The sequence below is a fragment of the Calypte anna genome, chromosome 15, assembly GCF_003957555.1.
Source record: "Calypte anna isolate BGI_N300 chromosome 15, bCalAnn1_v1.p, whole genome shotgun sequence".
In the NCBI taxonomy this organism is placed as follows: domain Eukaryota; kingdom Metazoa; phylum Chordata; class Aves; order Apodiformes; family Trochilidae; genus Calypte; species Calypte anna.
In genome coordinates this window covers 2008829-2113833 of record NC_044261.1, presented here as the reverse complement: position 1 = coordinate 2113833, position 105005 = coordinate 2008829, and the positions used below count along the sequence as shown (strand labels likewise).

Below are 105005 nucleotides of genomic sequence, written 5' to 3'. Positions count from 1 at the left end.
CTATGAAGTGAATGTGTTACTGGTTTTCCATGTAATTTCCTAGTGAAATGGAATCATCGCTTCAAAGTAATCTTGCAGGAAGCAAGGGAGTTAGATATCCATTATTGAACCAGTAGCAACCTTCATCCCATGAAAAAGTAGTTTTAGAGCAACAGCAATTTAAGTTCATCCAAATGAGAAATGGTTGACAGCTTCTGTGTACCAGTCTACACTTAGATGGAGATTTATGCAGACTGTGGTAACAACATCTAGTGTGTTCACATCCAATTAGCAGCAATCGTTATAAAAAAAACATTCTGGTACTATAAATTATGGTACTATAAAGGAATAAATATAATTGAAAGCCAGAATGTTTGATTGCAATCCTAGTGGCTCTTTTTTTCTGAACTGCATGATCAGCTCAATCAACATCCATAGACTTTCATAACCCTACAAAAACAGGAACTGCTGGATGCTCCAGGGAGATTCAGGATGCCAATATAAGTACTGGCATCCTGGCCACAAGGCCTACTTTAGAATTCAAATTGTTCTCTTCAGTGTTAACACCTGGAAAAATTGTTTCTGCCCTCCCCTTTCAACCAGCATGGTACATTTTGTTCATCCATTTACAGCTATGCTGATCCCAAAGAGATTTAGTACCTCAAAACCTTATACTTAATCTTACAATTTTTGGGTTTAAATTTGTGCCACTGAAACTGGAAGCCTTTGACTGATTGTGAGTTCTAAAGAAAAGGTAAACACATTTTTGTTCAGTCATTGGCTGGCAGCTAAATATATGCTACCAAAAAAATCTTATGGCAAATTTTTAGCTGCTTGTGGTGAACTGAATTTTAAGTAGTGTCCAATTGTCACACATAAATAAATGTTATTAAATCCATCCTGTTTGGCAGCTTCTCCAAGGATCAAGACCACTTGCCACCTCTGATTCACCTCCTCCCACCCCTCAAAATACAAGCATGACTCCACAACATATTCTTAGAAACAGCATCAATCTTCAATGGCATTTACTTACCAGAGGCACTACAGCCATGCTACAAAATGAAGGTGCTGCTGAGCTCCATGGTAACCACCAATGCATCTGAAACACTAATTGCATTGCAGCTTTTTCCTCCTCTTCATTTTCTTTTTTTCTTTTTTTTTTTTTTTTTTTTTTTTTCCCCCAGCTATCCTGCCTTACAAAATCTGCTGTAAAAATCTTCTTAGCAGCAAACGTGTCTTCCAGGTATCTTCTAGAATCTCAGCTATTTCTGGTTTTGTGATATTTTAAGCACTGTGAATTAGGTTATAAAGATACAAGTTAGAAATAAAAATCTTTTAAAGAGACAACTATTCACCTGACTGATCCCCTGAATATTTTGAAGAGATTGTGTATTTTCAGATGTACATAAGCATTTTTAAATACTTTTGCTGTGCCAAATGCTGTTCACAAACATCAGGACTATGCCAACAGGAATCTGTGGGAAAATGTGAGTGACACCCACTCACACTGTACCCACCTCATGACAAGTTTTATTACTCATTCACTGTAGTAAACTCTAATCTAGGTTATTATGCCACACCCATCACCATGGGAATGTGACTTAAAAGTCCTAGAAATACTTTGCTATTCAGCTTTTTCTTAGCCTTTGCAGTGTGATCTGATTGCAGCTTCAATATACAAATCCCATTTGAGTAGTTACAGCTGGCAGATTTTAAAAATTCAGTAATTACAAGCATCTTCAGTGCAGCAACAATACACAGCACTTGATAGGAAGAGGGGAGTGTAGATAAATAGCTAAGAGAACAAGATGCATTCGTTTCTAACCATGAGAGAACCAGCAAGGATTAATTCCCCATCCCTAATTAACTGTATGTCTTACAGCAGAGCCAGAAACAGGAGTTTTACTTACTGGTTCTGCTTGATCTTCTCAGAGCATTATCCATACTCATCAGCACCACTACAGAAGACAATTTGAGAAATAAGACTTGAAAGAAGAATTTTAAAGATACCTCTAAGTGCTGAGTATTTTGTAGGAGTGCCCTTATTTCAAATTAATTACTGAAAAAAAAAATAGTTCCTGTCTGGCTTTTCTGAGATGAAAACATGCATTACAGAAATCTTACTTTAAGAAAAAAAGTAGTATAATAGGAGAAAAATCTCCTATAATCTCCTGTCAGTTTTCTTGAAAATTTGAAAGGCAAAAGAATAACAGCTGGCAGTATTCCATTCTCAGCTCTGTCTTGCTTTACCAAGTTAGCAAAGACATTTTTAGGCTAGCAAGATCCATTTTTTGTTTTAATATATGTGTTATACAGATTATTAGTGGAAAAGGGTTTAGATTTTGACAACCTCAGACTTGAAAGTAAACATCTCCAGATGTGTAAGATGGATAGAAATAAGAAAAAAAGGAAGAAGAGTGCTCAATTTATGATATATGTGTCTAACTCAAATGTTTTCCATTAACCAGCCCCAAGCAGCTCCCAGGGTCAGCATTTTCTTAGTCCCCTGCTAGCAGTCTAATCAAGTGCTTACTTTTCCTTATCAATAACCAACTCATCATCCAGGTTTTGACTATATAGGAAAACATTGACATCACCTACTTATTAATTACAGTGATATCATTAGGAAAGAATGAGCACAGGTACAAAATCATGCTTGACTTACCTTTAAAAACATTCAAGACAGACAGGGATAATATCAAGACTAAAAGGAACAAGTCTAAACATCTGCTAACAGTTTGCAAGAGAAGCACAAAAGCAATAAAAAACTAATTCTGAGCACACAGACAGTTTGGTATTTACAAAAGCCAACATCTTTTTGTTATGTTAATTAGGAACAATCCCAGTTGTGGGAATTTTAACTCAACCATGTACACCAGTGTGACAGCATGCAACTCATGCTGCCAGCTGTAGCAAGCTAAAGGTCAAGGACAAACACCTCTGCTGACTAAAAACTAGTTAGTCTAGTTACTTTGGACCAAAATTCCACTGGATATAAAATGTGGATCCAAACACAGTCCCTTGCTGCCTCAAGATGCCCCTAATAATATTTGCTTTAGATATCAGACATACCTTCCAAAAATGAAAAAGAACCCTCCAACTAGTTTGTGTGCAGCAAATACAAGTGACCAAAATGATAAAAGAATACTGAATAGTTCAAAATTCAAAGCCTTGTAAAAATAGCCTAGTTAAACTAGGTTTTACCCATTCTCTAATGCTTTCAGTATGCATCTTGGAAACAACAAGCAGCTATTTTACTTGTAAGTCTGAGCATTTGTATAATCACTGAAGACTTATCTATTTTTATCAAGTAAAGTGGGTGATTTATTAAGATTTTGTGAACAAACAGAGCACTAAAGGGTACTAAGCATATAAAGTTGATTTTTATCTTTGAAGTATCTGTAAGCAAAGCAGAAGTACTCAGGTAATCCTGTAACATTTTGGCTTCAAGTCCTACTAAAGCAGCTGTTTCATAAGTGCTATTAAAAAAGGATCTTCTAAGGTGTGGAGGGAGAGCTGCATGTTTAAAATATGAGCTCCTCAACACACCCAAAAAGGTGTGTACACTTGAAATCATTACCTCATGCCCTGCATCAAACTATCATCTGCATGTGAATGATGCAGCACACAATGGCTTCTGTAAACTGTTATTATTAACCTTGAGTTCCACAGGAGGAAGAGACATGGAGAAAAGATCTCTCTTTGCTTCCTAACTTTGTAAAGTTCATGGCAGCTGGAAGCAATGTAATAATCAGTTTTCCATGCCTCTTACAGGAAATAGTATTATTTTTCCTATAAAAGCTTAGAAGAAAAAGCCTTTCATTTTAGCACACAAAATGAACCTTTACCTTGACCACTGCTTTCCAAATGCAACCAGAGAAACTGAATTGGTTTGTTCTGCAAGAAGTTTGTTCAGCCTCTCAGAAAACAAGCAGTTTGTATATAAAGACATTTTGGTTTTCCCTTCCTGTAAAGTTTAGAGGAAAAGAAGGAAATAAATACAAAAGCTTGAACGACAAAAAGCTTGGGGTTCTCAGTCACTCCAATGCAAAGTGTGCTGATATCATGTGTCACAAAAACTTTGGGGAATATGTACAACCTGCAAAGCTGAAAAACTTAGAAGAGTAAATTCAGTCCCTGAAGTTATCTTATCAAAAAGAACATCCCTTTGAGTGTATTTTCTTAGATATTTTAAAATATTTTGGTTTACTGTGCACCTCACTTGGCTTGGAAGACTTTTTTCCTGCATCTATAGAAGGACAAATGCTTTACCAGCTCCAGAGCATTCTGTTAAGTCAATCTACCACTCCCTCTGTTGGCAACTCAAGTAACGTGCAGCCACTTCATCTACTGTCCCTCTGAAGACAAGAGAAGGGGGAAAAAAAAGTGTTAGAATAATTAATCAGAAGAATTATTACACTGTTAAACTTTTGAAAGTGGGAAATTCCTCAGATTATGAAAAGGGAATGGAACAGCACGGTTCTAAGTAGCTAAAATAATTTTATCAGCTTCTTGATTATGAAAACCTGAACCCAATGTTGTCACCATTTCTAAAATAATTACCTTTATTCATCCTCATTTTAATCAGCTTCTTTTTCTATTTATCTTCAGCAGCTAACCGAAAAAAATGCTCAGTTTAATGGTTTAGGACTCCAATTAAGAAAATCTTTGTATAAAAGGTCATTTATTAAACCTCTGTACACAGCAATGAACATGTATGTACAGCAAGTTTACATGAAGGATGATGTTACAAAAGATACAGTGGTAATTAAAACTGACCCACATAAATAATTTATAAAAGTATTTGAAATGGTGACTATAATGCTGGTAATCCCTGATTATTTCCATCCAATTGCCAGGATTTTGACGTGGGAGACCTTAATATTAGACATTTTAAAAAACATTCTGAATATATTAAAATTATCTACAGGGTATTTAGCAAAATGTATAAAGTATAGATTATTGTACACAAAGGACAGATATTAAAAAACATCACCAATCCACCTGAAACTCAAGGACAATATAAATCTTTGCCAAAGTAAAGAACAGCAAACCACAAACTCCTTTTTTTCAGAGTTCCATGTATTGGCAAGTAACTCGTTCTTAACAGATCAACAGTCCTGTTGTTTCTCAGTGGAAGAATGCAATTTGGGAAAATTCTTCTCTATTTCCTATGTGCTCTGGTGGTCCTGATCAATACAGAAACCCTGCACCAACCTCTGTTCCAAAGATGAACGGGGCAGAGCTGCATTTGTCAAGATTTTTTCCTTCCCTCAAAAGGATAAGGAAGTTTAACCAAGTTTGTAAAACTGGAGAGAGAAGGAAGCAAGGATTTGGACATACTGAAACAAAGGAAGACCAATTAGGATGAAGTCTTTTTCTTTTGCTGGCTTCTTGGGGAATTTTTTAACACACTTCTTATTCGTAGATAAACACCTGTTGATTCTGCCATGTTTTCAAATTCAAATGGTGTTATGCCTGCAGCAAACTTGCTCATGTCAGGAACAAGACTGGAGTTCTTTGCAGGTGATTCAGTGCTTGTGACCATTTTATTACCACCAGTATTTTCTCCATTGTTAACATCACTGCTGGGAGCAGGCGTGGTGTCATCCAGCAAGCCCTCAGCTTTGGTATTGTCAGGATTTTCCTCTAAATTAAGTAAACTATCTCCTGGATTATGACTGGTTACAGAAGGTTCATTTTCTGGCACCTGTTCATTGATGTCAGAAAACCCAGTTTCCACTGTCATCACCTTCTCAGATGACCTTCCTTCTGCAGCAGGATCCACTTCGTTCCTAGATGGCGACGAGGTGACAGAATTCCCAGTTAAAGGTGTATCAGCAGGAATATCAGAGTCACTGTTGGTGCTTTCTGCCTGCTCCAGTGCTGCCCAGATTAATCTCTGCTGTTCCTCTAACTCTTCCAAGGTCAGGGTATCCTCATCCATAACTGAGTCCACTATTTTTGGCTGGGGACTATCACTGGAAGCATTCAATGGTGGAGCAGTCCTAGGAAGAGGCGTGCGGGTGGGTGTTGAAGGTTGAGGTGGAGGAGTTCCTCGTGGTAAAGGAGGAGGAGTTGACATGGAGGGACGTCCAGGTGGCAGTGGAGGTTGGAACTCAAAGCTGTTCTGAGTCTGAGATCTCTGGGACACTTCCAGATCTAGGAAGAGATTGAAAAATATCTTTTAGAAGCTGAAATCTGACTGGGACAAGATTCAAAATACCAACCCTCTGATTAACTCGTTTTATGTCATCTCATCCTTGGTTTTCTGTGGAAACAGAGCAAACTTTTTGAAGGTTTTAGTATCTGCTGAAACTGTGTTGCTGGGGTTTATAACTCTGCTAGCCACTCAAGTTAAAAAAACAAAGTATAACACACTTGGATGTATTAAGATCAAACCTCTTCCACGGAGACACACTGGGGGATTTCCTCATAGAAAATAAAAAAAAACAAAGCCAGGAGTTTCTCCAGTTATTCTAAGATTTAAATAACACTGTAAAGTCCTCCTGTGAGTATGACTGATTTTTAAGAAGTTGTGAGCTTGTAAGCTCCTACATTAATTCATCCCAGTATTTAACAATTTGGAGGTCTTGATAGCAGAAGTTTAGGATACACCTGAAGTAAAGAGATCAGAATTTGTAACCCAACATCCTAATTGCTCTGAGCATACTCTAAGTACCTGTCTGGTACTGGAAGATATGACAAGCACAGGAACAGAGAATGCTGGAAAAAAAAATGTGGAAAAACTATACCAGAATCTAGGTCCATGTCAGCTGCTGGTACCTCCATGTTGTCTCCTTTTGGTCGTTTTGAATGATGAGAGCTTGAATGAGTTGCAGCTCTTTTATTGCTGGGTTTTGGACTTGGCTGAAGAGAAAGAGTCCAGGAAAACAAAAGAAATAAATTGTACAACTTGTATTTCCAGCTGTAAGTACATACTTTAAGCAATTTTGTAACTATATGATCATCTGGTGACCCAGTGTGTAACTTAGACATTGAAGTTTCAGAGATTTAATGCAACTGAACAGAACTGTAGTCTAATTCAGGTTTAAGTGGCAGAAAATAAAACTGTCTGCACTCCTGGGCACATAGATCTTATGAGACCATCACAAGTATGGCCTGTCCCTTCCTGGCAGGCTTAAAATAATAAAGTCTATAGCTTTGGGGGAAAAAAGAAAATATTAACAAGAAATCATCAGTAGCTACACTAAGAACAAGACAATATTTTTGGCAAGTAACAATGAGATATATTCACCCCATGGAAATTAGAAAGATAGTGAGCAAAAACATCCTTCTGTTGAGATGGCTGCATGGGGATGGAACCAAACATCTGCCATTCCTATAGAAAAAGAAGGAAAAAAACCAAACATGGTGCATATGGTTGGTTAACACTGAGAGAATACAAGCCAAGATGAATTCAAGTTCTCATCAAACACCTGTTTTATCAGACTAAAAAGATTTTTTTAAAAAAATCTCCTCTTTGCAAGATGTCTTATTGACCATTTTATAGCAACTACTCTTAAACATTTGTAACATACCTACAGATTCTGTCTTGGAATAACTCTTCAGATGAAAAAGGCTTACTTTGAAATTCAAACTGTTACTTTTTAGTGAAAACTGAAAAAAAAACCCAAACTTGAGGAAGGAATTTGGCTAAGAATATTGGATGAAACACATTATTTGGGCAAATACAAAATGCAAATGCAAAGCTACTAAACAAAATGTAGTGCTTTTTAAGGTGCAGGCATTAGTATCACTGATTAGGTTCATTATTAACAGCAGGTAAAAACACTTCTGAAAATAAAAGTGCAGCAGAAAAAGAAGATTCCTTATGTGCTCTGGGCAGTGGGTCTTTGGATATGACTCATTCTGTTTAGCTGTTACAAAGCTTCCCAGTGGTCATGCACTGGTCTGATGAAGTTCTCTATAATTGATATTAGATTTATGATAACACCTGAAGTAACTGTCAGATGCAGAACACAAAATGCTCTGTACCTAAAAGCACCTCATGTTAATCAGCACATTGATTAGAATGCAGGACAGCCACTTACATCTGGGATGCCACTTGGAGTGGATATATTAAAGCCTGGATAGTTTATCAACTTAGAGACATCATAAGTGATGCGTTTTGTTTGACAGGATCCTTCATCTTCTGTTCCACCATCATCTGTAACAAGACATTATTATTATTATTATTGCTAATTAAGAACCTTACTGAAAAAATCCTTAGGATTTAAGAATTATTTTAGTATGCAAGTGCAGACAGAAGGCTTTGTAATTCACAAAGGCAATAACACAAGTTACAGAACTTTGGAAAAGAACTGTGTTTTTTTCATGAAACACATGAAAAGCTTATTAAAAAAGGTAGAGAAAATTTGACAGCATAGTTTGACTCCACATTCTAATATCAAGGGTTGGTTTGAGTGAAATGACACTGAAAAGGAGTCTTCATCTTAGCAATCCAATCATTACAGAAGCTGGTTCACTGTCACAGCTGGATGAAAGGGCAGGATTTCTTCATTACTTTAGAAAACTTGATTAACAACCCCCTTACTCTTCCCTGAGAAAGATGAAGGTTTACAAACTAGGTACAGTAGTTGTAAAACTGCACTCACTGCACATTCCTACCTTTTCCATCATAAAGTGCAAGTCCTGAGTGCTCCATTTCAGCCTCCTTGAGCCAGCCTGGAGGATAACCCAGCTGACGCATGCGATAGATAAATGGAGGAAGACTCTTGTCTGTGACACCAAGAGCATCCTGAAGTTCCCCACTAAGTTAAAAAACCAAACAGAAAACACAAAGTCCTCTAGTAAAATCTGTAACTGAATTTGGACAAAAGTTATGAACATTTTGTTGAACTTCAGTCAAGGTAAAATAACTGTGTTTTAGCTCAAATTATGTTGCCTGTCAATACCAGATATAAAACGTTAATGTCCAAACCAGCTCTGATATTAAAGATAACTTTTAAAACTTTAATTTCTCCATACAAGTGTAGATATGCTTAAATATTTTATGAGACCAACTTACTAGACTTGTTGCTGGCCTTAACTGTACCTGTCATGATAGGAAGGGTGGAACTTAACACTAAATTTACTGATGATTTCTCTGAAGTCTGCTACAGCCATATCAGGATTTATAAAAACATTTTGCATAAAGAGAGAAAGAGGGGAAGGGACACTCAAAGCTCAAAAATGTTCAGAATCTTGCACACATTTTTAGTTTATTAGGAATATAATGTATCTGCAAATTGAGCAGCCAAAGAGTAAAATTAACTTCCCTACATTAGGGCAAGTGCCAGAGGAAAGGGCAGGATTATTAAGCCAGCAATGGGCTTTCCTTTGAAAAGTATCTGTGACATCTATTAAACAAAATTTTAATTTGGAAACAAATCTGAACATCATACATCTATAGTTAAGAGTAGCAGATGGACTTATAGAACTCCAGAAAGTAATTTCTAGCACTCCAAAGGTAGAAAAGGTAGCCCAGAAAAGCAGTGCAACAGCTAATGGAAAGAAAAGAGGTACCTAATTACTCCTGGTTTAAATTTTCCAAACCTCTCTTCTACTTCTTCTGCATGATAACGTTGCTGGAAATTCTGATTGCTTGCTTCACCACAAGCTTCCAAAAACTCCTTTCTCTTCTCACTTATGCGAGCTGCATTTCGTGGCTTAAAGATAATACAATTGGGAAGTTCAGATTTGGACAATTTACATTTTATGCACTCCTTTACCCAACATACAACTGGTGCTCCTGGCTCTCAGCATGCTTGATCCTTTATCACATGGCCATGTGATACAACTACAGTTGTAATGAAAACCACATTACAAAAAACCCAAACATCTTTGCATTGGATCTAGCAGATCTCTAGAACAGGAGGAAAGATTATTCATCCTGAGAAATATCCCTCCATAAATTAAAGGAGATATTCAAACCATTATGCTACAAAATTAACATTCTGATTATGTTAGAATTTACAAGTATGAACCACACAAGCTAATCAACAGATTAATAATCATTTGTACATCCTGACCCCAAGGCATCTAATTATGCAGTTACATTCTTGGAGAGCAGCAGACTTTCTGAATACTGATGCAGACTTTACCTTTGGACAGTCTTTCATCTGATGGTCTTCAGAACCACAATTGAAACAATGGGGTTTTGGCCTGCTTCAAAAAAAAATGCACAAGAGATTAACCCTGAAAATCATTTTGCAATGCCAAATGCACTTAATTACTTTAAATCCTGTGTGACTTTTAGTTTTAGACTTAGAAAAACATAAGCATTGCTTGCTGATTTCATATGCTATCATCTGCTTCTCTTGAACTGCCTGGTTTATGTCAATCTTCAAAAACAGAGCACCAGAATACTGTTTATTTTACAGTCCTAAGGAGGGCACAAGAAATGAGAAAAAGCACAGGCACAACACTGGGGAGGAAGGGAAGAATACATGACAACACATGGTGAAGAAAGAAAGTACAGTGGGCTTGATTCCTCTGACAGGTAACAGAATAGCCCTGGAAGAATTCAGTCTGTATCTCAGATCTGTAATCCAGTCCTTTAATCAAAGGGGAGTGAGCTACAAGATCAGATCAAGTTGCTGAGGGCTTTATCCAGTTGAGTCTTGAAAATCTCTGAGGATTGGAGACTCCATAACCTCTCTAGGCAACCTGATCCAAAAGTTTACTGTCCAAGAGGTAGAAAAGCTTTTCCTTGCATCATGCTGCAGATAGAGTACTCACAGAGGGATTTTTGCTTCTGATTAAATAGGTAAACATTAGCTTAGATAGTGCAAAGAAATGAAAACAAAACCTACAGACTAAAACTTATGCTGAGTCCAGAGGAAGGAAAGTGAAGACATTAAAACAATATCTTTAATTTTAACCTTAGCCCACAGTGTGAACAAATTATTCATAATGTGAAGTTGTGCTCTGAGAACCTGGATTTAACTGCAGCTGGCTTCAAGATTAATTACTCTAGTAAATTCCCAGCATTTGAGCAAACATTTTAACATTATGGAGGGGGAAATCCCAATCTCTTGCAAGATTCAGAGACAGATTTCCTTTCTCAGTATTCACTTTTACCATCTTAGGATGGGAACTAAAAGTGGAGACAAAAGGGTGACACAAGGATGAGAACTCAGGGTAAACCCCCTTTACACAGACACTCCTGAAGCCTCTAATTCAATAAAGTGAATTATACAATATTCAAACAAACCTTCTGTGGTGATCCAAGTATTTTCTCACCATCCCATATCACAAGTATAACCCTTCAATCTGCTTTCCATCCAAGTGGTAGCTCTAATCAAACCAGATTTTACCTCAGCACATCCCTTTACCTTTGAAATTCCCACTTTAAGTTTGTCTGGTCTTTAGTGTACCCAAAATCAGGGATTTTGGATGCTGTGAAGGCCACACAAGCTTGGAAACTCAATTTGCTTTACTTCTTTAGCATAAAAGCTACACAATCAATGCAGAAGCCTCTAAAATGATCTTAAAGACAGACTAAGTCAGACAGGAGTTGTTCCACAAGACAGGAGGAATGATGATTGTACACCAGTGCAAGGGTAACAAAGCAATCACTAAAAATGCAAGCAACAGAGGAACTAAGCACAAATTCCAGAGTTTTTACACATTGATCTTTAGGCCCTTCCTAAAAAAAAAGTCAATAAACAAGAGAGACCCACTGACTGCAAAGCTCAGCACTGCTTTACTGCATTTAAACTCAAGTATGTTCAAGGGTTTAGTATACTGGGGAATAATCACAGTGTACATCTGAACTTTTCAGCTCAAAACTTGATATTTAAGAATATAATACAAACCTTTTTGGTTTTACTTGTATTTCTTGTCCATCTAGGGAGAGAATCTGGCTGAAAACTTGCTGATATCTTTAGATTTCAATAAGGAACTGCTACTGGATGAAGCAAAATTTCAGTCTTGTTTAAAATACCAGTGAAAACCTAATAGTGCTTTGACTAGAACACTAACTCCTCTGGATAGAAGTTACAGATGGGTCCTTGATATGATGTCCATGCTACAAACTATAAAACTGGATCCACCATGAACTGTTTGCTAAGAGAAGTTATTTCCTCCTACCCAATTTCTATCCAATAACCAAATTTTATATTTATCAGCACTTGCTAAAACTCCAGTCCTCTTGTTCACAGGCAGGAAGTTTCAAGTGAATAATTCTGATATGCTACACAGCAATCTTAATAACATATTTTGATAGAGTTTCAGAAATGTAACTCACTTCTCAACTACTTGGGTTTGCTTCTGGACAAGTTACAGTACAGTTCATACTGCAGTCAAAGGCAGGCACAAGAAAACCCAGGTTAGTCAGCTTATAAATATGCAATTTTTGTTCAGTTATGAGTCATTTTTTCTAACACTAGGAAATAACATTTCTTACAAGATTGGTAAATTCCAGAAATCAACCATGAAACTGGGCCTTGTCCTGACTCATTCTGGGGAAGAAGCAATACTGGAAAACCAGGGAGGGGAGACTGAGAAAAATGGAGAAATTTCTTGTCCTGTTTCTTTTTGTCATGTAGGGCTACAATATTCAAAACCACTTTTCTAACATTTCCCTCAGTTCCACCTTTCCAACACTGCCTTGAATAAACAGCAAAGAACCAACTTTAAAATGGATGCAAGTTAAGAGCATTCCATAGGAGACTCTCACTGACTCCCACATTTGGAAAAACCACCTTAGAGCATATTTGAGTTTGCTAAGCTCTCTTCTTCTCTCAAATACCAGATTTTCTAGAGGAAGAAGATTTACATCTGGAATGAGCTGTCATTCCAAACCTGACTACAGACTGGCTCAGAAAGTTCCTACAGTCACAAGATGAATTTATGGGGATATGGCATTCACTGTCCCCAGGTACAAGCCTTCCACAAAACAGGGAGCCAAATGTACCAAAATATTTGTATTTTGTGAGAAAAAGGCATGAAGGACTCACTGTAACTCTGCATCTGTAACAACTGATAGGGTTTTGCTAGAAATGAACAAAATTTGAATTCAATTTACCAACTAACATTCTTTGCTTTTGACAAATAGAAAAACCCCCTTGGTTTAGTAAACAGGATACTTAGGTATTTCCCATCCTTCTGTCAGCTGTGGATTCTCATTTAATAAAGGCTGTCCCAGTTTATCGAGACAAAAATTGGTAAAATACAGAACACTTCCTACAACCTGTAGAAAAAAAGTCAGAGAATTGTCAGAAATGTGTCAGTACTCAGGTCAGACTGGTAGCATTTCTATAAAGTTACACTGCTTGAAATACTTCCAGGTTTTTTTTCCCCCACTCTGTAAGAATTTACAAATAATACACACCCACACCTGTACAAATAAAGTATTTTTTCCACTGATATATCTAGAACATGCTGAACTTAACTGCTGTTACACTGATATATGAAATGAAACATCTTCTCTTAATGGCAGTGTATATTAAGTAAAGAGAATGAGGAGTCAGACCTACCATTGAAGAGCACTTAGTCAAAAACTTACACTAAAAGCTTCTTTGATTTTTTTAACAGAATTCGAGCTTGCTGTTTTACAGTTCTCTTCCAAAAGAACACTGGAGGGCTGACATGAAAAGGAAAAATGCAAATTACTTTAAAATAACAGTAAAAGAAAGAGCTCCTAAATAACTCAAGCACATAAAAGGGACAGAACATGGAATGCTTCTATTCTTTCATGGAATATTAGTTTAATTGGCAATTAAACTGGAAAAAAAATGTTCAGCTATTTCATGTTGTAGCATTTCATTATTCTCACTATAAAGGAAGAGAAGGAGCATCACAAACAGTTTGGGTGTTAAAGTACCTGTGGCTTCACATTGAAATGTGCTTTTTCCTGTTCACTTCTTTTCTCCTCTTCGTATTTCCGAACCAAATTAAAAACAAAATCTTCTATTTCTTGACGATACTGCCTGAAGTGAAGAAGTGCACAGGGATGAAGACATAAGCAAGACTGAAATATATGCCAAATGTCTTTTTTTATTATTTTTAAGCATTTACCATCTACTGAAGAACTTAGAAAAGGGTCAGTTAACTTCTCTCCTGTCCTCCTCCCAACCCCCACCAACAAAAATGCAATCAGAGAGCACCCTGATATCAATGTGGCAAAAAATCAACTCAGAAGCAGGAAAAGTTTAATTTACTGTATTTACCCACAACATTCATTAAGCTCAAACTGCTATCCAGACTCAGACCAAGTTCCTAGAAGTCACATTTAAGGATAAAAACTGATATTGCTAAAGAAAACAACAGACCTCCTGTCATATTGCTCATTATCCTTTCTTCCCTTCAACATGAACAAGTTTATGTTATTGACTAAAACATACAACCATCCTTTGGGCAAATACTACCAGATCCAAACATCCCATTTCCTGTCAGGATTGCTTTTTCTTGGAAAGTACTTACTTAGAAATTACATTGTTCATAAATAAAATCTGCAACAGAGGTCCATCAAGTTTGGAGCTCTCCACTGAGATTCCACTAGAACAGAACAGAACAGAACACACAGACAGTGGTTACCAGATCAGCTTTACTGTCCACTTGATCACAGCAAAGAGCCTGTGGTCTGTGGAGAGAGGAAGGTTTGGACAGTATCAGTCCCATCCTTTTAAGAAATTCATATTCACTTAAACAGAAAACATGCTCTGTCAAGCAAAGCAGGTTGCCTGGTGGCAGAAAGAAAACAAAACACACCACACAACAGAAAATTTCAGTAAACTGTTATAAATCTTATAAATAAGATCTCTTATTTATTCAGTGATTTTAATGGGCTTGGGCTCACTGCTGAACTTTACAAAAAACTTTCCCTGAGGGCCATGTAAGGTTCACACAGACACACACAAACCAAGTTACAGCAAGAGAGATTTTAAGTCCTTGACACTTTTAAAAGAATGACAGTGGCATTTTAGAAGCTCAACATCTGAGCAGGGATGGGGACACAGAACCAAAGCATCTAAAATATATGGCAGACCTTGTTAAGCAGCTATTGTCTCAGACAAACTCTATTTCAAACCTATAGAGGTCATACAAAGAGTTTTAAGGCAGCATTAACATACCTAGGACGAGTCAGAATATTCAGCTTCCTTTTAAGTTCTTGATGTTAAGTTACTGTTAAGGAACATTGCTTTCTGGAGAAGACAAACCTACACCTTAGTTCATTAAAGGATTAAACCAAACAAGAAAACACCCAACAAGAATTCCACAGACTAAGGAATGGGTTTCAGATCCTCCTATTCACTGCACAGTGGATTATTTACATAGCCACGTGTTGCTGAGGAAACACAATAAAATGCCAAAAAAACCCCAACCCAGACAAAGAGATGAAAGCCAATGCGAACAGTATCATCCAATACATGCACTGTGGGTGAACCCTAAAATTGATGGTATTTTATTTTTTAAAAAAACCTACAATCACCACCAAAAAGTCACCAGTAAGAGATGCATTCTCACAAACAAAATAAACTATTAAAAAAACCCATTTCAGATTTCATTCTTCCACAGTATCTACCCCAAAAAACCTTCAAGGAGACAGCCTCAATTTAACAGCTTCAAGCTATTTCTGTGTTATGAGTTTATTTCCAAAGCGAATGTACAGATGTTTCTTTTCCCTGTACAGACAGAAAGGAGCAGCCCGGCATCCAACGCTTTAACGGCCACCCCAGGACTCCAACCACTCAACCACCTCTCCAGGGCAAGGGAAGGGGAGCTGGCACAGCACTGAGGATCAAAGTTTTCAGAGAAAACTCCCTCTTAAAACGATGGAAGCAGAAACCAGGAGACCGCGGGCAGCGCAGGGAGAGGCGGGCTGGCAGCGGCCCAAGGCGGGAGGCTGCCCCCTCCCCAGTCACCTCAATTCCCATCGCCCTTCAGGACGCGCCAGGGCCCCAAGATGCCGGGCAGAGACCATCAGGGGCTTCCCCACCCAAACACACACAGACCCCCGGCCGGGCAGGCGCCGAGGCTGGCCCGGAAGGGAACCGGCGGCAGGAGCGCCGTCCCGCTGCCCCCCGCCCCGCTACGCCCTCCGCGGAGCAGGCCTTGCCTCTCCCGTCAGGATATTCTCCGCCCGGAGCCTCCGCACCGTCTCTTCGCGGTCCCGCAGCCGCGCGTAGAGCTCCTCCAGAGCTTTCTCGGGTCCCTCCTCCTCCTCCTGCTCGACGCTGAGGGGAGGAGGTGGCGGCGGTCCGTCCTTTTCTTCCAACTGCTCGAAGAGCTCGCGGTCCCCGAAATCCACCTCAGCCGCCATCTTAAGCTGCAGCAGGAAGGGAGGGGCTTGGGCGGGCGGGGGGAACCGCCGAGGGGGCAAAGGGCAGAAGGAGCCGCCGCTCGCAGCGGGAAGCGCCGGGCGGGCGGGCCCTGGTCCCGCTGCGGAGCCAAGGGACCACAACTCCCAGAATGCAACGGCAGCAGCTCGCCATGGCTGCACCCCGCGCCGTGCCGCTGTGCCTACTGGGAGTTGTAGTCTGCCCCCTGCGAGAGAGGGCGGCGAAGGGCATGCCGGGAGCTGTAGTTCTCTGGAGGACAAGCGCAGGCAAAATGGGGGTCGGGCAGGAATCCACTGCCGCGCTGCTCCTTTCGGGTTTTGCTCGCTCGGGGTGCAGAAAAATTGTGCAGCAGCACAGGGTGTAGGACAGGATTATTTTTAAGTAGGGTCTAATTATAAACTGCACTCTGTGTGGAAAGGAGTCCTGCTCCTCATCAGGCACAGCCTCATGTGCTCATACAATCTACAAGGCGCTGACACGCTTTTTGATACTTTTAAATACTGAAGTAGTAGAAAACAAAGTTCCAACATCCTTTCTCACCAGTGATTCGGTTATCCCTTTCCTGCAACTACAATTTGTGCTCAGCATTCCTCACCCTGAGCTGAGCTCCACACTGGAAGTCTCCTTGTTTCAGGTAAACCCCACTTCAAAATACACAAAATAAAGCAAACGCTTTATTTCCGACTTGCCAACTTTTCCTGAGATCTCCTACCTATTTTCCTTAGGGTTTGGCCCAAAAGACAACTTCTTTAACATAAAGACCTTAGAGAAAAAATGTCTTTATTATTAACCAGATTTTTTGCACTGGATTATGTGCCTATTGGCCCAGACCGCTAAATAACATCTACACAATGTTTCTTTCATGTTTCAAGAATTGAAAATAACTGTACAAGGTTAAAGTACAAAAGTACACAAGACAGTGGACACGAAATATCCATGTATGAGTTCATCCCATCTGTTGCTTGGTTTGAAAAGTAGAATTTGAACTAAAAAATACTGTCCTTCTATAGCTCTGTCAAGTTTAATGGAAGTGGGTATAACCTGATTACAACACTAACACCAGTATCACTTATCTGATATTTACATAAAAACAAACAAAAAAAAAGTATTTTTCAATAAATTAAAGTCAATGCAACACCCATGCAAGCTAGAATGCTAGCTTTTTGGTGAACAAGGACCCAACATTTGAACAAGAACCTTCCATAGTCCCAAACTTTAAAACGGTTTTGTTTTGTTTTTTTTTTCTTTTCAAACTGCATCCATTCCTCGCATTGAAGATGTAAAACCCAATCCCATTCCTCTTTGTGTATGAGTCTGTGATCTTGCCATTTCATACTGTGCATCTAGATTTCTGAAAACTTCTTCCTGTTGTTTCAGTGTTTTGTAACTCTCTTCATCAACTGAACTACAGCCAGCTTCATCCTCACTCTAGAAACCAGACAGAAGAAAACAAACATTAGCTGGGTGTGGATGAAGTGGTGTTTTCATATCCTACAAATATATGGTTTTGGTTTTTCATATTCAAAAGCTACAATTCAAGCATTTGGTTTTATTGCTAGAACATTCTAGAGCAGTTTTCCTCTCACTGTCAAGAAACAGGTAGAGGATTTTAACCAGGTCCTTTTCCCAACCCTTTCCAATGTTTCCAATTAACTTATTCCAAGTAATCCTGTTTACACCAGGAATACTGGTTCACATTACCACCCTTGCTAACAGATCACAAGTTGCTTTGTAAAACAAAAACATAATGAAATTCTTCAAATTCAGAATTTGAACTGAATTCAGCTTTAGACACTGCTTGTGAATTTTAATGAGAAATACCTAAAGTTCTTAATACATCAGGCTAACTTAACATCTTCACTGTTTAAGGTACATTTTAAAATGAAAAAAAGAAACCACTATCTATAATTAATAAGAAACTTAATTACACATTCAGAACTCTTTACCTTAATGCCCATCAGTTTTCTGAATTTGACATTTTGGTCCTTGTTTCCAAAATTCAATTTTTCCCATATTTCTGCAGACTGTGATTTATCCTGTACAAGTTAAAAAAAAGATGTCAGCCTTTTAGAAAAGTTTCTGTTAATATCACAGCACAGTAGCAAGACAAAACGTGGTATGAGAAGTGACACCACTGTGTAGCACGAGCAGTTGGAAATAAAATGTGTTTCAGTCACATCTGACACTCCTGATGCATCCTCACAGAAATTTTTTGTAAGGGGTCTTCCAGAGGCTTGTGCCACAACCATGGTATTTGAAGGTTTAGTTATCCTAGTCCTTTCACTCCTAAAATTTTACCCTTGGGCTGCTGTTAATAGGGAAAGATCATGATGAAAACAGGTATGAAATTAATTTCACTGGAAATAATGTGAATAAGCATTTTTGAGCACAATAGGTTTCCAAAAAGGTTCTATGGAAGTAAAAAAGCACAACATTACCCCTTCCTTTTTGCCTTGCCAAAGCATCTTCCGTTTTTTCTCTTGCTCAGCAAATTTCATTGGGTTCACTGCTGCTGGGTTGTAATAGCTAGGGACAGCTATTCCAGTCTCTGCAAGAGCTTTTGCTTGTAGTGCTGCCATTTGAGCTGCCATTGCTATCTGAGGAGTTACTTGTGTTCCCGAGGCCAGAAGAGCAGCAACATTAATGACAGAACCTCCAGTGGCTGCAGCTGCTGAAGGAAGACAACTTCCCATCAGAAAATAAGCTCAGATAACCCCCAAAAAGCTCCCTGAACAAACAAACAGGACATAAACCCCAAACAATCCCCTTTGCCAGCAGGAAAACTTATCAATAATAATTACAAAATAAATGTTATTTATTTTAAAAGTGAAAACTAATGTTATTTATTTAAAAGTGAAACTAATGTGCCTCGTGCTTCTTAACACACAACCTGGAGATGGTTTTTAAATTCTTGATTAATGAGGCATAAAAGAAAGCCCAATGACCATCACAAAATCATTTGCCAGCCATAAGAAATCCTGATTATTTCTCTTGGGTTTTTATGTTTGTTACATATTTAGATGCATGTCCTAGGTTTTTCTTTATGTGGCTCTTATATTCAGACCAAATTAACAACTTCAAAGACAGGCAACAAGTCCATGTGCTGAACAGGATCATAACAGTCAGCACTAAAGCCTGCACTATCTCCCACTCATGCTATTACTTAGGAATTTATATAATGCGAAGGTACTACCTGCAGCCATTTCCTGTTGCTTCTGTTTTTCAACCATTTCTTTCTCTCTCTGTTCTTGCAGTTTCTTTGCTCTTTCCAGTCTGTAAATGCACGAGAATAAATTTAGACGTGCAAAATCAAGAGCAGCAGCTTATTTGTAACAGGTATCATTAAATCATGACAATTTCTGACCTTCTGGCTAATGCTTCCTGTGCATCCATAGCTGTGTTTCTTCCTCTAAAAGGTGGTGGACTGGGGCTCCGGCTGTGACTCCTGCTGAACCTTCGGGGCTTTTCAATTCTTTTCTTTCTCTCCCTGCAACCAAATTTAACAGATGCTAAAACAAGGAAGCTAAATACACACCTTAACATTCCATAAAGCCTTTGATTATAAGCCTGAAAAACTGCTTAATACTTAATTTGAAGAGCTCATCAGAGCAGCTTTTGGAGATTATTCTGGAACCAAGTAACACTCATACCTGTCTTATAGCAAGACAGACCTAAAACTGAACGTTTCCAACTGCAAAAAAAGTACACAATGTGTAAATCCAGGTATTTGTTTACCCTCTTAGTGTTTATAAAGCTCAACTCTAGAGATTAATTCTAAAATCTGACAAGAAAAATTATCATGTACCTTGCTAAAGTCAATTACAAGGAAACTGTACAAATGGATTGAGGTACAAGAATGCTTTAAAACCATGAAAGATCAAGCAGCACTCCATGTTCAAAGTGAGCTTTCTGAAGAGGCCCAGCATAAAAACTGGAGTAGCACCCAGGGAAATGACTAAATCTGTCCCCTCTGTATACCCTTCACTAGATGTGCTGTCAACAATTTCAAGGGAGGCTATCAAGCTAAATGGCTTAAACACCTGACTTCTCTTGGCTCTGCTCTTGGGAAGGACAGCACTGTGCAGAGAACCACAAAGCATGCATAATCTTGAGCCTGACAATCTGAAAAGAACCCAGACAAAATACATTTTTAGGTAAAATACCAAAATATTCAGTTCCATTCTCCTTTAGCTACCTTCTCCTCACCCCTCCCTCCAGGTTTTTCTTATAACATCTGTATCTAGGTCCATCTAAGCAACAGCTGCTCAAAATACACACATGAACTTCTAATAGCAGTATTTCTGCTTGCCATGATCATTACAGTACAAGAGATAAACGTTTATCACTCTTGAAGCCTCTGATCTTTAGATAAAGAAGTCACAGACAATGGAAGTGTCCAACAAAGCTTAAATTACAGGAGATACCACTCATCTTTCCCAGAATTGCCACAAACAGTAAGCTGAGATGCACAAAGGTGTTTCTGCAATTTTATACTTAAATGTTATCAACCATTTGAGGTAATAGCTAACTTGACAACAGCCACTTTAAATGGCATTCAGATAATCTGTTTCTTCCCTTTGTACCATGGGCAGTATCTGTCCTCTTGAAATGCAGGCTGAAGGTATAAGAAGATCCTTGTTTACATGACAGATCTGGCAGAATACACAAGAGGTCAGACTTAGCTTTTCACAGAAGATGGCAAGATGCAGATTCAGGCTCTGGGGAGTGTCAGATCTGCATTCCCGAGATAAGATGTAATGCATGTTTCAAAGATACCCTCATTTTCCCTGTGCTATTGTAGTTTGGTCTTGTCTTTGGTCTGATGCTTTATTGCACAGGTAAACATCAAGGAAATAAACATTTGCATTTTGGTATTTAGGTACTTCCTTCTAAAACAAGCAGATGGTGTCATGTTTTCCACCTAGCATTTCATCAGAGCAATGCCACAAAAACTGCCAGGAGGGTCTAAATGCTCACAGAACAAAAAGAGAGTTCAAACACTTGGAAACATGAGCTTGAGATTCTACAAAGACCCACCAAAAGAAGGTCAAGCTCCATGATTTCCAAAGGCTTCTGTCACAGCCTGTGAACTGCAATAACCAATACTGCTTTTCATAAATGAGGGAATTTCACAGTTGACTTTTAACAGAGTAGGTTTTCCACACCATGTTTATCTGGCTTGTGAAGAATTTTCCTTGAGGCTGGCCCTATGATTCTCTTTCCAAAGGCTTCACCCAAGCCCAGAGCTTGAGTAAGTGTTGTAACTACAATTAAAATACTTGCATCTCACTTATTTTCCTTCTCTAGGACTTGTGAAACAAAAACCAGTACTTAAAAGAATCCCTGCAGTATGCCAATGGCTACCCAACAAGGTATGTTTCCAGATGAAGAAATTCCTAAGCTAAGGCTACCCCTTTCTTTTTCTACCCACATGTGTTGCTCAGGTAATTTGAATTCCACTGCAGAAGCAAAAAACTGTTCTAGAATGTGAAGTTTTCACAAAGTCATTAAATACAAAATATTCAGTGACTTTTAGAAACAGTAAGTGCATATCATTTATAATTAACAGGGACCTGAAGCCTTACACTTCATGCTGAAGGCAACTTGAATACCATTAAGTGCAAGTAACACATATATCAATTAAAGACCCCAGCTCTACTCACCCCAGCTGAAAGTTTGGTAGAAAGTGCATGCCAAAATAAAGACTGACACAAACCATGTACTTGAACTAGTTCTTCAGAAAGACAAGGTCTTCTTAAGAGTTTCACAAGTGCTGCTGTAGCATTACATGAGTGTGCTAGATTCTTAAGTCTCCAATGATCCAGCGAACTGTTGAGCAGTCATAACCAACTTCTATACCCTTTAAATATGCAATTTAAAATACTCTAGTGAAAATACTGCTAAAGCAACAGGAACACTGGCAACGCTTTCTTGGGAGCTCTGAAGAGACACCAATTTGCATTTAAAGTACTTGTTTTACTTTAAACAAGGGAAAAAACACAACTGTAGTAGTCATTGAGTCATATTTCATTTTACTCATTCAGAAAATCCTACAGGGCACTAAGAATGCAAAAAGTGACACACAAAAATCAGAACTCTACACCAAAATACTGAATGATTCATGAGTACTGGAAAACCTTAACTTCCATAAATGATGGGAACCTTAACTCTAGCATTTTCTGTCAACAGACCTAAAATAATCCACTATGAATATCCACTAGAATAATCCACAGCTGTTGTTTCAATCTGTGCTTCTAGAATTTAAGGAAGAAATGGAAGGACCCAAGATAGGGAGAAAAATTATAAGTGATAAATAATGTCACACAGAACTTGAGAAAATGAGTTGGTAACCACTAACACAAATTAGAATATTCAGACCAGAAACAATCTGGTACAAAATTCAGCTGAACACTACACTAACAATGTCTGTGAACTGACATTTTTAAAAGAACTTTGTGGAGCTGATCAGGATTAACTTCTGACCAGTGCATCTGCTCCCACAGGCAGTGATTCCCAGTTAAATTTCCCTCTTACAAGATATACACAAGCAAAAATAATAATTAAAAAAAAAAAGTATGCCTAGTCAACCACACTACTCTTGATACAGCTAACCCTCTTGTGTTTGGTACTTTTCTTTCAATTTTTCCCATTTTATTCCCACTTCTAAATATCTTCTAAATATCTTATTCAAAATAGCAAATTCAGCTGTGACATAAGAAGCAAAAAAAAGCTTGAACTGTGGTAATTACTGCTCAAAATATTATCTAATTTACTTCCCTTCTTTCTCATTCAAGTTCTAACAGTGGTTTTAGAAGATACCCACAAAATAATTTAACATTTCTAATTGCTAACACGAATTCATGCTATGAAAAGCTGGTAACAAAGAGACACTACACTTAGAGCTGTCTACGAAAAATGTTTCTCTAAGTGTATACAACCCACTCAGTCCTCAGCCCTTAACCTTAACTATTTCAATACAGCAAAGCCAAACACGTTAAGTTACACTGAACAGGTGTTAACCAGCAAACCCATCATTCTCCTGTGTATCAGCCCACCACAGAAAGCTCAGCCAACCATCACCAAGTGCATACAAAAGTTAACACTTACCTGCTCCTACTCCTCGTTCTGCTTTTACTCCTACTCCTGTGTCTGTGCCTCGATCTTGATCTAGAACGAGACCTCACGCGGCGTTTTCTCTCCCTGCTGCGAGATCGGGATTTTTTCCTGTCGCGACTTCTACTCCGATGACGTCTGAAACACACAGCCCAGATCCTCACATATATTCTCATGTTTAACCTCAGCTTCTACTCAAGGACCCTCACACAGGTTTGGCCAAAATACATCACACTGCAAACTACACAGGGAGGAGGTGATGTCTGGAACAGCTGAAATTGTTAGATGAAACGAGAGAGGAACCAAACACTGCCACCAGCCACAAGAGACCTGTGAGCTGGGCAGTTTACATAAACTAACACTGATCAATATAGATATTTTTAGTTGTTCATTAAAGTGAACGTCACAAAAACAACCACAAGGCCAAAGTAATCTGATGCAGAAGTCTTAAATTCAAGGCAACAAACTCTCCTCCTCATGGTACTGAACTACGTTAGGGAAGAGATGCCCAAGTTTCACCCTGTGAGTCCCACAGGCCCTCAGCTGCCATTACCTGAAGCTCTTCCCTGCCATCATGCTTGCTGCAGATCCCTCAGCTGTGAGATCTATTTTGAAGTTCTTCTGGCAGCAACCTGCTTGTCCCCAGTGATTCTCCTACTCTGAAGTCAGGTGGCCTACTGTGCAAGAAGGCTCAGACACCCTTGTCTCTGGGTAAGCTCTTCATTTAGGAGGTAAAAAGCTATGACATTGCTAAAGTGTATTTTCTTTCCTGTCACTGACAACAGGGAACATTTAATACACTGTTTATAGATTTTCCATCCCCTGTATACTATTTATAAACATCCCATTGATCACCTACATAAAGCCTTAAGGAGTATTTTGTACTTTCCTCAGAACTGATGTGAAAAGAAACCAAGAAGGAGCAGCAAAGGCACTATCCAATGCCAACTGAAACATGCAATATAAATTTATGCTTTGGTTAAATTAGATCAGTAACAGAATTCAGCTGTCCTTCAGAAACCTACACAGATGCTGCTTTCAGACATGCACTTAGAAAAATAATCATGTGAAACAACTTACCTTTCACGAGACCTGGATCTTGAGTGACTCCTCCCTCTGGATGATTTTCTCTCTTTGCGTTTATGTCTATCCTCACCATTTTCAGATGAATTTAGGCTATCTCTTCCCTTCTCAGAAGAATGTTCTTTGTCGTTGTGGTCTTCAGATTTGTGCTTCTTGGAGGACTTCTCTTTGGATTCATGTCTTCTTGCCTGTTTTAAGAAGAAGTTGGTTCTTTCAGGAAAATAGTGCAACAAAGAGAGTTAGTATGGGTATCAGAAGATAAAAAATGATAAGTTGTGATGCAACATTAGTAACCTTAGGAGTGTGACTCAATCATGAGTGATGGCTGTTTTACCTAATGCCACCAACTACCCAAACTTGCAAATGCACACTATAATATTACCCCTTTTCCCTCCTCCCCACTGTCAAAAGTATTTCTAATGCATCCAGTAAGGTATCTTTACAGTGTTTTCATACAAGAGTTCAGAGCATTGTAACAAAAACAACTTCTATCTCAGTTACTGTCTCCATTCCAAACACACAGTAAGTACCTATGCTTTAGGACCTGACAATTTATAATATGCATATACTTGCATTCACAGTATTTACTGTTTACCTAAGGCTACCATGTTGGAAGTTACTAAAATCTATAAATAGTTGAAGACATTCTGCTTTTAGAAGTACACCAATTTCCTATCCATCATTAGATAATTTGTAGAGACCTCTAAAATCAGTAACTCACTACTTTGCTTTTTAAAAAACATTGGAAGTTATATGGTTGACATCCCATTTTTAGTGTTTAAAACTCATGTGCATCACTCTCAGACCCCCCCACAGTAGTTTTAAAGATATGTTCCTCCACTATACTGCAATTTCTTCCTGCAGTGCCTCTTAAAAAAAGATTCCTTTTTATAGCTGCAATGCCAAAAATACTTAGCAAGGTCAGCCTGATTTTTGCCAGTATTTTCCTTAGGGATTAAGTCATGACATCGACACCTTTCCTTAATATATTCAGTTTATTTTGAAATCTTTTCTAGCACAAAAGCATAGCCCTACTTAAGACTTATGTTTAAATCATGTTTTCTTTCAAGTATATAAGCATGACACATTTTTATGATACATGTTTATAAGCATGATACATTTATTTTACATAAACCTCCATGCTTCAGAGGTTGGTTTTGCTTATCTAAATCTATTGACTACTCAAAAAAATCTTTCCTATAACCATAACTCTCTCCTAAAAGAAACAAGTTTGGAGAAGATGCTATAGTTAGCTGACACCCACTTATCCAAGCCTACCTCCTTATTAATATATGTCCATTTCTAAATATGTTTTTTTTTAGTTCTTCAAGTAGACAGTAATATATTTTTCCTGCTTTCACATAGTTTGACTCCTTGAATAATCAGTTGTTACATAAAAACACATCTGAAGTTTGAGTTGCTACCTATGTGTGAATTTTAGAAATGTATTTACCTAGGCAGTTATTCTTTTACACTTTTTAAAAAAAATTACTGATATTCAGTATTTAATCTATAGACAAAGAGCTTCATCTTGAAAATGAATGAAAACAGTAAATCTACTATGGACATTATTCCTTATATGTTCACCCTGTGAAACTTAGAAGCCTCTAAACAAATTGTGTAAGATTAACTCCAACAGCACAGTAAAACACTAAGCATCATTTTAAGCAAGGCCTTTTTTAACATCAAAAATATTTTTATTTTTAAAATCACATCTTCCAGTCACACACTTAGTAATAAACCACCATTATATCCCATAACGGATTTAAGATATTTTTAAGGGAAATAGGAGTTTGAATGACTAATAGTTACCTTATCATGAAGTAGGCTTATAATTTTGCTATCTGAGTCTGCAGCGTCTTCAGTTCAGTCTCTTCGCGCATTAGCACGCTGAGTATGATTTATTATAGAAATGTTATCATGTGAGCTAAACAATATATTCAATTTCACAAAAACTCTCCTAGATTATTTTTCCTCTCTTTTTTTTTTTTTTAAACAGAGCTTCCATTGGAATGGGGGAAGGAGAAGTTCCTAACCCAGGTTAAAAGTTAAAAGTTTCCCTCATCTGACCCAGCCTGCTATTGCCTCTCACGGCTTGAGCTCCTTTGTGATTATTTTGATTCTCCTGGTTTCCTTATTTCACCTCTTCTCTCTGGTGTGTAAGACAGTTATTTTTAAGGTATTACTAATGCTGTCTCTTCCCAAGCCTCACTCTGTATATAAACACATACACACTTTAAAACAAGAGACAGCCCTTTGCAATTTTTGCTGCTTCTGTCATGCTGACTCTGCTTGTTTGTCAAGCTGTGACAGTCTTTACAATTAAAGGATGCAATAAACAGAGCTCAGTCAGGTGGGGAATTACTTTCAATATACATAAGTAGATGAGTATGTATCACTGAAAATCTTTAACATTGGCCAGAAATAAAGCCACCCAAGGCTCTCAGTTACTGGAAGCTCTGTGAAACTCATCAAGAACACCATTCTACTTATCCATATGAATTCTCTCTTCTGGCTGTTTCCACAAAAAAAAAAAAAAAAAAGAATTTCAGTTACTAGTTTCTGAAAGCATTTTTCTATTAAACTATTACCTTGTCAACATGATGGCTGCAATCATGCGTCACTATGAAAGGATCTCCATGTATCCATTTTTAAGTTTAAAGTTTCCAATTTCTTGTACTTACCATAAAGTCATCTATACAGGTTTATACATATGTGCATTACTACAAGATGCTTTTTAAGATGTATTGTACAATTACCTAAACACTACAAAGTGTTAATTACCTCTTTGCTTCTGCTCCGGCTTCTGTGTTTTCTTCCTTCAGCATCTGGAGAAGAAAACATTTATTGTTATTTACCAAGTTAAGATAAGTCAGCTGGCTATAATCTTTCTAGTTTCTTCCAGTAATTCCATCCCCCCAAAGTCAAGAATAGAGACTTGGACAACAAACAGCACTGTTCACATATCTACTGCCAAAAGCAAACTCTAGCTGCTATTCCCAATTTTTTGTTTGCATTTATTTAAGCTCTGACAGTGAGAAACAAGCCTGTGTCATGCTCCACTCATGTTCTTCAGCCAGGTAACATTATATTTGACACAACCAGGGAAAAGTATCCCAGGTTAATAGTCCCTATTTAAAACAAACACAGAATAGTATGGTTATCTATTCTGACCTGTCAATCTATTCTGACCCACATCTCCTGAACACTGAACAAGACCTTTTTCTTTAGCACTTCCACCATTAAGACTGAAGAGTTTCAATAGAACACATTTAAGATACAAATGAAAAAATCAGTAGCTTCATTTTTTCCCAATACTAACATGTTATTAGAGCTACGTTTCTGTATTTTTTTCCAAAACAACTTTTAAGATATTTCAGTTCTGAAGCATACACCAGAACACTACTAAGTAACTCTGCTTACATGAAGCCCATACCTGACTTCCGTCGTCTTTCCCTCGACCGTGAGCGTGATCTTGAATAATGATGCTTTGATGTTCTGGGAGAACTGGAGGCATCTGATTGTTCCTTTTTCTTCTCTCTTTCTGGAGAGGACTTTTCTGGGGCTACTCCATCTCGTTCTGTATCACTACCCTACATGTGAAAACAGAATGCTTAAAACCTAAAGACTCAGGACTGAAAACAAAAACTATTTACTATTTCCTTTTAACACACATTCAAAATTATTTTCTGTAAAGACAATCTTGTGCATTGCCATCTCACTGTTAGACAACAGCTTTATAAACTTGCAGTATAACTGCATAGATTGTTTTTTCAAGACTTTAAAGAATACATAATATTAAAGAATATAAAGTAACACTTTGCTCTCCCATTGGACACACACTTTTTCTGTGCACTTTTGAGAGAATCAAAAAGCCTAAAATCAAGCCTAAACTAATCACCCCACAAGTCAGGGCATTACTGAGGCATAGCACAAAATCCCCACTGTATTCTGAAGTACAGCATGAAAGAAAATGAGGTCTATGTATTGGTGTTAGCTAAATTTTGAATAAAGAAAAAAAAACCAACCAGTATCTCTATGCAAAAACACCTATTTGAGAGTACATACAGGCTGCATCTGACTGCCCCCAATAATTTCTGTATAATATTTTCCTCAGGTAACGAAACCAACAATGTTCCCTCCATCCCTTCTAAACCCTGACCTAGGATTAAATCCAGAAACTAATCTTGTGTGAAGCATTCAAGACTGTCTTGTGATTCAGTGCTGAGAGATGTAAATGTGTCCAACCAGTGTACAATGCAATTAAAGAAACTGAATGGAAAATGTGCACGTGGAAAAGGTAAGGGTGCTTTTATTAATGCCTTCACAGAATCACAGGCCTCTCTCATTCTGATGTCAATGGCAGTTATTAGCAAAGCTTGACCATCATGTGGCTGCTCAAGACTCCACTAAGGACATAATTTGGCCTAGAAAAGCAATTAATTAAGATAAAACAGTGTAGCAGAAGACTTGAACTTTCACGGCTTTCTACAAACTGCAGTTTAATTTGCAAACTGAACAAGACACTCAGAAACCTTTCAAATGCTGATTTATATACATTATTTTGAAAGCAAAGCAGCTAGTTGCTTCAGTCTCTTTTGTAAACCACAACAGATATTACAGATTGTCATTAATATATTGTATATTAATGGTAGGTTTTGTCCATAATGGGTAAATCTCTGGATTTATATTCCAGTTGTTTAGTCTGCCCAATTCTTTATTAATCTGCATCTGTACAAAGATACAGCCACAGTCAAACCTTGAAGACAGATAAGCAGCTGTTCACTCCTCCATTCACGTGGTGTACTTATATCTAGTTAAAAAGACACCAGCACAGGGACAAGAGTGACTGCTTGAGACTGCATCTGCAGCAGAGATTAATTACAGCCTCACTGACAATTCTGAATACTCTCAGTAGACCACCCACAATCCTGAGAACTTCAGGACATTAGATAGACAGTAAGAAGTGACTCCCCTCTTTGTGAGTTTAGCCATCCCAATCCTCAGCATTCCACATCTCTGTATTATCTTTTTATTTACACTTCCACTCAGTCCCCTCCTTCCTCATCTAAGGTCTCCAAAAGACTCAGCTGGAAGAAATTAAGGAATTTTAAGATTTCTAGAAATTTACATTTCTTGAGTTCAAGTTTCTTGAGGAGGAGAAAGAAAACACTAGATAACACTCTAATCTAACTTTTTAAAAATCATAGTATGCAGATCATGAGCCCAGTGCCAGATTTTCCAAGGCTACCAGTCTCATTATTTATCCACACTGCTGCTCATTAATGTCCTTGTGTGCTGCACCTGAGAGAAATGTCTCAGCTCTATAAAAGCACAGACAAAAAGAGTCTGACAGACTTCAGTGAGACAATTCTCAGTTCTTACAAATACATGGGGACTGCCCATAGACTCAGGGTTTCACTGAACAAGTCCCTCACCTACTACTTCAGAGTAATCTCAAAGATCATGCCTACACTCCAGATGCAAAAGTACAAGTTCATAACTTTTCAAGTCTTATTACAGAAAGCTTCTTATTCTTAACAGATTAAGTTATATGAGCAGAAAAAACATCATAAAAAAATAATTTAACTTTCTCCAGAATTTGTGTTCCACAACTGGTCCAACTTTCAACACAAGGACTTAAAATACCAGATTAAACACCACTTTGAAGATTTTTTTCTCTTTAGAGTCTGGTTTGCTTAGCTTTGTGTTTTACTCACGGCTCTTTATAACTTTTAAAATAAAATTAACCACATCGGGTTTGATAGCTACTTTTTTGGGGACTTCTAAACAATTACGGGACAAACGCCTCTACATGATATAAGGCCACACAAATGTTAAGGTAATAAAGCTACACTCTTACGCCGTGAGTTACCGTAAAGGATAGCGATAACTACAGCAAAGGCGTTCCCTAACGATATTAACCATAAAAACAGGCGCATGGAGGTAAATAATTAATCAAGGAACACGACACTGAAAATTCTATGCCTGTGACAAAACACGAAGAAAAGTAAGATAACAGGAAACGCTGGATGAACGAAAACTGAGTATGGGCCCGTCGCGAAATCTCTCTCCTCTTCCTCCTCCCCCAGGGAACCTGCGCCTCACAGGCCTTCTGAGAAACGCCCGCTCCCACAGCCACAACGCATCTGCCCCCAGGCCAGGAAAAGACAGAGCCTGGGTCATAATCCCTCTTCACTTCTCCCCAACTCCAGATATATGGAACAGAAACTTCTAGAAACACGGAGAGGAGCACTGACTGAAACGCGGCCACCCCCCCCTCCGAGGCCCATCATGGCGCCGGCAGCCGAAGGAGCGGCGGGCGCCATTTTGTCTCTCCGCGCACACTGCTCCCCGACCCAGCCCTCCCCATCTCACACGCTCTTCCCTCCCGCCCCGCCGCGGCTCCACTTTTCCCAAACCGCTCCTTTCTCAAAACCCCAGCCGGGGGACACCACTCACCGCCATGACCGAGCGCCGGGGACACCCGCTCCCTCTCAACAACTCCTCACGAAGCGGCTCCCTCAGCAGCCGCCGCCGTTGCGCTCGCGAACCGAGGCGCCACGCCCCTCCCTCCCTCCAGGCACCCGGATGTTACCGTGGGGCGGGGCGGGGGGAGAGCGGGCGGGGAGGCGCGCTGGATGCTGGGAGGAGGGAAGGGCTGAGGTGGTGTCTTAGCAACCGGGGCCCTTCGCCTTCTGAGGAAGTTTGGTCCCAGCTGGCGCCCGTAGGGCAGCCTCGGCTCCCGCCAATTTGAAAGCCCTGAGGGATCGGGGCCGCCGAGAGGCAGCGGGGCCGTGGTGAGGGGACGGGGTGAGGGTCGCGATCCCGGTCCCGGTGGGCAGGGGTGTCTGCTGAGTGGCGGGGAGGGATGTCTAGCACTGAATTTCAGTCAGCTGCGGGCGCGGAACCCCTCCTCGCCGAGCCGCGCACAGGCGGGCCCGCAGAGCGCCTCAGGTGGGAGCCGCGCTGCTCCGCGCCTGAACCGTGTCTTGTCTAAAGACGCAGTTTGCCTGCAGGGGGTTTGTTGTACAATCCTTCCTCCCAGAGGCAGAATCACGACAGAATAATCAAATCGGTAACTGTGGTGAGGCCGTATAACTTTTTTAAGACTCCTCTGACGTAACGCGTGTTCCTTTAAGGTTCAGGTAAAGATGTGGAATGACATCGAGCTCCTCACAAACGATGACACCGGGAGCGCGCAGCTCCCTGTGGGTTTAGGACACGAGTGTGGGACTGCCCTGTACCAGGTGGACACATTACTGCAAATCACATCTTCAGAAAAGGTAGAATTCACCCAAACTATGGTTTTTCTTCTAAATTATTACCAAAGCTTCTCTGTCATGTTCCAGATATTATCTCTAAAACCCTTTTTCCTCTCAGGTCTCTGTTAACCCGCAGCTGTATGCATGCAGCTCCAGGGGTGGCAGTATTCTTGCTGTTGACAGATCAGTGGCACTTCTTGACAGCACCGGGCACACTCTTCAGCTGCACGTTCAGTTCGGTAAATTCATTTCTCTGGAGATCCACTGGAAGTTAAAACTTACTTTTTAAATATATTTTTTAAATCTGTATAGAAAATTATAGTGATTATTTGCATATGTAACTGATCTGTAAAAGGAAGTGTACTAAAAAGTGATTGCTGATTCTGTATGTTAATTAAACACCTCTGTAAATTCATTCCTCTGGAGCTCCACTGGAAGCTAAAGCTTACTTTTAAAATATATTTTTAAATCTGTATAGAAAATTATAGTGATTATTTTGCATATGTCACTAATCTGTAAAAGGAAGTGTACTAAAAAGTGACTGCTGATTCTGTATGTTAATTAAATATTTCTGTACAATTTAATTACCACACTTTCATACTTTCATTGGTATTGGATTCCCTGCATGCTCCTTTCTGAACTTTATTTAATCAAAACAAATCACTTTGAAGAAATCTGGAATGCTGTACTGTCCAAGTCTTGTGCTTCAAATATGAATGTTTTTCAGTTAAAAAAGAAATAAACTAATATTTGACATTTTGCCATGGAACTTTTCAGATACTGATGTGGATGTAGTTGGAGTGTGCCAGGAAAAACAGTTCCTTGTGGTTGGTGAGAGAAGTGGCAATTTCCATCTTATTCACATTCCATCCAAACAAACCTTGCTAACCAAGGTACAGTAGTTTTTCTGTTCTAATTTTGCAGAAAACACTTTATTCACAGAATTCCATTGAGTTGGGGTTTTTTTCTTCAAAATATAAAGATAGAGACATTCTTGTGTTTTTAGCACATCATCTAGGTTTAAGAAACATTTTTTTCTGGTTTTAAGAAACATTTCATTTTTCATGAAAGAAAAATGTTTCAGGTTTGAAGTGGTGCTCAGTATTTCCAGTGTTTATTTTTAATTAAATGCAGAATAAAAGTCAAATAAGTCTTTACCTTAATTCTATTTTAGATTCTGAGAGAAAAATCTTCAAGTGAAAGGACTTACTTAAGTCTCTTTATTGAGAAAGATAATGCAGATTCAGGTAAGATTTTGTTTTGTTTTCCCCTCTTGTCTCAACTTTTGTGATTTAACACATTTCAGGAAAACAGACTACAAAATAAATAATCAAATACAGCTTTACTTTGCACTGTGCTCATTAAATGCACTTTTCTTTTGCTTTCCTTTAAAGGTATTTTGCTCTCACTAATTATTTCATGAATGTCATAGAAAACAGCAAACAGTAAGAGCTGAGAACTTCTGGTTTAGGACTGTGCTAACCATAAAAATCCTCAAAAATGAAGGATTCCTTCTCTCTTCTGTCAGATTTAGGATTCTAATAGTTCCTTTTCTGTAATCTTCCATTCTTGCTGTCACAATTTAATGTATTTAAAAGGAGTTTTGTCATGAAAACAGGATTTGCAGCCCGAGGGATGCATACATAAATCATCATTTCAAACAAAACTCTTAAGATGTAGAAACTTAGACTACTTGTTGAAGGAGATTTATTTTTTTGTGTATTTTAGTATAATCCATTGGTCAGATCATTTATTTATTTGAATGGGATTTTTTTTTTAGGTGTTTATCATATGTTCATTCTCACAAGCAATGGATTCTTCTGCATTATGTGTCTGCCTCTTGCTAAAACCCAGGAAGGTAGGATGATCTACAAACCACTGGAGATTTCCATTTGACCAGGAAGAGCTGTGTCAAAATAGCTTTTCCATGCTGCTTTTCATGGGATTATGGTATTAAACTGGGATTTGATAGGCAGTATTTTTCTAAAGGGAAACAGATATACAACTAGGTCTGTCATAAAATTAGCTTTGTGTTTTTCCAATATTTCCTTCAATTTATGTTTCTCTGAGTCACTGCTTTAGGTGGAGTACTGAATACTGTGGGAAAAGGACTTTAAGCCATTATCAATCTTATCTGCTCTGAAGAATATTGGGAACAACTGGAATTCTTAATGCTGTATAATTATTAGTTAATTTTCTGTAACTCAATACTGTAATCAGTAGAAACAAGCTCTGTCTGAAATCCTGGCTAAAGTGTTTTTCAGAAGTCAGAACTATCCTCTATGATGTTTAGTGGCTTTTTTTTCAATTTTGAAAAGTTTAACTCACACTGTTTTTTTTTTTTATTTGTAGCACTTGACAAGATGGACTTGGTTACTGCAAAGAAAGTAAGAAACACCTGCTAATTTGTACCACATTATACACAAAGTTTGTAACAAAATGTTCTATTCATTTCCTTGACTATTTACCAGTTTGTCCCTAAAACTCCTAAGTGTGGATATTACTTTTTCTGTACAAGAAGTGAGCAGTTTTTCTCAGTGATTGTATAAGCAACTTTTTTCCTTCTCCTTTTGTTTGCTTTCCCTTCATCTTCCACCCCACAAGTTACAAGGACAGATAAAGACAGCTTTCATTTCCACAGAAGAGTATCACAGCCTTGGCTGTCAGGATTTTGTGATAAGTAACTCAGTGAACAAGCTCCATTTGATAACTGGGGTAAGTACTAAGAATGTGTTTGTAACTCTGGGGGCCTTTTGGATCTGCAACAAAATGTTTCTCCAGCTCAGTGAAAAAGAAGATGATAACTTTTTGCAAAAGGACTTCTTGGCTTTCATTTCCTTCACTGTAAATTTAGAAGTTACCAGATGGGCAGTCAGTCTGTCTGGAGTTGTTCTCAGAAGGAAGGAACTGTTGCCATTTCAGAGCTTAGGATGGGTGGGGGAAAAATATTTCCACCCTGGCTGCATGACCTTGGTAACTCTCTGCAGTTCCCAGCTCTCACAGGCTGCTCTGTTTATAGTCCTGTCCTTGGGCTCAGGGACAAAACAAAAATTGGCAAATAAGGTTCATGTTCAACAAAAGTTTGCCAAAGTCACACTCAAGGTCCCACTTGAACAAACCCTTAAGCATGAATGTTGAATTCAATGCAGTTTCTCAGTCAGTTCAGTGCACGTTTCATGCAGGTTTTATGCCCTGTGGGAATGGAAATTGGATGTTTCCAAGTACAGCTTGGTTTTCAAAGAGCCAAACAATAACTGTAGCAAAGACCAGCCTTGAAAGGAGAAAGGAAAAAGGCTAAATTTAAAATAAATGTAGTTTTCCAAACATCAACATGCACAGGGAATAAAGTTCAGGTTGCTTGTGCAGCTTTCCATGTGTCTTTATAAGTTACTGATCAGTAAATGGCCAAATTTCTGATGCATCATTTTACTTTGCTGTTCCTACCAGGGTAAAGGTGATTATGTGCTGTCCAAATGGGAGGTGGACACTACCAATAACCTGGTGTCTGTTCAAAGTTTTGCTGATTCAAGTCTGATTAAAGGTAAAGAGGGTTTTTTTTCTTTTTACAGACAATTGTAGAACTCGTAGGTAATTGCAGAAAAAATACCAAGACATTTTCAGTTATTATTTTTAGTAAGTGTGTACCAAATAGAACATCTTTTGTAGAGCCAGGACATATGCCTCAAAATAGTAAATCTCAACTTAGATGTGTACATCATAATTCTAATTAAGCTAAACTTTTAATGGGTCTAGGAAGCTACATAACTCTGAGCACCTGTAGGTTTCCAGTGCTTGGTTGTATATTTTATGACATATTTGCTTCCAATACATTGTTCAAGAAAAATAATATATTTCTGTGACTGGGTATTTTTTAGATGCAGCAAAACTTCAAGTCCTTGACAACCTGCTGTTTGTGTTAGATACAGAGGTATGTGAATGTTTTGGTTTAGTCTTTGTTTTACAGTGGTCTTGAACCAGCTATATTTATACTATAAAAATAAAGTTGCTTTTATTTAGTGAGCATCTTGATGTTACTGTGGTTTTTTTATTCTACTCTTGGTCATTTAAACAATGGATTGTGTTAACATTCTGCTAAAAAAAGACAAAAAATGTCTCCCACAAAGAAAATATTAAATCCCTGTCTGATTTCTTTTTTAATCCAGAATATCTTAAGCATGTGGGATGTTTATTCTCTTACTCTAATTTGGGATTGGCCTTTAATACATATTGAAGAATTTCTTCTAAGTACAGAGTCAGAATCTTCTCCAGTTGTATGGTAAGTGTTAGATCACCAGTTCTGGAAAGTGAGAAGTTGGTCACTAGAGGATTTGTGCCACAAATACTTGATTCACTGAGGTACTGAATTTTTAGCAATTTTGGTTGAAATTGTTCTAGTCAATAGGACAAAATAACTGGACTGTAGGTTTCTTTTCTGCACCACTAAGGAGAGCTTAGGATAAGCTAAGACTGCAGAGCTAAGGATAAGCTTGGTGCTTTTTGATTTTTCTTGGTTTATCTATTGTTTCTCCTAAGAAGTGCATGTAACCTGTATCATTTTAGAAAGGCTTGTCTAAAATGAAGGTGTATGATATGGCTCACAAGTTTGATGTTACAAGACTTCACACTCTGTCTTAAATAGGGAAATAGTAAGCTCTTCCTTCATTCTGCAAACAGAGGAACCAAAATCTGGAGGTCATTAACATGTGAAAGCAATTAATGGCAGTTTACATTAGGGGCCAAGGCTCCTGGCTCTTTCCATTGCTTTCTGCCCATTTAAAAAAATAAGACTCAAATCCACTTGAAAATCTTAAAAACATCAGAAGTAAAATTAAGTGTGTTCTCTGCATCCTAAACCAGTCGTTTTGGGGCACATTATAGAGTTTTAAGATGCACCAGTTTCCATGGAAAGCTAATTTTTCTGAAACTCAGGAGGCAGAATATTTTACTCTTCTATATGTAAAATGTACACAGTCTGTTTTGCTTTCTTTTTCTTCTCTTTTGTTCTGTAGGCAAAGCCTTGCCAATGTGAAGCTGATAGTCATGACAACACCAGATAACAAACAAGTGAGTGAGTAAGGGACTATTGCAGAGCTTTTCCATGGTCACCAGGGAAAGCTGCTCTGCTCTTTGGGTGTTTTGCAGCTTATTTGGGGTTTGCTTTTTTTTATTGATAGGCCCATAGTGGAGAGCAGCAAAATTTACCATGTTTCACATATCTTCATGGGTTTCTTTAGAGCAATATCTGCTGTATTCAGCATTTACTTCCATGTGTAATCAGCAGAGTTAACAGAATGTCAGGATGAGCATTATACAGTTTGTTAAATGTGACTTGCCTAATTATACATAATGGGCCTATATAGAGAGGCAAACATTTAACACTTAAAACTTCATTAAAATCTCTTAAATTGGAGAGATCTGCTTTTTCATTAAAACTTATCTCAAAAAACTTCCAACTAACTCCAAAAGAATCCAGAAACAATTCTGCAAATTGTCACCAGTAGATGAGAAAAAAAAAATAACTAACTTGTTTGTTTTCCCCTTCTTTTTATTTTTATAGATGAGAAGTTTAATGGTTTTTGCCTTGCCTGCAATGCAACCACTCTATTCTTTGGAAGTATCTACTGTTTCTTCACTTGTTCAAAGTGGGATTGGCACAGTATGTTTAGATTATTTTGTTGGTTTTTTGAATAAATATAGTTGTCTTGATAGGTATAGTTATTGAAGAGGTTATATGTTCAAATAAAGATAAAATTATGTCCTCAAAGGATGGGAAAAAAGCACACAATGTATGGCTAATGCAATATAGGGCTAATAGGTCCCTTTTCTTTGATCTGAGATCAAAAAGTGTCTGATGGCAGATGAACTGGGGTAAGAGAGTGGGTTCAGCCTGAAGTGTCCAGTTAAGGCCCTCAGAAATTTGAGATGGTGGAAGGTGTCCAACAAATAGCATGATGAGCATCTAAAAAACCCAGCAGACTTACTGGAGAGAAAAGCAGTTTGGTTTTTTTTTTCCTAGGTTAGGAAATGCAGTTTGGGTTTTTTCTTTCCTAGATTAGGAAACACATTATTATTTGTGCATTTTGGTGACTGGTTTCCCTTTCCACTTAATGATTTCTGTTGTTGCATGCTGCAGGATACAATATACTTCTTGGAAGGAATTCATGAAAAACATCAGATGTAAGATAATGTTTTTGTTTCTCACTAGATCATTATTATACAAAAATGGCAGATGAATTCTCTTTATAATTGTTTCATTGTTTCACAGCTGATAAACTCACATAGTTCCTTCTCATCCTCAGACCCTCTGAAGGCCCAGTTTCTATTGTTGTAATGAGAAGTTTAACTGAAGCCTTGCCAGAAAACAGGTACTAGTTGCCATGAAACACTATTTTATTATTATTTCTTTTGTCTGTGGTTTGGCACTTACCCTGGGACTTTATTTCACCCCCAGACTAAGTCGCCTACTTCACAAACACAAATTCACTGAAGCAGAGAATTTTGCTATTCAGTTTGGACTAGATGTGGAGGTGAGTGCTCCACATGTTGATAATTACATTTGGAGATTAATTAGTGTAACAGAACTTACAATAGGGCCCTTGTCCTACAATCAAAGAGGATTACAAGTATTACAAACACAGTGGAATGTTACTTTACAAAGGCGGGCTCTATACTTGAAAGCTGATTCAAAATTAGCTACATGGTGAGCTGTATTTTTATTTACAATAGCTTACAGACAGTGCAAAGAGGAGTTGTGCAGTGTGACCCTTTCAGTAGCAGGAAACAGTGCTGCTAAAAAAAAAAAAAAGGAATTTTCACCTGCATTTATCAACACATAGTCTGGCTTTGTTAACTGATCTACTGAAATAATGCAATTTAAATGTTACCTATGCCTTTTTGTTTCAATTTTTAAATTAAAAAAACAGGCTTAGCTGATGAGTTAAAAAGATATAATTGCAAGGGACTAATTGATAATTCATTTCTCTAATTACATGGTGTAATTAAAACATTCAGAACAAAAGTGCAAAGCTTCTGGTTGAAGGCTGTCTGCTTAAAACTGAAAACTGTGTTTCTGGTTTTGAACAGCTTGTATACAAAGTGAAAGCAAACACTATTTTAGAGAAACTTGCTTCAGCTTCTGTTGGGAGTTATGGTCATGAAATCTGGCTGGATCTTGTGAATGAAGCCAAAGAAAATCTGCAGAAAATTCAGGTATGTATTAATTTCTACTCCCATTTCTATCCATTTATTGCTCAAATAAAGTAATGCAAATTACAAAGGAACTTGGAATTAATTACAGTTACTCTCCTTATACAGGACAGCCAGTTTGTTGTGGATTACTGCATAAATGCTCCATGGCCACTGTATGAAACCACTCAGGAGATGCTGAACTATGCTAAAGTCAGAGTAAGGGGTTTTATTTGTTTAAATTGCTCATAATCATCCATTCCTATTACATGCCTCTGTCCAACGTGAGGAAAAGGGCATCTTCAAACCAGCTACAGTGATTCAAAAAATAAATTATTTAGAAATTGAATGCTACCAAACATAAAGAAGCAACAACCTCATTCTCCCTATTCCTTAAGGGTAAAAAAGAGATTAGTTTAATTTTCACATCAGAAAGGGTGTTTTAGTTTTGAGCAGTGATCTTAAGTACCTTTAAAATCTTAATTTCAGGAGTAAAAGCTCAAAATATGTCACCTTCTCCCTTCTTATTATTTCAGTCTTTCCTGCTTCTTCAAACAGAATTGGAGATGTATATATATATACATTATAAATCTGAAATCCAGTCAGTCTAACATTGTAAACTAAGGACTCCACTTTACAGAGGTGCTGATTTTTTGCTCATGGCTTTATTAAGTGCCAAACTTATGAATTTGTTTCAGATCTTGAAGAAAGATGATAGAACCTCTGCTCCATCATCTGAGGGAGCTCTGGTATCCATAACTGAGGTGAGCAGAAAGGTCCCACAGTATCATATGACAAACAAGTATGAGAGAGTCCTAAAAACTGTACTGCTGTTGAACTGCTTAAAAGCTTAAACAAGATTATATTTTATAGTATGAAAGAGAGTCAGAGTAATGACAGGTTTTAGAAATGAGGGATTCCTCAGTCATAGAAAGATTCAGATTCAAGTGCTAGAGAAACTTAAGAAGCTTTCTTAAGTGCTTTTAGGTACTTAGTTTTATTTCCTATTTAATACTGGACAGGCCTCATCCACCTTCAAGGAGAAACATGCTCATACAACAGGAATTTTGGATTAATGCTTTATTAAACAAATGTACCTATGTAATTACCTGAAATTCTCATAAAGTCATCATTTGCCTCCATTCCCCCTCTCTGTGGTGGTTATTCTGTCCTTTGATAATCTACTGACCTTAAATCTCTTGTTTGCATTCAGGTATTGAGAGCTCAGGCAAGGCTTACAACTTTTTATGGAGCTTTTGGACTAGATAAATTCAGGTTTGTTTCTGTTTTCCTCATGAAAATTTAAAGTAAATTTAGCTTTAATGTTTAAGTATATGCATGTTTCTTTTCCTCCTCTTGCTTCTAGTGGTATTGCTTGGACAGAATTCTTGAATAATGAAGACATTTTCAAGAACATCCTTTTTCAGCTAGAAGAAGGAAATTTACCTTGTGCTCAGTACCTCTGGCTAAGACATCAGGTGAGGTGGCACAGACATGTCCTTTGGAGATGTTAAATCTTATATTTCTAGATCTAAAGGATGACAGTTATTTGATTTATTCTGTGGTAGTTATAATCTGTTCACTTTCTTGTGAAATCTTGCTTCTTCCTATTAATGAAGCAGTTTTACAGCTAAACATCTATTCCATTTACCTGTAGTTGTTCTGTTTTAATATTTTAGGCAGATTTTGAAAGCAGCTTTGATGAAAAAATGCTGGAGAACTTGCTTAATGCCATCCATTTTGCTGTTCCTTTGAAGGAACTATGTTTGTGGCTCAAAAATGTTGTGATCCCTTTCTTAAGAAGAGTTGTGCCAAAGGGACAGGTAAGACTGAAATAATAAATGCAAAATGTAATTTTCTCAAGCTAAGATAACTTTATAGACAGACTTATTCATGAGGGATAGAACCCTTTTCCTCTGTCTTTTAAAAGAATTCTATCACATTTCAAATTGTTTATATTAAAATAATATTTTAAACATTTCTAATGGAAAACTTTGCTTTAGTAGAAAGCAGATCCCTACTTATAACTGAATGGTTTTTTTTCAGAAAATATTAGCAAAATGGCTGGAACAAGGTGCTCGAAATCTTGAACTAACTGACAAGGTAAGTCTTACAGCCCAAACTTTGCATGTTTGTATTTCTGTATATATGACATAGCTTGCTAATATCAATTGTTTTGGGCAGGCAAATTGGCCAGAAAATGGACTCCAAATGGCAGAGATTTTTTTTACAAGTAAAAATCAAGGTGAAATGGGACTGACAGCTTTTGGGCAATGGAGTCCTTTGGTAAGAAATGTCAGCATTTTGAAAAACTAATTGCAATTATGTATGTGTTATGGCCTGTTATACAGCCTAGGTATATTAAAATCTAAAATTGGTTGTATGAAAGTGGAGAAAGAAAGAGCTTAAAGCTAAGTAAGCATCTGTGCATTTTGGAAATTGGGAACACTGACCTTCTGCCAGATCTGCTGTTTTCAACTTTGGAATCCCACGTTTGATATATGGAATGAAAAGACAAGAAATTTCCTCCAAGTTCCACTTTCAACATATATTTGTTTTTCATTCCTGTGTGCCATAAAAGCTAGCAGTTCAGCACAGATACCCATAGAGGCTTCAGGATTGCAAGGCACAGCAAATTGTGAGGTTCCTTGGAAAAGCATGTTAAAAAATAAGGTTTCAACTCCAAAGAAAATGGCAGGTGTAGGTACAGTGTTCCTGGCTCTTACTCATCCTTAAGAGTGAATGAGATGTTTGCCTTTTAGCAGAGAGGTGGAATATAATTTGTTTTCTTCCTGTTTATGACAACACTTAAAGTTTTTGAAATTTGTACCAAGTCCTGTAATGTTTCACTTGTAATCACTGTTCCAGAGATGTGGTGACTGTGAAGAGGTGCACAGGTTAAAGAAGCTGGTAAATGACTTACAGGAACTGATAAATCTCTATAGAAAATACAACTGCAGGCTGGCACTCTGTGATTTTGAAAAGGTAATTCTGCAGACACTTCAAGAAGTGACTTTGAGTAGTGGATTGTTCTGAGAAGGAGAAAAATCCTGTAGCAAGCAATTTAAAGTCAGACAAAAGAGATGATGGATGGAATAGTTGATGAGACTTGTGTCCATAAGCTGCTAAGACTCTGTGATATCTTGTATTTGTTACACATTTTGTTTCAACCATGGATAAAAATACTTAACATGACAAGATGCAGTAAGAAGGTATGGCTTAAACTCTGTGATTTGCAGTTTGACAGCAATCATTAGTAACACATAAATTAGAAGAACAAGTGAACAATAATGGGCTTTGCAAAAGAAAGCTTTTATTGGAGCTAAAGATGGGTGCCAGGTCTTGAAATCATTCATTTAGGTTCACTGGACACCAGTTGATGAATTAGTTGAGATGTAAAGGATGAAATGCAGTAATATGTGTCATGTTCTAACGTGGCATTGTTCCACTTGCTGCCCAGGAAAATGCAACCACTATTGTGTTCTGCATGTTTGATAAAATATTGGCACCAGAGCTTGTCCCATCCATCTTGGAGAAGTTTATCAAACCTTACCTCTGTGAGCATAACCTACAGAAGGATGAGCTGCTTCTACAGTACATAAAGGTATCCATACTTTCTACCTTTTGAAGAAAGCTTTTTAAAAGCAGAAAACAAATCTGACCATTTTCATTTACAGTTGGATTTTAGGATCAGCTTTCAGGTCACTTTTGTCAATTAATTTAATAGTTACTGTTTCCACTATATGGCATTAACAGAGGCAAGAGAAGATTGCCAGATCTATCACTTAAGTAGTCCAAAAAACTCTTAATTTTTGTTTATATTAAGACATTCCTATCTTTTCTGGGTTCAGATATCCTAATAATCTTTACCAAAACACAGGATTTGCTGGAACGTTGTCGTACACGATCTGCTTCAGTGTTTGAAACTGCATGGGAGGCAAAGGCAATAGCTGTCATTGGCTGTATCTCTGACACAGATGTAAGTATATTTTTCAAAATATACTTTTGTATTTAGACCCAATTTTCAAAAGCCACCAAGTGGCTCTAACACATCAGTTCCAAATGAGGCACATAATTTGACCTAAGGATATGTGTACATTTTTACATGAGTGGTATGAGGAGGAACAAATAGCCTGCTGGCTTTTCATTCAGTAATCTTCTGCCCTGGGATGTTTTTTGCTTGGGAATTTAATTGTAGTTGTGTCAATATGGAAAACTCACCCAAATTTAATATATGAGAAGATGAATCTCCACAGTGTTATTACATTTTCTCATCTAACTTTCCACATCCTATTTATGATGATTTACACCTTTACCCAAGTGGAGATTGGGACAGAAAACAGAACACTTGTGAACAATGTTTCAAGAGATTTTCTTGTAACTTGCTCTGAAAAGTAAGCTCTTGGTGTTTCTTTTATAGCTGAAATTTGATGCAGTTCTACAGATAATGCATGGTGCTATGGTCCCATGGAGTGCAGCAGTGGAGCAGCTGGTAAAGCAGCATTTGGAAATGAATCATGTCAAGTAAGGCACCAGTTTTTTTTCAGTTAGAACTCTGTTTTGGGGGACAGGCTGGAATACTGGGTATCTGGCATAGTGTGGTTATTAAATCACAAAGGTATAGGTAGGAAATAAAAGTCTGATTTGTCCACAGAGTCAAGTTACTGCAGGAAAGTTACAGACTGATGGAGATGAAGAAGCTGTTGAGAACTTATGGGATAAGGGATACTAATCTTTTAAAGGACAAGCAGCTGATAATGGTAAGTGTTCAACATTACTCTTATTTCTGTGAAACAAAACTCCCTTCTCTTACCTGCATGCATTTCATGGGGTATTAGAAACCAGACTTTTCCAAATAATCTTAGCAACTGGGAGCTTCCACTTGTCATCAGTCTGTTTCTCTCATCCTGTTGGGATATATTTTTTGCCTGAAAGCCCACTCTTTTTTAAGACCTTAGCAGATTAGCTTGGCCCAACCCAGTCAGCACAGCATTGATAACATACTGCTTTCTGTGTGGTGAGGGGCTAAAAAAAAAAGAGGAAACTAACCAAATGTAAGACCAAGTCTTCTCAAGACTTCAGATCTGATTTCTCCTAAGGTCACAGTGGATAACACTTGGTGATATTTTTAATAAGTATATATTTTTGTACATTTTCCCTTTTATTAGAGAGAAAGCATGAGTGTTTCTGGAAAAGTTCCTTGCCCCATCCTAAGGAGTCAGATGAGTCCCCTGAATTTTGCTAGTCCCCAGTTTAATAGTCTTCTCCAAGCCCAATATTCTCCTGGTTATGCTTTAGTCAAGTTTTTCCTAGACAGAAATGTGAAATTTCTTGGTAATTTCCTTGGCACAAGCTCTACAATTGCAGTGCAGAAGGAGTGTGTGTAAATTGCTTCATTTGTTATCCTATGGGCTTCAGTTTGCTGATGTCTGTTTTCTTCTTACAGAGGCTAGTGAAATACATTCTTAAACAAGATACCCCTACTTCTCTGGAGGATGCTTTGAAAATTGTAGCAGCATATATGTTGCCCACTGTGGAAGTTTATGTTCTGAGGATGATAGACCTGATTGACAAAGAAAGGGTAACTCAAATACTTCATGTCACTTGATCTCAGAATTAAAAGACCCTGGGGCTTATTTTCAAAGCAGGGACAAGTTGTACTACTTGTACTACTTTTGTTTTTATTATTTCTGGTTTACCTCTTTTTGTTTTCCCCTTCAGGGAGAGGAATCTCTGACTTTATTAAAATCCCTGACTCCTGGTGAAGCTGAGGAAGTTGCAGAGAGATTGACTGTGTGGGGAACACTGATACTACAGAACAAAGCAGATGATTCTGAAGAGGTACCATGTCATTTCACACCATAAACTGTGTGCACAAATCACTAAATCATTCTGTCTGTTACTGGCAACATTTTGACCAAACAAACAAAACATTAAACTCTTCCTTTCCTGCAGCACAAAACACAAATGTTTATGACTAAGACACTTGTGGAAATCCTTAAATTCCTGTTCAGCATTCAAAAAGGTAAGCTACACCTTGGAAATCCTACATTTGTTTCTGGATGGAGTTAGGAAGTAATTGTTTTTCTCCTCCAACAGACAATCCTCTGAAGAAAGATGAATGTGAAGGAAACCTAAAAATGTTTGAAACACTTGCTACCCTGCAGGTAGGTATATTTATAATGTCAAACTGCTTTTTGATTTACTGTATTTATTCCAACTGTTCTTATACCTTGAATGATATTAAAAATGAATTGTACTTACAACTTATGTACAAAGGTTGTGTTTATTATTGACTTCAAAGAGATTCCAAGGCTCTTCCAATCTAGCAATTTAAATAGTGCCTGGGAAATTTCCAAATTACTAGAACTCAGTTGTCCATTTAAACCAAAAAAGTGTCCCAAAAGTCTTGATTATTAACACTTCAAAGATCCCAAGGTTCTATTATGGTTTGCAAACCTAATTATTTAATACTGCATTTCAGCAGTATCCTTCAAGTTTTTCTATTTTGCTTACCTACTGCTTAGCAAAAATCTAATCTATTACACAAACCAGTAGCTGATAAAAACCAGAAACCAGTAAAGCTAACTGCATACTGAAAATATTCCTCTAAGAATGAAACAAGAAATCAAAATCCTTTAACAACATCAACCAAAAAACCCCAAAACATTTCCCATGAAGTTCAGTGAATACAAACGTATCTTTTTCTGTTATTGCAGGAAGATTTTGATATCTTTCTTTCAGTTGAGGAGTTCAGGAACCCTTCACTGATGTCTGGGCTTCTTGAAAATCACATCCAAGCTTATGAAACTGTCAGATCTCTGTCAAAGTCTAGAAAAGTGCAGCCAGGGAACTGCAATACTGAAGGTGGGAAAAGCAAGAACCGTTCTACTGAGTCGAGGTTGTATAAACTGGCTCTGCTCCTACAAAGGTCAGAGCAAGAACTGGGAGAAAAACTGGCCTTGAGAGCACTGGATGCTGGAAAAGTTGAATATGCTGTGAAATTATGCAGGTAAAACTGCAGAGATTATAACCTTTAATCAGCTTCTCTCTACTACTTCCAATACTTTGCCAAAGAAGATCTAGAGCAAAAGAAAGGCATTTTTGTTTGTTTTACCTTTTTTCCCCAATAAATGGATGTTTAAGGAATGTGTTTATATTACTTGTACATAACATAGTACAGAGTTAAGTTGTAGCCTGAAAATTACCATTGTTTTTTTGCCACAACATGATTGCCAACTAATAAAAATATTCCCTGTGGGCTTATGGTGAGAGATAAGCAAGGCACAATATTAAATAACCATTATGAGAGCTTCTTAGAGTACAACAGTTTTATTCTAGCCAACTATTTTTCTGATTTTAACTTTTTTTTATAGGGAGTTCTATGAAAATCACTGTAATGAAGAAACAGGGAAGTTACTGTTTTCAGCATGTCAAAGGCTTTCTCATATGTTGGGAGCTGATGCTCCAATGATCATTCCTAAAGATATGAATCTTCCAGCAGTGATCTATGAAATGGCTTGCCAAGCAGCTACTGTGTGTAGCCCAGGTAATTCCTGTTATCATTATTTCTTTTCATCTTGGGAATTCCAGATTTCCAAACAATATTTCATAAACATGAAAAAAAAGTGAATTTCTATTTGTGCATCTGTAAAAATAGGTGCTTCATAAAAGTGTTTCCTGTTAATAGGACATGATTCTTCTATTCACAGTATGCCAATGATTTTAATATTTTTGCAGATTTGCTTTTAGATTCTCTGGAATTATGTAAGTACACTTTGGCTGCCAAGGAAATTTACAGACAGTGCCAAATAGAAAACTATGGATTTACAGCAAAGGTATTGTCCTCCATCTTAAATATATATGTTTAAAAAATAGATATGTAATGTCTTGATTGACTGAATAGTGCTCACTATTTTTCTCCCTATTTTTTTTAGCAACATTTCATCAGCTTGCATAAAAAGCAAACAACTAAAAACTACACAGCCCTACAGATCAAAATTTCTCTGAATATCTGTGTACTTCAGCATAGAGAGTGAATTTTGAATTCTAAAAGCAGTGCTGCTGTATGCAACAACTAGAATCTCTTACAACACTTTGTTCCTTAACAGACTCCTTAGCTGTTCTGTTTATGGTGTGTACTCTTGACAATGTTCCTATTTAGGCAGCCACTTTTGGAGGAGATAAAGATCCTTATGAAGAGTGGACTTATGATGACTTCTTTAATGAAGATGGAATAGTTCTTGACCCACAGACAGCTCTTCCAGTTGCATATGAAACTATTTCTTCTCTTCTGCCTCTTTGTGGTAAACTTGCTTTTCTGAGCATTCCATCAGTATAAAAATCTGTATTTTATATTGGTCTTTCTCTGGGAGTATAAAATAATTCAGCATATAATTCATATACCTCAGAAATAGAAATTAGACAACCTCATGGAAGAAATACCCATTGGGGGTATAGAATACAAAGGTGACTTTTGGACTTTTTTGTCTTAGTTCAGGAGCAATCATGTTGACAAATACCTGAAGCCAAAGAGAATGCTCTGGAGCAGTGTTCCTATAAAATTTTTTTTTTTTTAATCTTTTCTAGACATCTTCTGGTAGCCACTAACAGAGACAGGATTTTACTGAGCTTAACTTTGTCTTATTCTAAAGTGATTAACCTTGTCTTATGTAGTACTGGAGATACACAGAGCTTTGAGAGGTCACATGTCTTTATTTTATGGACTTCCCTGCACTACAGTATTCTTAAGGCACTTCCAGGATTCATGGTGTTGCTGCTGTCTTTGTGTTTCAGAGGACAAGATGTATCCCTTGGACTCCACAAGCCTGGCAAACTCTGCATTTGTTAAAGGTATCAAAATGGCAGATTCACCACCCTAGAAATACAAACCAGGCCACTAGAAAACATGAGATTTACATTAAACCTACACAAGCATGACTGGCTCAGTTCTTTTAAATGGATTCCTAGATATTCTACTTAAAACCAGAACCTAGGGAGGTAACTTGGTTCCTCACAGGAGGCACCAGTTTGAATGGTTACTGCTACCATTCTGCCATGTGATTTGGGGCATGTTGTTTAAGCCTGTATTTAATAAAGAAATTCTACCACTATGAGCTAGGATCCTTCAGAGCCTTTCCAAGATAACCATCCTCTGGCTTTTGATCTAAAATGAGTCTGTATGAAATTAGAAGCCCTGAAAATGTCAGGTTTCAAAGGAAGCTCAGGCTGTGTCATAAATTCAATGACACAAAAGAGAAGCTGTACTGATAGCAATGTTTAAGAATATGTTTGATATGAATATACTGATTATTTTCTGACTTTAAATAAATCCCAGGACAGAACCTCCTGCTGCCAGCCAGAACTCCCATCTCAGCAGTGCTGCAGAACCTCGTGGAGTGCAGCCAGTGTGAGTTAACATTACGGCTGGTAATCTGCTCGTTTGGATCCTGCCTTCAGCATGGGGTAGCAAACAACATGGACTTGTCCCTGAGTGAGAAGGTATGGCAAGAATGGTGCTGGATTTGGCTGAGTAAATCCTAGAACTATGCCAACTGTTAAGAAGTTTAGACAAGACTTTGATAGGTATGGGAGAAGCTTTTGCCATGGTCATTTTTACTACCACTTGATCAGAGGTTGAGTCATTTTGTGAAAGGAGCTGGAAGCTTCTTGCCTGTTTTCATGGCTCTCTGTTTCTGCAAAGTATGTTCAGAACTAAACCTCTGATCTCTGAAGGGAGATCAAGAATAAGAAGTGTTAAGAATAGTTTATCTTCTTTCACATTGTTTTTATCATTGGTTAGTATGGGAAAAGTGGCAAGGAGACTGCTCAAGAAACACTCCTCAGTACAAAAGCACTGGGAAACAAATCCTTTTTCTATCTAGAAGAGATCTTTGTAAGTTAAATAAAAATTACTATAGGGCCTCCCATTATGCTATAGAAGACAAGTTGAAGCCTTAGAATTTATTTTTAACTGTCCTTTTTTTTTTAATAGCTACATGATGGCAATTTACTAGCTGAAACCAAAAGCTTTCTTATTGCTTTGAAACAGAAGTGCACCTCATTAATTATGACTACTATCCTGACCTTACTACACAAGGTAAGAATGTAACACTTCTTGTGCCTTAAACTTCAGGAATTTATTTTAGTAAGTACCTTTGTACAAAGTCTGTAACATGTTTTGTTTTGGTGTGTTTTCCCCCCAAAACACAGGTGTTCAACTGTCGTCTCATAGATCACAACCTGGCACTGGGATATTGCACAGTTTTGCCCAAGGAAGACATGTTCAATAAGCTCTGGGATGTCATAAACAATACGTGGCAAAACTACAGAAAAGTTTTGGTAAATTCACAAGGCAATGCCTTTCTTTGGCAAGGAGAAAATGCTAAAGAGTTTCTTTAAAGAAAGACTTCATTATCAAGGGTACAGCTTTTTGAACAAGCTCCTTTAGGGTGCCACTGAGAGGAGCTGCCTCTCTTTGTGATGCTTTGCACAGGCAGCTGCTGTGAATAGTTCCTGTGATACAGATCCAAGCATTGGGTTGCTTCATCATGACTTACTCCAAAGCTTCTAATTGTTTATTTCAGGTCCCACCATAATTTATAGCTACACTGGATTGTGGAGACGTTGTTCTCTGACAGCAGTTGTCAAGAATGGAAAGAATAAATAAAATAAAATAGAGGAAGATGGGAAGTGAAGCATGACAAAGAAATGGGGAGGGAGAGTGACATAAATCTAGGAAAAAAAATGTTTAAAAAACACCATTTTTATTAGTTTCACTAATACTATAACAACAATATATTGTTAATGGAGAAGCTCAATTTTAAAGTAGCTTTAAACTGTTACCTCAGGAGGAGGGTAACCCTGATACAATCTTCTGTGAGGTTTTTCTTTTACTGCATGATCATCTTTGAATTGTTTAGACTTTAGGATTCCTAATTTTCTGAGTTTTTACTGTACTTTTACTCCTCATTCCTTTTAGGCAGTAGCTCTGGTTGGAGCACAGCTTGCTAACCAATATGGTGAAGCAGAAGAAAAAAAAAAGTTCCAAGAATTAGTTATTGATGCAGAATGGGGGATCCAACTTGGTAAATTTGGTGTAAGTTTTATTTATCTGTGTGTTTATTTATTTTAGAGTTTTTTTAGACTAATAAAATGTCATTATGTTTTCTGATGTATTGTAATTTTAGACAGTTTTCCCATTCAAATGTAAAGAAAGCTGTGGGGTTGTTTTGGTTTTAATTTTTCATTCTGCTTGTCTGCTTAAATAAAGCTCAGCAACTGAGAAATGCAATAATTGAGGGTGCAATAAAAAAAAAACAAACACTTTTGAGTATTATTTGGCACAGGGCACAGTCAGCAAATGCCCTGATTTTTCCTGCTCTAGAAATATCTGGATTGAAACTAAGGAAAACTTAAAGGGTTAACTGGAAATTAGTCTTGCCTGTGTCTAAAAGATTTACTTGGGAAGAAATTAAAATGTTTCTTTATTTCTAGATTTCTTTTGAGACTGTATTTAGACAGCCACCAATAAGGAAGAAGGAACTGATAAGGACACTGGTACAAAATCCTAAAGTAGACACAGAGCTCATATTGAATTACTGCAGGTAAAAACTGAATGTCTTGAGTTGCTGTAATAAGAACCACACCTACTGAAACCTGTTTTAGTTTAAATAGATCCTAATTCAAGCTGCTCTTTTTTACAAAAAGTAAAATTAATCAGCATGCTCATTTCTGGTGAATTACTTCATAAGGAAGCAAGCACCCTGATGACATCAAAGATAATAAATAAAGAAAATAATTTTCTGTCCTCTTCTAGCACTTTCATGCTGGACAGTGATGCTGCTCTGCAGCTCTGCATTGAAACACTTCTGCTCCAGAATGCTCAAACAAATCATGGTGAGGATGACTCTGCAGAATACAGTGAGAAGCAGCCTCATTCCTCATTACTAGCTAGAGCACTAGAAATCATTCCTCTGCTGAAAAGCACAAAAGACCTGGTCACGAGCCTCAGTGGGATGTTGTACAAGGTAAAAAAAAAAACCCATAAAGGTTAAATTAAAAAGCAACACACCAAAACAAGCAAGAAGAATCCCTGAAGTATCTATGTTGTGCCAATGTCACTTAAATGACAAATTAATAATTCAATAGACATTTGAAAAGTGGGGTTTTTTCCAGTTTTTCTTTAGAATGGAAGTTTTGGTTTTCTACTGATCTAAGAACCACATAAAACCCCCCAACATACCTAATTTTCTTTTAAGACAGGTAGAGTCATTCTTCCTGACTTCCCTTAAAAAAAGCAACCAGAAAATAATCAAAATTACTTCTAAAAATCATAGCACACTGCAAATATTTTCAAGTGCTACACTAAAAATAGGGGCAAAAAATGACATCTTGGGTTAGTTTGATTTTGGGTTTGATAGGGGTTTTGGTTTAGTTGGGTTTTTTTATTTTTAATCTCTTAATGTTTGGTCTTCTTGCAATTGCCTGACAATTTTTTTTAGGTTTTAGGACTAAGAAATGGAAATATTTTGTTTTAGAGAACTATGTCATGATGCTTATACTGTTTCTTCTCTGTTTTGTCAGTACAGTTGGCATTACAATTAGAAAAAGCTACCTGTGCTGTAAGTTTTTAAGGCAAACCTTATAAGATCTTACAAAATAATCATTATTTTGAACAGCTTGATCCTTATGACTATGAAACTCTTGAAATTGTCCTGAAAGTGATACAAAATGCTGATGAGAAGAACACCAGTATCCAGCTGAATCAGGTATGTCCAATGATGTTGCTGTCCCATCACTCTTAAGTTCTGTATTAAATTCTATTTATTGCTGTGATTATTTAAGAGTCTGTTGAAATCAAAGGATTATTCTGCCTACACAACTCCTATTCAGAGAAGTGCATTCAATAGATCTCAAGCTGTTTCTCAGCAGTGGCTCATAGCAGGGATAAAAACTTTAAGATGTGTGACAACTCTGCCAGAAAAACACACCTGCAAGATGTCAGCATGTTCATTGGTGGGACAGGGAGAAACACCCCACTCCTAGGGCTTCTGTGCTTTTTGCTTGCCCTTTTTTTTTTGCTTTTCCTCACCTTTTACTTTTATTTTTTTCTCCCCCTAGGCTTTGAGCCTCCTCAAGCATCTGGAATCTTACAGAAGAATTTCTCCACCTGTGGACCTGGAACACCAATATGTTTTGGGGCATGTGATTCCTTTATCTCCAGCTGCTCAAACCAGGCTGCCCTTTCATCTGATATTCTTTAGGACTGCACAATGTTTCTGGAGCATTATATGTATGTTCAGTAATTTTTATTTTCCCTGCTCTCTGAGAACTTCAAAGCTCTACAGTAAATAGTTGATTTTAAATATATTTCTTAGTAATGCAGTTTTCATCCCAAGTACTTGTGAAAGCCCTTGTGCTCCTGCATTGCTGCTGGTGAGGTAGCTGGCTGTCAGAGGAGCTAAGATAATATTAAAAAAAATGCAGAATTCTGTCCTCTAGTTCTTAAAACCTCTCAAAGACTGAAGTAATCCACATATCTCCCTTCCCAGGCTAGTGTGGATAATTAAGATTGTGTTTTTTCTTTCCCAGTGGAGCTCTGCACCTAACAATAAACTGAAAGTGCTTGATTTCACAGAGAAATCTGTGAATGTGACACTATCACAGGCAGCTCTCTTTTTCCTTTCAGCTGCAGAGCTCAGTGAGGAATCCTTCCCAACTCTTCTGCTGATCTCCAAATTAATGAAGGTAAAGTAGCATCTTGAAAGGATTAATTTTAAAATTCTTACAGACAAAAGAGCTCATGTCTGTCTTTCTTTTGCCTTATCTTGGCCTCACTCTAGAACTTCTGACAACTTTTAACCTTCATTGCTGCTTTCTTAGGTTTCTCTGGATACCTTGCACATGTCTGCAGCTCGACATGTCTTTGAAAAGAAACTGAAACCAAAAATATTTGAAATGAGGAGCAGTGGATACACATCAGTTGTCAACAAGGAAACAACTAAAACTGTGCAGACAATTCAGTCATATCTCCTGTCTATAATTAACCCAGAGTGGGCTGTAGCTATTGCTCACAAAATTGCACAAGAATTTCCAACAGGTAAGGTGCAAATGTGATGGTTCCAGGGGTAAAGTAATGGGAGGAGTAGAATGGGCTTGAGAAAAGAGATGCTAACCTGTAACCATATATTTGATCTGTATTCTTGGATAAAAGCTGGAGAAGTTTGAGAATAAAACTCTATTTGTCTCCAACAACCAATTTTGAGCAGCAGACTGGACCAACAGCCAGTTTATCACACAGCACCACTATTAAATCCTCTTTTCTCTCTTTTTGTCTTAAAGTTTCTGCATCTTCATCCCATCTCCAGTCAAGTTTTTCAGCAAAAGCAAATATATCAGCCAAATTTAAGCTAACTTGTCTACTATCTGAATCCATATAGATGATTTCTTTGGTTTTTTGCTCAAGAGCTTTCTGAATATTTTAAATAGTCTTTATTAATTTTTTTTAAATTATTTGAAATAAAAAGGATGTACTGTATGATCTACAAAGGATTAATGAAAACTTTACAGACTTCCTCACTTTTTTTCTTTAATAAAGGTCCTGACCAGATTCAGGCATTGAAGTTCTGTCTCTATCTAGCTGAGAAATGGCTGAAGAATACTACAGCCAAGGTAATGGTAAACTGCTGGCAGAACTCTTGTTGTATAGCTGAGTCTTTTGTCTTTTGGTGTTTGGGATAGTGGTAAATTGTCTATTAACCAACCCTGATATTTGGGCAAGTCTGTGTAAGTGACCCCTCAGAAGAACCTTCTCTGTTACTGATATTTTTCTGTTCCCAACCTGGCAAAAATGAAGCTTACAGTTCTTGGAAGCTGGACAAAAATTATGCAGCTTTAAGGAAGAAAGATGAATTTGTTCTTTTCCCTCTTCTGTGCATTTTTCTTGCTGCAAGAGCACGAGTTGGAATCTGTTCCAGCTGTCAGATCAATATCATTATTAACTTTTGCTTTGAGTTCCAAGACTTTTCAGCATTTTGTAGCAGGATATTTAAAGAAAGTGCTTTGACTTCATTATCACACTCATTTTTACATGGTTGGTAGGGAGAGGTGAATAAGAATCTCACCCTTGCTTATAAATGCCAAACTTTCTGTGGTGTTGTTGGGACACAATGAAGATTAAATAGTTCTCTGGTACTTAGGCACATTTTTTAATTGAATTGGGCCAATTTTAGCAACCAAGGTTCAGTATTAAATCTCTTTTTTTCTCTGCCTTACCTCAGAATCTCTTAATTTTACATACTGGTGCATGCATAACAAAATACCCATATTCACTTTTTTTTTTTCCCAAAACACTTGATCTCTTACTCCAGCAGCATTATGAATACCATCTCTTTGCAGTAAAAATACAGATACAGAGACACATCTGAAGAACAAATCTCACTACCCAGCTCACTGTTTTAAACTATAAAAAGCTAAGATTATTTTCCTAGTATTTTTGAGTGAAAGGAGGTTGTTTTGTATAAAACTTTTTTTTTTTTTGCTAAAGGATGATTCACATGAAAAAGCAGAAGTCCTACAACAGAAGTTATATATGCAGTATAAACGATCAGCAACAGAAAATGTTCTAATAACACACAACCTGAACACTGCAGAGCATTTAAAGTCCATTGGGAAACCAGCAAATCTAATAACTTTACTGTATGAACACCACAGCATAGACCAAAGAATCCAAAATCCAACAGGCAGAGATTATCCAGGTGAGTATCTTCAAGCTGGTTTCAAAGAAGCATTAAAAAGTTCTTTTAGAAAATGCTAGGTGAGGTTAATACTTGTTTTATTTTTATTTTTACACTCTGCCTATTTATGTAGATATCCACATGGCAGCTAAGGAAATAGCTGAAATTAACAATCTGGATTTGAACAAAATTTGGGATAAGCTGCTGGATAAATGGCTGTGTCCAAGTGTCCTGCCCTCAGACGTGAGTACTCTTATAGGTTGGGTTTTGGAGAAAAGTGGCCAATTACCCAAAATATGTATATTTTATAGCAGACTAAGGTTATTTTGCCTTTAGTACTACTGAATCCATTTAAGGTGCACCTGAATTAAGACCCTTACAAATTTCAGTACCTTTCTAATACTGCTGCACACCACTGCACTGCCTTGAAATACTTTCTCTTCTCTGTATAGAGATTAAAATCTGATTTTTGGTGCTACAGTAATACTGTGTAGCCAGCCTCAAAGGAGTTGTGAATACAAGAGTACCATGATCAGAAACAGAATGAATCCTCTCCTTTGGCAACTTAAATATCAGTTAACTCAATATCAGTTAACTTAATATCAGTTAACTTCTGTTTCTGCAGCATATAGCTAGGAGAGGAAGGACAAGGAGCAGACATTGCTTCAGAGTACCAGATGTGTTGACTGCCAAGCATATGGTTAAATAAAGGTCTGATAAAACCTTTCCTTGGCTGCACTAGCAGGGGTGCCCAGCTTTTAAGAGCAGGTTTAAGCCAGGATATGATGCAGATACTGATCTAAAGTTAGGAAAAACTCTCACACCTAGATGTTGATGTCTTTTTAAAGAAAAATCAAGAACTCTTTGGTGATGTCCAGGAAGATGAAGAGCTCCGAAGGTATGTGTGTTGTCCTCCATATAATGTGGCCAATTATTGATAACTTGCAAGTTGAACTATGTGTGGTTTTAGCAAAAAATCTAATAATGTGTGTGATTCAGAACTCACTGCTCTGTTCTGGTTTTTTTACTTTCTAGTGACACTAATTTTGGATCAAGCACTCAGTGAAATACCATCTGCTGTAACTTCCAGCCACGTGTGTGCTTACACAGCTACTTGGAAGTTCTCTCATTTTGGATATCCTTGGAATCTCTTAATCACTTTTTGACATAGGAATGTATTGGAATGAATACCAGTATATTGTATTTCAGTAGCAATTAAAAACAACTTTATTTTTGCAGAGTTGTGTATCTACTTCAGTCACGACCAATGGACTACAGCTCAAGAATGCTTTTTGCAATTACAACATCTGCCACATCTGTGAGTTTCTACATTTTTATTTTAACTTCCTGCTTATGAAGTGTTTACCTCCTATAGAAACCAAGTGTTGACTGCTGAACTGGATGTGTTTCAACCTAAGGAAATTGAGAGTTTCTATACATTTTGGAAATATATTTGTTTGGCCTCTTTCTTTCTCCCCACACAACTTTGGAGCAAAACTGTGGGGTTAACTGAATTTTGCTATTAACTGTCAAGAGCAACTCTGGGTTTTCTAAATTTACTGAATTACCTGAAAATAACATCATTACTTGTTTTCCAGAATGTGCTTTAAGCTGGTGTAATAAATTGGCTCACTTTGGGTGGAATTAAAGCAGAGTGGTAGAATTATTCTAGGAGAACCTTAACCTTCAGTCTGTCACACTTAATAAATATACTTGTGATACTGTATTTTTTTGTCTGCATTAAAAGTCTTAAATCTAGAAAACCACCAGGTTTATCAGTGTTCTTTGAAGCTGACAAATACTGAATAAACTGGTTAGCATAAAAGTTGAACATGAACCAGTCTGTTATTTAGTTATATAAATATATTTTAATATAAATATATTTCTACTAAATGAATAATAATAAAAATATTTAAAAATAATAAAAATTCTCAGAAAGAATCACACTAGACATATATAGCCCTCTTTCTGGTTGTCTGTCAAATTGTTGTGACTTTTTACTGTTATATTTTTTCTCCTCTCAGCCCATTGGTGTTACCCAGTTGACATTTGCTCACAGGAGCAGAGCCCTTAAGTGTCTGCTCTACCTGGCAGACACCAGCACTGTGGAATCACTCTTCAAGAAACCAATTGAGAAAGTCAAGTAAGATGAATTTCCTTCAGCTGTTCCTCAACAAGGATGTTTTTTATCAGTATATACATATATAGTCTTTTGAAAATTGTTTTTTTAATTTTTTTTTACATTTAAAACTCTCTTTCTGAAGTTTCTCTTTCAAATGCAGTCCTCTGCAAAAATCAGGAACCACAACCCCAGCAGAATAACCTTCTTTCTCTGAAAATACCTGTAGAACTTAATGTCTAGAATAGAGTTTCTGTGCTGGTAATCTGGAATTAGGGCCTTTTTAATAGCAAGTGGTGTTGTGGACTACATCAGACCAGGTAGCCATGGTATTTTAATGTGTATTTTAATAAATATGCAATTTTTGTGCATGAATTAAATTTTAGTTAAGAGTTGTAGTAACTGGTTTATCTATAGAGATGATCCAATCAGGTGAATGCTTCTCTAAGTAATTACCAGAACATTTTCTACAACTAAGATCAACAAATACAGCCTACATTATTTTTTCATTTAAAAAAAAAGACAAGAGAACACTTTCAGTATAATCCTGAGCTTGGTTATGTGAATTACAACATAATAATCACTGTTTGTATCATTAACTTCTGTTTTTTGGGGGACTTTTTACAGGTATTTTCTAAAATGCTGCATTTATCTGGCAGAGTTTGAAGTCTTGAACATTCCATATACTTATGAATCATTTCATAAGAGCCCTAAGGAAGGAATGATCAAAGGGCTGTGGAAGAACCACAGCCATGAGCCCACGGTATGATTTTTAAATCCTTTGTCATTTTTGTTTGCTACACATTGTGTGAAATGGGGACCTTTCTGCAGAGCAGATGTATCTCTGAACAGATGTTCCTGCAGTGTGCTGCTCTGTTCATGCATTACTCATGATTCTAATTAAAAATACCAGTGAATATGGAGTTACTCAACAAAGGCAAGTTAAATGAGATTACCAGGTAGACAATAGAATATGACAGAAAAGTTGTACTTAGGTCTATTCAGGCTTCAACAGTAATACTTCTGATTTATTACCAGACAAATAAACCAAAACTTTAGTCTTCCTCTAATCAGAAAACAGTGATATCACGTTTTTGCTTTTGTTTTACTTCTCCTCACACACAGATACATCTATATCATTCTGAAAGTGGCTTGGCTGTGGCCTTTCAGGAGTTAAACATCCCAGAGACACTGTAAAAATCTAAAATTACACTGGAAAGTTGTAGTGAAATGAGGCAACCAGGTGCCAGGGAGTGAGCATGAGCTGTGTCAAGCCCACCTGTGCCTGATTAGGGTGGGCCCCCACTGTGCATGAGCAGGACCAGGGGGCCAATAAACCCTAATTAGGCACAGGTGGGCTTGACACAAGCTCATGCCACTCTCTGGCAATTAGTGGCACCTGGTTGCCTCGTTACACTACAGAAAGTAGTAAAGTTTTGAAGATCATGGATGTGTGTTAAAATTAATTAATTTGCTTTTTAATTAATCCTTGCTCTCCCTCAGGCTGTCAGACTGGTGACAGAACTTAGCCTAGAATACAAAGTGTATGATTCACAGCTGTGGAATGGCCTGCTACAGAAACTCCTTGGGTTCAATATGGTAAGGAATTTTTATGCATGAAGTTCTGCAGTGAGGTGAGAAAAAAGGATTTTATATCCATTGGTTTCTACAATATGTGATAGATGCTTAAACTATCAAATTATTGATAATTTCCATGGTTTGGACACCAGTTATATTAAGACTGCCAGAAATCTTGGGTATGTACAAAGGTAACATATGCTGCTACTGCATGTGAAAATTGAATTAAAGTATAAATCATATTTCCCTGTCCATCAGTTGCTCCTCCCAAAGGAACACAGGTACCTTGAGGAGCTGTAAGTCTGCACCCCAGACACAAAACAAGCAGCACAGTGCAGTTCTGCAGATTGCCACCAAACCTTCAAAAACACTGTAGCATTTTATAATGATTTTTTTTTTTCAGATTCAATATCTAAGAAGAGTTTTGATAGCAATTACTGGGATTCCTTCATTATGGGAGGTAAGCAAATGCTCTGCAATTCCTAATTATTTTTTTTTTCACTGAACGTTAAGGCATTTAGCATCCTATTTGTGTGGGGGTAGGGGTGAATAGCAGCCATGAAGAGGCATATATGACAAGATTATCTTTGGATTCTTTTTATGACAATGCCATATTTAGGTGAATGTCATGGATAATCACTGAAATTACATTTTGCACTTGTAGTTTCTTCAGTTCACATCTGTCAAAATATGGCAAAATCAGACTGTGAGATGAGAGCAATATTAGGGAATAATTCAGCCAGGAAAAAAAGAAAACTGAAAGGCTCTTCCACATACAGTGGTTCAGGGTGTCTGTCTGTCTGTGTCTACAAGTTCCAACTGTGCTGGGCTCTTAATTTAAAAACCTTTGTTGTCAACAGATTCCCAATTTCAGTCGAGCTTGGAGAAGTGTAATTCTGTCACCACTTCTCACAGGTAAGGTTGTTACTGGCCATCAGGCTTGTATGGTGACTTGGTTAAACATTTCCTTTAACATTAACTTAACTCTTTATTTCTTAGCTTCATCTCCACCAAGTCCCAAACAGTTAGAGGAATGTTGTGAGTGCTTTGTGATCCTGCTCAAGTAAGTAGACAGCACATCCCCCATTTCTAGTGCTTTGAGAGGGAATGGCTGCTTGTAACTTCTCATCCAACAAACACAGATTCCCTGCTGGCCCAGAGACTGCTCACAACATGTGCTGTAACTCTGGACTTTGGACATTTAAATTGTACTGGGAACTGCTCTCTGAACTGGGGCTCAGATCAGCACAGCCTGCTGAAAACCAGTTTATTTACCCAGTTGCTGCCCCCAGGAGGGACACCTGTTCCTGTCCTGACCATTTCTAAAGGTCTCATGCTCAGTCCTAAGAAGCCAGTGAATATCTATCTTAGCCCAAAACACAGCACATTTCCCCAAACATTAACACAGAATGCAAGAGAAAAATAATTCTTTTTCCTGCAAAGAATAAATCTGACATGAGAAAAATCAAATAGCTGCACACCTATAAACATGGTTAATGTATGAGCTCATGTTGCAAAACATTCTGTACATGAACAAGTTTTACATTGCCTTTACAATGTAAAAAAGCACAATAAATCATTATCATGTTCACTACAATCCTCAGACTTGCTCAAGAGAAGAGCCAGAGCTCAGAGAGCCTGACTTGAGTCAGAAATGAGTTGGGAAGGACTGGAAAGTGACCCAGCTGAAGAACATCCCCACACTGCTGGTACATAGGTACCAAAGCATCACTGTTGGCCAACACTTCCTTTCAAAATAGAAAATGGAGTATTTGGGGATTGGGTGGGGTTTTTTTCCAAGCTAGAAAACCATCATGCTTTTGTATTCCCTGAAACTTCATCTGATTATCATCAGAAACAGGCAAGCTATGTGAGCTGAGGTAAAAATGTAACTGTTCCATCTGGCTTAAAAATCTCAGTGCAGTTTAACTGTCAGAACTAAACCACCCAGTTATCCACCTCACAGCTGACAGCTTCCCTCCTGATCTCCCTCTGAAGGTGTCCTGTGCTGGCTGACCTGGATGTCATTGGAATTGCTAAACAATATGCACAGTTGGACCTTTCAGCTTTTGCTTTGGGGTGCCTGTTGCTGATTCCTCAGTCTGAGAAAAGAGAACAGCAAATTCAGGTAAAGAGGAAGTTTTGTGTTCTGCCTGTGCAAGGGAAAAGTCCTGAAGTGTTTTACATTCACCAGAAACCATGAAAGATGGGAACTTACAATTCCACCTTATTTAAACACATCACTGCTTGGCATTTCCCACCCACCAGGGCTGTTGCCCTGAGTTTCTCCTTCTGAAAAGCATCATAAGACCACTTCCTCTTTTTTTTTTTAAAGCAAAACCAGCTTGCTTCAAGTCATCCTCAGCAGCTGTGTCATATGACTTTGCTCTTTGAGGGTTTGAGGATGTTTTATGGGATCTCACCCATAAAACCAATGAAAAAACCCCAACAAAACCCAAACTGTAGGCATCTTCCTGCCAGAGCAGTGTGCACTTGGTGACTCTGTAATTGCTGAGGAGTTACCAGTGGGCTACTGTTCAAACAGATTGTAGGAAAAGTACTGAATCCTACTCCAAGAAAGTGTTGAGTGAAAGCTCCTGACTTCCAAGAAAGATGCTTGATCTGCATCACAATTCCTGTGTCAACCTTTTGCTTCAAAGCCACATCCTTGCTGTCCTTGTGCCTTCAGTCTCCTTTCACTATGCTCTTTTTTCTCCCAGATGAAGCATTAAAAGCTGTTCCCATATGTCATAAACTGGCCCCATACATGTCATAAACAAACTGGGACTTGTAAAATTACCTGAAATTCTTAGGTTTCCAGTCACTGAAGTTAAACTGAGAAAGAGTTTCCCCAAATTACAGCATTAGTGTAGGACAGTCTGCTGGCAATGAGTCAAAAAACTCTGTAACAGTTACAGCAAAATACACTTTGAGAGTTAAAAGCAATGAGTATTAAGCTTCTGCTCACACTGCACAGATCCTGGTTTGCTGATTTCATGTTTGTATCTAGAATTTCACAAGATTTAATTGAGCCTGAATAAATCAGCTACTTCCTCTGAAGGGGGAGGTTCTATTTTAACCATTCACAGAGCATTAATGGTTTGTAATTTATTTTTGCAAGGGTTTCTTATCAACGTGTAACCCAGAAGCTGTGCTGCAAGAAATAGATGAACAGATGAACACTGGAGAAGTCGTGGCATTTGCCTCCCAGGTAAATCAATAAAATTACTTCACCTGCCTGTGACTCACAGGCTTTCCCAATAAAGAGTACACAAAACCCTTTATTTCCCACCCCCTCTTTCTCCTGATCTTGCCAAGTGTTAGTTACCAAAATAGACACTTCAAAAATACAGAACCATTTACAAGAATTCCTGTATTTGTATTAAAGTTGTGCAACTGGAAAAGTTTTCTTGGCCATCTGTACACCCTGCTGTCTTAGGGGCTGCCCCTCTCTGTAGGATAATCTTGTTACTACTTTTTCCTAAATAAATGTTAACTTAAATCTATAGATCAGAACTTTAGTTTTGGACAGCATCATAAATGAGAAGCTCTATGAAAAATTCTTGAAAACCAAGTATTTTCCACTGTTGAAGCAACAACTGATGAATACTCACAGAATGAAGGAACTGGTGGATTATTTTGCCAAAAAGAACTGGTAAGTCAGTGAGATGAGTCCTGCATGCCTGAGAGCAATTACAGACATTGAATCCCTCTATTTTATTTTCACTTATTTGAAGTTAAGGAGATTCTTTAGTACTCCAGGAACCTTTAAGGGATTGCTGTGTTAAATGAAGAAATAAAGTAAAAAAATCTTTGCATCCTTAGGATAGAGCTTCCCAGTAACAGCTTACTGAGCCCAGACTGGGAAGCACTCCAGTTGCAGTTAAAATAGCAGAAATAACCCAAGGGGAAAATAAACACTTCTGCTTTGAATCATTTCATCTTACCTTAAGATGAATCCAGTTGAGGGGCATCATGGACTCACAGCTTCAGCACTAAGAACACTCTGAAAAAATAAATAAAGGCCCTGCCTGTACTCAGGGCTCAGGAATTAGAGGTTCTGAGCTGGAAATACTTCTTGTGTTCCACTTAAATAAAACAAAGGGTGTTGCCACTCAGCAGGGTGCAGGGCAGGCTCAATCAGGGATCCATCAGGAACTCACTGCACCTGAGCTCCCTGCACACCTGCAAACTTCCATTTCAGACCCCAACCATTTGTTACCAGTTACCCTGCAGTCCAAATGGGGCAGGAACCAATCAATATTTCCATTTTTGGTTTATTAACAGACCCAGGTTCAATACTCTTGTCCTGGCTTGCTTTGTTCTACTGGGAAATGATGGGATCTGACTTTAAAGATGTGAGGTCATAGCTTGTTTTTATTCCTCAGTGTTTATAATCTAAATTTGTGGCTTTTTTCAGAGAACTTGTTGACAAAGTTGATAAACTTTTGCCTCCTACAGCATTGATGATGCAACAGCCCTAATTCAGGAATATCAGGAGAAATCTGGAAATCCCATTCTTGCAGATGTACAATCAGCTGATCTTCTCAAGGTAAAACAAACAACTCTTGCACCTCAGGCAGTATTCTCTCCTTTTTTCTAAGACTTTGAGGAAAAAAATACTTTCTAGCTGATTTATTTTAGTAAAATGCTACTTTTTTTAAAGTAAAATGTATCCTTACTTCAAATCATTCATTTTACTTAAACCAAACCTGCTAAGATTTATGCTCTCAAGTATTTCCACAGGTTTTACATTATATCATCTTTTCCTAAGCTCTGTTAATATTTTTCTTTTCCCTTCCAGATGTATCTAAATGGACCCGAAGAGACCTGTGCACAGAAGTCATTGATAAGCTCTTGATTTACCCTTTTCTCCCTCTCCTGGCAAGAAGAAGGAGATGCATGAAGAAGGCTCATGCTGGGCAGGTGAACATTAAACTGAAATATTAATATTGGGGCTTTTTACCAGAAGCTGCTCCAAGCTTTCCACATTTCACTTCAGTTTCTTCTCAATATTCTGTCCCCACTGAAACAGAATTTACAGATTTACAACAGGATTTTCTGTTTCTATTCAAGAGTAATCTTCATGTTCAGCACTTTGGTTTTTAGGAAGGATTAAAGTTTATTTTATTATTCTGTATTTCTCCATGTCTAGGTCTGCTGTCATGATCACATTAACATTTAATTCAGATAAATAAAACCTTGCCTAATTATGATAAACTGTTTTTAAAACTGCCAGTGGTATCCTTCATGTAAAACACACTTTGTAGGCAAACTGTTCACTACAGTGAGCACAAATAAACACTTCATGTCCATTTTGGCCTCACAGTATTCCCTAAACCTTTCTTTAATTTTCAAGTTGGCAGCAAATTGATGTTCCAGTTAGGCACTAACCTTCCTGGAATGTCTGCCAAGGGTTTCAACTTTGTTTTTTCTGTATGGCTGCATGTCTTTCACTGCATGAAATTGCAGTTCAGAGCTTCCTGAGACACCAGCCTGAAATGCTTGGCCTTTTCCTCAGGTACAATAATGTTTATTTTTAATAGGCTGAAGTTATTTAGCCAGTTTATGACACAGAGGCAAGTTCCTTTAAGTGCTGTGGAAAACCATTAGTTTAACTTCAACCTCCATGACAAACTCTTCACAGATTTTTGCCCCCTCCCCATCCTGCACTGAAAAAAAGCCATAACAAAGGCCAACAGCTGAATGTTCCTCAAGACAGAAGATAAAATAGCAGTTAGCAGCCATGAGATATGTTAAATTATGTTGTTCCCTGCAGCCATGAGGAGAGCCCAAAGCTCCAGCCACTATTTTAGTCCTCAGTGTGAGTGCCATCTGGAATCATGACATCATTTCAAACCTCTGGACATGGAGCACAGAGCAATCCACAGGTACTGTGAGGTACAGCCCATAAATAAAGCCTTTCTTAATTCTTAGATTTAATTCATCATTCATTAAAGCCTTGTGGGAGCTGAAACTGCTTTGATGAGAGGAAAAAACCTGAAGTTCAATTTTCTGCAGTGAAATTACTGCTGTAAATGAGCAGTGAACTGCAATATTGTGATATTTTCAGAATCTATTGATCCATTTTATTCCTTTAACTTATCTGGGAATGTTAAAAGGGAGAACATGAAATGTCAGGTGGTTTCTGAAGCAAACCTAACACTGCCCCAGAGCCCTCACTTCTTGTTCCAGCTGCTCACAGTGATCCTTCAGGTCAAACCAGAGCATCAGGCACTCTGAAAGCAACTCCAACTCTTGCATTTTTTCCAACAAGGGTTGATAAAGCTTGGCTTTTCTAGGAAGTGGAGTTTATTACAACATCAGGGAACAGTATTTAAACAGTTATTTTAATGGAATATTTTACAAATCAGCTCATACAGAGAAAAGCAAGCACAATGCTGCTTTAAAGTTATTACAAATAAGCTACATTGCTAAGCTGGTACTGAGGAAGTGGAATACTGGGAGTTAGCTATCAGGTAGTGCAGTAACTTCGAGTTCAGAATGAGATGGTAAAAATACCAGACAAGCAAAGACATTTTTAAGACTTTTTGTACTCAATTCTTTCTACTTTGACATCATCTCCAATGAGTTGGTAGACATATGTAACTACTGTAGAAGCCTGGATATCCATCAGCACAAATGAAGGAATGATATTGCTGGAAAGAGAGGGGAAAAAAAAAAAATCATATTAAATGCACATAAATTGCCTTTAGCTGTGTTTCACCACTGCTTCACAGAAATCACTTCATGAAAAACTGATATAAATTGTATAAGCTGATATAAATTTTATAATTTTTTTATATTTTATATTTATTTTATAAATTTATTTTATAAGCTTCATCAGATCTGAAGCTTGATTTATTTATTTCACTCAAGGAGATTCAGCAACTCTCACCAACCCTTCCTCTCCCTGGCATTTGAAATATAAACATTAAACCTTCACAGCTTCAGAAAACACCCCCACCCCAGGTATTCCCCACCCTTCACCTACTTTTCTAAGGCATGATAAGCTCCTGTAGCTGATCCTGGGTTGATATAGAACTTGTTTTCATGCTCAAATGCCTCAAATTTGTGTGTATGTCCTGAGATGAGGATGTCCACATCAAACTGCCTCTGCAGCAGGGCCAGGCTGGCCATGTCACCCCAGGGAATAACCTGGTGCCCATGAATCAGCCCAATTTTGAACTGTCCAACAGTAACAACTTTCTGTTCAGGATAATTCAGGTTCTAGAATTAAATTAAAATAAAATAAAAAAACCACACAAAGAGAGGTTAAATGAGCAGATTTATGGTAATAAGAAAAAAACAACTCCAGGCAACGCCAAGAAGAGAGGGAGGAAGCTTAAGGAAATATTCAATGATCACCCCTACTGCTGCAAACTGAGCTACAGAGCTGCTTGTATGAAAACTGGAGAGTTTGGTGGGATGAAGGAACTCCAGAGAGCTGCCACCAGCAGCTGCTGGGCTCCTGGGCTCCTAAAAATCATTTTTATTCCTACTGAGAGCAGATAAAACCTCATTTTGCCATTCACATTACTGACTGGAACCCCAACTCTTTTGCTCAGTGTTCTTTTCTTCTTCTCTCAGCAGCACATAACCTCTCTGCCCACTTTTCCTCGCATTCCAAACAACCCCAATGCTTCCTTTATGGAAAAGATGCCCCCCAAAATAATTGTCATTATCCAGAGAGTTCACTAACCTCATCAAAGTCCCCTCTGACAACATGAACATCCCCAGCCAGAGTCTTGAGGTAGTCATAAGTGTCCTTGGTGCAGAGGTTTCCTGTGCAGAGGATGTGTTGGATTTTTCCTGGCACCAGCAGCTTTTTGAACTTGGCTGGGAGGCTGTTGCATCGATGTGGGATGTGGAGATCTCCTAAAACTAACACCAACTTAGCAGGGAAGGAAGATGAGTGAAGGGAATTACTGAGAGAGGAATCACCAGGACACAGAAAGCACTGCAATGTCCTATCCAGCACTTTGCATTTTGATATAAAAGCTCCTGAACTAAGAATGCAATGCTCATGGAGTGTTGCTGTACTGAGGGAAAACAAGTGGCTAACACAGAACATTATCAAGAGGGAGCCCTACAAATCCACTTCAATTTCATTATTTTTTCTCTGAAAGCTACTGGAAGATATAAAAAAAACCTAAATGTCTCACTGCTTGATGTGTTTTACCTCAATCTGGGAACAACCAGAAACCTGTGCCATTTATTTGCTTCTGAACAGCCCAAAAAATAAAAACCAAACCAAAAGGACATCTCCAGTGCATGTTCTCCAGCACAGACCTGCCTAAATTCTGGCAATTTCCCTTTAAAGCTGCATCCTGCATCCACGTTGCCCTTGACATTAATTAACTTTTGTTAAAAAAGCCACAAAGAACACACAGAGCAAATCCCCAACCTGTCAATATCTGACCAGACCTGGAATAATGCTCAGAATTCCCACTCTAGGAACCCCTGAACAAGAGAAAAGCTTTAAAAATAAAAGCACTGCAGAGAAGATGAACCAAACTGCAGCACCCACTCTGCTTCCAGCACCAGAATTCTGGTTTCAGAACAAACTTAACTCAAAACCAAGGACTCAGGTGCAGTGAGAACACAGCTCAGTGCCACAGGCTTTAAATCTGCAAATCAGGAAATAATGCAAACAGCAGCAAAAAAAAAAATATGCAAAAAGGACATGAAAAGCTCTGTGAAGCTCCTTTAGTTATGCCACTAAAAAAAAATAATAATAATCTGGCTCTGAGGAGCACCCATAGCTCCATGGGTTAAAAACCTGGTTTATTTTCCAGCCATAATGCTTTGTTAGTAAGAAAAGTCCTAAAATAACAAGAATTAAATGTGTCTGGAAAAAAGACACAACCCAGAGAGATATAAAAGCAGTCACAACCAAGCTGGGAATTCAGCATTTTAAGATTTGATTGTTTAAGTTTTTAGGCCATGCAGAAAACAACCAAAAAAAAACCCAAACCAAACCCCAAAGGCCAGAGGGAACCTGAGTGGGGTTTTTTTTGTTAGGGTTTTGGTTTTGTTTCAAACCCGTGCAGCTCTGGATGGTTGGAAGCATCCCTAAAGCATCCCAGGTTTTTAATCACTGAGCTCTCAAATTAAAAGTAACCCAGGAGAGAGCAAAAAAAAAAAAACCCAAAAAGAATGAATTTTTATGGTCTTTCCAGAGTTGCCAGTGAGAAAACCCCTCAGGAGCATCAGCCTGGAGGTGACAATAATGGAATAAAAGTCAAAAATGGGTAAAAATTTCGGATTTGAGCAGTGGCAGCTGATTGATGCTCTCACTGATGCTTCAGGGATGCAAACACCTGATGGGGATTTAATGTTTGATAAGATTCCATCTTTTAATTTTCACCCCTGAGTTCCCAGGACTCCAAGGAAAGCTCAGGAAGCCACAGATAAAAATCCCTGAGGGGTGTTTAACACCCCACGGGTGTGTGGGACCCAAAACAGAGGCAGAGAATGAGGCAGAATCGGGGTTTGAGGAGCTCGGGGTTGATCTCCCCGGTTTGGGGAGCAGCCCCCGAGTCCCACGAAGCCCCGGGAGAGGAGCAGGGACAGGACAGAACCGAACCCTGAGCAAGGGGTTAGTGACAGCCAAAGGAGTCAAACTTACTCTGTGCCCCGCCTTAGGAATGGAGGAGTTGATTGCAGACAGGGGGGGGATGAAAAAGAGGGCGAAACATGATCAATGTTAACGGGAAAATGAAATAAAATAATAAAAATAAAGCAACAGAAGAGAAAATACAGCCGAATGAACAGGCAAATGGTAATTAACTGTTGATGTTATGAAAGAAGCGTTAAAAACTTAAATCTATCTGTAGGTAGGTAATTAAAATCGATTAATAAATGAATGTTAAGGCGGCCCCGGGGCCGGTCCCTCCTCACACGGCCTCCTCACCACCGCCGGGCCCTCAGCGGCCTCCGCCTCCTCTCAGCGCTCCCCTCCCGCCCCTCCATCCACCTCAGTTCGCTGCTCGGTGAATTCCTGACAGAAAAACCTCCCCTGAGCGCCCGCCGGGCACCGACCCCGCTCCCCCCCGCCGCACCGCGGGGCCCCGCTCCCCCGCCGCACCGCTCCCCCACGCCCGGCGGGTTGCGGGCAGCAGAAACGAGCCTGGAATCCCCCACACGGCACAGCGGGGCGAGTGCCCAGGGGGTGCGGAGGTTCCCGGGCTGCCCCCGCCGCTCACCATCCTGCCCGGTACCGCCGCCCGCTCTCCCGCCGCTGCGGCTCCTCCCGGAAGCGAGACCGGCGCTGCCCCACCGCTACGGCACCTCCGAAGGACCAAACTACCCCGAAACGCGTTTCTCCGCAGCCACCTCCCTGTGGTTCCATCCGGGTCTCTAAACCCCGCCCGCAAGGGGGCGTTTCCCGCCCTTTCTCCTGTGTGAGGGGAAGGGGGGGGGGGCGGTAACGCGGCGGGCGCCATGAAATGCGTGATTGGGGGGGCTCATCTCAGAGGTACCCGAGGCGGACCCAGGGCAGGCAGCAACCCTGAGGCGATGTGGGGGGAACACGTCCCCCAGAACGGGGCTGCCTGAGGGGCGGGAAGGCTCAGAGCCGGGCTGGCAGCCGCGGGGATGCGTGAGGGGCGCTGCCCTCCCTCAGTGGATTCCCAGTGTGAGGGGCCCGAAGCGCTGCGGGTCAGGGCAGAGCTGCTGCTGCCTCATCCCCAAGGCGACAAAAGCGTTTTTTATCTGTGGGACAGCAGAGGGCTGTGGTTTGTGGTACTTGCAGGTGGAAAAGCCAGCTGGGTGCCTCCCTCTGGACGCTGTTTTCTTTCCATAAGCCCCAAAAAGCCCTCCCGCACGCCACATTTCACACAAAATTCTGTTCTCCCAGTGCCAGGGTGGGCAGAGGCAAATTCTGAGCCCCAGTGCTTGTTTCTTCTGCGTTTCTTAGGGCTCCATCTTTTACAAGCGTCCACCTGCTCTCTCTCAAGTCATCTTGCCCACCTCCTGGATGCCATTTCTTACTAAAATGGTGTTTTATACACCCAGATTCAGTTCATTTCTGGTGAAACGAGGTCATGGCAGTTGCTGCAAAGGGACAGGGGGGACTCCAGGAGCACCTGGTTGAAGGCAGCTTTCAAAACAAGGTGTTTGAGCAGCTAAAAAGGAAAAAGCAGTGTTTGCCACCACACCATAAGTTTTCTTTGAAATGCACAGGAAATGTACAATGTTTCCGATTAAGTTATTCTGGAGAAAACGCAGTAAATCTTTTTTTTTTTAACTTAAAATGCACATTGCATTGTTTTCTTTTCCTGCTAGTGTTTGGAAGAGCAATACATGCCATAGCCCGGATTAGTGATGAGTTTTGGTTTGACCCCGTAGAAAAAGGTGTAAGTGAATTTAGTGTTTTGTCATTTTTAAACCTCGATGGAAAGCATAATATTTAGTTTGTTGGATATTGTGTCATTAATATGCCTCCAGTTAATCCAACACCATTTCCAGCAGAATGAGGGATTTCTCTCAAAGTTTCTCACTTAAAAGTGATCAACACAACTTGCTGGGAAGCTGGAAAAGCAGAAGCAGAGAGGATTTTTTTATTCCTTTTTTATTTTTGAGCTGCTGGGAATGTCTCTGCTCATCTCTACGTAACCTGTGGATGGGTGTACAGGCAGATTGGTTTAGAATAAACTCCAGTCCTTCAAAAGCAAGCTGAATTTTATCTGTTTAGGTAACTCACACTTCCATAAATTTCATTCCTGTGCCTGCACTATACCAGTGACTTCTGACCAGTAACACTGGAGGCTCTAAGTGTAAACCTCATCTTTAATTCCAGAGGTTTTGTGGCTTAGGTGCTGCACTGAAGCACAGGGATGCCTTTCTTTTGTTAAAGGTTCAATCTGAAATGGTTTTGAGATAGTAAAGTATTTTATTTGTATTTTCAGCTTGCCTTAAGATCAGTGAACTCTTCAAGGTCAGCATATGCCTACGTCTTCTTTTCATCCATGTTTTTTCAGCATTACTGCTGGACAGCTGCAGCTCAGCCATGTCAGAAGGAAAAACAGTTATCCCTCTCTTGTAAATTGATAATTAAGGTACATTTTAATGAGTTGTTATGCAAAGCTTTGTAAGCAGCCAATTAGCCCAGCTTCCAAATGAAACGACAGGGGGAAGTGCTCTAAACTCAAGCACTTCTGAGCAGTTCTGCAAAAGAGAGCATTGGTATTTATTTACAAGTTGTACCTCCATGGCCATAAAAAAGAAACACCAAAGCTCTAAAAGCAGGAGCTTGATATAAACTGCACAAAACTCAAGAAATAACACTGCAAAATTGTAACCTCTGCACTGATTTTTTTTGTTTTCTTTACAGTCAGTTCTTCCTGTATTTAGATGTGTAAATACACTGGAAAGGAATGTAGAGAAATGCAGCATTTATACCAATATTAATGATCATCACATAACTTTTCAGCTCTTCTGCAGACATGGTAGGTTACACATCCAGACTTTACAGAAAGAAGCAGTTTAAAACAGCAATTTTGGGACAATTATTAACTGAATGGTGTTGATGGAACATTTTGCCAAACAGCTTCAGCCTCTTCAGGTCATAATTTGTATTTATCAAGCACATCACCTTGTGAAGTTACACCAGGCTTTATCAGATGAACATTCCTCAGCAGTTACACATCCTGTATATTGCCAGCCTGCTACTGAAGACATTTAGGATTAGGAGTAAATTCTGAAAACAAGCAAAAAAACAACAAAATTCTAGAAAAGGAGGAAAATCCTGGTTGGCAGGTGTTTGATCCTGAGGATTTTCCCTTCCAGCAGTTCATCAGCAGGGTTACAGGTACATCCATCAACATTTGTCTTTCCAAACTCACCAAGAACCATCATGATGAGCTGTGCTCTGTGCTTTTATATTATTAAAACCCTAAATTATATTAATAATTAAGTCATATATTGAATTAGGGCTTAAGACACTTAAGCTCTGGTAGCTCATGCTTACCTGGAGATAAGAGATCTGGAGGGTTTCTATCCCACAACCATTTATAGAATGATTCCAGTTAAATACTGCAGCCTTTTTTTCCTTTGCATTTGTTGTACTTGCTGCTCTTCACTTATTTCTTGGGGATTTTTAAAACCTCAAAAGCTGGAGAAGCAGAACTAATAGGATGAAGGAGTTCACAGATTAATCCAGGTTTCTGGTTGTGGGTGAGTTATTTCCATGCAGCCAGACTGAGTTGCTTAGTTACTTTCTTCACTGAGATTTCCTAAAAGAACAATTAATATTGAAAAAAAAACATTGAACATTTCAGCTCAGCACTGATTTTTGTTCCTGTCCTTTATATTTAGGTGTTGTAAAAACATACAATCTGACATTTCAGGAATGTGACCCATTGCAGGCTGTTTTTGCAAAGCACTTGTGTCCAAACATCCTTAAAGTCCACTCCAGGTAAGGAAGATTAAAACCAGCTTTTTTTTTCCTGAAAAACAATTCTGCTCTCGGAGTGATGAACATCATCAAAATCTGATTAGAGCACAGCCAAAAATGGTGAATTTTGGGCACATTCCACCTGAAGCTGTGCTTTCATTTTAAAGGAAAATAATCCAGTGGTAATAATACATATTTTTAAAATGAAATAAAGCAAAGTTTTGCTTTGAGAGGCAGCACCCAAGATCTGGCTTCTCACCACCAGCAGGGAGCAGCTGGTGCTTTTCCTGGCAGCATTTCTATGAAATGTGGGTTTTGTGCACAGGAACTCTTTTAACATTAAATGACATTTTGCAGGCTGCTGGCTGATGTCATGATTCACTTCCCAACCAGTCAAGAAGAAGTAACCTTAGCAGTTACTCCAATGAAAGTTTGTTTCAAGAGTTACACAGAGGAGGACACTGGTAAGAAAATTCTAATTATTGGGACTTTAAAACCAGGAGGACATTGATAAGAAAATCCAAATTATTGGGACTTTAAAACCAGGACACTGGTAAGAAAATCCAAATTATTGGGACTTTTAAACCAGTTGAACTAAAGGAATAACAGCTGTTGCAGCATAAGTGGGAAATGCATTTTATGGCTGAGGTTTTTAAAAGGAGAAACAAATATATATGGATAGATTTCAAGTCGTAGTGCCACCCTCTGGTTTTAATATATTTTCAGTAGGTCTGGTTTAGCATTAAATAACATTAAATAACATTAAATAACATTTCTGTGGTGGCAGTGGCAGGTATCAGACCAAGCAGCCAATTGAAATAAATTATGCCACTTGCTGTGGGCTTGAACAGAGGTAATGACTGTGCTGCAAGAGCAGAAGCATGGCAACAGACAGGAAAAAAGGAGATAATTTCATGTTTTAAAAAGAACTCTTTAAATCTGAATTGCATAATTACAGAGTTGATATCATTACAGAGTGGTTTTTAGGATAGGGGCAATGCAGGGTGTTAGCTGGGCTGAGGCTTGTGCTGCTGCCATTTTCACCTTTCCATCTGAGCTGGAGAACAATCTGGGTCTTTAGGGTGTGACTCAAACTAATTTTCAAGATGTAATTGTGTTTTTGAAGTAATTTTCTTGCATTTCATATAATAAGGGGATGCTGCCAAAGCTGAGGATAATGACCCAAAAAAAATAAAAATAAAATGAGTGCCTTGAGCACAGGGGTGGGCATCGTGCTGAAAAGCTGTGAGAGGGAGGGTGAAGTGGTGGAAACTGGAGAGAAACAGAAAAGAAATTACTGAAAAGATGAAAAAGAGTCCATTTTGAGTGAGCAATTATGCTTAGAAAAGTCCATTCACAAGGGTTAGTGTAGGAAAGAGCAGGTAAACATTTAATGAGGTATCAGAAATGCCAAACAGCCCAGGAGAAAAAGGAGGAGGAATGAGGAGCATTGCTCTTGATGTGCAGCATGTGATGCATGACAATGCCTGCAGCCAGTGTTCTGCAGGCACTGAAACAACCTGTGCCCTTTGAACACATAACCTGGTGGTGTCTTGGCTTTTTCCACATTTGGGTTTAATTTTTAAAGTAAGAAATGACACCCTCTGCCTCAGCTTGCTCTTGTTTGCACGGGGTTGGCTCTGCCTTGCAGAACCTGGCAGCTGTCTGCTAAGGATTTCTTCCTGCAGCCTGAAGGAACTTCACAGGAGTGAATCTGGGCATGCAGTGGGGGCTTGGTAAAGGCTGAGGGAAAAAACAAAAGCAAAAAAGCCTTTTGAGCAGGGAAAGAGAAGCCTGGGAAGAGTTTATAAATACAGCATGGCACTGGAAGAGAACTGGAGTGGTGTGGAGTGTTTTGTTTTTCTGACTGCCTCTAATAGGATGGGGAGCACAGAATCAGAGAATAATTTGGGTTGGAAGGGGCCTCTAAAGGTCATCTAGTCCAACCCACTCATCTCTTACTTTCTTGTCTAATGGGCACAAGGAACAATAGAACACCTGAAACTGAAAAGCCTTTTTCCTCAGGAAGAAATTCTCCTTTAAAACAAAGGACCTGTGTCCACCTTCATTGTCCTCTGCTGATTGGCAGCAATTACAATTCCTTTATCCAAGTCAGGAGGAATTTTGCTCCTCCCCTCCTCTTCCTCTCTGGGAGGAATGCACAAAGCAGGGATCAGGTTGGATCATGCAGTGGAACACAGAGCAGGTTCTGTTAAAAGCCAGTTAATTCCACCCAATATACTGTGAATAAATTGAGGATTTACTTAATGATGAGGTAAGTGCAGATAAATAGACACATATCAGTGTTAGTCACTATAAAAGTACAATTTAGCTGATATAAAAACTTCATGGTTAGAATTGTACTTTTCTTGAGTCCAAACTTCACTCCTTTGAGTCCCTGACTTCCTTCTTGTTTCCAACAGATTATTCCAAGACAATGCTCACTGAAATACAACTTCATCCAGATGAATTTGACTACTTTCAAGTCGGAGTGGATTCTGAAGTGACATTTTGCCTTAAAGAATTGAGGGTAAAGGAAGAATTTGTCTTGAAAATCAAACATTTCCTGTTTATTTGCCTGCCTTGCTGAGGACAATGCAGGGTGGCCCTGGGACACGTTCCACCAGGCCCCCTGATTGGCAGCAGCATTTCACCAGCTGATTAGGGATTAGCTTTTAAACCCAGGATCTTTGGGACACTGCCCAGTCCCTCACAGTGCTCTTTGAAGGACAAGCAAAACATTTTGAAACAACCCCAAACGTGGTTTCAGTGCTGGGCAGACACTGGAACTGTGCTGCAGAAACCTCTGTGGCCACACAACTCCCATGAAGAGAAACTTCTCTGGCAAAGCTCCAGGCAGGGAAGGCAAGAAACACATTCTAGAAGTAGGAGACTCATATCCTCTTTTTGCTAGGAACAACACCTGGGATAAACTGACATTCTAGTATTAATCTTCTGGTTTTAAAAAAGTGCTTTACCACCCACCTCTTATCTACAGGGCCTGCTGGCATTTTCAGAAGCTACCAGTGTTCCTGTCTCAATCCATTTTGATGTATCTGGAAAGTATGTTTGGAATATGCCTGAGGAGAACTCTACTGCATTTACAGCTGCTTTTTGTCTGCAAGTTACTCAATGAATATTTCACAGATTTGCATTTCCTCCCAAAAGCTGCATTTCTAATCAGTGATACAAGGTTAAGTAGTTGGTTGCTACACTCATTTAACAGCAGCATTGCTGACTGATGAGCAGCCACAGGTTATCTGGACACTGCAGGCTCAGTCTATTTTACAATGATTTTATTTAGTAGTCTGAAGAAACACTATGTTTACATATTTACACCTAGAATTTGTCTAGGTAAAATACTGTGCAGCATTTGCTTGTTGCTGAATTTAAATCTCTAAGGAGAAACCATCTCCTGTTTCTCAGCAGCCAATATATTGGACTTTCAGATTTTTAGAGAGAAATTTTTTTTAACCTGTGGGTATAGAATCTAAATCTGTGTAACCATGCACTCTGGTTTGGTCTCTGAATCTCTGTTTTTAGGCCAATTGCTTTCAGCATTGAAGATATGGTGCTGGAAGCCAGCTTTATCTTGGCCACCTTGTCTGATGTTGAAAAGGCCCCAGCTTCCCAGCAGCCTCCCTGCCCATCACAGCTCCAGGAAAGGTACCAGGGGGGTGAAGGAGAGAGGCAGGAGGAGGGGAGGGGAAAGGTGCTTGTTGAGAATCTAGAGCCATAATGCTTGTTTAACAGAAAACTGTAAGAAAACCACAGAAAAACCAGTTACTAACCTGCCTTGGGCTCTCCAATCCAGCTCGAAGACACATCTGGGTAAACCTGAAAAAACCTCCACGGGTGAAGACAGCAACACAGAAGCTGCTGCTCCCCAAAAGCCTCAGGGGAACAGAAGAGCACCCGACACAGAGTCAGTGAAACCTCTGAGTCCCTTGGGAAAACACAAAAATAGCCCTCAGGTGACCAGGGGAGCTGTGACAGGCACCCAAGGAGCAGCCCTGGGGCAGGAAGAGGAGCACAGCAGGCTGGGAAGAGAGGCAACAGCATCTCCGTATCAGAAGGTAAGGAGGCTGCCAGGGGAATCCCTCTGCTGGACACTACCTGTAGTCTGGGGGTTGCTCCATGTCCAGAGTCAGTCCTGCATGTGGTGTTCTCCATGGAATCAGCTTTCCCAGCAGTACAGCTGGCAAGAACCACCACGATCCTGTTTAATGCTGGGAATACTCAGAGATGCCAGGTGTGCTTCTGTAGGAAACACTGCAGAATGATAAATATTTTAGTGGCAAAAGCTTCAGAAATGATAAACCCCCCAGTTCTGTATTGCATGCAGATTCTTACTTCTGTCACTGTTGCCTTTTCCAGTTTCATTCCTTATTTTTTGGAGCAGTTTCTTGTAAGGAGAGGGAAGCCTTCAGTCACACCTTCCACAGTTTAGCAACAGCGAGCGACACCGAGGAGGATTTTGGCAACATGCAGAGCTCTCAGGTTTTCTAGTGACACAGGAGGTGTTTCAATCCAAGGAAAAACTACCAGGAATTGCCTTGGAGTTTGACAAGAGCTTTGACCTGGTAATGGTGGAGCTGTTTCTAGTTTTGTAAGTTGAACTGTAGTTCTTCAGCAAGTCAAAACCTGGTGGAAACTCTTTGTGGAAACTTTTTGCCTGTGTGGTGAACTGCACTTCCCAAATGTTTGTTCTGATAGGCTGGGAAGTGGGAATCCTACTCAGTGGTGCCAATAAAAGGGGAGAACTCAGTACAGAGTGCTGCACCAGCACAGGTTAAATGTTTATTTGCTGTTTGCCACTCTATTTTCATGATGCAAGACAAATTTAGATCATGATTGAGTGGATTCAGTGTGTGCACTGCCCACTGCTTTGGGAGCTCAGCTCTCAAGAGGATTCTCACAGGAGAATTCAAACCCTGCCACCACTTCAGGCAAATTAAGCTCCTGTTGGAAAGTCACAGGAGCTGGAGAAATAAACCCAGCACAGCCAGGATTGCTACAGAACAGCAGGTACAGAGCTGGTGTTTAACTGAACAGCCAAAGTTGTCACAGAAATGCATTGAAAGAAATAAAAGTGATGAGTTTCAGAGGTGTCTGTGCTTCAGCCTTGGGTTATTTTCTTCCCTTCCCTCAGGTCACAGCATCTCTGCCTCACCAGCAACCCCACTGCAGTAACAAACACAGCTTTTGCAGTTTTACTTTAAAAACCAACATTTTAGTATAAATACTATATTTATTAAATATCTTTACAATTCATTTAAATGTATTTACAGAACTATTCCTGCATAAGTTATACCTCAGACATGAAATTCACATAATTGCCTCTTAGGTAAGCATAGATGATAGTCTCATTTTAAACAACAACAAAAAAGCAACCTCATTAGATACAGACTCAGATTTGCTTCATTATCTCAGCTATCTTTGTAAGAAACTACCTCATACAGCCAGTTGCTACACACACCATCTGCTTTCCCCTGGAAAAAAGGATGTTGGTTACCAAGAGATGGAGATTCCATCACTAACTCCTCACATCCTTGCCAGTCCTTTGCCTCTTCCTCCTCCTTTACTCAGTCAGAACTGTCTGGTCCCAAAATCTGGTGGTTTTTTTTTTGGTTGTTTTATTTTTTTCAGGTTTTTTTTTTTTGCTGTTTTTCTTTCAGTTACACCTCCTTCATAAACACAAGGACATTTAGAGGGAAACTGTATGTTGCAGCTCTACCAAAGATAGCTGGAAAAGTAGCAAGGAACCACAGAGTTTTCCCAGTTCACCACATCATAGCCCTGTTTTACCCAAACAGGGCAGCAGAAACCCCAACTCCCACCAGCCCTGGGGATTCCTGGGGTACAAAAAACTCTTCTTTTTCCTTCTGACCACTGCTCCCCACCCACCACCTCCTGGGAACAAACACACACCTTGTGCAGCAGCCTCTGCTCTGCTCGTGCTCCCTTCCATGCCACAGAAACACCTTTCTTTGGGCCTTCCTCTGGTGAACAGTCACAATAATCTAAATTCCTAGGAAGTGTTACTGCTTCATGCATTGTTTAAAATTAGTTTTTGATAGTATGGGCCCTGTCATTTCCTCTGCCAAAAAAAAAAAAGAATCTGTTGTGCGCAGACAGCTTAAGTTCATAGGAAGAAATTAGGTTTGATATGTTTAGAGTGCACATCTTAAAAAAAAAAAACAAACCACAACTAAAAAAAAGCCCCAAACAAAACACCAAACCCAAAAAAACAATCAAGCATGTGATAAAAATATCAGTTCTTTATAATACAGTATTGCTTTATAAACAGATGGAAAAGCTAAAAGCTTTAACTGGTCTTTGGTGTGTCCGGTGAGGGATAAACTCATGATTTGTAAATCAAAATCCAAATTTGTTCTTTGTTAAAAGGAAAAAAAAACCAAAATAATAATAATAATAATAATAAATCACGGTGTGATGTGAGGCAAATGGCTCCACAGATGCTGCTCAGAGGAGCAGCTTCAGCCCTATGGATGGTTCTAGAAGGTGTGAGGGGGTGGGCTTAAGGAGGGCTGGGGAGGAGCAGGCTGAGAGCCAGGGGTCAGAGAGCAAGGTTGGCATCACCCTCAGGAAAGCTGAAGGGAAAAGAAGAAATTGATCAAATCTGCTCTAATCAAGAAGCTTGACAGTAAATACTGGAGAATAAAATGTCAAAGACACCCAGACTGGGGAGGGAAAAACCCCTCCCAAACGCTAGAAACAAAGCCCTGTGCTGCAGTGTGAATACATTCCTCCTAACGAGACAGCAAGCTACAGCTTGTTCAGTTGTAAATAAGAAGAAACAAACAAAAAAAACCCAACACAGACTGATAATTTGTGCAAAGTTATCCACCACTCACTGTGCCATGGATGGCAAAACTAATTAATTTGTCTTCATTAGCAGAATCCTCCCCGTACCCTCACCAAAAGAGTATTTTGGTCAAGTTAGGGTAGTTAAGGCATTTTGACAAGGAATTACAAGGTGATTTAAAATAGATAGCTAACATTATGCCAATTTAGGAATAGCAGATAAATTACTGGAGAGCTCCCAAATTAATCACTTATTATAAATGAAATGCCTGTTACAAGCATGATGCATTGAAATATAGTAAAATGACATGTACATGGTACATGTTAAATGATCTTAAATAAAAGCTTGACATAGTTACGCAAATATACAGTACAAGTCCACAAATATTCTTTAAACAAGTTGAGGTAACCTCAAACTTAAACAGTTTTAATACAATAAACCAGGTAGTAAAAATCTCCTTTTGAGAGCAGGTAAGATTCCTTACTGACCAAGTTTAACTGCACTCACCTAAACAGCAACATTACCCGACTTTTTATATATAAAAACATGGCTTTAATTTATTTCTACATACTTTTCTACCAGCAAAAAAGTTAATGAAAAACTGACCAAAAATATATATATCTTTACAGCTATCAGCTTTTTGTATGAACCTCAGGAAAGAAAAAAAGGAAAGCTGGCTGGAAGAGAGGGGGGGGAAACAAAAATGTGAGCTACTGTCATTGAAAAGGAAATGTAATATTGCAAAGTGGCTGTTAGATAACTGTAAACATCATTAAGGTTCATTCTGAAACCCCTAAACTTTAGTTACTGAAATGTGTTGCTGATTATATTAATTAATAGTTTGTGTACGTACTCACTGCTGCTGCCACAGCAGAAGCCAAGAGGTGCTTGTCTGAGAGTCTGAAAGGTTAAGGATCAACTGGACTCAAACTGGTGCAGCAGATTCTGTCCTACACAAGCAAGAATGGGAATTATTAACACTAATTAATGGTTTGTTAATGACAGAATCATCTCTCCAAAGTGAAGACGTTCAGAGCTGAGGATGTTCTTGGTGCATCCTCCCACTGGAGCACTTGTGCTACACCATCCCGTGCTGGCAACAAGGGTTAAAATGCTGATGGGACCTCAGCTTTGGCCAGCTTGGGGTTTTTAAATCTTTTGTTTTAAACAAACAAATGAAGAAAAAAAAAAAAAAAAAAAAAAAAAAGTTATCCACAGCCCAAACCTCCAGATACCAGGCCCATTTATGGACGAATGATCTGCAGAAATTTTTAAAGATCACAGTTAAGCACCTGAAATCACAAAACACATTTTGCATCCAATATTAACTCGAACTAAGTATGGTTGGTTTGTTGTTTTTTTGTTGCTTTTCTTTTTTTCTTTTTTTTTTTTTTTTTTTTTTTTGAAATTTCGTACTAGAAAAAGGCTCCTAGGCTGACACCAGGTATGGCAAGAGCAGAATGTTTACAGCAGTTATAAACCTCCTGAAAACTGGAGCTTGGAAACACAAAACCTCAGCTATCACTGTAACAAGACTATGCTTATGGAAGGGTGTTGTGTAACATACCCTTTAATGAAGAGTGAACGTTCCCAGTAAATAGAGCACTATGCCCTCTGGCAGAGGTTTTAGCTACTGAATTTAGTTTGAAAGAAGATGAGAAACCCATTCTGCTCCTCTGAAAAAAAACAAAAAAAGTCACATCTCAAAGGTAGGAGCGAGGTGGGATTGATCCTCCCCCTTTTTCAGGACAATGAGTAAGCTCTGAAAGACATGCTTGGAGCCTTGAGCTTCTTCATTTCTTGCTGGCAGACACAGACCAGTGTATGAGGAGAGTGGTTCTTCACAAAGACTTGGGTTGTGTCTCAAGCCAGGTGAGGAGCTCGAGACCCAGGATCAGCTGGGAAGGGAGAAGCAATCCTGCCAGCAGGAAACCGTAGGGGTGGTGCTGGGAGCTGGGGGGGAAGGAGAAGTGGGAGCAGCCAACACCCCGGGGGGATCAGTCTGTGTACTCGGCTACGATGGACAGAAGGACGGTGATGTCGTCTGGTTTTCCCCCTGGAACACAAGAGAAAACTACTTAATAAATCCCAAAGGGTCATCCCATCATCTGTGACATGAATCCTGTGCCCAGCTCTGAGCTCCTCATCTCAGGAAGGAGACTGAGGTGCTGGAGCAGGTCCAGAGAAGAGCAAGGAGGCTGGTGAAGGGACTCGAGCACAGATCCTATGAGGAGAGGCTGAGGGAGCTGGGGGTGTTGAGGCTGGAGAAGAGGAGGCTCAGGGGAGACCTCATCACTCTCTACAACTCCCTGAAAGGAGGTTGCAGACCTGGGGTTGGTCTCTTCTCCCAGGCAGCTCTAAGCAAGACAAGAGGGCATGGACTTAAGCTCTGCTAAGAGAGGCTTAGGTTGGATATTAGGAATAAATTCTTTCCAGAGAGGGTGCTGAGGCATTGGGATGTGCTGCCCAGGGAGGGGGGGGATTCTCCATCCCTGGAGGTTTTTAAGAAGAGACTGAATGTGGCACTGAGTGCCATGGGCTGGGAACCACAGGGGGAGTGGATCAAGAGTTGGATGTGATGATCTCAGAGGTCCTTTCCAACCTGGCTGATTCATTGATTCCCCCATCAAAGGCTCTTTAAAAAAATAGTTTGAATATTCAAAAGCTGTTTTGTGTAGACACGAGTGCTCTGCTTTGCCCCCTCCCTGCTACCACGCAGCTGAGGGCAGCAGTGACATGAACACAGCACAAAAGCCCTCTCCTTTGCAGCTACCACTAAAAAAAGTACAGACCCTTGAACACTGCTGTTAGCCAGCTGAGCAGAAAGCCCATTTTCTAGCAGACTATTTATTGATTAAATGTAAAAAGACCCTGACATTGCTTTGCTAAAAAAAAGCTGCAATAAAAGGTTGGTATCTTCACAAGAATTTCTACTGTAAATCAATCACCTCTCAAGTATCTTCTCCAGCACTATTTTACTGCAGGTCCTCTCAAAAGCCACTTAATGCTTTTAGTAGTCACTTCTCAAACCTCACCAGGGAGTGCAAAACACTCAAACCTGAGAGAAACAGCTCAGGAAAGAGGCATTTTGTTACCTGGGGAGCCAAGGACAGAGGACAGAGGAGAGCTGCAGTTCCATTACTGAGTGATGGAGCTTTGCAGCAATGTGGAGCCCCAACTTTACAGCTACTCTCTCTACCTTTAGGAAAGATGCTTAAGGCCCTTGCAAGAGATCTCTACTAGCAGAATTACATTTATTTACTTCAAAAAGAAAAGGAAAAAAGGTGCCTGACAGGACTCTGAACTCTGCCAGGTATCAGTATCCTTCTGAAGTGCAAGAAACAGAACCAACAGAAAGATCAGGAGGGGAATCTAATGATACAAGAGTCAGAAATTTGAACCAAAACCCCACACTCACCACCACATAGTGGGCAGAATCTCAACTAAAAAGCATTAATAACAGAAGACCAAAAAGCATCAATAAAAGACCACCTTAGAAAACCCCAATCAAACAAAAAAACAACACACACACCCTACCAGCCACACACCCAAATCCAAGGAACAAGTCAAACACAGTTTCCCTAAGAGCTTGGAGAACTTGTGACAGGCAGGATTCCTGGGGCAGGAGTGTACATATTAGGTTAAAACAAAAAATTAACAATAAAAAAATAAAATGGGTGCACTGCATTCCCTGCATTTCTGCTGCTTCCCCACAGGAGGCTTTGCAGCAGCTGGGGCCTGGGATGACCTGCACCAGGAGCTGGGATCCTTGCCAAACCAGCCTGCTGGATTGATGCTCTCCTGCCAAGCACATTTCTGAACGCCCTATTTTCCTATCAGGTTCTGGAACAACGGAACCTCCCTTTGCTGAAGCTTTCTCCAAGATAGCAAGAGTGGGAGGAGGAGGAGAAGAAAGAAAAAGGGAAAAAAAAAAATATTATCTTACCTCTCACATTCAACCCATTGTCACATGCAAACTGTGCAAATGGTGACATGTAAGTGGGATCATAGGCCAGCTCGTGAGCTTGCTCAGCAATGCTTCTTGCAGTCTGCTGTATACTCTCATAGTTGGAGTTCTAAATGAAGGAGGAAAAAGGTTTATTCTTACAGGAAATCTACTGGTAGTGTAGTGTTGCTGATGTGTGTCAGTTTTTCAGATCCCTGACTGCTGGATGTCTCTCTCTCAGGGTAGGGCACTCGTTATCACCTTCTTCAGGCTTTATAAATTTGGGTTAGAACTGCAAGACTTCATATTTGAAGTCCAGAGCTCTGCTCCCTACCAGCAGCTACAAGACTTGATTTTGGAGTATTTCTAAAATTTAGAAACTTTGAAGACTAACACTCAAACAGGCTCAGCTGAGGGAAAGAGGGTACCTGACAGCTACAGCACCATCCTTTCCTCCCAAGGAAGGCTCCATTCAGGTCACTCCTTTCCCTTGAGTGGGATCCTTACTCTGATTCTCTCACCCAACTCCACATGATCAGCTCTGGAGAGACTTCACAAGGCAGGTAAATAATTTATTGAGCACACAAACTGCATTTTAAGTGCCCTGTTCTTCTGTCTCAGTATCTCTACTTTACTCCAAGACTTTTCCCACTCCAGCCACAGTGACACAGCAACCACTGCTCTTGGTGTCTGGAACCATTTTAAAAATGTTTTGTCCTTTCAAGAGTCCTTCCCACAGCCTGGGGAATTAACAAGCATTTCCATTATTAACTACGGGAAAAAAAACTGCTGGGAAATACCCGTGCCCTTCCCAAACACGCCAAAAGGTGGAGCTCAGCTTGTTTCCACAAGGGAATTCCCTCTCCATCCCAGCCTAACCTTAGAGCTGCAAAGTCAAAGGAAGGTGGGAGCAGAGCTGCAGGATAAAAAAACCTCCTCACAGGTTGTGACCAGAACCTTCCAAACAGAGAGACCCTCAGTGCTGCCATCACCTTCACTATCCAGATCAAAGCCTCTCTGACATCTCATGCTGCACTAAGGTGACAATTTCCATTTCACCACACAGGGCTCCATTTCAGCCATGAATATTGCAGGGAGGGGGAAACACATGAGCCTGCCTGATGTGCAGACAGAGGCCTCTCAGATATTTGTCTTTTAAACCCTTCTCCTCTGACACCATCTCTCAGATATGTAGCTGCAGGAGAAGAGCAGGCAAATTTTTTTTACAGCCAGACTATAATTCTACCTGTTAACCTTATTTGCATTTCATAACATCAAAATAGTTTCCTCAGGGAGGTTATACATATTGATACTGCCTAAGTATACCTCCCTTTCTGTAAGTAAATACCCTTCAGCTAAATGTTCTCACCCAAATTAAAATATATTTTAATGTATTTTTACTACTTAAGATGAACATTTGTGGAAAAGCTGCCCAGGAATTTTTTTACAGAACATTAAAGATTTTCAAGCACATAAACTACAATCCAGACAGCCCACACAACTTTTGAATTACTGTTTTTTAAGTCTTCAGAAAAGCTTCACATTATTTTTTAAGTGTACAGCTCACTGCCCATAAGAGCAGGCTGTATTTTTATGCATATAATCTACAACCTGCAAGTGCAGACAAATCCAATGTGTGAGCAGCTGGGCAAGGGCAGTGCCTGCTATGGAACATCTCCCCTGTTCCCTCCCTCCCATCACTACTCAGTGACATGGTACCAGCTGCTACTTGGGAAATTTATGCCCAAGCTGCTGCTTCTGACTCCAGCCTGGGTCCAGATCCAAGAAATCTTTTGGGGGTCAAGGTCTGCTGCTCACACATGGTATTAACTGGAAAGTCTAAATGACAGCACTTTGTGGTGAGTCTTTTCTATAAAATAATGGTTCTGTGGATCAGTAGTGAAGGAAGTAACCCTAAGGGGTAATCAGTGCACAGGATGTGAGAGAATTCAGAATACACACATCTACCTTCAGCTTTTTTAACTCCTGCAGAATCATGTAGTCAGGCATGTTGTCAAACAGTCCATCTGTTGCAGTCAAAATAATGTCTCCAAGTTGGACATCAAATGAAGTACTATCAGCAGCTTCAGGGCTGTGAAGATGAGAGGAATGTTAAAGGAAAGGATTCCAACTTGTGCTGAGGCACCAAGCAGTGCCAAACTCAACACCAACACCTTTTGCACTTCACTACTGTTAAAAGTTCTGCTGCAAAAGAAAGAAATCCTGACTAACCATGGAGCTCTGGCACCAGGAGAGCTTGTCATGAAAGCTCCAGCAGAACTGTGACTGCAAACAGGTAATGTTCCAGCTATTACACAAAGGATTTGCATTTCAAATTCCCAGATGAACAATCCTGCAAGCTAAGCCACTTCCCAAGTGGATCTCCATGGAAACCATTAATGGCAGCTCAGGGCTTCCTTCTCACTCATCTTAAATATGTACCAGAGCTGAACTTGAAAGGACAATTTGTAACAGGAACAGCCAAAACACTCATGGATTCTGAATCACTTTCTAATGCACTGGAACACAAAACATGTCTGGAAGTGGCCACCAGGAGACCACAGCCAGTTGGTCTGCTCATGTCTAACACATCACACAACACCAGGAGGAGAAAACAGCTGCTTTGGCCATGACTATTGATGCAAAATCTGGTTCTCAGAAGCAGCATGAAGACAAACCCTTCAGTTGTGCAGATCCTTCGGGGTCTTTACAAGGTTATTACTGCTGCATCCCATGCCATGTGGCTCTGCCAAAGAGCTGTTTTGATTTCTACCTTCAGGAAGGTCACAGAGAAGACTGCCTGCTTATTCCCTGATATAGGCAACTTTAACATTTATCTGGGACAACAAATCAAAAAAGAACTACTGGAGAAGCATTTAGGCAGCACACAGGAGCACTAATTAACATGAACAGTGCAGAAACTGGCCAGAAAGCTATAATCATGAGTCAGAACTGAAGTGTGGGAGCTCGTTTATCTTGTGCTTTCTTTATGATGTGATGACTCAGATCACTTCACTTCCCTGACTTCCACTGGACACTATCAATTATCCTTGTGGGTTTTATTTTTTTGTCTTCCCCCAGATGACACAGAATCTCAGAAAAATGAGGGTTTTTTAACAGTTCTGGAATGTCAAGCAATCATTTAATTTTAGTCTAATAAAGTGGTTGGATTATTTCAGGTTCTAATTTCAGTTCTACTCTGCAGTCTTAGGATGAAGCAGTAAAAGCACATACAAGAATGAGCAGGAATTTCCACAACTTGACCAACATTTTCAAAAAGATTCTTTTGGCATTAAAAGTTTTAAAGTACTGCAGCAGCTTGAATACTTAAAAACCCTTTATCAAGAACTTCAGGTGCCTACTGCATTCCCTGTACACTATCATCAGTCTCTGAAGATCCTTTTATCACCTTCCTGTATTCAGAAGAGGGATATCACTGTAAGGAGAGCATACCCATTGATCCAAGAGCTGTATCCTAACACATACTTGAAAGCTGATTTTTAAAATGTTCAAGTTTTAGATTTTATTTTACTGGTGAGACTTCTCAAAGTCAAGAGTATGAATCAACCCAGCATTCTTAGGGGAAGATACAAGCATAAGTGTGCCTTTGAAATGCCTCATTTCTCTGAACAGATTGTCCTTTCCTAATACTCTCATTTCCCAGCTTGGTGTTCTGCCAAACAGGGTTTGGTGGTGGTTTTTTTTTTTTCTCTTCTTACACTCATTTTGGTCAAATACAATATGCTGCAGGACACAGGGCTATTTGGAAACACAAGTTACAGTCACATGTCCCTCTGCTTTATTCTTCAAGCCCTTGCTACCTCACTGCCAAGTTATCTAAATTAGTGTGCTCCAAACCAGTCTCAGGAGAGCCCAGACAGGGACTGGGAACAAACACTGCTCACAGGACACCCAGCATGGACACCAGCCATGCTCTTGGAACAGCAGCTCCATGGAGAAATACCCTGCCATGGACCAAGGCATTCCCAGTGCTCCCCAGTGCAGCCAAAGATGCCAGCACCTTAAGATCCTCTCCCATCTTACCTGTCACTTAAGACAACTCCTTCTGCTTCTGGTGGAGCTATTGAGAGTTGGAAGGGAGTGTTGAAGTAATGCTGCTGCTCATCAGATCGATGGACAACTTCTCCTCCTCTGACTACCAAAAATCCAGAGTCTCCCAAGTTGGCTGTATGTAAACGATGACTTGTTCTGTCCAGAACTACTATACAAGCTGTACTGCTTCCTGGAAGCAACCAGAATGAACTGGAGTTAGCCTTGAAGAAATTGCTTATTCTTAAACTGATTTAATTCACAGTCCAGTTACTGAAACCATTTATCCAAGCTCACAGATCAGGAAAACCAGAAATATTTAATAATATCAAAATTAATATAGACTACAAATAGCAAAATGCTAAAAATCTTTGCAGCCCCAATGAGGATTTTTGTACAGAACTTACTTTTCCTGCTTTGATTTTGGTGAACACATTATGCTGACAAATACGTGTTTTGTTCCACTTTATTTACAGTTTTCCATCCCAACATATGTCAGCACATTCTGCTATAGGACTGGATTTACAGAACTCACATAAAATACTGAAATTCCGAAATCATGGAGATAATAGAATTCCAGCAGCCTCCATACAATGCTAGGTGCTCTCCACACAGTTTCACTCATCAGCTGTAAACACACCATGCCAAGTAAATACTTAAATTGCAAGCAGTTCTTAGGTATTATTCCACTGCTGTTGTCAGAATATTGAAATGCTTTTCTTCTCAGAGGGGCTCTGTAAAGCTATCTTCATGTTTAAAAAAAAAAAATAATAATCCTGTCATGTCTTCAGGATCCTAACTCCACAAGTTTAAAGAAAATACATTTCAGAGACAAATACTACTCCAGATTTAAGTAAGACAGGATAGAAACAAGTCCACTTGTCTCCTGTGCTCAGAACTACCCCAGCCATGCTTGAGGGCACTGAGGAATTCTTGATTCATTCACTGGCAGTAGCCACCAAGTGTGCCAACTAGCCACAAAAATAACAGCACTGCAAAGATATCCCTCCCCAGACCAAGTCCTGCTCAAACAGCAACCACTTCACTTCTTCACACACCAAAAAAAAGACCTTTCATTCCTGAAGAGGGTGAAGTACAGCTAAAGCTTTTCCTTCTGACTTTGGTCTCTAATGTCAGTCCCCATACCAGCAGCTGGTGAACAGTCTCCATCTTCTACCCTGAAGTTCTCCCAGCAGATGTTTCCAAGCAGTTACATCTTGGACAGACCACAAGCTTGCAATGAGCTAAGCTTACAACCAGGCCTGATGGTGCTCAAGTCCAGCTGGCTCCAGGCATCCCCTATTCCAGATGTTTCCCTAATACAGGGAGTTCCCTGCAATGCACTTGCACTCAGTTTGTTGACTAAAGAACAGACAGGATCTTTTCCACTCTTAGTGGATGGTAGGTCAAAGCAGTATGTTAGGGGAAAATTCAGATTTTATGTGTGGCAGCATCTGAGATGCTTCTGCAACACAAGAACGGTGTTTAAAAAAGGCAGTTTTCTCCTACTTCAGTTTTACTTTAAAATATCTGCTAGATTCAGTTCTGATGATCAAAGTATCAAGACTTAAAGCAAACCAGCAAGGGAAAGTCACTGCCCAATTAATACTCCATGGAGTCCTTTCCCTTCACTTCATTTGGAATAAAACTCTAAATGCTCCTTGGTGTGACAATTCCCAGGTTTTTACTTCTCCTTCTAAAAATACAGTTCTCAGCTGAAGGAGAAACACTAAGGATCATTAGTTTCAAATTCTAACTCTATTAGCAGAGTGTAACCAGGAGGCCATGTGTGGAATGCAGATCTTGTGACTCAGCATATGCTGCTTTTCAGCACTGGAAAGGTCAAGCCAAGCAGGGCTGTTCCATTGGCTCAGCCCCTCCCAGAGCTCTCACCAGTGGCCCACTTTGTAGATCACTTACAGCTCCATCTGCTTTGCACCAATAAGCACTATTAAACTCACAAAATCCTAACATAATTACCAACCACTGCTATTTTAGTGATACTTAAGGTCACTTCTCAGGTTTGAACCTATTCTTTCAGCATATAATGTAAGAACATCTGTTCCAAAGCTCAGCAGAGAAGTTAAATATAGCTTACATGGCACTCTCCTGGCATACAAGTTTTAAGGTCAGGTGAGAAGCATGAATATCATGCAGGGTAACACTTTCTTGGTGCAAAAGAGGTCACATGCCCTTTAGAAAAGTATTCTGCTTTCAAGCTTGCCAGCTGAGGCCAAATGTTGCCTCTCTATCTGCTCACCAATCCCAAGGCAGCAGGCTGCCCAGCCTAAAATCAAGTCTGACACAGAATATGCTATGCATCCACTTCAGTTTGCTTTCAGAAACATCTCTGCAATGGTTGCCCCCCAAAGAATTATAAAAATTATGTACGGTACCAGTGGTTGCATGACAAACTACTCAAGTCAACCAATTAGGTTTTTGCCCAAGTTCACTGGACATAAAAGGCAGCAGGAGCAGTAAGGCAAGGAGTGAGCAGAACTGCATCCAATTATCAGCAGAAAATATTTTTCCTTGCATGGCTTAAGCAAAAAGCCACAACCAACCATTAAGAGCTTTCAGCTGAGCACAGTTATTTATACAGACATAACAGAGAGAATGAGAGCACATGGCAAAGCTTTTCTACTGCAGAGTTCATTTTGCAAACTCTCTGCAAGCACTGGTGAATAATCACCCTTCACACACAAGGCCAGTTTGCCTTTTATATGCTGTGTACACACACACACAAACACTCCCTGATTACTGAATCAATCAAGGTAGCTTTTAAACATGACAGACAACAAGGATGCTTCCTACACAACCACATTTCTCCTTTTTTTGTTAATGAAGAGAAAGTAACCGCCTGCAAATTAGTTGAAGCTGACAACAGACTGAAGCAATCTTGAGGGAGTAGATGTCTAGATAACACACAGCACAGATTGGATTTATGGATTTTTGCTCTCTTACCAAGCAAAGGTACTTTGTTCTGCAGCAGCTCACAATAACCTGCAGTGAGGATCCCAACAGGATTACTGGGTACAAACCGTCCTTCTTTCACTAAACGTTCACACGTCCTCATTAGAGTCCCTGAGAACTGAGAAGGGTCAACCCCATAGTCTCTCCAGCCACCTACACCATCTGCTACCCCTAGGAGAAAACAGAAAACAAGAGTTAGATCAAAACAAATGGTTTCCAAAACAATGTTTTTAACTTTTAACACCATTTGTGATATCTGGTAACTATAAAGTAGGACGTAGCACCTGCTTGGAAAATATTTTTGATTGAGGAAAAAAAAGTTAAGTTTTTTTTAAGATAAGTTCTGATGAGCTCCTAGACAAACCTTTAAATATTATCTGAACTGCTGAAGAGAATACAAAAACCAACACTGAGAATTCTCAGGGGAAGCAGGGGGATTCAAACTTTAGATTAGCCCACATTAAAATAGAAGAATAGTTTCTCTTAGGTTTGAATGTGAAAGTTAAGATTTTTAATAGCACAGAAATGACAAAGCAACTTTATTCAGTGGCCTGAAGTTCCCTGCTCACATGAAGGATAATGCTTTCTATCTGGTAATATCCATTTCTGTAGAAAACTCCAAGTGTGTTAAAAAACTATGTAGCCAACACAACGCTGAGACCTACCCTGTAGGAGTAGTTTCTTTTCTTACAGCTTCAGACAAGCAAAAGAAGGAAAACTGATTGATCCAATCAATTTTTATTCAGTTATTCAAGACATCCTACATATCAGAAAATGAGACCAGTTCTGCCAAAGCTTGAGAGGATTCTGAGAAGCCTTAGAGGCAGAAAAGATGGAGACAGAAAACAGGGGTGGTCAGAGAGAGTTAAGCAACAGATATAACCTGCTGCTGCCTAGCTGGCTAAAGGATTTTGAACTTCTTTAACTGGCTTTAATGATAAAAATAAAATCCAAAGGTAATATATAAGAGAAAAAAAAATATCTCTACTTAGAGATTTTGCTAAAAATTCTTTTGATCCTCACCATATAAGGGACCAACCATTTCATGCACAGGTTTCTGTAGCGAAATAAAGATAAAATCATCTGCATAATAAAAGCACAGAAAACCAACTTCACCACTCAGATTATGCTGTTGAACTCTCAGGGAAAAAAAAAAAAAGCCATTATTAGCATGAAAATGTGACTGAAAGTAAAACTGAGTTTGCCTTATCTCCAGATGCCCTTCACATGGGACACCATCTGAAACTGAGACAGAAGGTTTAGAGCCGACCTTGGCATGAACTATAATCTGACAGGAGGTTATAGCCAGATTCTGAACAGCCTATCAACATTAATCAGATTTCTCCCAAAAATAGTGCACAACCTTTCAGACACCTGCTTTGTCTGTTTGCTTTCTTAGAAAAAGACTACAGGAAGGCAGGTGACTGCATCCACCTCTTCAGAGCAGACCCTGGGAAGAAGCTCATGCAAAAGCAACTCTTGGCAATCTCACAAATCCCTTTTCTGGTTTCTTCAAGAACAAATTAATCCTCTCTTCACCGGTCCCACAACTTCAGGTTAATGCTGGATTAATCTTTTGCTTCCTGCTGCCATGCAGACAAATCTAGAATAAGAGATTATTAGGAAAAAGTCCTACATCTAGAACCTGAAGCAGAAACCAAGCTTCAGGTTGGGATGATGATGTTTGCTTTAGATGAGTTACCAGATGAGCAGGTTTTTTACTCCTCCAAGATAACCAGCTGAATAAAGTATTGCTTTACTGACAACAGGGCCAATGCAATAAAATGGGGGTGTTTGACAAGTGCTGTACAAAGCTTTTGCCTCCTAAGGTGGTTACAAAACAAGCTCGCCAGAAGTTACAGAGTTGCCTCAAGCCATCCATAAACTCTTTCTGCATTACCCTGCTTGGGAAATACTTCAATAGAAACAGTACAGCATTAGCATGCAGCACAAGAACACCATCACAGCAAGCAGCTGATAAGGTAAATTAGCAAAACCTATTTTGATTCTTAAAGGAAAAACAAAGAGTATGCCACCTGATTTCCTTCAGTCACTTCTTACTCCAAGCAGGAAATCTGAATTTGTAATCATGGCACCACACTTCATACTCTATCCTGAGCCATGAAGTGGCTTTGTCTGCCTTCCTTCCTGTCTACCTACTGCACACTACTAACAGCTTTAAGTACATTCTGCCAGTGCCTTCCAGAACAGTCATGCTCTGGATGGCCCACAAGGAGGTCCTCAGAGACTGCTTCAGACTCAACAAGGCTGCTGTGCACTGCTCCATCCCTGGGGATGCAGCACCCATGGAGCAGACCCAGGCCCAAAACACCTCTGTAAGAACTCACTAACTCATGTGCCACCACTACCACCTCATTCTTCTCCTTGCCCACAGCTGAAAACATTGGTTTGTGTTTTGCAAAACTCTGTGGGGTTTTTTTTAGAGCTGTATCTCTAAAAGATGACAGGTCAGTTCATTTAATTTAAGCTAAATGACCTTGTTGGCTCCAAAAGCAGGGTTCCTGAACACTGCCAGAGCAGTCAAGTGCCTCCTCCTGCCTGGCCCAGAGCCAGGAGTCACCACAATCAATGGCAGGACACAGGAAAAGCCCTGAACCACACAGTGCCACCTAGATTGGTTTTGCCCCAAGAGGTTTTTACACTCCCTAAGCTCTCTTGCCATCTTGTCCCACCTTCAGCATAGTGTACAAACACAACCACTGTCTTTACATTCTACAGTCTCAACATAAACTCAACAGTTTTATAGGAAAAGAATATGTGGTTCTAAAACAGATGGAGCAAACTGCTGCTGAAATGGGTGAAATGTAAATGAGAAGACAGCTGAAGAAAACTTTGTGATATTTGACCTACAGCAAACAAGGAGCTTCAGCTATTTGTGGAACATTTTTAACTCCAGAAGTAGCAAGAACTGAAAACTCAAGTCATATAAATGGAGTAATTTTTATGTAATAGCATGTTTTCCCCTCTGTCACCAAAGGCAAATTTGAACTATCACTGCCAAGGAGTAATGCCAAGCTCTATTGATTTATATTAATCTTTGTTTTCATCTCAGATATAAAAAGCTATAAATACTAAAAATAACTATTATGTTAACAAGGGAAAAAAGTTGCTCAGGTTTTCATTTTCTAGCATTTCATCATAAAACATTAAATATTTGTCTTCCAGTATCCACTGTTTAACTGAAAATACCCATCTTACAAAGTTGGACTCAGGACACTGAAGTCAAACTGCATGGCTGAGAAGAATTGCTGAATTTGAACTGTTCACAATCCCCACTTTTTTTCTAAGCTATCCAATAAATCAGAGACTTTTACACAAAGAGTATTTCTTTGGATATTCCCTGCTCAAGCCTAGGCAGAAATTACACAAATGTCCACGTGACACAGTGAAATGCCTGTGGCTAGATGAAGAACCACTGTAAATAAAGTAATAGAAAATTTCACAACAAATTATTTCAAAATAACAAATGCTTCTTAAGTATTAAGTACACTAAGGAGACTTTTCAGAATCACTGAGAGTTAACACTCCACTACATGGCCTTCTGCTGGAAAATACACAAATACTACTGCCAGATTAAACACTCACTGTGTTTAACCCATGTGTCAGGCCAAAAGTTGGCTCTTTCCAACTATTAAAATTCAGTGTATGGAGATCTCTGGGACAGAGAGAGTTGTAATGAAGTTTCAAGACTGATGTTGCAGCACTGAAACTGAGCAAGTGAAGATACTGGCACTGCAGCTTGTTCAAGTTTCTTTCAAAATGCTAAAAGCAGCAGCTGAAATGCAAACATGTGAAGGGAACTGCAGAAGTGGGTGCTGAAACTTGTGCACTCCACTTTTTAAAGTCAGATTCAGATGTTCTCTCTAGTTCAGAGCAAATACAAACTGAACAGGCCTAAAGTTCACAACAAAACCATGATAATAATCAAACCTTGTTTAATATAAATAGTGTTACAAGTTCTGGCTAGCTGGCAAACTAACCTGCCCATGGTCAGAGTCCCAAAAGTCTCCTGAAAGGTGGAAACTTCCAAATGCTGCATCAGCCAAGAACAAGCACATGCAGCAGGATCAGGCAGGCACAAGTGTGCCAGCAGGAACTGCTTTTTGTATGCAACCTCAGTGACCAGACACCCCATGATTCCTTATTGAACTTCACATTTCTTGAGATCCCTACCTGAATTAGCAACAAAACAAATTATGAAAGAATACCCAAGGGTCTGTGATTGAATTTATTTTGCATCAAGTACAGGAGAAAGGTAACAAAGTACAATCTGCTGCACTACAGAAGTCTGAAATACAGCTCCTAATATTTGTCAGCTTATCAGAATTGAAATAAAACTGGTAACTTTTCTTATTTTATCAGTAAACCTCACACCTTGATAGGTTCTCCACCCAAAGCAGTCTCAAAGCTGACACCAGCTTTAGTGCCAGGGTGTTCAGGATCACAATGTTACAGCCACACGGTGCCTACTTCCCCCACCAAATTCTGACAAAGAAATAACCTTGCTAAATGCAAATTCCTAAAGGCAGATTGTGGGTGATAATTAGTTACAAAAAGAAAGGTTACTTATTCACACTCTGCCTTTTAAAAGTTACAGTAGACCTTAAACTAGCCTTGCATGAAATAGAAAAGTACTGGAAGAATAAGTAGATAAATGATAATGAAGAACAAAAACCAACAGGCAGAAAGAGATGATGTTCAAGAACAAACTGAAGGAGACAAGGAAGTGAAAACACTAAATAGTGCCCCTACTTCCAGGAAAAAGCAGCAGTTCCTTGTATCTTTTTTTTTCTCTCCCCTCCTACAATACACTGTTGTTCTTGAAACAGGTTTTTGCCAGGTAGATCAGACCTACTTTAATAAAGCCTTGAGAAATTGCTCTGTGGGCTTTAGAAGCTACAGGAGAACACTGAACTACTTCTAAAAGTTTCTACAGAACTTCCCTGCACAACTATTTAATCTCTCAAACTGTTGAGCAACCATAGAGCTCATTTTCGTGGCTGAACTGTTGACACAGAAACACTGAAAAGGGAGAGGTACTGTAGTCAGACATCAGGCAAGCTGCACTGAAATTACTTCTAGCCTGAGAAATCTCAGGCTCACATTATTAATAGCACTGAGGAGCTGAAGTAAGCAGTGGGAGATTTTTGCAACATTGCCTGCAACACAGGCATGATGAACACCTCACCTTCTGTACTGTCTTCAGCTTTGCTCCTTTCCTTCCACGACTTGTGACAAAACCTGCTTTTGCTCCAAGCTAAGATCTGTGTTGGAGTGGGTAACTGCCCACTATCAACAATTAAAATAAGTGTTTAGTTTCAAGTGCTGATCAGAGTACATCGTGCACAGCAGCTGTGCAGAAACTGGTGAAGAATAATAACCAGATTATAGTTGCCTTCTCAGAAAGAGAACTACCACATTTCTAAGAGGTTACATCCAAAGCCACTTAAAAACAGCTCTGCTGACATTTGGATTAGCTGTGCTGACACCAATGTCACTGAACATGGCTGGTAACAGGGATGTTTCTCAGTGGTCTGTGGTGTCTCTACAAATGGCAGTACTTATGTTCTCATCCTAAAAGGAAAAATTGATTTGCTCTAGTACAAATTAAGACACATATACAATTGTGTTCAAACCACTGATTATTCCCTCTAAGATGCCCCATATTGTCCCAGCAGAGTAGGTGAAAGGCTGCTCTGAAGCAAGGAGACAACTCATCCCGTTTAGTGTGATCACTTGTGATGAGGCAGCAATCTCTTTAATAGGTATGACACCAAATAAACCACTTAACATAGTCTTAAATGACCTTCAGACATCAAAGTAAGGATCCCTTCCTCTCTACAGCTGCCAGAACAACCTTGACATTTCATCTACAAATCCTTTTGCATTTTCTTGTTTACTTTTCTTGCTGCCAGTGAGACTAACAATACTCCAGGGGCTTTGCCACTCTACAAGTTGACATTCCTTCTACACTGGCTGCTGACAAATGTAATTTTCAAATGAAGTGCAATTCCTTTCACTTTAGAGCAGCTGCCCTACAGTACCCCCTCAATTAAAAACAAATAAAAAAGCAGCATAGTATTTGCAGCAAATAAAACAATTACCAAAATGTTCACATTGCAGCAGCTGAACACTGCCCTGCTGCCAGACATTTTCCTACTACTGCTGGGGACAGAAAGGAGTTTGTAAGACAAGTCAAGTCACCCTGGCTACACCCAAACTTCTCCCGAGCACTGACATTGTATAAGTGATGCTGTCACGGGATGTGCATCAGTCGCTGCAATGTTTCAATAATGAGTCACACAACAGCTTGAAAAATCCATTAAAAAAAAAATTAGCAAAGACATCAGGAGCCTGATAAGGCAGGAATAAGCAAGAAAAGGCAGATCCCAACAACAGAAAAAACAATCACCAGAACAGGACATCTGAAAAGTTAAAAACAAGCTTCAGTGCTTGGTTTTGGTAAGTAAATGAAATGTTTATATGAAGTCTTTAAAGTTCAGTTTTAGAATTTGTGTTTTGCTCCCTTATGCACTAAAAATCCCACTTGCATGCTAAGTAGGAAAAAGCAGAGGTGGCAGTTTCTGAAGAATTTTGGTTTTCAGCTTTGCAAAACAGTATTTCTGTCCTCAAAAGGAGGACAAAGCCATGCCTTCAGATGGGAAGAACTCCTCAACATCTCCCAGGTGTCAAGAAGATACCTGAATATTCTGAGGATCTGGACAACCACAACACTGACAATGAGAACAGAGACAGGTACAGTAATATGGCACACCCAGCAGCAACGAGGAAACATGGGCCTGAGACATAAAGCTCTAGAGATTACTATTAGGAGTAAAGCTATTTCCTCTTCTCAGAGTGATCCCAAAGGAACCACTCTGGGTTTGAGTTTCTTGTTTCTCCCTGTGCTCAGGATGGGAGAAAAACATGGGAATTTAAGAGTTACATCCCAGACAGAAAAAAAAGAGGCAAAACTTTCAAGGATTTGCCAGTAATAGGCTTTATCAAGCCTTTAACAACTACAGGAGGATTGGAACTAACATGAAACTTCCTAAGCTTTCTGTTCATCTTACTATGAAAGAATAAAGCACAGAGTAGGAGACAGTTACATTTTCAGCCTTATGACTATATAGTACACACAGAACAAAAGCAGTGTTTAGCACTTTGCTATCTGCTATAAACACAATGCTTGGTCAACTTCTGTTTGACCTAAGAAAATGAGTCCCCGAGCACTCATGCCAAATGGTTGGGAGTAGCTCTTTCACTGCTCCACCACACCCATATCCATCCTACACAGGCATGCTGCCCATAGACTGGTTATAGAAAAGACTGGCAAGAAGAATTTTCAATTAATTATCTGGCACTGCTTTGTCACTGATGACTACGAGGGCAGAGGAACTCTAAGTGATACACTTGAAATGTACTGCCCTCTAAAAAGCACTCTTACTGTGTCTAGTGTCCATTTTGGCTAAAACCACACCAGCCTCTTCAGTAAACTCACAGTGATAAAATAAATGAAGCTGGAAAAACACCACTTCAGCTCAGCCTGTTCTGTTGAGGTGCAGAGTTAGGCAGGTAATTAGTATAAAACTTGTTAGAGCCTTTAAAATAAAGCATGAAACCTCATTTTCATGAGAGTAAGAGGAGTTGAGGCCAGAAAAACACTGGTGCTGAAACTCTTTCTGCAGCAAACTGTACAAGAAGCTTGTTCTTGTTCTTCTGTACAAGAGCTGGTTGAGAAAGGGAGAGCAAAGTGGTGACCATGGCAGCAGAAACATGGAGCAAACTACTGGGTCTGCAAACTTAAGAAGCAGAGATGAAGAAAAAGCATCAAGTTAGATAGCATCAAAACCCATTACTGTTTGCACAACATACCTTGTTATCTTGGTACATATATTAGAGAAGCAATAAAGAACTGAGATGAAAAAAGCTTTATAGGGGTCAAAGAAAACACCTTTTCTATTTAAATTGTTTTCTTGGTACTTCAGACATCCTGGTCTGAAGCTTTCTTTGCAGTTTGATCCTGAAGTGAAGTTACAACTGTTTGTTTTCAAGTTGCCATGAACATTAATGCAAAGACCAACTTAGAAATGCATTTCCCTGATGAGTCCAGAAGGAAGACAAAACAAGCTGTAAGTCCACATCTGGTAATTACCAAATATGGCCAAAAAAAGCCCTAAACATCATCAAAGGGGTCTAAATTCATATGCTTCCCCATGCAGAGAGCCCACCTGAGCAAAGCAGATGCTGCATTTCTTAAGGGCAAATACTGATTGCTCAGTTATTTATCAGTGCTGGCCTGGGGTGAACTTTAAAGGCAGCCAGCCTTAGTCACATGCTAAAGTAAGATTGTCCAGCAGCTAATTCTCATAGAAAAAAAAAAGTTTAACTGGAACAGAAACAACAGAAAAGATGCAAAGTAGCTAAAATGTCCTGTTTTTTCAGGACATCTCCTTGAAAGTTGTAGCATCACCCTTAGAGTAACAGCTCCCGTGAGAATCAGCAGCAATGCTGTTACCTAGCACCAAGTTAAGAGCATCCTAAAAAAATCTCAGCTATTTTAAACGGCAACCAAGTTACAAGGACAGCACCAAACTGTGAAGAATCACCAAGCACCACCACATCACGAGGCACTGCAGTGCAATCCCACCGGTTTTGGTTTTTTTAAAAGAAAAAAAAAAAAAAAAAAAAGACTTGGCCAAGGCAAGTAATCTATTGCTTTTAAAATCAAAGTTCTGATTAAAATTTACTTCTGTTCGTTGCTCAAAAACTAACTTTGTCAGAGTGTCAGGTAGCCAAATTCAACCTTGACTACACAGGAGAAAGGTCAAGCACTGTCAAATCAATGCTGCTCATAAACTAAAGATTCCACCAATTTAGGTAGAATTATTCACTACTCCTAATATTTGGACCCTTAAGATTCAGTCTGCACGTGAATCCAAACCACTGAGCCTAAATCAGGACAGAACAAATACTGAAATTGAAGTTTGACATTTGAAACCAGTCTCAATGTCACTTTGCCTTTCACTTGACAAGGACACAGCAGTCTCTGAAATCAGGAAGTGTCTATTTCAATGATCCTTTCTGTAGAAAGCCAACACACACACATGGGGCACGGTCTGGTTTTCAAGTGAAATGCACTACACGCTGGTTTGGGGTTTTTTTTTTGTTTGGTTTTTTTGGCTTTCAGAGCCACTAGGCCTTACAAGCACCTACAGGTGAACCAGCAGGTCAGAGCCCCAACACCTGCAACACCTCATCCCAAGCTGAGTGAGGTGGGCATCGTGCTGCAGCAAAGAGCACGAGGGTTTCCTTTAGAAACTACCAAAAGAAAAAAATAGAAATTAAAAATCACTCAACGCTGACATTTACAGGCGTAACCGGCTCCCTTTGTCTGCAGTTCGAGTCGCAGCCGCTTCGCCATGTGCGGCTGAGGAAGGGGAGGTGGGGACACCGATGCCAAAGCCACTTTGGGCACCCCCAGAGCAGGGCCCCGCCACCACTTACCCAGCACATCCGCCGACCGGTGCCGGGCCACGAAGCAGGCGTCATCCCCGTAGCACATGCCTTTCTTCAGGATGCCCTTGCGGAAATCTTTGCCAAAGCCACAGCTGGCTGTCACCAAGCTGTAGTCACGGGAGTCCGTCTGCGAAAGGCCGCCCAGGACTGCCCGGGCCACCAGCCTGCCATAGGACAGCACCGAGAACATGGCGTGGGGCGCCCAGCAGCCCAGAGCCAGGAACGCGGGGAGCCACCGGCGCAGCCGCCTCCTGACCTGCGAGCGCCCGCCGCAGGGAGCCAGCCTTCCTTCCCCTGCCCGCCGGCCGGCTCGCCTCAGCCCCCGACGCTCCGCTCCTCCTCAGCCTGGCTCCTCGCCCTCCCCTCTCCGCCCCGGGCCGCCTCTCGCTCTCGGCCCTCCGCGCTGCCCCTCACTCCCCGGGCCCCTCACGGCCGGGTTGCCTTCCGCGCTTCCAACTCTCCTCTAACCGACACCCTCCTCCTTTCCCCCCCCCCCCAAAGGGGGGTTCTGCCTCCTCTCCACTCGGTCGGCGCTGCCCCGCGAAAACCTCCGGGGGCCTTCCCGCCGCGCCGTGAGGTGATCCCGGTCAGAGCCGGTGGCTCCCGCTGCGCCGCCCCCGCACCCCGCCGGCCGCCGCCGCCATCTTCCCCGCGCGTGCTGAGGCCCCGGCACTCGGCTGAGCGGAGAGGTCAGCCCCGCCCCTCCCCCGCAGCTGCGCACGCGCACCCGCCCCTCCCGGCGGCCGCCCCCATTGGCTGCCGGCCCAGCCTCATTTGCATATTGCGGGACAATAACACCCGGCGGCTCCCGGCAGCCCCCGCGTCAGGGAGGAGCGGGGAGCAGCGGGGCCTCCCCCTCACCCCTCTCCGTTTCCCACCTCCCCTCGGCGGCTGCGGAGCCCACGGCTCCCGCGGGGGTGTCGGTGAGGCCGGGGACACGGTTTCCCCCGGTTGCTGCCCTTTTACCTGTAATTATTCCAATTAGGTTTTCAACACCGCGGCTGCGCCTAACCCAGATACTTGGCCTCCACGCCCATATCGGGCCGCATGTCTGGCGTGCTCCGCATAACTCGAAGGGGACTCGGTGGCCGTTTGTACTTTCTGGCTATTAAGGACGGTTCTGTGAGTCACACCGCGCTGAAATTTTTATTTTTAAAGGCCAACTCCTCCTGTTTTCCCCAGCGGGGAGCAACTCGGGGGGGGTTTGAGCCAGCTCACGGCAGCGCGTGATGTTTGTGTGGAAATCCGTGATAGTGCAGAGCGGTGAATCCGCTTCGGGTTAAGGGCCACCGAGGTGCCAAACAAAACTCTAACAGGATGCAATCAGCACACAAAAAAACACTGAAATCATCTATAATTGTAGGGATACAAGCCAGCTTTCAGGTGTCCCCCCGGACAACTTCAAAGACATCTTGAAGGCATGAAGTAAAGACACAGCGTGTTCAGAATTCCTTATCAGTTCCTTATCTTTTGCAGCTCGGTTTTATGTTCTGCTCGTGGGTGTTCCAAAAGGGGCTCAGTCCTTTGGAAGCTCCCAGCAGGTAGCTCTGCACAACCTGTGCAAACTGATTTCATGCCTCCACATCCAGACGCCTAAAGGGGTGGCTGCTGCTTTGCAGCACCCAAAATATGTAAATAACAATAGAGAGAGGTAAATAAAACAGAGGCAGGTGTGAAACCTGAACCCCAAGCTGACTGCAGTGAAAGGAAAAGCAGGTTCCAGCCCACGGGGAACATTGTTGAAACCCAACATCAGAACAGCACTGAGAGGCAGCAGGCATTTCACTTGCTCTGTATTTTGATGGGGACAATACAACTCCCTTTACATTGCTAAAGGTTTCAGCAATGCATGAAAATTTTCCACCTAGAGATGAAATCGTATCCAAGCTTATAAAAGAAAAAAATAATAATCTGCCAATTGGAATGGGAAGAAGGAAAGTGCAGGGAACACAGAGAACAGCCCAGCCCCAGCCTTGGTGGTTTAGGGAACTGCCCCATAGCCAAATTCACCAGTGTGCTGGAGATAAGGGTGTCCTGCTGCCAAGGGTGTGTGAGATGACAAACAGCACTTGCAGGATGGCTCTCCACAGCAGCCAACATTGCTGCCCCATGCCCTCCTGCACCTCTAGCAGGAAAGGGAAGCACATTTTTTCAGTTTCCCTCCCTAGAGTCATTGTTTCCCTCCCCTCATTCTCATTCTTCCTCCTTCTTGTCCAGGTCCCTTAGAGGCTAAGTCATCATAGAATCATAGAATCCTAGAATGGGCTGGGTTGGAAGGGACCTCAGAGCTCATCAAGTCCAACCCTTGATCCACTCCCCCCGTGGTTCCCAGCCCATGGCACTCAGTGCCACATCCAGGCTCTTTGGAAATATCTCCAGACACGGAGAATCCACTACTTCCCTGGGCAGCCCATTCCAATGGCTGATCACCCTCTCCAGAAAGAAATTCTTTCTAATCTCCAACCTAAACCTCCCCTGGCACAACTTGAGACCCTTTGTGCCCTCTTGTCTTGCTGAGAGTTGCCTGGGAAAAGAGCCCAACCCCCCCCTGGCTCCAACCTCCTTTCAGGGAGTTGGAGAGAGTGATGAGGTCTCCCCTGAGCCTCCTCTTCTCCAGGCTGAACACCCCCAGCTCCCTCAGCCTCTCTTCATAGGATCTGTGCTCAAGTCCCTTCACCAGCCCAGTTGCCTCCTTTGGACCTGCTCCAGGACCTCGATATCCCTTCCTAAACTGAGATGCCCAGAACTGGACACAGGACTCAAGTCCAACCAGGCCTAACACCACAGCACATTTCCCAGACCTGGATGGAATCTGCCAGCTGTCAGCTACAAATTCAGAAACTTGGTATGAGCACAAGGCTGTCAAACACACTTGGCAGAGCCTGCTGCCATGTTTCAGTACAGGCTGCCAAGCTGAGGCACAGCATGAGCAGTTCACACTCCCTCCATCCCTGGTCACACACCCAGGTAGCCAAAGAAAAGTACATAATTCACATGATAATTAATAACCTTTGCTGAACTCCTGCACTCCTGCATGAAGACGCCGTATCCAGATGAAAAATGGCTATTTGGTTTTATTCAGAGGATCACTTTGGCTCCTGTGAGAGAAAGAATAACCATTTTTAATGAAATAGGGCAGAACACTGCTCAGAAGCTGTCCTGCTCCCTGAAAATCCCTCCCAGCACATGCCCTGCTCTCTCACTATTATTCTTGTACCCTGAGGGTCGCTATCTTGCCAAGTGATATTTGTTTAAAATTCTCCAATGCACAAATTTGGCACAAAAACTGAGGCAAAGGGCATTCCCCTGGTTACTGCTGCTGGGTGGAATCTTCCCACCTCAAAGTCCAAGAGCCGTTTACGTTAGCTCATTGAAACTGCAAAAACAAAATGAACTCTTCCTGCTCAGCTTGTTCAGACGGCCTGATAAATGCAACCGGGAGCGCTGAGCAGAAGTGCTGCACAATGTCATCAACTCTTGAAGGCACAAGCAGTTTTTCAGCTTGCATTAAGACTGATTCACTTGGAGCTGACGTCAATCCTCCCTCCTGACTATCTTGGCCTTGGGACTGGAGTATGATAAATATTACCTGTAATGCCATCTGCTGTACAGAGACAGCCCAGGCTTCTCGGGATTTATTTAAGGGCTAATGCTGGGCTAGACCTGGATGCAGTTTATTTCAGCCTTATTTGACTTTGTTTGGACTCTTAATTAAAAATGCCTGTCCAGCTGGGTTTTAGAAGTGATCTGTCATAGAGCAAAACCAGTGTTTGCCTTGAGAAGACAAAGCTCGAGGCAGCACAGCAGCACACAGAAAGCTGATGTGAAAAGGACAGTGATAAAAGACTTCTCTCTGTGGAATAGTCAAGAGAAAATCAGTCTGATCACCATCTCAGGATGGGCAAAAATAAAATCAAGCTGTTTAATCAAAAGGATATGTGTTTATGGGCAAAATCGCTGTTATTGTCCTGCTGCAGAGAAATGTGTTGACTTTACCAGTTTGCTGAAAAAGAAATGCACATTTATAGCTATGTTCTGGACAGAATTGGTGTCTAATGTCTTTTGCTATGAGGAACATCAATAACCTTGAGATGCATAAAAGTAAATAAATCATTTAAATCTCAAGTAATATTTAAAGGGAAGGGTGTGGTAAAAGTTAAACAGTTAAAAATTTAAATTTAACTGAATTATTAAAATACACTTGGATGAGAGAAACTGAAGTCTAAGTAGTGCTATTTGCTTAGTCTTAACATTTCATTAAGACATCTTAGTTTTATTTGTGTTTATAATCAGTTTCTTCCCCTGGTGTTACTCTACTTGATGGAACTTAATCCTGCAATGTCTGACTTACAAATGCCACACTCTAATGCTTAAATGTGCATCAAAATATTACTGCTTAAAATATTATTAAAATAGCAATACAATTCAATCCCTTAGCATATTTTTAATGGGGAGGAATCTGCTGCATCTTGAATTGCTTAAACTTAATTTTATAGGATCACAGTGCCTTTTTTAATTATTAACTGACTCATGTTAGTAGGATAAATTAAAATATCTGTGATGGAGAACATGTGTCTTGCCTTTCTTGTCTGTATGACAAAGGTGGGGATTTTTAAATTATTATTTTCTTTATGTTTGTTTTTTTTTTTTTTCTGCTGGGAATTGACTTACTGCATTCTGTTTATGTCTACATATTACTGGAGATGCTTCATTACTGTATGGAACTATCAGATCCAACAGTTAAGGAGCCCAGAGTTAGCCATTTAAACATTAATAAAGGGGAAACTGAAGTGACACAACACCTGTGTTAATCCTACTCTTAGTTTGCAGCAGATATTTGGGACAAAGTGAGGTGAACTGAGTAAAGCCTTAGCTTACTTTTGAAAAATACAAAAAGCTCATGAAAAAAACCAGATCAGTTACATTAAAAATGTGAATCACTGTTGAAAAGCTGTTCTATTTCAATGGTAGATGCAGTTAGAAATAATACCTCCTTATTCATCCAGCTCCTGCCCACATGCATTCAGGGAGCAATCTGTGCTTGGAAATAGCTCACAGATTTCATCAAGACTTGATTTGCATCTAGGGGTCTGGTCCCCTGTGCACCATGGGCTTTGCAAAGTAATTCTGGATGGAAACAATAATGTATTATATTTTCCCTTGTGTTTTGTCAACAGCCCTTTTTAGTGATTTTAAATGCATCAGAAATGTGCAAACTAATGAGCAGGGGTGCTTCAGTATTAATTATCTCATCTGATTACACTGCAGCTGAAAAAGTGATCCAGAATACAACCAGTGATGGACAATAAACTCAAGTTTCCAGGTTTCAAAGTCTGCAGAACTTCTGGGTAGTAGTAGAAACATCTTCATCGTTGCTAACTGACCATATGTGGTATTTGGGAACAGATGACCCAAGGGACTAAGTCAGCCTCACTCAGAGAGATGTCTGATCTCCATCACGTGGCAGTGAAGGAGAGAGCAGCCACATGCTCTGACTGTTCCTTCCCCCAGGCTTGCTTCTCCCAGCCAGGAAAAGCACCACAGCAATTAGAAGTAAAACTCCAAAATCTGTCTTACTTCCCCTCAAGCAAAAGGATGTGGAAACTTCACTCATTTAATAATGGCAGAAGTAAAAAGCCTCCCTCACCTTTTAACAGGCAGGAAAACAAGTCCTCCTCAGAGGACTGCTCCTTGCCCAAGGCCTTTTCTTGAAGCTGCAAGACTTTTCCAACTCCTCCAGCTGCAAACAGGTCCTCAGCTGACTGGTACTGCCTATCTGCAGGGCCAAAGACACTGGAGCTTCCAGAGCAGTGCACCAATACCTGTCCATGACACATCTACAAACATGCAAATGGCAACGTCAGCATTTTTGACAACAAAAGATAATGCTTTTTAAAGATCCTGTAACTTTCTCCAAATA

General features: G+C 39.8%; 6 protein-coding genes across 11 annotated transcripts; 2 read left to right on the top strand and 4 right to left on the bottom strand.

The window, feature by feature from the left end:
* Positions 1-4631: 4631 nt before the first annotated feature.
* On the bottom strand, positions 4632-16277 carry ZCCHC8 (zinc finger CCHC-type containing 8). Of its 3 annotated transcripts, none has more exons than XM_030460765.1 (14): positions 16063-16277; positions 15060-15102; positions 14410-14484; positions 13811-13916; positions 13493-13570; positions 13074-13177; positions 11802-11867; positions 10086-10149; positions 9508-9650; positions 8611-8753; positions 8034-8149; positions 7238-7321; positions 6735-6849; positions 4632-6141 (listed from the first exon to the last, which is right to left on the bottom strand). In XM_030460765.1, exons 1-14 carry the CDS (start codon positions 16247-16249, stop codon positions 5342-5344), a joined length of 2124 nt encoding a protein of 707 aa, XP_030316625.1. In that variant the 5' UTR covers positions 16250-16277; the 3' UTR covers positions 4632-5341. The 3 variants fall into 3 exon arrangements, with proteins under 3 accessions (XP_030316625.1, XP_030316626.1, XP_030316627.1); XM_030460766.1 differs by having other exon boundaries at positions 4655-6141; positions 10086-10146; XM_030460767.1 differs by lacking the exons at positions 11802-11867; positions 13074-13177; positions 13811-13916; ... (1 more) ...; positions 15060-15102; positions 16063-16277 and having other exon boundaries at positions 4655-6141; positions 10086-10146; positions 13493-13552.
* Positions 16278-17031: 754 nt separating this feature from the next.
* On the bottom strand, positions 17032-31069 carry RSRC2 (arginine and serine rich coiled-coil 2). Of its 3 annotated transcripts, none has more exons than XM_030460582.1 (10): positions 30927-31069; positions 27901-28057; positions 27249-27292; positions 24462-24652; positions 23376-23519; positions 19633-19755; positions 19462-19541; positions 18707-18939; positions 18215-18304; positions 17032-17696 (listed from the first exon to the last, which is right to left on the bottom strand). In XM_030460582.1, exons 1-10 carry the CDS (start codon positions 30930-30932, stop codon positions 17517-17519), a joined length of 1248 nt encoding a protein of 415 aa, XP_030316442.1. In that variant the 5' UTR covers positions 30933-31069; the 3' UTR covers positions 17032-17516. The 3 variants fall into 3 exon arrangements, with proteins under 3 accessions (XP_030316442.1, XP_030316443.1, XP_030316444.1); XM_030460583.1 differs by having other exon boundaries at positions 18707-18936; XM_030460584.1 differs by lacking the exon at positions 30927-31069 and adding an exon at positions 26277-26354 and having other exon boundaries at positions 24462-24674; positions 27901-27943.
* A 118-nt stretch (positions 31070-31187) lies between these two features.
* On the top strand, positions 31188-64565 carry KNTC1 (kinetochore associated 1). Its single transcript, XM_030460624.1, has 64 exons — positions 31188-31264; positions 31607-31750; positions 31848-31968; positions 32507-32622; positions 32904-32976; positions 33510-33587; positions 34082-34116; positions 34334-34444; positions 35177-35270; positions 35605-35657; positions 35893-36005; positions 36739-36793; positions 37287-37385; positions 37863-37906; positions 38029-38094; positions 38181-38256; positions 38813-38938; positions 39044-39133; positions 39613-39678; positions 40128-40189; positions 40281-40392; positions 40594-40737; positions 40961-41017; positions 41099-41200; positions 41783-41899; positions 42375-42518; positions 42795-42893; positions 43335-43438; positions 43569-43674; positions 44361-44495; positions 44636-44755; positions 44870-44939; positions 45014-45081; positions 45634-45926; positions 46291-46463; positions 46655-46752; positions 47079-47220; positions 47711-47767; positions 48252-48415; positions 48909-49013; positions 49127-49255; positions 49896-50012; positions 50411-50520; positions 50733-50943; positions 51595-51684; positions 52037-52208; positions 52605-52663; positions 52799-53015; positions 53514-53587; positions 54462-54672; positions 54785-54894; positions 55500-55549; positions 55891-55969; positions 56676-56794; positions 57398-57533; positions 58274-58369; positions 58752-58808; positions 59209-59263; positions 59348-59411; positions 60347-60476; positions 61470-61559; positions 61858-62003; positions 62810-62900; positions 63153-64565. The coding sequence occupies exons 2-64, from the start codon at positions 31619-31621 to the stop codon at positions 63207-63209; spliced, it is 6690 nt and encodes a 2229-aa protein (XP_030316484.1). The 5' UTR covers positions 31188-31264; positions 31607-31618; the 3' UTR covers positions 63210-64565.
* A 77-nt stretch (positions 64566-64642) lies between these two features.
* VPS29 (VPS29 retromer complex component) lies at positions 64643-68704 on the bottom strand. Of its 2 annotated transcripts, XM_030460627.1 has the most exons (5): positions 68557-68704; positions 67980-67991; positions 66051-66242; positions 65343-65578; positions 64643-65007 (listed from the first exon to the last, which is right to left on the bottom strand). In XM_030460627.1, the coding sequence occupies exons 1-5, from the start codon at positions 68557-68559 to the stop codon at positions 64890-64892; spliced, it is 561 nt and encodes a 186-aa protein (XP_030316487.1). In that variant the 5' UTR covers positions 68560-68704; the 3' UTR covers positions 64643-64889. The 2 variants fall into 2 exon arrangements, with proteins under 2 accessions (XP_030316487.1, XP_030316488.1); XM_030460628.1 differs by lacking the exon at positions 67980-67991.
* Positions 68705-68713: 9 nt separating this feature from the next.
* Positions 68714-76256, top strand: RAD9B (RAD9 checkpoint clamp component B). The gene is made up of 11 exons (XM_030460684.1): positions 68714-68828; positions 69638-69708; positions 70261-70410; positions 70686-70800; positions 71669-71768; positions 72105-72211; positions 74171-74277; positions 74746-74810; positions 75291-75413; positions 75562-75823; positions 76125-76256. The coding sequence occupies exons 1-11, from the start codon at positions 68795-68797 to the stop codon at positions 76254-76256; spliced, it is 1266 nt and encodes a 421-aa protein (XP_030316544.1). The 5' UTR covers positions 68714-68794.
* Positions 76257-76522: 266 nt separating this feature from the next.
* Positions 76523-99748, bottom strand: PPTC7 (PTC7 protein phosphatase homolog). The gene is made up of 6 exons (XM_030460626.1): positions 99074-99748; positions 89537-89716; positions 86567-86765; positions 84491-84614; positions 82523-82652; positions 76523-80632 (listed from the first exon to the last, which is right to left on the bottom strand). The coding sequence occupies exons 1-6, from the start codon at positions 99273-99275 to the stop codon at positions 80574-80576; spliced, it is 894 nt and encodes a 297-aa protein (XP_030316486.1). The 5' UTR covers positions 99276-99748; the 3' UTR covers positions 76523-80573.
* Positions 99749-105005: the final 5257 nt, after the last annotated feature.

Excerpts from the sequence above, each read along its gene's own strand:
- RSRC2 (XM_030460582.1), bottom strand. Across the intron at positions 24,653-27,248 it reads GCCGGAGCAGAAGCAAAGAG|GCAAGAAGACATGAATCCAA; the intron begins GTAATTAACACT and ends TTCTTAAAACAG. Across the intron at positions 19,542-19,632 it reads CAGGAAGCATTAGCCAGAAG|ACTGGAAAGAGCAAAGAAAC; the intron begins GTCAGAAATTGT and ends GTGCATTTACAG.
- KNTC1 (XM_030460624.1), top strand. The coding sequence starts at position 31,619 with ATGTGGAATGACATCGAGCTCCTCACAAACGATGACACCGGGAGCGCG. Across the intron at positions 32,977-33,509 it reads GAAAGATAATGCAGATTCAG|GTGTTTATCATATGTTCATT; the intron begins GTAAGATTTTGT and ends TTTTTTTTTTAG. Across the intron at positions 48,416-48,908 it reads ACTTGTCCCTGAGTGAGAAG|CTACATGATGGCAATTTACT; the intron begins GTATGGCAAGAA and ends TTTTTTTAATAG.
- ZCCHC8 (XM_030460765.1), bottom strand. The coding sequence starts at position 16,249 with ATGGCGGCTGAGGTGGATTTCGGGGACCGCGAGCTCTTCGAGCAGTTG. Across the intron at positions 15,103-16,062 it reads GCGGAGGCTCCGGGCGGAGA|ATCAAGAACTTAAAAGGAAG; the intron begins ATATCCTGACGG and ends CAGTAACTTAAC. Across the intron at positions 14,485-15,059 it reads AATATTCTGACTCGTCCTAG|TGGAATCTCAGTGGAGAGCT; the intron begins GTATGTTAATGC and ends GTTCTGTTCTAG.
- PPTC7 (XM_030460626.1), bottom strand. The coding sequence starts at position 99,275 with ATGTTCTCGGTGCTGTCCTATGGCAGGCTGGTGGCCCGGGCAGTCCTG. Across the intron at positions 89,717-99,073 it reads CCGGTCGGCGGATGTGCTGG|GGGTAGCAGATGGTGTAGGT; the intron begins GTAAGTGGTGGC and ends GTTTTCTCCTAG. Across the intron at positions 82,653-84,490 it reads AGGAGTTAAAAAAGCTGAAG|AACTCCAACTATGAGAGTAT; the intron begins GTAGATGTGTGT and ends TCCTTCATTTAG.
- RAD9B (XM_030460684.1), top strand. The coding sequence starts at position 68,795 with ATGAAATGCGTGATTGGGGGGGCTCATCTCAGAG. Across the intron at positions 69,709-70,260 it reads TTGACCCCGTAGAAAAAGGT|CTTGCCTTAAGATCAGTGAA; the intron begins GTAAGTGAATTT and ends TTGTATTTTCAG. Across the intron at positions 75,824-76,124 it reads CAGCATCTCCGTATCAGAAG|TTTCATTCCTTATTTTTTGG; the intron begins GTAAGGAGGCTG and ends TGCCTTTTCCAG.
- VPS29 (XM_030460627.1), bottom strand. Across the intron at positions 65,579-66,050 it reads TCAGAGGGGACTTTGATGAG|AACCTGAATTATCCTGAACA; the intron begins GTTAGTGAACTC and ends ATTTAATTCTAG. Across the intron at positions 65,008-65,342 it reads GCTTATCATGCCTTAGAAAA|CAATATCATTCCTTCATTTG; the intron begins GTAGGTGAAGGG and ends CTCTCTTTCCAG.